General features: G+C 40.6%; 2 protein-coding genes, 1 long non-coding RNA gene and 1 pseudogene across 8 annotated transcripts; 1 reads left to right on the top strand and 3 right to left on the bottom strand.

The window, feature by feature from the left end:
* The first annotated feature begins 9,135 nt into the window (after positions 1–9,135).
* Positions 9,136–10,100, top strand: LOC143320283 (uncharacterized). Its single transcript, XR_013077145.1, has 4 exons — positions 9,136–9,167; positions 9,627–9,685; positions 9,757–9,822; positions 9,947–10,100. It is a non-coding gene; the product is annotated as an uncharacterized LOC143320283 (long non-coding RNA).
* Positions 10,101–35,065: 24,965 nt separating this feature from the next.
* On the bottom strand, positions 35,066–36,484 carry LOC143321431 (THAP domain-containing protein 6-like). Its single transcript, XM_076731767.1, has 4 exons — positions 36,404–36,484; positions 35,990–36,182; positions 35,741–35,848; positions 35,066–35,403 (listed from the first exon to the last, which is right to left on the bottom strand). Exons 1-4 carry the CDS (start codon positions 36,481–36,483, stop codon positions 35,158–35,160), a joined length of 627 nt encoding a protein of 208 aa, XP_076587882.1. The 5' UTR covers position 36,484; the 3' UTR covers positions 35,066–35,157.
* An 8,505-nt stretch (positions 36,485–44,989) lies between these two features.
* On the bottom strand, positions 44,990–137,092 carry pdzd2 (PDZ domain containing 2). Of its 5 annotated transcripts, none has more exons than XM_076730192.1 (27): positions 136,696–137,092; positions 128,209–128,315; positions 102,142–102,368; positions 101,084–101,550; positions 96,520–97,024; positions 84,143–84,288; positions 83,417–83,549; positions 81,570–81,719; positions 81,082–81,181; positions 80,375–80,523; positions 75,685–75,804; positions 74,007–74,121; positions 73,793–73,866; positions 73,170–73,392; positions 69,498–69,615; positions 69,125–69,257; positions 68,700–68,781; positions 68,372–68,475; positions 67,934–68,099; positions 66,727–67,613; positions 66,267–66,411; positions 57,101–59,777; positions 55,365–55,482; positions 55,133–55,234; positions 53,353–53,623; positions 52,057–52,191; positions 44,990–45,510 (listed from the first exon to the last, which is right to left on the bottom strand). In XM_076730192.1, the coding sequence occupies exons 3-27, from the start codon at positions 102,259–102,261 to the stop codon at positions 45,344–45,346; spliced, it is 7,407 nt and encodes a 2,468-aa protein (XP_076586307.1). In that variant the 5' UTR covers positions 102,262–102,368; positions 128,209–128,315; positions 136,696–137,092; the 3' UTR covers positions 44,990–45,343. The 5 variants fall into 5 exon arrangements, with proteins under 5 accessions (XP_076586307.1, XP_076586305.1, XP_076586310.1 ...); XM_076730190.1 differs by having other exon boundaries at positions 102,142–102,364; XM_076730195.1 differs by having other exon boundaries at positions 67,934–68,096; positions 102,142–102,364.
* LOC143321490 (THAP domain-containing protein 6-like) lies at positions 86,002–88,360 on the bottom strand (annotated as a pseudogene). Its single transcript, XR_013077219.1, has 6 exons — positions 88,149–88,360; positions 87,412–87,605; positions 87,191–87,304; positions 86,662–86,869; positions 86,395–86,548; positions 86,002–86,310 (listed from the first exon to the last, which is right to left on the bottom strand). The product of XR_013077219.1 is annotated as a THAP domain-containing protein 6-like (transcript).
* Positions 137,093–142,701: the final 5,609 nt, after the last annotated feature.

Below are 142,701 nucleotides of genomic sequence, written 5' to 3'. Positions count from 1 at the left end.
GATTGTCCTTGTTTTGAAAGGGACAATCTCAAAATTGGGGAGGTGCTCACTGTTAAATTATATACTGAGATATCTGTGTTTGCAAGAAAGAGCCAGGAAGTGGTGTAATAGTTCCACACAGAAGAATGCAGTTAGGTTAAGCACTCTTTGAAAAGTTGAAAACCTTAACAGCTAATTCTCAATTTTTGCTAAATGTATACTTGTCACAAAGGCTGCCTGAGTCCTGTTTTGCCCTTTCTGGCTCTCTGTCACTCCATTCAGCCTCTTCCAAATCCCCAGGCCCCTGCACTTCATATGAACTCTCCACAATTCCCATTCTCCATCCATCTGCCAGATGCCCTCAGACCTTCCCACCTGCTCACCTGTTTCTCATTCAATTACCATACACAGCATTTGTACCAGCCCATCTCCATCTGCTCCTGACCAGATTGTCTATGTATGTTGCTCACAGCCTCTGCATCCAGCCACCTGTATCTATTTCTGTATTTGACCTGTTGCCTCTTCATGACCTGCTACCCAGTCTTGCCTTCTTTGATTCAACCATTTGGATTGCCTTTCCTGTTGCCACCTTGTTAACCTGTTCCTGACCATGTGTGTGTGTGTGTGTGTGTGTGTGTGTGTGTGTGTGTGAGAGAGAGAGAGAGAGAGAGAGAGAGAGAGAGAGAGAGAGTCGTCCTCCCTCTGTTGCCTGAATCCATTAATCTTGACAATGTAGCTGCTATTTACTGAACTGCATAGTCACCAAGATTTGTTGGCTTTTGCACTTCCTGAAAACTTGACATTTGCCAGTTATAGGGCTCTCTCTAACAGTGCAGATATGTTGGCAGGAAACTTGAGTGACTTTAGCACAGCTCCCTTTTACTTATCCATACTGTTATTCCTTTAAGTAGACATTTGATTGCCATCACTACCCATACTGTGAAACTGGTCAGCATGTATCTTTAAACCGTAGAAATACAATATCTGCATCTTTGAAGATCTTATCGGTGTCTGTCAAAGATCATTCTCAGTAAATTATGTCAAAAGGTGATACTTACATTTAACAACACTGTGCAAGTCTATTTCATGTAGTCAAAGACTGCAAGTGAAGGTAAAGATGTACAAACATGAACCATTCAGACAGATGAAGGCAGATAAAAATGCATCTCCTACTTTGATTTATACTGAACAGTGGGAACCATAGTACAACTGCAGGAACAGTAACACACTGACTGCACTTGATAGTTGCAAGTCAGTGGTTTCTCAACTTGTCTGTGTGCTTTTACTGACATCTGGTGGTCAATTATTGCACTTGGACAGTCACTGTAACTATTTCGAGCACTTCTTATTCATTAGCAATATGATAATATTCCTATGGAAAAAGTGAGGACACCGAAGAGTGATGTGTTCACAAAAATAGAAAAGGAATGCCCCTTTTAAATCAATCATAGTTTTCTTACAACTTGTTAATAATTGCAATCATATGATTGCAAATTTGAGGGAGGTTAGGAGTCACATTGATGAAATTATGGGTATCTACCTCTGAGTGTTACATGTCAATGTGGTTTACCCAGAAGCAACTGTTGGTAAGACACCGGTAAATTGGAAAGACTGGCTTGATCATGGAATACATTCCATTGGTTGTGTGCTTTTTTGTTTGTTTGTTTAATTTTTGGATTTACATTTCAAATTTATACTTTGAATCAAATATATTAAGAGATATTACTTACATATGTTACAACATAAATGTATTTAATTAGGGAAAACCCTTTCAATTACTTGAAAGAAAAGGAATTGAAAAATTGTTACACATTACTTTCTTTGGTTGTGGTGTAATGAAGACAACAGGCCTGGGAGTGATGAAAAACAAAGAAACCCTGACTCTACATCCATTAGAGGCGCCATGAGTTACTTTCTGCTATCAAATTCGAAATGCAAGTTCACTAACTCAGGAAGCACCAGAGTAAGCACCATTTTTGGAATCAAACACAAATTCATAACAAAGAAGTTGCTCTCATAAAGATAAATGGTACAAATACTGTACACTCAAAAAAATAATTCATTGGATGAACGTAATTTTATCAAGGTACCTAAATTCCACCTAAACAAGTACAGTCAGTCTATCTTAATCGTGTTATTTAACCAGCACATACATTAGTCGGTGAAACGTCATGTTAATATTTGCATTCAATTTCTTTGCCTTTCATTCAATTAAAATGTTTGTACTTTGTAGTCCAGTCAAATTAAATTTACTGTACACTGTTCAAACATGTTAGTAAAACAAAATTCCACCTTCTTGTATGAACTACTAGTTTTTTCTGTTATGCTTATGTCAGTCTTGTTGAATGGACTGATATATGTTTTTTGTTTGTTATGCAAATGTCAATCTTGTTGATTCAATTAGTGTAGTGTTCATTGCTAGTACTAGCATCTATAAATTAAATTACCAAAACAAAAAGAGAACGTTAGGCAATTTTACATACATTTACAACAGTCTCACATACAGCAATGCATAGGAGACTACAAAACTTTTGTATTGCAAAATGTGTGAACTTTTTTTAAAAGGGCAACCCCATCAGTTTTCCTTTTTTGCAGGTCAGATGGAGCAATACTGCATATTTGGAAAAAGTTGTGTTAAGTCTTGTGGATCCACAGGGAGCTGCATGCAATCCGATAAACTCCCCCTGGGGATGACTCAGTCACAGTTCCACTGTGGGTAACACAGATGCCAGGTTGTGAAAAGGGGGTGATTAAAAAGGCGATCTCTCTGTTTCTGCTTTGTCAATTGAGATAATTGTTTTTTAATTGTTTTGAAGGAGTACAATGATGGACCGGTGGCCTGTTCTTCAACACCTGGTACATACATTACCTACGATTGGTGAAGTTCCCCTACAAGATTTTTAACATTCAAGATCCTAACATTTTTTCAAATACATGTAAAACAATGAGCTGACAAAATAGTTGAGACTCATTAAGAAAGCAGCCTTGAATCTTTTCAGAGGTTTAAAATTTAATTCTTAAGGACAACAATTTTTAAATTCTTAAAAGTACACCAAGTAAACCTCATAAAACGCAGCAAATGCAATTACAGACATTGTAACCTACAAAGCCCTAACTCTAGGCCCATAAAAAACAAATATTCCAGTAAAATGTGTATATGACTAGAATATGCATTTTAACACTGTTTTAGACAATATAAATAATAATATAATAATATGTGTGCTTTACAAAGAAAAACTCTTTTTGCTATGTTCACAAAAGTAAAAAAAAAATAAAATTTCTGTAAACTCAATTTAAAGATATCTACTACCATTAATGGTGTGTTTATTCTATTTCACATTTGAAGAGACGGCATTCATTGTATGTTCGTGTGTGAGTATAACTGCTCCACTCAAACAAATTTTGGGAATAAGTGCTTATAACTGCTCCAGCCACAATCATCCATATAGTGAAATCAGTTTGGATGTGTTCAAAGACTGCTCTGTGTCTGCTCCAGCGACACAACTGTAGGAGACTTTTCAACCTGAGACAACAATCTTAGTCTAAGTCCATTGAGCAAAGGAAACAAAATAGTCCTTTTGAACATCTTTTATTTCTAATTTTGAACTCTTAAAGTCAAACAAAATAGAAAATTAGCATTAAATGCAGAGATACTGTCTGGAAATATACCACACTTCCATCAGTGTTCTTCAAGCTTATCTACCCCAGAGGCTTGTTTTTCCAGGAACTGTGCCTTGGATGACAAGCTCTGCCCATCCAGATTCAGAAAAATCTTCTGCAGCACTTCAAAAGGCCATCTGAGGTCTGGTGGGTAGCTCAGGTTCAAACAGCATATAAATCCAAATAACAAAACACAAGCAGTTCCTATGTTGTCCAAATGACTGAGGACTTCCACACCTTCAATCAGGACACTGATGTCCTCTGGGTCATCCCTACACAGTCAGTCACAGTCTACACAAAGTGTGCCAACAGACTGAAGGCAAGAAAAAGTTAAAATATGCTGATCCTACAAACGACAAACCTGCTGCTAAAACACTATTTAGCTGCTACAGTAACTGGATACTGGCTAGGATGTTAGCAGCAGGCAAAGTATCGTTTCGTGCAGTTACATTATGTGTTTCTCTCTTTTTTTCTGACAGGTTCAGTGCTGTCTTCTGCCTAGTGCTTGGCCATTGTTCTAATAGCCTAAAATGTGGTTATATTCAGAAGTAGATATTAAGAAGTAAGAAACATGTAGATTAAATATAGCCACCATAGACACCTTGCGATCTCTGAAGCCTTGGTGACCTCTAGTGGGGATCAGGACTCCCAGGTTGGGAACTAGTGCTTAAACATGTTCAAAAGTATATTTCTGAATCTTCTCTCTGGCAATGAATGAAGACTCAGATTATCTAAATGCTGTGTTCTGTTCATTTGTGGGTGCCTTACTGTAAAACACCTGCCCTGCCCAGTACAAAACATATTACACTCGTTATTGTTTTCGATGTTTAAACCTGAAATGTTTAGCAAACACCAAATTCAATGTCTCAGCCTGATATAAATTTCAGAATTAGGAGATGAAAAACAGTGACCAGCATAATGTGTACATATTGTAAAGGGTTTCAAAATGTCAACACATTTGGAAAGATATTACATTACCCTTAATTTCTCATGTGAATTTAACATATCAAGCAAGTAAATATGTGCCTTCTCGGACTGGTCAATGGCTAATGTGATCACTCATAGTGTATCTAACTCACCAGATATTCCCTCACAAGTTTCTCGTAGTTTTTATTCAGGTAGATGCACAAGGACTTGAGGACACATGCTTGTCTTGTATGTATTTGGTCATCCTGAGGGAAAAAGGGAACCCATTCTGACAATATTCTGCATTTTTTGGCAGCAGTTTGAAAAAAAAAAAAAAACTCCACAGCCTTGATAGCAAACTGAAAGTTGTGCAAATTTGTAGCATGGTTATTGTGTGGCTGACAATACCTAGGTCTCAGGAGCACAAAGGGCAAGTGCTCAACATCTACACAAGATGTCAACCAAATCAAACACGAAATAAGGCAACACCACACACAATGGTTTTTCATTCTTGCCAAAAAAAAGTCAACATGTAATTTCACCCATTACTTCCTCATCTTGGCTAAGGCTGATGTAATAAGTATAATCACATGATGTAAGTAATTTGATCCAGGGAACAACTTCATACTCTTGCCATTTTTGCCTGCCACATGTATAGAGTGGGGTGGGAGCTGCACTGACTACAAGAGAAAAGCCCTGCAGCGCATAGTGAACACAGCTGGAAGGATCATTGGTGCCCCACTCCCCTCCCTGCAAGACATGTACACCACTCGCCTCACCCGCAAAGTGACTACAATTGTGAGCGATGCAAGCCACCCCGCACACAATCTGTTCAGCCTCCTGTTCTCTGGGAGGAGGTATAGGAGCCTCCGTTCCCACACCACCAGACTCACCAACAGCTTTATCCATCAGGCTGTTAGGATGTTAAACTCTCTCCCCTCCCTACCCTCAGCACGATGGGCTCCAACAGACTGTCAGGTAACTAAAAAACTTCCCCCACTCTGGACACTCTGGACTCTGAACCCTCTGACCCACATAAATGACTGTCTTTGCATTACTATGCCACTTGCACACTTCTGTCAAACAGAAAACTTCTGCTGCTGTTAGTGACTGACATTGCACTATTACAATCCTCGAACTTAAACTTTTTGCTGCTACTTGTACATTACTGTGAACTCCTATTCTCTATCGTTCATTTTTAGTATTTATTTTCAGTTTATTGTTTACTGTAGTTGTTAGGACACGTCTGTCTTTATTCTTTGTGCCTGTGCACTTAACTTTTTTACTTGAAACTGTCTTGTCACATAATGAAGCTGATTATGTGAATAGGAAGTCCATTCACAGCATAAATGTGCAGGTACATGTAGATTGACTACTGTTTCAAAATGTTAAAGACTGCATCATAGTTCAACATCTGTCATTCTCTGCACTGTCAAGATCATATGTGATGCTGCATACCTAATTTCCAATGTGGAGGCCAAGTGGCCTGGGTCTGTTCATGACTCAAGGATTTATCGCGAGTCTAACCTGAGCAACAGACTGCAACGTGATAAGCAGCCTAAAGATTTGCACAATATAATTCACTCGTCTCCCTCCTTTAATATACTCTGATGTGTCCACTACACATTACAGGAGAGTTTGATGGCCTTCTGCTGGGTGACAGAGGTTACCCATGCCAACCTAGGCTGCTGACCCCTTACCCTGACCCTGAACCAGGCCCCCAACAGAACTTCAACCGGGCTCACTGCCATGCAAGAAGTGGCCAACTGGCCATGCAAGAACTGGGATGTTTTCAGCTTACAGGAATTGTGTACAGATCCTTGCAACACGGGGCCGTGCATTATCATGCTGCAACATGAGGTACTGGTCATGGATGAACAGCACAACAATGGGCCCCAGGATCTCGTCACGGTATCTCTGTGCATTCAAATTGCCATCAATAAAATGCACCAGTGTTCGTTGTCCATAACATACACCTGCCATACCATAACCCGCCCGCCACCATAGGCCACTCGATCCACAACGTTGACATCAGCAAACCGCTCACCCACACAACGCCACACACGCTGTCTGCCATCTGCCCTGAACAGTGAAAACCGGAATTCATCCGTGAAGAGAACACCTCTCCAACATGCCAGATGAGGACGACGAGCATGCAGATGAGCTTCCCTGTGATGGTTTCTGACAGTTTGTGCATGTACCTCTTTCTCAGTGAACATAGCTGGCCATCTGCTTTTAAAGTCTGCAACCAAGGGCTGTCCTCGAAGAACTTCTTGCCTTCGGTATGAGAAAATTTTCTCCATTTTCACTGTCACTACATGGCCATTGTTTCTCTTCTTACTCTCTGAAAGGAGTGTGATTCTCTCCTTTTCCATACTCTCAGTGGTTTCTCCTTTTGAAAGCTCTGGACAGTAATTGTCTTCTGCCCTCCTTGGCTTTTTAACATTCAGTGCTGTCAGAGATTTGTCTTGGTTCTTGCTCTTTAGTGAATTTATCATCACCTCAGCACATCCTAGTCCTCTTAGTTTGGTCCGGAGGTTGGCCATTTCATATTTAAGGCTGATCTTCCACCCATAACAGCCATTGAAAGATCCCTGCTCCCTCAGACAAGGACGCTTTTTCACAAGAGCTTCTGCAACATCATTAAGATCATTGTCATTTGGATAGGCTTTGAAATTAATAATTTCTTCAGACAGTCGTTCGAGAATGTGAGATTTCAGTTTTGTTGAAGGGGCTCAAATAAGTTCCATTAGCATTGGATTCAGCATTGGCCTTTTCAAGTTGCAGTTCAGCCTCATAGTTGAAAGGAGGGACTGTGAAGACACTTGGCGAAACCTACATTCTTGCAGATGCCGATGAACCTGAAGACGAAGCAGGCTCCGTATCATCCGTGTCAACTGAGGAGATTGATGAGGAATCTGTAAGGCTTTGGACTGCTCGGGGTTGACGTGTTGTTGCATCATCGTCTGTAGAACTTTGCAAGTAGACCACCTTTATAGTTGCTTTGTCATTTATTTTGGAGATCACCCACAGGTTTACAAACTCGTTTCCAAAATCAGCATCTTGATATTGAAACCGAAAATCTTGCTGCAATCCAAAACTCGTCTTTATTGTCTGGCACAATTCGTCTATGGTTTCTGGTATCCCTACTGGCAGAATGAGCTTGCTGGCATCATCTTCACCTAGGATGATCCTCAGTGTTATAGGCAGGGTCATTGTGGAGACCTTAAGAAAAAACAGAAACGAAAAACACATTGAATTTTTCACAAGTACAACAGAGGCACTTATGTTAATTTAAGACAAGTACTTACAGTATGAGTGTGCATGTATATACTGAACAAGATCTAAAGGTCATCTGTTGATACTTTGCTGTTATAGTACATAATTTACACTAGTTCCGAATTAGTGCCAATATCTTGTTTTTAATCAAACAAATATGCTTATGGGATATGTACAGCTCTTTACAGGTATTCATATTTAACCTTTATCACAAAATGTCTAATTTCTAAGGCATTCTGCCACTAACAAGTGAAACAAATTACCGTCACTGCAAGGCAATCTTAAACACACTTTCAAGTACAATTTGATTTGTAAGACAGACTGAGCAGTTACAGAACAGTTAGATCATAAAGATGAGGACAAATGTCCAAGGATCAGCACAGCTGAGGGTCAAAAACATTAAAATTGACCTTAAGGGATAGTTTAGGTCTTTTGATGTGGGGTTGTAGGAGGTACTCATCCTAAGTGTCCTCAGTGGAAAATTCACACCTGGACACAGCAGTCATCGTCCTTGGGGACTTTAACCAGACTATTTTGTCATCTGAGCTCCCCGGCTACCACCAGCAGGTAACCTGCCCTAGCAGAGGGACCAACACGCTGGACCACTGCTACACTACCATCAAAGAGGCTTACAGTGCTTTCCCGAGGGCCCAGCTGGGCAGGTCTGACCACACAATGCTACTGCTAATTCCACAATTTTCCTTTAATTGTATTTTATTTTTATTTTCATATTCTCTTCTAATCTTTCTTTCTTTCTTTCTTTGAAATGTATGATTTTAATGTATTTTTATGCTTCTGTAAAGCACTTTTCGTTTCATGAAGGAGGTACAACAAACTCCAAGTCTAATCCTGAACCCTGAGTTGATCTAGCCTGAGATAGGAAACTCCGAGTTTCCAGTTTCAGAACAGGTGATTTGAGTTAGTTCAATCAACTCAGAGTAGGTTAACTCAGAGTTAAGCGAGTGCACCATGACCATAAAAAGCCAACATCGATGGAGCCCCGATTCGACGAGTCACCATGGCAATGGGGAAGAGGAGGGCTGCATTTTTTACCCCACTAGAACTCGAAATCTTAATGCGCTCATACGGCAAATTTGAACATGTTTTTAGAAAAAAGTGCAACACCGCTGCAGCTGCAAAAGAGAGGGAGACGGCATGGGAGAACATTGCTGCTCGGGTCAGTGCATAAGTTTAAATGTAGTCCTTTGCAATCACAATAATATAACAGGGGAAAACTGCTTGAATGGTAGCTCATTAATTTATATCGTTTAGGTGCAATCCCACGGGGGAGAAGTGCACTTGGCAGCAGCTTAAGATGAAATATAAAAACATTGTTCAAACAGGTAAGACCTCAGCATAATTTAATGGGGGTACCTCATTTTGATCATGTTTTACATTGTAAAGTAAATATTAAGTGGCTGTTTGACTGTGCAGTTGTTTTATCCCCAACATAATGCTGTTTTCACACACATAAATGGCTTCTCATCTATATCATATTCCGTTAAATAATTAAGCCTATTTAAACTAACACAGATTTCTGCTCAGCCAACTGAAAGAAGGCAGATGCCCGTAAAACGGGTGGTGGCCCAGCACCGCCACCTCTAACGGAGGCAGAGGAGCTGGCCCTAAGCCAGAATTTAGGAAGGCCAGTGGCTGAGGGAGCTCATCTTCAGGGCTCACCCCCCAAGACACAAGTGCCTTTATAAAATGTAATATGCCTAGGCCTATATATCTCTTTAAAGCCTATTCATAAAAATATTTATTTCCCTTTCATGTCTTTTTTGTTTCTTTTGTCCTAACAGATTCTGATGGTGCTATCTGCCTGGTGGAGCCCCCTCATGCCACAACAGACCTTGTAACTGTATGTAGGCAATACTCCAAAGATTTTGCCAAATGGTAGTTTAAGTATGCTGAAACATATCACTCATCTAGGATGAAGAGCACGAGGAAACTGTGTCTGCTGCCTTTACAGAGGGGGATCCAGAAAGGCCTATAGAGGTAACATCTTGATATGTTACTGATAGTTCTCTTCCCATTTACATTTGTTAACATTCTGGTGGAATATAGAGTGTGACATTTAGCCTACACTGAAGTATTAACACATTCTCATCCTTTTTAACAGGGCATGGCTGGGCAGCAGCAGGAGAGTCCCTCAACTTCCACTGCACAGATTGACACAGTGAGATGGATGTTCAGTAAACACCAGAGGTTCATTCTGTAGAATTCATGTGCAACTGTATAATTTAATGCCCTCCTTATGTATTCCCAGTTACCAGTAAAAGAGATTAATAAAATTCAAAATCCAAAAAACCAACAAAGAAATGCAATACTTGGACTGCCAGATTAGGAGGGCAGATCTAGAAATTGAAATACTGGAGCACAAATTAGAGGTGGGTGCATGGTCACAGGTGAATTATGTTAATTATGTTAACTATTGGAACATTAACTAAACTAACTCTTGTATTTGTAAGAAATAAAGAAGACCAAATGAAGTGTGTATTGTGTCTTTATTTGACTGCTGTGGTGGTGGTGGTGATGATGGTGACTCAATCTCTGAAGTGACTATAGCATATGGTGTCTCTGACTGCTCTGTCGTCCTGCATAGCTGGCAGGTGGATGGGGTCATCATCAGGGTCTTCAATTTGTAGGGCAGGGTGTTGCTGTCCTCTAATAGTGGCAATATTATACATTAACACATGCCACAATAATATCACAGGCCCTCTCAGGGGTCACCCTGAGGTGACGTACGTACTGGAAACGGGCTTTTAGTAGGCCTATGGTCATCTCCACCCAGGCTCTCGTCCTGCAGTGAGCCTGGTTGAAGTTCTGTTGAGGGCCTGGTTCAGGGTCAGGGTAAGGGGTCAGCAGCCTAGGTTGGCATGGGTAACCTCTGTCACCCAGCAGAAGGCCATCAAACTCTCCTGTAATGTGTAGTGGACACATCAGAGTATATTAAAGGAGGGAGACGAGTGAATTATATTGTGCAAATCTTTAGGCTGCTTATCACGTTGCAGTCTGTTGCTCAGGTTAGACTCGCGATAAATCCTTGAGTCATGAACAGACCCAGGCCACTTGGCCTCCACATTGGAAATTAGATTTGCAGCATCACATATGATCTTGACAGTGCAGAGAATGACAGATGTTGAACTATGATGCAGTCTTTAACATTTTGAAACAGTAGTCAATCTACATGTACCTGCACATTTATGCTGTGAATGGACTTCCTATTCACATAATCAGCTTCATTATGTGAGGGAGCCGTGATGGGGGTGTGTGTGCCATCTATGCAGCCAATCACACTGGGAAATCCTAAAAGAAATTAAAATCACTAATCCCAGTCTGAGGTTGCAGCACAATGTCATTAACGGAATATAATTTAAAATTCATTTGGATCTCTACATCATTCACCTGCAATCCTGTGGAACTCCTCCTTGATGACTCTGACAGGTTTATGTCCAGGGAAAACCACAGAGGTGGGTAATAGCCGTTTCAGGGCGAGGCACACTTTTCTCACTGCCCTGCATACAGTTGCCTTACTCAAGTGCTCTGCATCTCCGACATTATACAAAAAACTCCCATTTGCAAAGAAACGCAGCACAACACACAATATCTGCTGGGATGTGAGAGCATGACTACGGTTGGTAATGTTGCAAATGTAAGGACGTATTAGGTTGTGTATGTAGATGATGGCCTGTGACGTGAAACGGTACCATTCAAAAAGATAATTGTCTGGAAATGCCAGAACATCTATGCGCGGTCTGATACCCATCTCCCGACGAATATTTAACTCCCTGTGCAGTAATGCTGCACCTTCATCCACGGGATCATTGTCAAAAGGACATGCCATGTTAGTTAAAAAAAAGTACCTACTGACTTATTTTTTTTAAATAACAGACGGCAGAACTATGTTATGCCAAAACTCGCCTGCTGACTGAATGAATGAGGAAATCAAATACCGTGTGTGGCTGACAGAGGGCGGAGACAGAGAGAAACTCGAGGTTCATTGAGAAAAACCTGGTCCCGACCAGGTTATGTTCATAGAGTCTGTTCCTACGGTAACTGACCGAGAGCTTAAGCTACCTCTCTCTGTGAAACAGGCTAGAGTTACCCCTCTTTCTCTGGTTTGAGTTACCTCCCTTTGTGAAACGGAAGACCAAGTTTCCTTCATTTCAGGCTTAACAAACTCAGAGTTTTCACTAAACCTGCTTTGCTTTTTTTTTTTTGTTTGTTTGTTTTGGGCTGTTGGTTGAACATAATAATTTGAACACTAGGAAATAATGATTGGACAGGGACAAATGGAATAACATAATTTATCATTGTGGCACATTTTTTTGTTATGACTGATAAGTTAAAAATAATCAATACATTAGTTGATCATTAAAGTAAGTTGCGCTCCAAACATGAAGCATGATTTTCTGACCAACTGTGGCATGTGATGTGGGAGAACATAATTATAAACATCACTCCGTGCAAGTTAGTGTGTCTTTTCAAAGTAACCAGACGCAGGCCTCCCACTGAATAGGCAGCTAACGGGTAGTCATCAAGTAGTTTCCCAAGCTCATCAGAGCCACCTCTCTCACACGTGACATGTCCAGTTCGAAAGCTCTAAAGTGCTCCTTATACCAACTAGAGAACTTTTTCACAATAAAATGCATCCTGCCTTGTAAAATACAAATTTGCAGAATCAGCAAACTCTGGGAGACCAAAAAATGCCCATGGACAACAATCATTCCTTTGTTGTAGTTCATACCACGGCATGACACAGTGTTTGTAAAATGGACATCAGTCTCATCAGGTAATCTTTGTTTAATAGCAACTGCAATATCATTTTGCAACACATCAATTCAAGTCAGAGGCAATCATAAGCTGATGTTTTCTGGCAAGCGTTAGAGGTATGTTTTTAAAACAGTTGGTATGGCGAGCAATCTGTTTTCAAAAAACTATGTTCTGCCTCAAATCTCATAGTCCATGTATGGACAAGAGGACCAAAAAGGCGAATGAGAAAGGCATAATGCTCTTAATAATGATGCTTAGGGAGAAGATGATTGTCTGGAAAAGCTCTTTGTATCTCTAGCGATGTTCACTGAGTGGAGTGGACAGGAGCAATGACAAGCTCCACTATGTCCTTGAGATCCAAAATAAGATGCCATGTAGGTTCATCTTCTGGAACAAGTGGACCAACAATCAGAGGAAACAATTCTCATGTGTGTTTCCGCCAATGTTTTTTTTTTTACTGAGAAAGTCTGTGGTATTGCTTGAGGCCTATTGGTTTTATCTCCCCACTTATACTCAAAGTTTAGGATCAAATTGTTAAGTTTTTCTAAGCTGAAATACTTTTTAGAGATCAAAACAGAAAAACAATGAGCACGCTCCACAGGTATTATGCCCTCAAACAGATCATGGGCTCCATCTGGAGGGTAGCCTGCAGTGACATAAAAATGGATGAGATTGTTCATAGTACAATCCTGTTTAACTCCACAGCACGCGCTTGCTGTTTCCAGTGCACGCTTCAAATGGGCTTCATGAAGTTCCCGGTTTCTAAGCTCAAAACGACCAGCAGTCAGTGATTGAATTTCTGATTTCTTAGCTGTACAGAATCTACAGATGTATTCAACAGAAAAACTTTCTACAAAACCTGCCAGCCCATGGGCTCCCAGGTTTTCAGCTATTACACAACTCACAGTGCCTGTGATAGACTCATTCAACTGACTGATGAACACAAAAATCAGAGTTTTGGGGGGGTGAGCGGGTTATGTGAAAAGTCAGAATAAGTTAACCCTGAGATGAAGGAAACTCTGAGTTATCTGTTCCAGAAAGAGAGGTAACTGAAACTCTGAGTCAGTCACCATGGTAACAGACTCTGTGAACATAACCTGCTCGCTGGCAGGTTTACTTTAAGAAACCCTGCCAATTACTGAAGAAGATTCTGAAAGTGACGGGATTTTTCAAGGCATCTTCACCTGGTTGTCACGGACAAGATGACCATCCACGGCAGGCGGAGGCGGACAACGAGCAAGCTAACGTCGGTGTAGCCGCAGTTAGCTCCAGCCCAGCTTAAGTTATTGGTGAGGCTGATCACGACCACCGCGCCTCACCTTGTCTCTCAGAAGTGGAGTTTGAGGGATCGACAACTGAGCCACCCGACACACCAGCATGTTGTGCCTCCAGTGTACCGGGAGTTAGCCATGATGTGCTAGCCTCCGCCAATTCCACCACTGCTTCACCTGTTGCTGCAGAGAGGGCACAAAATAACGGCAATCCTGCTAACATTACCTGGAGCTCGGATCCTGCCTACTGGGACAAAATTGATGAGGATATGAGGAAATACTGGATTAAAATGGGGCCTGAAACTTGTCAGAACAAAGATGCAGATGTGGCTGCATCCGAAAGACAACACAAACACCAAAAAAGATTCTTTTCTAAAACTGTCTTTACAAGGAAACTGACAAATGGCGAAACTGTGGCAAGAGAATGGTTACTGTATTCCCCCTCAAAAGGAACTGTATTTTGTTTCGCATGCAAATTATTTGGCGACAGTGATTTTCAGTCTGCTTTCACGTCGGCGGGCTATAGTGACTGGAAAAATGCAACCGCGCGCCTTGCTGAACATGAAGCATCAAAGAGCCACAGAAAGGCCATGGTAGCTTATACTACACGCTGTGCTGATGCTGGATGCTGGATGCATTGATTCAGAACTAAAAAAGCAATTTGACAATGAATGTGAACACTGGACGGAGGTTTTAAAGAGGGTGGTTGCGGTCGTTAAGTTTTTGGCAGAGCGCAGACTACTGTTCAGAGGACACAGTGAAATTTTTGGACAACCTGATAATGGGAATTTCATGGGTGTGTTGGAAGTTATCGCAGTTATCAGTTTGACCCATTCTTGAAAGCCCATAACGAAAAATATGGCAATGCAGGTAAGGGGACACCATCCTATTTGTCTTCAACAACATGTTTAGAGTTTATTGAGCTGATGGGGGCGGCACGGTGGCGCAGCAGGTAGTGCGCGTGCCTCACAGCAAGAAGGTTGCTGGTTCGAACCCTGGGTCGGGCAGGGCCTTTCTGTGTGAAGTTTGCATGCTTCCCGTGCATGCGTGGGTTCTCTCCGGGCACTCCGGCTTCCTCCCACAGACCAAAAACATGCTCATTAGGTTAATTGGTCTCTAAATTGTCCGTAGGTGTGAGTGTGAGTGTGTGAGTTGTCTGTCTGTGTATGTTGCCCTGCGATCGGCTGGCGACCGGTTCAGGGTGTACCCCGCCTCTCGCCCATTGCTAGCTGGGATAGGCTCCAGCCCCCCGCAACCCCGAAATGGGATGCGTGGGTAAAGAAGATGAATGAATGAATGAATGAGCTGATGGGGGAGCAGGTCCTTGCAGAGATAATCAGGCAGATAAAAGTGGCAAAGTACTTTTCAATAAGTGTTGATTCCACGCCAGATGTGACCCACATAGATCTGACATTCATTATGCGTTATGTGTCACCTGATGGCAGTGTCGAGGAGCGTTTCGCCAAGTTCCTGCCAATTCAAAGTCACTCAGGAGAGTCACTCTGCCAGTCTGTTCTTGGTGTTTTGAACGACATGGGTATTGATATAAATAATTGAGGCCAGTGCTATGATAATTCAGCCAACATGTCCGGCACTTACAGTGACCTGCAGTCACACATTAAACAGATTAACCCTTTGGCTGAGTGGGTACTGTGCACAGCTCACACTCTCAATTTAGTGGGGGTTAACAGCGTGAACTGCTGCCTTGAGACGGAGGAATGTTTTAACTTCGTTCAGACACTTTTTAATTTTTCCTCCAAATCCACAGCCCGCTGGCAGGTTATTACAGCAGGTTTACAGCCCAATGACAACCAAAGAATAGAGACTTTAAAAAGTCTGTCTGACACAAGATGATCAGCACACGCAAAAGCGACAAAAGCACTACACCAGAACTATGCCAGGATCCAAGAGTCCCTGCAGAAATTAAAAGATGACTCGAGCCAAAATCTCACCACCCGAAATGAAGCCACGGCACTGTACAGTAAGATGGAAAAATTAGAGAATGCCTTCCTGTGCAACATGTGGAACAACATACTACAGCGTTTTCATAGGACCAGTACTGCACTGCAAACTGTTGAACTGGATTTATGTAATGCTGTCAATCTGATCAGCTCATTGAGGGATTATGTGGCCACCCTGCGGGAAAATTTTGACAACTTTGAGAGTGATACAAAAAACATGTCTCCGACAGTGTCCCAACAATATACAGTGGACACACGCAGACACAGAAGAAGGAAAAATCAAGCAGATGAGTCAACCGAACCAGACTGTGAGCAGTTGGGCCGTGACAGGTTCAGAGCGACAGTGTTTATTGCTGCCATAGATCGTCTCCTAGCGGAAATGGATCGGAGGTATCACTCCTACAATCATGTTCAGCACACATTTGGATTTTTGAACAACATTCCATCCATCTCCACACAAGATCTCTGTTCAGGAGCAGCTGATCTCCAGAGGAAATATCCAGGTGATCTAGAGGAAGATTTTGTGGATGAAATTGGACAATTCAGAGAATTAATTAAGGGACAGGAGGACACCTCAGCAAGATCACTGCTGAATCTTGTAAGAGGAAGGAGACTATAGTCGGTGTTTCCAAATGCTGACATAGCACTGAGACTCTATTTGACTTTACCTGTAACCAGTGCCAGTGGGGAGTGCTCATTCTCAAAACTTGGACTTGTGAAAAATAAACTGAAATCCACAATGGGCCAAAATAGACCGAATCACCTGTCTCTGATGGCCATTGAGAGTGATGTTCTCAGAAAATTGGATTTTACCAGTCTCATCAAAGACTTCTCAGCCAGGAAAACAAGGAAGAGAGCCCTGTAAAGGTAAAGTGTGTTTATTGGGCTGCAGTGCTGTCGCATTGCTGCCATTATTATCCTTACATTTGCTGCTGCTGTGTTTTGTTGAATTTGTTTTTGCCCAGCTGCTTGATTTGTAAGAGTGTGTTGTGCTTTAGAAAAACAGGGTGGCCTGTGCTGCTGCTGCTGCTGCTGCTGCAGATGTGTGTAGGTGTGTCCCAATTCAGGGGCTGCATCCTTCGGAGGACCCAGCCTACGCGGTCTCTGGAGGCTGGGTCCTGCGGAGGATCCTCCGTCGGCCGCATCAACTATCGCTAAATGGGACGGTCTAGCCTTCGGAGCATGTCCTGATTGTGTCACGACGTCATAACTTCTTCCCTCCTAACCCGGGAAAAACACACGTATGGGGTGCAGAGATGCGCCCGTACAGCTCCTATCGCTTGTAAGAGGCGCGAAATGTAGCCTATTATACAACTTACAAATTCACCTGATGTGAATATCTTCACAGCTTCGCGTCGGACGGTTCACGCCTCCTCCTCGTCCATTCATTTCTGATAATGGACACCTCGAAGGGCATTATCCCGCTTATACCATGGTCACTTACGAAAGAAATAAATATTAAATCAATTATTAATACGTTAATGTTGTTTTTTACCGTTAACATCGTAAGTTTTTCACAAGACGCGGCTGAGTGGACTATGTAATATTGCTCGTTGTGACGCGTTGCCAAGGTAACCGGCTCTGGTCACAGAACCTGCAGCTCGGTCAGCGCAACTGTTATATTAGACCTAATCAGAGGAGGGAAGTGACATGATTGCTTAACGTTATGTTACGTGATACAAAGTATCGTTTCAGAGGGCAAGTGCACCTCTTACCGCTTGTGTGTGTCCAGAGGATGATGCCAAATTTTGTTTCAAAGACTCAAAGTCCACAGATAGCTTCCTAAATCATTTTTATTGCAAGAAATATTATCCACCATTCACTCTGATCATTAAATGTGGTTAAAGGAAACTATAAAATCACTCATGTTGTCTACTGTCTTGCCGTTGTGTTAAATAAACTGTGAAATAACGTATGTTCTGAGTTTCTGTTGCCACGGTTACCAACTAGCGTTTGAGCCAGCGCAATAATTTAGAACAATCAGGCTATTTGACCGGAACTTTTTTATAGTTGTCCTACAACACTTTTTAACGGAGACCCTGCAGCCAATCACAATCGAGTATTCACCCAAAATAAGATATTAGTTGACATGCGAGCTTGTAACATTTGTAAGTGAAGAGTTTTAATAAGGCTAACTGTTAACTGAGCTCCTCATATCAACAGGTCGCCATTATTAAAAAAAAAAATCGGTGCGCAAAGCCTCTTGGGATATGGGAGGACGTGAAGGATAGTAGCGACGCATCCTCCAAATACAGGGAAAAGGAGGACGCATTTGTCGGCTGCATTTGGAGGATCCTTCGAATTTGGACGAATTGGGACAGCCTTCGCGCAGCGTTATGACGTAAGCGGCCTTCAAATCCATCCTCCGAAGGATGCAGCCCCTGAATTGGGACACAGCTGTTGTGTCTTGGTTTAGCTAAAATCTGGTTGAATACCTTTCTGTAGTATTTTTGTTACAATTGAAGGCTGTTACAGTAATGCTAGTGTACCTGGAGTGTATGTTTGTGGGAGAGCATGATGCATAAGGGGGCCCACAGAAAGAATAGCCTAGGGGCCCATGACTACCTTAATCCTCCTCTGGTGATGTGCCTTGAGATTCACCAGCTGGTGACATAAGGAGCAAGGACTCCCTAATGACGGATCTGATACAGGTGTGACTGACTGGCAGGACAGAGGGAGGCAAGCAGTAAAAAGACTGGCAGATGCAGCATGGAGGTGGTTGGAGCGACATGTTCGGTGGCACAGCACTCTGCTAGGAGGTGGGTGTCGTTCGCAGTGGTTTAGAGCTGCCAGTGACGAAGACAGGTAGCTAGGGGAGTAAGCTGTGTCTATGCTAGGAAGGGAGGCTGGGCGCCTCCTGTAGCCAGACCAGGGGTTATTATAGAGAGTGCAGGGCCGCCATCGCTCCCTGTGTGACGTCGCTGCTGCCTGCTGCAACATCGACATTGCCGCCAGCCGGTTCCTGTTCTTGCCGTCCAGTGAAGCCGTTTCCCCGAGGGGGTTGGACGGCAACACGAGCTCAGACCCTGGGGGAGGGTCTCGCCGAATAGGTGAGTTAAGCTAAGTTAAGTAAAGCTCAGAGGGGACAGAGCCTTCTCTGTGGCGGCTCCTAAATTATGGAATGAGCTACCGTTGCTCATTAGACAAGCCCCATCACTGTCCACTTTTAAAACTCGTCTTAAAACCCACTTTTATTCCTTGACTTTCAACCCCACATGAGACTCTGCCTTGTTTTAGTGTTTTATGGGTTGCTTTTATTTATTGTTTTATTGTTTTTGATTGTTTTAAAAACAATAAAACATTCATTTTAGTGTTTATTTCTGTTTTGTTTTACTTATTGTATTGTTTTTATTGTTTTGTCTATTTATGTACAGCACTTTGTTTCAGCTGTGGCTGTTTTTAAAGTGCTATATAAATAAAGTTGAGTTGAGAGTTGAGTTAAGTACATTTTAAGAACATTGTATACCTTTCTTATATGGTACCTAGCATTTTAATAGTGTGGAGTGGGAGAGTTGCTGTAGGGGAGTGACGAGCCTTTATGGTCCTCCTTTTCAAGGTGCCTCCAGTCAGAGGGTGTTAGCATGCCTGGGTGGTGTTGCCTTATGCTAAAAGTTTAGCTGTGTGTGCAGTGGTCCTTCAACTTAGTGTGCCGTGTTCACAGGTGTGCCCTGAAGCTAGTGAAACTAGCCTTGTGTGCAGTGGTTTTTCAACTTGCATGCTGTGATTAAATAGCGTGCCTTAAGGGTGTGTGTGTGTGTGATGCAGCCTTAAGGGAGTCTAGCGTGTTCCCCCTGTGACCTTCATTTTACCTGGTTGCAGCTCTCCACTCATTTTATGAAATACTTAAGCCTTGCTAATAAAGATTGTCCTCTTTGTACACCACCCCCGTGTGTGTGTGTGTGTGTGTGTGTGTGTGTGTGTGTGTGTGTGTGTGTGTGTGTGTGTGTTTTCAAGGACTCTGACATTTTTGGCAAACATTGCTAAAGACAAAACCCACATTAACTCAGATCGGCTGTTCTGGAACCGTGTCCTCAGAGTTTCCCATCTCAGTAAGTCAACTCAGAGTTGAATACCCCCCAGTTCAGTTCAGCTCAAGTTATGTTTATAGGCCTTTTAAAAATACCAACGAAAGGAAAACAATTTACTCACGGACACCATCTTGTCAGTCAGTCAGTCAGTCAGTCAGTCAGTCCAGTCCAGTCAGTCTGGAATCCGGTCCGGGGTTTGGCTGCTGGGTGTTTTTTGTTTTTTGTTTTTTTAGTATAAGAGTACATCCTTAGCTTCCAAATTAATTGGAAGGTTGGATTGAAGGGAGATATAATTTTAAATTTTTTTTCCATAAAGTTTGGGAAAATTGACATTCAGAGAAAAGGTGCTTCAGTATTTCTTCTTCATCATTGCAAAAAACACATTTAATGTCAATGTTTATAAATCTTGATATGTATAAGTTTGTTGGATAAGTGTTATGTATAATTTTATATTGAACTTCTTTAATTTTATAGCAAATTTATGTGGAAGGAGCCACATTCTTTTCCAGTTAATATCAGATTAATAAGAGGACCAAACAAATTTTCCTCTAGGTGTGATTTTTCTTTTTTTGAAAAACTGATTCCTTATGCTTATTGTTACAATGGTGACTCATAATATTTATACCACTGATAAAAAGGGTGAAGTCAACTTTCTCTGTCTCTTGCCCTTCAAAATGTCCTTTTAACAGTTGGAGAATTCCACTGGGAATAGCGTTTATCACCATTTGATATTCTTTATAAGTAACAGGAAAGATTTTGGATCTAAGAAATTCTTCGTAACTAAAAATTTCACCTTCACCATTTTGTAGATCTACAAGGTAAATTATCTTCTTGTCAATTTTGGTCTTTCATTTTTCCTAGTAATGTACTCATTGTTCCAGATAATAGTTTTATGAGGAGAAAAGTTGTGGATAAAGCATAGTTTTGCTGCTGAAAGAGCTCGTTGGTGAAATTTCAATAATTTTAGTGGTAACTTAGAGACATTGTAATCACGATTTAAAAGAAAGGGTAGCCCTCCAATTTTTCCAAAAATATTCTGTGGTATGAAGTACCAAAGGGATTCTGGGTTTTTTAAATATTCTTTTATCCATTTTGTTTTAAAGCTATAGTTCATATCCATATAATCTAACAACTCCATGTCGCCATCACCTCTCGGTCCAGGTAAGATTTCTTTTTTTAAAATGATGGGTTTTGTTTTTCCAAACAAAATTAATGAAGGTGTTATTTATTTCTTTACAAAGGGACTCTTGGATAAAAAGAGAGTAGGATATACAAACTTAGAGATACCATCTGCTTTAGTTAGAAGAACTCTTCCTAGTAGAGATAAGTCTCTTTGAAGCCACATATTGAATATACTTTTAGTTTTTTGTATTTTGGGTTTGAAGATTTTATTTGATGACCATTAAGATTTTTAGAAATGTGAATTCCAAGATACCTAACACTTTCTTTAACTGGAATCTTACACATTAGGGTTTCCTTGGTGTTACATAGACATAATATTTCATATTTTTTCAAATTAAGTTTTAAACCTGATGCATTAGAAAAGGTGTCTATTATCCTAAGTGCTCTCTCTATTTGTTGTTTATTTTTCAAAAATAATACTGTATCATCTGCTAGCTGAGTTATCCTAATCTCTCTCTCAAATATCTTTAAACCTTGAAAGACATTACTCTCTGGGATCTGTATTGAAAGCAATTCAACAACTATAAGAAAGAGAATTGGAGGGCAGGGACATCCTTGACGGACCGACCTGCAAACTGAAAATCCATTGGTAGTATTGGGGAATAACATGACACAACTACTGATATCTTTATAAAGCATTCTGATATAGGAGACAAACATGTCACCAAAACCAAAAGATTGAAGTGATCTAAATAAAAACTGATACTCTACACTGTCAAATGCCGTATAAAAGTCTAAGAATAAAATTAAAGCGTCTGGATCAACATATTGAGAGTAATCTATTAAATCAAGAATAAACCTAATGTTGCAGCTTATATGAGGATTAGTCATGAAACCAGTTTGAGTTTCATTTATGATTTCACTTAAACCTTTTCTTAACTGCCTGGCGAAAATTAGTGAGAGGATTTTATAGTCAACATTGAGCAGCGTTATCAGTCTCCAATTGTCCGATAAAAGGTGGTCTTTGTCTGGCTTGGGAAGCAACATTATTATACCCTGCTTCATTGTTGTGGTCATTTCTTCATTATCAATACGTTCCTTTAGCATTTCAAAAAGAGGGTTCTCAATTATATTCCAAAAAAACTGGTAAAAGAAAGGAAGACCATCCATTCCTGGAGATTTTCCTTTTTTCATTTTGTTTACAGCTTCAAGAATTTCGGATTTAGAGACAGGTTTTTCACAATGCACTTTAAACTTATCTGACATTTAGGGAGTAAATTCTTTAACATTATTAATGAATTATTCACCTTTTGTTTGGTTATAATTAGAGCTGTATAAATTAGAGTAGAATTGAAATGTATAATTGGCTAAATCAGTTGGAATAGAGGTTATATAGTTTTTATTTTCAGAGAAGTGATTTTATTTCTTTTGTAATTCCTCTTTTCCAGTGCGAAGAAATAACTTGTATTTTTCTCACCTTCCTCTAACCATTTCGCTCTGGAGCGTATAAAAGCTCCTTTGGTCATATTTATATATATCTGGTCTAAATCATCTTTCAATTTTATCAGTTTGATTTCTTCCTCTGGAGTAGGGGCATTCTTGTTAACTAAAATATTTAGTTCTTTCATAATTTGACATTTTCTTTCAGATTCTTTAAAGTTGTTGCGTTTTTTCATTTCTTTACTGTGTCTAATAGCTGATTCTCTGATTTTAAATTTAAAGAATTCCCATTTTAGTACATTACTAAGTTCCTTTCCATTAAAGATATTCCTAGCAATTGCTTTGACTGAGTTACAAAAGGTTTCATCCTTCAGTAAGTTCAGTTTCCAGTAACCTCGTAATTTTGCTTTTTGTTCTAAAGGATTAGCAAAGGAGAGAACAATCATTTTGTGATCTGAGAATGGGGCATAGCTGTGTGATGTTTCAGAGACATATTGAATAGTATAAGAAGATAATAACCACAAATCTGTTCGAGACTGTAGAGAACCGTTAGCATTACTCCATGTATACTCTTTTTGGTAAGTATGAGTGTATCACCAGGCGTCTATTACATTAAGCTGCTCACATAGATATAATATCACTTCAAATCTTGAATTGGAAGGCATTCTTGCAGGTAACCTATCTATTGAGTCATCAGCTACATCATTTAGGTCGCAGCCAATAATTAAGTGAGCATCTTATCTATCTTTGAATTTATTAAACAATGTGGCAACTCCTGTCGAGTTATTAGAGGCATGAAATATGGTCTCCCCATTTACTTATTCCAAAACTTGATCACCCTCACTCGAGTGTGTCTCTTGCAAAAAAAATTAAATTTGCATTAGATCTTCTACAAAACAGAAAAATTGCCTTTCTTTTGGTAATATTGCGTAGGCCGTTGACATTTAGAGAAAGTACTTTAAGGTTGATGAAACTATTAGTTGCCATAAATAAAGTAAAAAAATAATCATATATAGATGCCGACAAACAAGAACAATTTACAGAAGAAAAGAGCTTATCAAAAACTCTTTACCTTGGAAAAAGTTAGAAATACTCTGAACATTATGAGTATCGTGTGCAAAAACTTATCTGTTTTGAGGCCATAACATAGCTTATTATAAGCTATCCTTAATCAGCTTATCACCATTTTAAATGTCACTTTTTTTTCTTTTTTTTTTTTGTATAGTCTCACGCAGTGAATTTTACTCCATCGATGATGACATTCGGACCTTGCCATCTGGTTTTCTTCCCATCCTTGCGTGCCTGTTCGACCAAAGGCCACAGTTTATTCCTGCAGTCTTTCTCGAAGCGGGTTAGGTCTTCGGCCATACGGAGGGTTCATGTTTTTCAGGATGTCAGCATTACGTGACTCCCTCCAGATCTTTGTCCTGAAGGTACACATGTTAAACTGGATGATGACTGGACTTGGTTTGTTGTCATCCCTGTTGCGTCCCACTCTGTGTACCATGTCAACCAGGAATCCCATCTTACTTTTGTCATCTGGTGCAATCTGGCTCAGTATTTTGAGGACTTCTTGCCTCACCTCTTTCACCTCTTTCTTTTTCTGGGAGGTTGATGAGACATAAATTCCATCTTCTACTATATCTTTCCCCATCTTCGGTTTTTTCTTTCAAGTCGTCCATTCTTTTATCCAGCATTTTCACTTTATCCTCTGTTACTTTGGCTTGAAATTCAAGCCCTTTTATCACTTCTTTTACCTCTTTGATTTCTGCGGTGTTTTTGTTCATTTGTCGTTCAAAGACGGAGAAACTGTGTCAGCTCACATATGGCTTGGAGGATGTCAGAGTAAGACACTGTGTCCTTCTCGTCATTGCTAGCGCACAGTTTCTTTGGTTTTGGTTTTGCTGGGAGTATCAGGGAGGGGTGAACACAAACCGTAAAAGCCCTCTTCTGGCTCCATGTCTATCACCAGACTTCCTTTTATGATCTTCTTTACATCTCTCTCTGTCATTTCAGTTCACTGGTGTAGTGTTGTTGTTAGCTTTGTACGCTAGCTGGAAAATTAGCTGTCTCACATGTCAGAAAGAAATGTCGGTTGGTTACCCGTAAGATATCAGAATCTTCAACATTACCGTCCAAACTCTTCAAACTCCTTGTTTGGTTGATACCTAGTCGTTAGAAAGCTATACAAAACAGTTGGCCTGGTTAATTTAACATAGATACTCAGCTAATGCTTCAGAGCTTAGCACAAGACGTCTGTCACAGTCGCCATCTTGCACGACCCCCCGCTGCTGGGTGTTTGGCATGGAAAGCTGACCGGCTTCTGACAACAGCGGAGTTGTATTGTACTGTGTTGTATTAAACTGATCAGCGGGAGACGGAATGGAGATGCCGTATGAAGTGAACAGACATGAACAGACGGATTATCTACCATACTTTTTGTCTGCCTTATGAGCGTGCTGCTCTGACACTTCCTCTGCATGCTCTCTCTCTCTGAGCCCCCATGGTGGACGACAACAGTAAAGTTAGTTTTAAGTTGGATATTCAACAGACATTCGCTCCTAAACCGCTCCACCGACATTCGCCACTCCAACATTTCAAGTGCACCCATATCTCATGCAGCCTGGGTAATACTGATTTTGAGTCAATTGGTCACATGACCTGGGAGCTATTGAGCTAAAATGCTAATATTTACATGTAAAAAATTAATAAGAATTATTTGGAGATTTAAAATGTAAAAACAAGAGGTGTATCTCATGCAGCCAGTGGAGTACTATCGTCCCACACTGATTTTGAGTCCTTTGGTCACATGACCTGAGAGCTATTGAGCTAAAATGCTAATATTTACATATGGAAAATTAATAAAAATTATAAATAAGTGTAAAATGTAAAAATAAGAGGTGTATCTCATGCAGCCAGTACTGTCATCCCACACCAATTTTAGCTCAATAGATCCCAGGTCATGTGACCAACTGACTCAAAATCAGTATTACCCAGGCTGCATGAGATAGCCTACACCCGTAGCCGTCTGGTCTGCTCCGTGTGTTTACTGTAAAGCATGCAATACAGGTGCACTTGAAATGTTGGAGTGGTGAATGTTGTTGGAGTGGACGCTGATGTGGGAGTATTCAAAAAACTGCCGGGAGCGAATGGGGTGAGTGTCTGCATGTCTGCATCCGGGGTATAAACAGACGATGACAGATGTTTTCTCCAGGGGTGCGTGCGCTGGTGTGATGTGACTGGTATGATGCAACTTATTCGAGTTGTCACAGTACGCTTTGTGACAGGTGCACAAGCAGAACTTAACAAAAAATGCATTTCCTCCAATAACTCATCTACTCCTTTTCCCGGAATATGAAATATATGTTCTAATTTCAATAATATTACTGCTATTTTGTTCAGTTAGTTCTGGCAGAATTTCAGCAGCACCATCATCACTTTCTGTCACTGACTCAGTTTCAACTTCATCATATGATGTATCAACAGAACGGCCAACCCTCACATTATCAAACGTATCTAGCCCTTGCACTGGGTCTACAAATGTAACTACACTGGCTTTTAAATCTTTTAGTGTGTGTGGATGAGGCTTCCTCTTTGTGTGTGTGTGTGTGTGTGTGTGTGTGTGTGTGTGTAAAAAGTACTTTAGTGAGGAAATAGGGGGAGGGTCACTCTCTTCCTGTGGGGGAGTATGGGGAGGGATTCCCACATACCTGATGATTGATGACTCTCACGTGTGCTCGGACGGGGGAAGGAGCACGTTGACTCAAATGTGGGTAGAGTACGGCGGGGCGGCGCATGAGAAAGACTCTGAAAGAACTATGGTTCGTGGCTGCGGCACCGTGGTGGGTGCTGTTCGCGACTTTTTGTATGGCTGGCAGCGAAGACAGTTGAGTAGGTAAACCGTTCCTGTGTTAGGAGGTGAGGCTGGATGCCTCCTTTAGGGTAGCGAGGGACCGGGAAGTAGGCGGTGCCTGTGCAGCGTTGGACGGATCAGTAACCTTCCTGTCCCAACAAACGCTTCACGCTGTTCAGCTGCTGCAAGTTGTCTGTCGTCACTGCCTTGGCGTCCTCGCTGTATTGACTGTTTCTTCCCATGTGCACTTGTAGCCAAGTCAAATTTAATTATCATGTTTTGTTTATTTATTTTTCCTAAAATCTTTCTTTTGTGTTGTGAACTTCCCCAAAATGATTTTTTCCTCCTGTAAAAAAAGAAAAGAAATGGTGATTTTCAATTGTATGCCTGTTCCCCTGGGGTGTTGTTTTGGCATTGCACCACCTAGCGTCATAGAGCTGTGTGTGCTCGGAGCTGGTGAGTCACTTTATGAGGCGCTCTCTCCAGTCTTATTTACAGTTTTTTTTTTTCCCGTTCAAAACCACAATATGTTGATATATGCTGTAATGTAACATGCTAATGAAACTTTTGGTCAAGCCTGCATTGACTAACAACTTGTAAATTGAATCTCAAACCGAGTTATTCATGCAGAGTTAGCTAACTTAGCCTTTTGCTAGCTGAACCGTTTTTTTCCTCTGTTTCTCTCTTTTTCATGCTGATGCCATGGGGTTGTGCTCTGCATGCTATGGCTGTGTAATAACTGTATTATTTCATGTCGTGCAAAGTTTCATTGTGGTTATGTGAATTTTGATTAACATTTTTTTTTTTTTGTAGAGTGGTGGAGAGTTGCAGTGTGGCTCGATGTGTGTGATGCCTGTTTTTTTCCTTGTTCCGAAGGTATGCTAGTTGTCTAATTCAGTTCATTTTTTGATACTTCTGCACTATAAAAAATGAGCTAATGTGGGTGAATTAATTTAATTCTTTTAGACTGTGGAAGATGTGTGGGAAAGGTTTAATGCATTTTCATTGCACTTTGAATCTTGGTTTTACGTATGTTGGATTTTTGTTTTACACGGTGCACTGTATCTTCACATTACTTCTAATACAATATGAGCTATGCTGTATATTTTGTGTAATATACAAAGAGATAGAGCTGTGTGTGCTCGGAGCTGAGTGGTGGAGAGTTGCAGTGTGGCTCGGTGCGTGTGACACCTGTTTTCTTCTTTGTTCTGAAGATTAAACTCCCATAGATGCTCAATCCCAGTGTGCATCTCACTTCCTAACTACGCAACACAACACAGAAGCTGTGTCGGAGGCTGGGTCCTTCAGAGGATCCTCCGTCGGCCGCATCAACTATCGCTAAATGGGACGGTCTAGCCTTCGGAGTATTTCCTGATTGCGTCACGACGTCATAACTTCTTCCCTCCTAACCCGGGAAAAACACACGCACGGGGTGCAGAGATGCGCCCGTACAGCTCCTATCGCTTGTAAGAGGCGCGAAATGTAGCCTATTATACAACTTACAAATTCACCTGATGTGAATATCTTCACAGCTTCGCGTCGGACGGTTCACGCCTCCTCCTCGTCCATTCATTTCTGATAATGGACACCTCGAAGGGCATTATCCCGCTTATACCATGGTCACTTACAAAAGAAATAAATATTAAATCAATTATTAATACGTTAATGTTGTTTTTTTACCGTTAAAATCATAAGTTTTTCACAAGATGTGGCTGAGTGGACTATTTAGTATTGCTCGTTGTGACGCGTTGCCAAGGTAACCGGCTCTGGCCACAGAACCTGCAGCTCTGTCGGCCCAACTGTTATATTAGGCCTAATTAGTGGAGGGAAGTGACATGATTGCTTAACGTTATGTTACGTGATACAAAGTATCGTTTCAGAGGGCAAGTGCACCTCTTACCGCTTGTGTGTATCCAGAGGATGATGCCAAATTTTGTTTCAACGACTCAAAGTCCACAGATAGTTTCCTAAATCATTTTTATTGCAAGAAATATTATCCACCATTCACTCTGATCATTAAATGTGGTTAAAGGAAACTATAAAATCACTCATGTTGTCTACTGTCTTGCTGTTGTGATAAATAAACTGTGAAATAACGTATGTTCTGAGTTTCTGTTGCCACGGTTACCAACTAGCGTTTGAGCCAGCGCAAAAATTTAGAACAATCAGGCTATTTGACCGGAACTTTTTTATAGGTGTCCTACAACACATTTTAACGGACACCCTGCAGCCAATCACCCAAAATAAGATATTAGTTGACATGCGAGCTTGTAACATTTGTAAGTGAAGGGTTTATAAGGCTAACTGTTAACTGAGCTCCTCATATCAACAGGTCGCCATTATTAAAAAAAAACTATCGGTGCGCAAAGCATCTTGGGATATGGGAGGCCGAGAAGGATAGTAGCGACGCATCCTCCGAATACAGGGAAAAGGAGGACGCATTTGTCGGCTGCATTTGGAGGATCCTTCGAATTTGGACGAATTGGGACAGCCTTCGCGCAGCGTTATGACGTAATCGGCCTTCAAATCCATCCTCCGAAGGATGCAGCCCCTGAATTGGGACACAGCTAGAAAAACAGCTGCTACACACTTCCTGACTCTACGGGAGGACCCACACTTACACCCCACGGGGGGTGTCGTCGCAAGGCCAGCGAGATACGTTTAATCTTTAATTCTTATTGTTATGTGTTGTTTTAGAGTTTGTTGTCTGAATTTATTATTGTGTTAATGGTAGATTTTAGTGATGTGACACTCTGCCGGGGCCCTGTTAGCCCTCTGCCTCCCCCTATTGTTTGGAGTGTGTTTGACCTGCCTACAGTTTGGAGCAGTCCATATTGGTTGCTGTGCATTCTGTTATCGTGTTTTAGAAGTGTGTCGAGTGCTATTTTGCTGTGCTGTGTGCAGTGATCTTTGTAAGGTGTGAGCAAAGTTATCTTATTTCACTTGCAGTGTGGTGTGCTTAAGGGTTGGGGGGGCTGCCAAGTTATTTAGTGATTGACTCTTACGGGGATTCCTGTATGGAGTTGTCTCGCAGCTTTTATGAATTTGTACTCCCAATAAAGATTATTTTTGTATTACATTCCTGTCTTTTGGGGTATATGTTCTCTTGCCTCTGACGCCAAACCAGACCGGATTTACAAAGGTGGTGGCAGCTTTATGCAATTATAAATCTTTGACAACCAGCAGTTATTACAGTACTATAATATTTGTCCTGAAGGGACATACATGAAATACACAAATAACTGTCTCAATTATGAACAAAAAAAAAAATCACGCTCTGTAGAGAGGTCACTGCATTCATATGACTCACATTTAAAAGTTACTGAATTAGAAGGTATTTGTGTAAGCTGAGGTGGATGACATTTATAGACATGGGCTTTGAATCCAGTCCATGTCTTGAATGCACATGGACAGTTTACATATATGCATAAATAAAGCTGGCCTCTCCCATAATGGTGATGTAGTTTATAATGTTTAAGTAATTTGTACTTACTACTCTCTCTGGTTACACAATGCCTGCACTGCCACATACACGTCACTAAAAGAAAACAAAACCAAAAAAAATTAGCAAATGATACCAATAAATTTGCAAAATTTCCTCTATAAAAGGCTGTATCGATGGATGGATTCCACATTTAAGAGTATATTGGAAAATAAAACAAACAAAAAACATATGTGAAAATTAATATTTTATTATGGGGGAAATGTACTATTAATCCACCATCCATTAATCCACCACAAGCATCTTTTTTTCTGTCAATACTGATATATCTGTGATATGCCAATATCGACCAATAGTTCTTGCCAGCCGATATATCAGTCGGGCTCTAGTAAATACAGATTGCAGAAATACAGCAGTTGATAGGCACAATATTTAATATGGCATTTTAGCTAAAATATTACTTAAAATTTAAAATGTGTGAACGTATGACAATAGGTAAATGCAAAAATATTAACTTACCATGTGATGTAGAGGAGATGCATTAAAAAAAAATCAACACACGGGGACACTGCCTGATTTGTGATCTATTTCTGGTGATTAAAAAAAGAAAGAAATTGTTTTAAAGTGTACAGCATATACAACAGAGGTAATATTTGTATTGTGAGTAAGTATTTCAATCACTGTAATTACATATACTACACTGTGAAGACTGGTACTCAACTGTAATGTAGAGGAGCACAGAGCACAAAACAGTATGCAATATTACACCTAATTAAGATGAAGAATTAAGAATGAATTCAAGCATTTCAAAACAGCAAAAAATAATTTTATACTTGACCAATGCAAAGTAAATAACAAGGGTATGATCATACTCTAGGACTAATGTGATGTCACAAAGGTAGCAAGAGCACATGCTATTACTTTACACACCCTTTTAGTCCCTTCTACACAGCCTGCTCAGTGTGGGTTTAATCGCCTCTGATGCGCCTTGCTGGTCTGTTTAAACAGCACTGACACGTGCTGCGGGGTTCGAGTTGCAACCCTAATAACCTGCCTTTGGAGGTAGAATCACAGGAGAGTCAGAAGTACAGCCCAGGTCGAGTGACGATTGTCTGAATGGGAGATCCGGGTGGAGGATCAGGGGCAGACATTTACTGACAGAGGAGATATAAACTTGAAGGATTAAACAGAATTATGACAGAATGGACGTTTAAAACTGTTTTACATCAATGTCGAAGTTTTTCTACCGTTTTTTCACGATGTAGTCACTTTGTTTGTAGTCAGGGTTGGACCATGTTCAGGGGACATCATAGCATAATGTTGAGGAAAAACGAAAAACGGATTTTTATTCCTGTACGAACCATTCTCTTAAACTTAAGTATCCAGTTAAACTCAATTGTGTTAAAGAAATAAAGGAATAAGCAGACTGGCTTAAGTTTCACTTGCTGCAGTGCACCGCTGTGAAGAGAAGGGAGAAAAAGTCTAGTTCAGACAGCAGCCTACAGAGCCCCTAAAGCAGTGGTTCTCAAACTTTTTTGGTTATCCCCCACTTTGGACAAGGGGGAATTTTCAAGCCCCACCTGCCCCCACCGCCCCAACACAATGCTAATGAAATACGCCAAGCTTAACATTTTCAAATTTATTGAAGTAGGTAGGCCAGCTTCAACAGAAATTGTTCATCACTGAACTTGCTTGCAGCCTCATACATGCGCTCCTTCTCTAAGAAGATCCGAATCTCTGCCCTGAGCTCGAAGACGCATGACAGCACTTTGCCCCGGGAGAGCCACCTTGCTTCACTGTGAACAGCACAGATGTGTGATCAGCTCCCATTTCCTCCCAAAGTGCGGAGAACAGTGGTCGGGTTTTGATCAAATTTACCACGCTCACAACTTCTGTCAAAACCTCATTTAGTTCAGGGCTGAGCTGCCTTGACGCGAGCGCTTCCCTGTGAATGACACAGTGCATCCAGTGCGCATCTGGCGCAACCTTCTTTATTAGTGCCTGCAGCCAGTTTTTTTTTGACCCTGCCATGGTCCGTGCGCCATCAGAGCAAAAGCCCACACAGTTTTCCCTTTTAAGGCTGTGTTCTTTGAGGTAACTGTCCATGATCTTAAACAGCTCATCAGCTGTGGCTCTATTTTGTATGTATTTGCAAAACAGCAAATCCTCGCACAGTGACTCGCAATTCACAGAGCGGACGTATGAGATGAACAAGCAAAACGACTTTCTTGTAATTTTTCTATGAGTTGTTCCTCAAGATCACTTGAAATGTCGCGTATACATCTCGCAACTGTGTCGTTTGTCAGGGGGACAGCTTAAATTTAATTTGGCTGCACTTGTCTCGTCAAGCATAACTGACACCATGTCAAGTGCAGCGGGGAGAATGAGCTGCTCAGCAATTGTGTGTGGTTTTTTGCATTGTGCAATTCTGTATGCAATTCTATATGAAGCCATTTGAGCTTTACTGTTTACTGATGCAGCTTTTACCATGCGATTCTCCTGTTGACGGTAGTCTGCCAGTTTTCTTTGCAATCAAGTGGCATATTGACGTGACTGGGGTATGTGGTCTCTAGGTGTCTTCTTAATTTGTTGGGTCTCATGCTGTCTGCTGCTAGCAGTTTAAGACACAGAACACACATGGGTCTTTCCTCTGCCCCCACCACCGCTGCCGTGAATCCAAGAGCAAGATACCCTTCATCATATTTTCTTTTCGGTTGGCTTTTTGGTTCATTAGGCCCGTCAGGTTTGTGCTTCTCTGCTGGCGCTGGCTCGACAACTTTTGAGGTCCTTGTCACAAATTTATCCATGTTGTGTTATTGTCCACACTAGCCTGCTACCCATCCGCGCGAAAGTTTGTTCCGCTACAATTGACCCTTCACTAAGCCCCTCCCTACTTAGTTACTGTTGCTATGTCTGTTTTCAGTGATATCAACAAGAGATATTCCAACAAACAAATTTCTGGAAAAACTGTTCGGTGATATCAGAGAGAAGCCGACAGAAGGTGTTTTGTTTTGAATGTATGATCTTTGTTGTCATTAAAGAAAGGCATTGATAAAAATAGACATAAAAGGAAAATTTCCTCCCGTTTGTTGCACCCCACCTGTCACGTCTCTATTCCCCACCAGTGGGGTGCGCCCCACACTTTAAGAACCGTGGCCCTAAAGGGACATGAAGAAGAAAGAAAAGAAAGAAAGAAGGGGAAAAAAAGGAAAACAAGCAGAGAAAAAACAGTTTCTGGTCACCATGACGACGGATCATGTGCGCCCCAGAAACTATCATGTTAGCTCGAGATACGTAACTCATGCGCTTGAGATAAGTACCACGTCAGCACGACATAGCATTTCCGGTATTCAGTTCGTACAGCGAAATGTGTCTAACACAAAGTGTTGCTTATGTTTGGCTTTAGTTAACATAAAGAGCATGCAAATAATTAAACGGCAGAATCTTGTACTCACCTTGTCATCCTTCAACTGTCTAATAATGGTGTCTGATATATTTCGTGATTTTAAGAAACCATTCAGGTCCACCCCTGCCATCCTGGGCTCCGGTATATATGTCTATATATCCTAACAATGCATGGAAGGGGAGCTTAAACGACAGAAATGAGAGGAAGTACAAGTACACACAGGTTTCTGCCATCTTGTTTACTAACACAGGGCTGCAAAGTTAGTGGGTTTATATCCAAACAAATACATCACAATATAGCAACGTGGTGTATGACAGAGTTAAACAAAAAACAAAAAAAAAAAACGCAAAGTGTTCAAGTAAACAATGCCACTCACGGGATTCGCACCTGCAAGCTAAAAGGTCTCTGTTTCAACATCCAGAGCTCTAACCACTGTACCACTTCTTCGGCCAGGGAGAAAACAAGTGAAAATCAACAATGACATAGAAGCATTGACCAAAAAAAAATAATAATAATAAATAAATAAACATGCATGGAAGATTAATTTAAAATAACGACAAAGTTAATATATATATATATATATATATATATATATATATATATATATATATATATATATATATATATATATATATAGGTATTTTCCTGCCTAACACCCAAAATACTAACCTATGAGAAACTACAAGGTAAGTTAGGAAAAACTTTGCCACAAAGGAGATCTGTGCTGAACTGATTTGGTCTGCTTATCTTGATTAGCGATTGGGCGCAGACACTTCAAGTTCAGTGGCTGAGAGAAAAGAAGAGTGGAGATTATTACCATACTAGAAAAACGCTGTTTTTTACGCGCGTTGTTTGATGCACAAAACGGCGTTTTATACGCGCGTTCTCAGAGGACTTCATTACGGCGTAAAAAGCGGCGTTCTTTTTGCGCATTACTGCGTAAAAAACGCCGTAAAATCTGAAAAAACGGCGATTTTTGAAGTTGAAACGTGACTGAATGTGGCGTATTTCTGGCAGGAACGGCTTGCCGTAGTTAAGTAGTGATGGGTCGTACCGTGCAGACGCTTCGGAGCGCATAGACAGAATAGACGCCACATTGAGCCGGTTGGGCCGTTGCTGCATACGTCAACGTGTCTGCCATGTTGGATGTGGCAGATCTGCTCCGTAAACTAATGCAAGGAAATGGACCGAACTTCATAAAGCGCCTTTCTACAAACTGATTTAGCGTGATGCCTTGTATTCACCCATTCACACAAACACACTAATATATTTGGGAAACAAATAGGCATCAAAAACATCATATGTAACTTTTAATGTAATGTGATAATGGTTATAATCTTATAGTATTTTGCGACATTTTAGTATAGCAATATGAGATTGTACCACAGGAACACTCGTGAGGAAACAAATTATAGCCTTGACGTATCATACAGGGATGGTAGCAGTACCATAGAACGCCACAGAGGTATTAAATAACTGTCATGGACCTTAAACCTTGATTATACATACTAAAGAGATCTTATAGGATTCCTATAGACCTTTTTTCATTAGAGTACAAATGTACCAAACCAGGGTATGTGGTTTTTTTTTTTAAGTTATTACAGCTATCAATGTATGCAACACTGTTATTGTGATGATAAATATTGAAATATTAAACATCTGTTTATAATAACTAGATCCTGAATTTTAGATGTGACATGTGGGTTTTCTGAATAAAGAGCACAAACATTTACATTTCACTGATTTTGATTAATCATTTTCATATTCAATGACTGCTGAACATATATACATACATATATCTGTACAGGGGTGGCATTGATGAACATATATACATACATATATCTATGTCTATATCTATCAATCTATACATTTATGCAACTAGCCTTGACCATGTAAGTGGAGGGTGATGGCAAAATCCCTCTGGTCTTTGGTGTATTCATGGCTCTGTTTTGAAAGGAGGTGTACGGGAAGATCTGAAACACAATTAGCACTGGCAGATCTTTACAAAGAAGGTAAAGTATTATACACTTAAGTTCAAATTATCTCCAAATTTTGTATTTTCATGTCACCTGAGTATGTATCGAGCTGCTCTTTCAACTCTTCATTTATCACGTTCTTCACCCTGAGATCCTCCAGAAGACCACTCACAGTGTTCTTTTCCCTCCTCTCTCTGTCCTTTGCATTCCTCCTCTCTTTTTCCAGACTCTCCACCCTATTCACGGCTTCCCTGAGTCTGGCTCTCAGATCATCATATGATGAAGGCAGAGCATAGGAGTGGTCCTAGTACAAAAAAGAATGAAAATGGTTCATCACTACATCACTCAGTGACAGTCCATAACATCTTTACTAGTACAATGTGCTGTCCAATGTTCCACATTCTTAAATTCTTAGTTTTAGCTCTGCTCAATTGTACTGCCAGCAGCGTGTACGTGTGTGTGTGAAGGTTCAATTGCAGATTCAATACTGCATGTTTCAATGTATGTGCATATGTGTATGTGAGTCTGTCTGAAAGAGTGACAGAGAGTAGTAGGTGTTGTATGGGCACAGGTGAGTGACAAGAAGTTTGAATATAACCAGCTTGCAGCTGTTTGAAGCATAGCTAGCACTTATTACTCACAACACTGGGCACAGGCAGGGGTTCGGTCTCTTGGACAAGCTGGGAACAGTACGGTGACACGGTCTCCTGTGCCTTCTTTGAGGTCTGAGACGTCCTGGTAACCAAGGGCTAAAGTGAAGGATGAAATATAGAAATGGTCTCACAGTGTAAAACTAAATACATCACTGACTCCTTCACATTCAGAAAGGGAAAACATTGTTAGCGTAGTGTGGCACTGAATGATCTAATCCTTACAGCCTATACACCTACCATGTGGAGATGAGCTGGGAAACTGAAGACAGAAGGAAAAGCTCCGTCTCTGATCCTGACTGTCTGATCTGTCCTGTCCAAATCCTCTGGTCTGAAGTGTTCACTGCAGAGCACGGATGACTGACTAGCAGAAAACCCTTCCCGCCGGACAGCTGTTTCCCACTTCTTTCTGAGCTCTTTATTTTTGGGAAACCTACAGAGTATATGAAAAGTTAATCAACTAACAACAATCAGCGTAGTTACTTCGGGCCACTTTCGTCAGGAAAGACTTCGTTGTTCGGAGGCTGGTTTCGTGCAGGAATCCACAGTATTTACATGCGGGACTTCATGTTATAGCCACAAAGTCAGCATATTCTGTACATAAAGTTATGTTATAATGGCCACATACAATCAAAAGTTTTTTTTCATTCTTACCTGTGAAAGGTAATCCCTTGCAATCGCGTTTGGAGTGTAAACCTGTTGGTACAATTCCACGCTGCACAAGAATGCGGCATCTTCTCTGCTCACTCTTGCCACATTCAATATGGCGGCGAGGTTGACGTAGGACTCCAGCGCTCAAAGCGGCGTCTACATGTATTGTCGGAGCGTGTGTCAAGAAATCCTGGAAGTGTTTATTTTTTTAATTTTTTTTAAATTACAAACTTTATTGAAAACATCAGCGTGTACATTACACAGAACAATACAGAGACAAGAGCAACACATTACAAAGACAGACTAAGAAACAAGGAAAAGAAATAGAAGGTGTAAATGAATAAATAATAAAAAATAAATAAATAAAAATAGTATGTGAGAACATGTTTTATGTAAACAAGTTGAGTGTTACAAATGTTAATAGTCTTTAAAGTTTTTTTGTTATTTGATGAAGAGATTGTCTTTATATATTGTTCAAATTCTTTTTTAAATACAAAAAAAAAACAGGCTTTTTGCTGGTAAATTTGCTTTTATGTATGTGAAACTTTGCCAAGAGTAAGAACAGTTTAATAAAGAAAAATGCATCACCATCTTTGTGATTAAAGTGATAGAAGCTGAACACAACATTCTTAAAATAAAGGTGAAAATCAGAATAAACATTGTTTACTGTAAATTTGTGGATGTCCCTCCAGAATTCATAGGTATAATGACACGACCAGAATAAATGGACACACATTTCAGGGATGCTCTTGACAGAAAGAACAATTAACATCTATATCATTTTTAAATTTTGACAGATATTGTTTTGCAGGATAAAATCTCTGAATCAGTTTAAATGAGATCTCTTTGACCTTGTTTGTTAAAATAAATTTTTGCAGTAAGGACCAAACCTTCTTCCAATCAATATCATTCACAAATTTATTCCAATAAGTAGTTGCAGATGGAATGGAAACTAGGCTATCCTGAAACATGGCTCTTATTTTGGAGTTCAGATGCTGAAGAGAAACAAATGGTAACAAGAGGAGAGTTTGACACGTCAGGAGGATTGGCTGATAAAGGAGGAGAGCTGTTAGAGCCTCTGAATAACATGCACAAACCAGAAGGAATGGCATGAATGGTGTTATTGGTATATTATATCTTAAAAGAAATTCTGAGTAATTGTATAGCATTCCATCTTTTTTTGAACAATTGACTGACTAAAACAATTCCGTTGTTAAACCATTTATCCAAAAATAATGTTTTGTTTTTATAAACAATATTACAATTGTTCCAGATGAAGCATCTCTGTGGAGAAAAACTGTGCTTGTAAATCAAAATCCAGGCTAAGAGAACCTGCTGATGAAAGTGAGAAAGCTTCAGTGGTAATTTTGGAATGCTAGAATTACAGAGCAACAAGAAATTAAGGCCGCCTAATTTTGAGAACACATGATCTGAGATGAAGTTCCAGATGGAAGTGGGGGTTTTTAAATAGTTTTTGATCCAATTTATCTTGAAGGTATTACTGAGTGATCCAAAATCAATAAAATTTAAACCACCTTTGTCATAGGTATTCAAACAGACAGAGTTTCGTAAGTAGTGGGTTTTGTTTTTCCATAAAAAGTTATTTAACATTTTATCAACTGATTTACAAGTTGTATTGATGACATGTAGAGACTGAGCAGCATAGGTTAGACGTGAGATTTCCTCTGTCTTCGAAGCAGAACTCTCCCTTTTAAAGACAAGTCCCGTTGGAGCCAATGATTTAGTGTCTTTTGTGTTTTTTCCATGATGGGGGTGAAGTTCATAGAGCATCTGGATTGCTTATCTTTAGTGATCTGAATGCCAAGGTATGTTACAGAGTCTTTCACAGGAATTCCATGAATTAAGGTTACCACCAATCTTTAACAGGCAAAAGATCACATTTATCAAGATCAAGAGAGAAAGTCCAGAAGCTTTTGAGAAGGACAGGATACTATTGATTGCCACTGATATTTATGAAACATCCCTGAGAAAGAGGTATCTAGAGTATCATCTGCCAGTTGACTGATGAATATTTCTCTGTGAGCAATGACCATACCTTTTATTGGACTGAGGTTTAAATGTAAATTAAGAAGTTTAACTGACAGAAGAAAGAGATACTCTGACAGGGGCACCCCTGCCTCAATCCACGTTTTAGAGAAAATCTTGGGGAAGTGCCACTAGCAAGTTTTATAGAACTATTACTATCAACATATAAGGTATGAACTGCATTGCAAAAAACTGACCAAAACCAAATTTCCTTCGAGCACTAATGATAAAATCATGTTCTAAGGAGTCAAAAGCCTTGTAAAAATCCAAAAAAGAATAAAACTGTCATCCTGCACCAATTCCAGGTAGTCTATAAAGTCCAAAATTAGTCTTATATTATCGGAGATATGTCAATTCTGCATAAAACCCGATTGACTTCATCAATAACAGTGTCTAAAGCAGGTTTTACTCTATTTGCAAGAATCAGTGCGAGCAATTTGTAATCGTTATTCAATGAGGAAATTGGTCGCAAGTTATCTAAAAGTCTTGGTTTAGGAATCAAGGTAATTAGGCCTTGATACAAGGTGGGAGGGAGTGCACCCCTATCAGTGCTTTCCTTAAAGACTTCTAGAAGAAAAGGGGCTAAGGTATCAGAGAATTGCTTATAGAGTTCGGCAGTAAGGCCATCTATCCCAGGATACTTATTCATTTTTAAATGTTTTATAGCATCTGTGACCTCATTCAGAGAAATTGGCCTATCACAAAACTCACTATCTGCCTCATTCAGCTGAGTGATATTATCTATGGAATTAAAAAAATCAGAGGCAGCTTGAGGGCAATATTTGGAGGAATAGAGTTTACAGTAAAAGTTAGCACAGTATTTAGCAATGGTGTTTTTATCATTAGAAACTGTCTCATTAAGTTGTAGAACTGAGTTAGTGTTGTTTTGACGTTTCTCTAATCTAAAAAAAAATAAGCAGAGTTCTGCTCTCCTTCTTCAAGCCACTTTTGGCGCGATCTGACAAATGCACCTTCAGCTTTGTGCTTAGAAATCTCATCTAACCTAACTTGCAAGTCAATTAATTCTGCCTTATCTGACTCAACAAGAGCTTCTATTGGTTTGGAAGTCAAAAATGCTATCTTACGTATTGCTTCATTCTCCTCAGCCCTTCTTCTCTGTGCTAAATCTATGCTGTACTTTCGAAGGATTTTGTCAAGTTCATATTTCAAAAATTCCCAGTTGCTGCAAAACATATTCTCAGCAATAGCTTTGCTCCAATAAAATTTTATCAATCTATCAACTTCAGCAATCACTTCTTCATGTTCAAGGATAATACTGTTAAGCTTCCAATAAGATGCTTTAGCACCAGAGGAGGAGTATAAAGGAACAGTTAAGTGAATTGTTCTGTGATCTGAAAGTGGCGTAGGATAAATGTCTGTTTTAACTTCTTTCAAGTCTTTTGAAATAAGTCATTAATCAATACGGGAATGACTGGTTTGCGTCTTGTTGCACCATGTATATGATCTCTGAGCTGGGTGAGAGTCTCTCCACGAATCAGTTAAATCAAATCTCTGCGCAAACTGCCTGACATGTAAGTTAGATGTGTCTGAGCCCCTAGAGGGCCACCTATCCATGCAATTATCAAACACAATATCAAAGTCTCCACCAAGGATTATAGAAGAGTTTGGATATTTGGTTAGCCAGTGTAGTAAAAGTTTCTCCAACCTGTCAATAGAGAGAGTTAAATCCATACACATTGTCTAATATATAGACAGAGTGCGCAACCTCAAGTACCAGAAAAATATAATGACCATCTTTGTCACAGTCAGAAATCAGAACTTTACCATTAAATTTGTTTTTCAAAATACAAACACCTGCAGAGCACTCTGAACCATGGGACATCCACAAATCACCTACAGAAAGACAAATCTTGTTCAGTCGAGTGGGATTCTTCTATAAAGCAAAAATCTGTGCTATACTGTTGGCAATATAAAAATATGGCTTTACATTTCACATTGTTTCTTAAACTTCTCGCATTTAAAGAGATAATAGACAAAGACATACGGATAAAAAAGAAAAACAAAACATTCAAAAAGACAAATAGGAAGTTAAAGCTTAGACCAAATAAGTGAAGATGTGATTAAGTTGAAAAGCTGTGGTCACTAAAGAGAACACAGCTGAAGATGAGAACTGCAAACCCTGCATGAGGGAACTGTGAACTTAAACCATGACAAAAGTATCTAAATATTAAAACATAACCTATATGGCAAGTAATAATTATTTTTGAGCGTTTTTTGAAGGAAGGGAAAAAAGTGCAACCTTTTAAAAAAAAAAAAAATCAATAAATCAACAAAAAATAGCTGCTGTTCAGCTTGCCTGGGAGCAATATTCAATACACTGCTTGAATATTTGAAATAAAGGGCATATTCACATAAAAATAACTTGAAAATAATAATAAATGTCAGCTTATTTCTGACTGGCTTTTTGGGTGTAAACAAACCGGAATGTCAAGTAACCAAGAAAAGAAGAGTATCAGTCAGTGTAAAAGAGATGAGAGTAAAAAATGACACTTTAATACAGGCATGTCCATACTACTCCACAAAGGGCTGTGTGGCTGCAGGTTTTTCCTCCAACCAATCAAGAGCACGAAGTCTGACCAATCAGTTCTATGAAGACTGAGATCAGCTGACGAAATGAGTCAAGTCTGGTGTGCTGCTGCTTGGTTGGAAAGAAAACCTTCAGCCACTCGGCCCTTTGTGGAATAGTTTGGACATGCCTACTTTAACACAATATGATAACACTGTCAAACCTTGTGTTACCTCATTTTGAGCCTTAAACTACCTCAGAGTAAGTCATTTAGGTGGGAATATTTCTTTTCCATACATGAACGCGCATTCTCCTACGAAGAACGCCAGCTTATTCTCTTTCCGTGCTTTCGCCACAGCCGGCCAGAGTTGGTTCCGCTGGTCTTGATCATCTGCTGACAGATTCTCTGCCAGCTTTAAGTTGTTGTCCTTCAGGAAAGTTGGCTTCTTAGCAGAACGCCAGATAGCATCACGGTAGATCCTGGATGTGAATTTCATGATGATGTCTCTGGGTTGGTTGTTATTGGGTGAGAAAATCCGCTTCTCCTGTGTATCAGCATTTGCCTTGAATTTTTCAAGTCGTGATTCAACATTGACAACTCTGCCCTTCATGTCATTTATCTCGACACAGACTGCATCAAAAGACTTTTACAGCTGTGATTTGTTTAATGTTCTCTTGGACTGCCTTTTTCACCCCTGCGATCACAATGGAGTTGCCACTGACCATTTTTTCCAAAGTATCTGACCTCGAATTAATCAGGCTGGTGAGTGACAAGAGCTGAGAGAGAACAGAAGTTGTCTCCATGTCCGCAACTTTTCTTTGCTTACCAGTAGGAGAAGCACATGGCATGAAGGGGAGAGAAGGAAGCTCATCTTCCATCAGGCACTTTGTGGTGGAACGGATACCGCTTCAAGATAGTCATGCATGGAGTCGATCAGGGTGTTTTTAGCCTCTGCACGCTTACCAGGAGTAGTTGAATTGTCAGGCTGGCTAACGTTAGCAGGCTTGCTAGCGGAGACAATGTTGGCTAGCGACTTCTTGGCGTCACTCTTTCTTTTCTCCAGTTTGCTCATTTTGGTTCGCTGACTTCAACCAAAAGATGAAGGTAAACAGTGACTCTTAAAATTGGCGCAGATAAAGTCCTTGTTTACCGTATTTAGTTTGACAAAACAGTTAGGTTTGAAGAGCTCAAGAAGACGTGACTCCTCAGAGTGCCATCTTGGCCTCCCCCTCCATCCCGGAAGTTTTTAGTAGAGCGCATATCGACGCTTGTGTCGTTTCAGGGCTAGTGACATCACTGGTGACGTTCAAAGCCTCACTGGTTCAGGAATTGGTTTGACTATCAGCGCGATTTATGAACCTATATATACCACAATGGATCCGCTCACTTCGTGGGTTAGTGTTGGCAATTTGTTGGTTTGTGTGTGACATAGAGGTGCATTTTGGTGGAGCCTGTGAGAAACACAAAGTTTCCCCGTGTGGGAACATCTTGATCTAATCTCCCCCCAATAAAATAAGTACACTTTCAGTAACATTGTTACATGTGTTTTATGTTTGTTATGCAATGTACTATATTTTTCACTGTCTTTTCTTTTAATCCAAGGTCAAGTGTTTGTTGTGTGCTAAAGAATTTGGGTACAACAACACCTCATCCATTATGAGGCATTTTTGTGCTTTGCATGAAAATAATGAGGGGAATGTGGCTGGACCCAGTCCATATTTTGTTTCCGAATATAAATGAATAAAGTCTTTAAGTTGCACAAACAAATTCACTGCCCTCTTCATGTTCACAAGCACATCTACTGTCCCCTACCTTGTTAAAACACTGCAACAGTTTGAAAACATTGTTCCCCTTACATTATGAGTTATTTAAACATTGACAACATTATTTATTGCTAAACATTTGACAAGTAATATTAGATTCCATTGTATTGTCATGTTACATACCCATAATACACTAAACAAAAATCTAAAATTTATTTATATGAATGAATACATGAACGATACCTGAAATGCATTTATTAAGATGAATTGATTTATTTTACTTGGCAGTCAATCCCATGGCTGCACTGTTGCAGGACAGTCTTAAGTGTATTACAAATTGATGTTGTTTAACAGTCTTTGACCAGCAGTGGGTTTGTGTGCACATGAAGCGTCGAAAATGAACCTTTTTCTGAACCTTTTGGCTGGAAGGCTGGAAGGCTTCAAGAAGCTTCATCTCGCCATCACTACTGTTAAGCAGCAGCACCGGGGACTTGAAGTGTATGTGAAGCCTCTGAAAATCAAAGGGAATTCTCTTTTTTGTAGCATGCAGCCAACAAGGTATTTGTCTTTCTTTTCTGTATTTTACTTTGTACTTTTGTTATTTCACATGCTGTGCATGCTATTTTTATGTTAGATTAACATGATTTTAACTTGTATTTTCTTGGCAACGTGTGTTTAGTTTTCATGGTGGATTTGGAGAGAAATTGCACATAAACCAGTCGCAACAAAACCACTTGTGTCTGCCTGTGCTTCGAGGGAATTACAATGTGAATATTCAGTAATGTCAAAAACTGCTTCTGCATAGTATTGATAACCACAAAACATACACTATTCACGAAAAGTTAGGGATATTTGGCTTTCGGGTGAAATTAATGGAAAATGTAAAAAGTTCACGAGACAGTGATATGATATCATGAAAGTAGGGCATTTAAGTAGAAGCATGCAATGGTGAAATGGTTCTCTATCTCAAACAATTTACTGACACAAAGGCCAACAAGAGTGGTGGGTATACCACAACAAAAAATGTCAATGTCTCAATAACTTGTCATGTGCCCTTGAGCATCACTTACAGCTTGACAACGACATTTTATGCCGTTCATAAGTTGACTTATTGTCTGCTGAGGCATAGCATCCCACTCTTCTTGATGGGCAGCCCTAAAGTCATTGAGGTTCTGGGGCACAGAGTTACAAGCCTCTACACAGCGACTCATCTGATCCCATAGGTTTTCTATGGGATTCAGGTCTGGAATAAGTGCAGGCCACTCCATTTGAGGTACACTAGTCTCCAGCAGCAGTTCCCTAATAATGGGACCTCAATGAGCTGGAGCATTGTCATCCATGAAGATCAAATTAGGCCTGTGTTGTTCATGCAGGGGCACAATGACTGTATTAATGATGTTATTCAGATAGTATGGGTTTGTCACTGTACCATTCACAAAGTGTAGGGCAGTTCTGTATTGACTAGACACACCTGCCCACACTGTCCACCACCACCAAAGGCTCGACTGGTGACAACAGTGGCTGATGCATCGTGCTGTTCTTGACATCTCCAACATTGTGTGTGTGTGTGTATATATACACACACACACACACACACACACACACACATATATATATATATATATATATATATATATATATATATATATATATATATATATATATTTATATTATATATATTTTATATATATATATATATATATATATATATATATATAGTCATCTGTATGTTTTTTGTTCATTGCTACTACAACAAAACAATTTCCCAGATTGGGATCAATAAAGAAGCAGTCTAAAGTCATAGGAGCTGACCTAAAAATGAATTTTTGCCATGAAAGGCAAAGTTGTATATTCAGAAAAAAAATGTCAATGTGTTTCCAAAATGTCCACACAGATCAGAGATACAATCGAACAGCACCCTACCAGGCCCAACTTTGGTTAATAGAAAATGAGTGGACCAATAAAGAGCTCGGATATAAGCTTTAAGAAACACTGAATTAATGTAGTAATGAATTAGAAAAACCTCACAATTCCAAAACTGTGAAAATGTTTTAACACCAAAGTAGAAAGATAGAATAAAAGATTTGAGATGTTGGTGAGGACCTAGAATGGTTTGTCAGAGTTAAATTTCTGAAGCTTAGAATACACAGATGTTGAGCCTAATACTTTGTAGACCTATGTTTTTCCCAATTCATTTTTAACAGTTGCCATTTTACAAGTTAGTATAAATGCTAACCACACCCAGTCACAGATCTTTTCACATACTGACTTTATTTCTTTAAAAAAGTAACAACTGACAATCTTATTGTTTTCTTTACTGTTCCAAGGTAAATCTATTTGAAACAAAATGCACTTCTCATCTGAAATAAATTAGAATTCAGCATCATACATTACAATACTTTGTCGTCCATCCAATTTGACCTATTTATAAGTACAAACACATGTAACAACACAAAACACAAATTTCAAATGAAGTCTATGAAAAAAAAAATGTAAAAAGTGGGAAAATGCTTGTACTCTTTTCTACTTATTCTCCATACCATGTTTTGGAGGGTTGTTTCACACTGGCCCTACTAAGGAAGTTTCTATTACTTTGTTCATTACAGTCAGGTATCAACTGATGGCTTGCGGATGAGGAGGTGGTTGGGGCCTTTGTCAGTGGATTTGATGATGTTCCAGGCATCGTGGTGCATGAGGCCCTCCAGAGAACAGCCGTTGATAGACAGGACCTCATCACCAACTTCAATAAGGCCAGACAATTCTGCAGCACCTCCTGTTGTAGAGGAGTACAGCAAATTGTAGTCATAATTAATGATACAGCCTCTTATTTTGTTTCCCTAAAACTCTTATCAGTATGCTATTGATATTTTGAAAACCACATATTGCTTTTAGGGTGAGCTACATAAGAGCCTGAAAATGTGTTCAGATGAAACATGAACAGCATTTGCATGTTGTATCACACCAATTTATAAAAGCTCTTGTTATTAATTATTTCCACTGCTCCCAGAGTTCTCATCCAGAGAAAAAAGAAACAAAAATATTTTGGTCATAGGTTTCATCATTTCAACAGGTTGATCATCTCAAGAAGGCAGGTTTTATATGTCTTATAAACTTGCCAGAGGGCAGGCTGAAGAGAGAAGAGAGGAGAGTAATGTGCTGCAAAGAATTAACCTCTTTGGAGACCTAATGGAATGAATGTAAACTCTGACCCTTAAGAATTTTGGTTTAATTTATATCTCACTCTGTTTGCTAACCTAAATGGCCTCAGTGCACATATGTTGACATGAAATCCATAGCAGACCTGAAAGGGCTGGCCCAAACAACAGTTGAAAGGGCAACACTTTGGGGAACGAGTCAAATGACTGCGGAAAGTTAGTTCAACTTGTTATATGCACAACGAGAGAAAAACTTGTTAGCAATGAACATCCTAGATCTTCTTAGATCCCCTGAAATAGTGTTCTAACAGATATGTATACAAAGTATGTAACATAAAAAAATGTGGTAGACAGGTGGCAACTGTGGTAGCCAGGTGAGTAATAGTACAATGCATGAATAATATAATAACACACACACACAACACACAGGTAGATAGTTGTAAAGAGGCTGTAAACCACAGCTGCCTAAATCGGGGCATGAGGCCTTAATTATCTCACACACTGATCGATCTAGTTATTTCTTAAGGTTAAAACACTATATACAGCACCAGTGAAATGTGTGGATACTAGGTGAAGGTGGTGAGAGGGAAGTGTGATTGAAGTCTCTAGACATGGGGACAAGGACCTGGGGATGTGATGTGTGCAGGTGCTCACATGCTGCTGCAGCTGAATCAGCCAACAGGGGGATGTACACTGTTATCATGACGATATGCGAGGACTCCCTCCAGCTGAATGCTAACGGCTAAAAGCTCAATGTCTCTCATCCAGCGCCGCTCTTTTATATTGATGTGCCCTGGTACGCCATCTGTTGTTCAGAAACATCACTATACCCCCAACTTTTGTCGTACCACTCTCCTTCCTTCTCCTGTCCACTCTCAGCAATTCAAAATTGCCCAGCGTGACACGCAAGTCTGGGGTGATTTTAGTTAAGTTTCAGTGAAACACATGATGCTACGCTCCCGGTACTCATTCTGCAGTCTGGTTAGCGTTGGCTCTCCCATATTATTCACGAGAGATCTCACATTCCTCATTATAAGAGACAGTATGGATGGTTTGTCCCATCTTCTCTTGTTATGGCACTTCGCACCAGCTCTGCATCCCCTCTTCCTGGACCCCTGAAAAATCTGACCAGTGATGACATGTTTAGCCGCATGTCATCATTCAATCGCTGGCTGTCGAGCTGGTGTCCAGCAAACGGTGGGGGCTTCATTGATAAATGGCAGACTTTCTGGGGAAGACCTAGTCTGATTAGGAGGGATGGCATCCATCCCACTTTGGACGGAGCAGCTCTCATCTCTAGAAATGTGACTGATTTTATTTATGAACCTAACCCCTGACAACTCAGTGTTGAGACCAGGAGGCAGAGCTGCAGTTCTACATGCTTCTCTGCGCTTTCATTAGAGCAGTTACCCACCCAGCACTCCGTAGAGTAAATGTAAACTAAGTAAACCAAAAGTACAGAAGAGTTAAACAGAAAAATCTAATAAAAATTAAAACAACCACTAAAATAGTACAACAAGATAGGAGAATTAAATGTGGACTCCTTAACATCAGATCTCTGTCCTCTAAAGCTGTTTTAGTAAATGAGTTAATATCAGACAATAATATTGATTTATTTTGTCTGACTGAAACTTGTTATGAAGAGTATGTTAGCCGAAATGAAGCTACTCCTCCGAGCCATATTAATATTCACATTCCTCAAGGCAGTGGCCAAGGAGGTGGAGTTGCGGCCATTTTTGACTCAAGCCTTTCAATCAACCCTAAACCTAAACTCAACGATAACTCATTTGAAAGCCTTGTTCTCACTCTTCACATGAAAAATGGAAAACGGTGCAGCCAGTTTTATTTGTTACAGTGTCCTGGTTCTTACTCCAAATTTATAGCTGAGTTCTCTGAGTTTCTATCAGGTTTAGTCCTTAAAACAGAAAAAGTAATTATTGTAGGTGACTTTAATGTACATGTCAACATTGATAATGACAGCCTTTGCACTGCGTTTATCTCAGTATTAGACTCAGTTGGCTTCCGTCAGAATGTACATGAACCTACTCACTGTTTTAACCACACCCTTGACCTTGTTCTGACATATGGCATTGAAATTGAAGACTTAATAGTCTCCTCACAGAATCCTCTTTTATCGGACCATTATTTAATAACTTTTGAATTCATATTACCAGACTACCCGCCAGTAGGAAACCTGACTCCTGTCTGATAGTGCTGTAGCTAAATTTAAGGATATGATCCCATCAGCATTTAATTCAATGCCATTTCTCAATACAACAGAGGACTCCTACGCTAACCTTAGTCCCTCCCAAATTGACTACCTGTTGATAGTGCTACAGGTTCATTGCGTATGACACTTGACTCTGTTGCTCCCCTAAAAAAGAAGATAATAAAACAGAGAAGGTTAGCTCCATGGTATACCCCTCAAACCCGCAAATGAAAGCAAACTTCATGGAAAATAGAAACGAAATGGCGTTCTACCAATTTGGAAGAATTTCAGTTCGCCTGGCAAGACAGTCTTAAAATATACAGGAAAGCCTTCCACAATGCCAGGGCAGCCTATCACTCAGCACTAATAGAGGAACTGCACTGTAGCCAGGCTGACAGAGAGCCATAATTCTGTTGAACCATGTTATTCCTTTAGCTCTGAACAGTAAAGACTTCATGAGCTTCTTTAATGATAAAATTCTTACTATTAGAGACGGAATTCATCAGCTCCTGCCATCAACGGGTACTGTTTTGTCTTCAAACACAGAAACCGTAGAAACTGTTATTAAACCTGTGGCAGTTTTAGACTGTTTTTCACCTGTTGATCTTCATCAACTAAATTCAATAATTTCATCATCAAAATCATCAACCTGTATTCTAGACCCCATCCCAACTAAGATGCTTAAAGAAGTTTTACCTTTAATTGACTCTTCCTTATTAGGCATGATCAAATCTGTCTTTATCAACAGGCTACGTACCACAGTCTTTTAAAGTAGCTGTAATAAAACCTCTACTTAAAAAGCCTACTCTTGATCCAGGGGTTTTAGCCAACTATAGACCGATATCCAACCTTCCCTTTCTCTCAAAAATTCTTGAGAAAGCAGTTGCTAATCAGCTGTGCGACTTTTCACACAACAATAGTTTATTTGAGGATTTCCAGTCAGCATTTAGAGTGCATCATAGCACAGAGACAGCACTGGTTAAAGATATAAATGACCTTTTAATTGCATCTGATAAAGGACTTGTCTCTGGACTACTCTTATTAGATCTGTTATTGCAGAAACTGGAAAATGTCATTGGCATTAAGGGAACTGTGCTAAGCTGGTTTAAATCCTACTTTCAGATTGCTCTCCGTTTTGTACATGTTAATGATGACTCCTCTGTGCTCGCTAAAGTCAGCTATGGAGTTCCACAGGGTTCTGTGCTTGGACCAATTCTATTCACCTTATATACTGTATGCTCCCTTTAGGGAACATTATCAGGAAGCACTCAATAAATTTTCTTTGCTATGCAGATGATACCCAGCTATATTTATCAATGAAGCCAGAAGAAACCAATCTAGACTACAAGCGTGTCTTCAGGATACGAAGATCTGGATGACCTGCAATTTTCTGATGTTCAGACAAAACTGAAGTTATAGTACTAGGCCCTAAACATCTTAGAAACTCACTTTCTGATGACATAGCATTTATGGATGGCATTGTGCTGGCCTCCAGCACCACTGTAAAGAATCTGGGAGTTATCTTTGATCAGGAAATGTCTTTTCACTCATATGTAAAACAAATTTCAAGGGCTGCCTTTTTTCACCCATGTAAACATTGCAAAAAATCAGGCACATCCTGTCTCAAAATGATGCTGAAAAACTAGTCCATGCATTCGTAACTTCCAGGTTGGATTATTGCAATTCCTTACTATCAGGCTGGCCAAATTTGTTGCTGAATAATTTCCAGAATGCTGCAGCATGTGTTCTGACAAAAACGAGGAAGAGAGATCATATTTCTCCGATATTAGCCGCTCTGCACTGGCTCCCTGTAAAGTTTAGAATGGAATTTAAATCCTCCTCCTTACTTACAAAACCATAAATGGTCAGGCACCTTCTTATCTTAAAGAGCTCATAATACCTTATTACCCCAATAGAACACTGCATTCTCAGACCAGAATGCAGGCCTACTGGTGGTTCCTAAAGTCTCCAAAAGTAGAACAGGAGCCAGAGCATTTAGCTATCAAGCTCCTCTCCTGTGGAACCATCTTCCAGTCCGGGAGGCAGATACTGTCTCTATATTTAAGAGTAGGCTTAAAACTTTCCTTTTTGATAAAGCATATAGTTAGGGCTGGCTCAGGCTTGCCCTGGACCAGGGCCTAGTTATGCTGCTATAGCATTAGACTGTCAGGGGACCTCCAAAGATACACAGAGCTCCTCTGTCCTTCTCTCCTTCTCCATCTGCACACTTTCATGTACTACCACGGTGTGTTACTAACTTAGCTTCTTCCCCGGACTCTGTGCTTTGTCATCTCTCAGGTTCCCATGGATAGTGGCTGAATCTGGATTGTGGAGCTACATCACCTGCCATAGCCCTGCCTGACATCCACTGCAACTGCTACTACTATTATTACATCCACTGTCATTGTTACTGTGATTGTATTTCTGTCTGTCTGGCTCTGTCTGTCTCACTCTCTCTCTCTCTCTTTCTCTGATTGCATTTCTGTCTGTCTCTCTCTGTCTGTCTCACTCTCTCTCTCTAACCCAACCGGTCAAGGCAGACGGCCGCCCACCCAGAGCCTGGTTCTGCCTGAGGTTTCTGCCTGTTAAAAGGAAGTTTTTCCTAGCCACTGTCACCAAGTGCTTGCTCATGAGGGAATTGTTGGGTCTGTGTAGATAAAAGAGCTTGGCCTGTACCAGCTCTATATGGAAAGTGTCCTGAGACAACTTCTGTTGTGATTTGGTGCTATACAAATAAAATTGAATTGAATTGTACATCCATACGTACACACCGAGACCAAGACTAGTGAAGGAAGAAACATGAGAAAAACAAAAACACACTAAGACAAAGAAAGATGGCCAGAGCTGCTGTATCAAGCTGCCACTTGTGTGGTGCCATCTAGAAGTTTAGACTACTAGTTAGACTCCACTTTGTGCCTGTATTGTTTTTTGACACTGCTCGGTCTCCTGAGCTGTTTGTTAAGGTTTTCCACAGACTTCCCAGGGCTCTTGATTGAGAAATATTGGTACAGTAGTCCTTGGTAGAATATTGTTGATGCATTTGCCGATGTAGCCAATGGCCGTGTTTGTGTATGCGTCAGTGTTGTTGTCCTCAAAGCCCTCATCAAAGCCATGTTCTCATACACAAATTAGCCCAGTTCACAGCAGTTCAGGTATGGCTCTCTTATGAAAGCCCATTGGGGAATATATTTAGGTGATCATGTAAACTTAAATGAAAATGTAATTCATTATGGCATTACAATTTTACATGTACATATGTGTTATTTGATTACAGCAGAAATCCAAAACTTTATTTGACATCTGTCAGATTTTTTTTGGGAAATGACTCAAATACAGGCTGGTGTTGCAGGTAATGACTGTAAGGTTCAAGTTACTGACACATTAACATTAGCATTAGCAGCCATCCTTAACTGGGCTGAGGAGATCCCTTTAAATAGGCAAGCCTTACCGGAGAATTAGAGGAAAGATCCCTGCCTGATGTGCACTTTAAAAGTGGCAACTTCTTGTAGAAAAGGATGGTTTGCTCGTATGTAACTGAGGAAGTGAAGACCCAGTGGACTGACTTGATGGATATGTCCCCACAACAACTGGTTAACTCTTAGGCTGTATGTGTCCAACAGTTGCTTCCAAAACTGCTCAAGGAAGAATTAATATCAACTTCAAACAAAGAACCTGTAAATTTTGACATTTTTTATAATGCTTTGCTGTTTATTTTGCTTGTTAGCCTGTTGAATTTTTCATTTGCATATTCCACTGCTAATGTGCCCATTAGCACCTATTGTACATCAATGGTGGAGCAATGTTGCTGTATTAAATATTAAGGGACAGTCATGAAGTATCATTTGAAACCAATAAAATAACCAGAGTAGTAGATTGGATGTTGTGAACTGTTTTCCAGATTCCAAATTAACATTAAGTGTTAATAGATTCTGAGAGACATATAGAAAAAGGTCACCTTTAAAGATGCGTTTAACAGTGAAAGGCCTGTTTCCCTGGCTTGAAGACATTCCCCCTTCAAGACTGAAGCCCAAGCCAGCAGAGGATTTGTGGAGCTCCACTGTTACAGCACCACATGGAGCCACATCCACCACTGAAAACACCCAGAAATACAGAGGTGAAACATTAATATTGGCAGTTTATGAGATGTTGCTATTGCCTACTACTGAAGCCAAGTTAACTTGCTGTCAGTTGATGACAGCTAATACTGCAACAGCAAGAGCTGTTTATAATGGGCAGTCTACTTAATGCTTGTATCTGAAACAGTGCCATGGTCTACAGCAACTGGAATGGTGGACTGACAGGGCAAGCAGATCAGAGTGTTTGGAATTAGTTTCCTAGGTGACAAGTTGCGGTGAGCAGTATACTGGTTTTGTCACCATCACCGGCATCACATTCTGCCATGACATGGATTTTGCACTTCTGTCATTACTGTGATACATATTTTAGCCTAATAAAAATAATATGCTTTACTGTGGTCGCAATAACATGCAGGTAGAGGGCTACGCATATCCTCATAGAACTGGAGTAACATCCCAGAACTACAAGTTTCCCTAACTAACACTAACTGCTATTTTATACTATAAAACGAGCAAAGCTGTGCGCTTTGTTTGTGTTCTATGCTATGCATAGGTTAGATATGTGTTAGATAAGCGTTTTTTTTTTCATGTTGCTTTTTGTGTAGTCTTGAACAGCCAAACCTGTAAATGTATGTCCACACTTCATACTGCAATGCATGCTCACCTGGCTTTGTTGTTACAGGAAAGCCCCCTGTGCTGTGTGCTGCATTAGAATGTGTGTCTGTTGCTGCTGTTCGTAAATGTACTAGATAGAAATGCACTGTCATTCACTGACTTTTGTACTTGTACAATATTCTTTGGGTTTTCTGCCAAATAAATGCTGTTGAGATGACTAATCCTACCACATTGTCTTCACATCACTAATTGTCCTGGATTATGGGAAAGGTTACTCCTTCCAAAACAAATTCAGATCTATACCTCATTTTCATACCTATTATAGTATATGTATTTTCATTGTAAAAAACACAAACAAATAATGTGATTTGCATTCATGTCATATCGCCCACCCCTAGTGACAAGTATACATGGCAGCATTACTGAAAAGGTTATGGTAAAGGTTAAACAAAAACAGACAGGTAAGGTAAAGGTTAATAACATGGAAACCATGGAGCAAGTTGTTTCTGTGGGGGAAAACTTACTTAGTCTATATTGTCAGATGTAAGCATAGGCCTTACCTGCTCCAGCTTCCAAAGACCTACTCCTGGCAGAACACATCCTCTTTGGCTGGCTGGATGAGTCATGTCTGTCAGAGACACTCAGTTCACTGTCCTTGTCTCTCCAAATGACTACCAAGGCTTGACTGAATAGCCTGGCTTGGCGAAGGCAAGAGACAGCCTCTCCGTGGGTTTTACCTTCCAGACTTGTGCCATTTATGGATAAAATGCTGTCACCTCTCTGGATTGTGCCCTCAAGGCTAGCTGCACCTTTGGTGAAGACCCGATGAACCTGGACACAAAGGCACGTTACACTCTTACCACCCACTGTCCAGAGATATTGGCAAGAACTGTTAAATCATGGCCACCATTGTGTTGACATTCTCTTTTATACCTAAGGGAAGTGGCCAGATCGGTCATCCTATTTAAATACCTTAACATGGGTTGTGTATAACGTGTGTATATATGGTTTCGATTAATTGTTATCATTATTGTTTGGAGATATAAGTGCTCTATCCAAATGTTCTTTTGTATTCAACTACCTTGCAACATTAGAGTATGGATTATGGATTTTTTTCCAGAAAGGGGAAAAAGATGAAAAAACTAGTTCAAGTAAAAAAAAAAGAATAAAGAAAAACCCAAAGAATTTGAACCCTCAAGGTGGCCTTAAATCCATATAAAAATGTACAAATGAAACATAAGAAAGAAGGTACACAAAACAAATTAGACATTTTATGCCCAATATGATTATATGATATGATTATAATCATCAATAATTAATTGATTATTCAGTAATAATTATTAATTACACTACACACTTTGTCATTAATATTATTACTGCTCCAGTATAAAGCAATCATGATAAAAAGAGCTGCTGGTTGGGCTCCTGAACACCTAGAAACCCCAAATTTGGACCAGAAACTCTTTTTAGGCTCAAGATTAAGCACCTAAAATTGGTGGGTCTAGGCAAAATTCTGTTTCAAGCCCTAGACCCTTGGTGAGTATTTTGACCATTTTCAACAAATTTTCATCTGTAGCTTCTGATCGCTGAAGCTGAAATATTATGTTGATGTACACCCATTCCTCATTCATGGATTTACAACTCTGTGTATATTGTACACTCCATGAGAAGAGGTCCACTTAGAATTACAAATGAGTGGTTGAAAGTAAGGAAAAATCAAATTCTAAAGTATTTGAAATGGACAGCATCATATCTCTGTGAAAATAGCTTTCAATTATGTGAAATTTACACAAGGACAAAACATCAACCTTATAATGTGTGTCAGGCTTCTATCAATTCTGCAGGCCTTTTCCTTTCAGGGGCACTGTAACAACATGCAACTAAAGCCACTTGATTAAGGAGTTTGAAGAAATTACCTTGTGCTTGGAGTCAAAATTCATTGCAGAATGGAAAATTTTACCTTGGTTAAATGTCACAAAAAGTAATCTGTTACCACCTTAATAATGACATTTATGAGGTCGTACTTCCAACACTTATCTATCACAATAAGTCACAACAAATCATATACACAGTTCAAATGGAAATTTCTTAAATATCTATTAGGACAATTTAATTAATCTACTGTACAACATTTTCTCAGAAAACACTATAAGTAATGAATTAAAGTCCATACAGCGTGGTATGTGTGGGATTTGAAAATTTTCAACTTTGCTCAACCCAGTGGTAGTATCAAGAAAAAGACAGACACAGTTGCCGATACACATCATCATTCAACTCTGAACAATGTACAGCACTGCATTTGAACTAAAAAGTTCCTGAGCCTCTATAAACCATACTTACAGTTATTGCTTTCTGCTCAAGGTCGACTCCACCAGCAATACTAAAACCAAGTCCTGAGCCTTCTTCTTTACTCAGGACAACAAAGCGAGTGTCACCATTAACCTGCAGAGGGCGAAAGTGAACAATTCATACAGAAAGCATGATGAAAACAATATAGTCTCCAAAATGTGTTAGATTCAAATTACTTGTGAAATAGGTCTTGCAAATGTAAGTATCAGCACTATGGCGTTACCTCTGACACGGCCTTTGCTTCCTGAAGTAGCAGAAATGCATGTGATTTAAAGGTCAGGGATGACAGCAATGTTTGCAGTTTACACTGACTCGCAGGAGAACTAGCCAGCTCCTTTAAACTGTAGACAAAATGAGTTAAATTGAAGACCTTTAATGCATTTTTCCCATGATAACCATTTCAAACAAGACTACTCTGAAATGAAACATGATTCTAAGAGAAAGGAACACAATGAAAGTAAACAATGTGCATATGTTATTGGTTGCAATGTCTATCCTTAAGATTTTTTTTTTTTTTTTTTTTTTTTTTTTAGGTACACCTATAATGTTTTTAGGTACACCTATAATGGACAAGAAAACACAATTTTTCTATTTACCAATATTCCTATAATAATATATTGGTTTCAAATGCTGCGTTACGAGGTCCATCTGAGTCCTCAGCATTAAGAAACGACAACCAAACAAACCAAGTATTATACAGTATGATACATTGCTGTTGGTCCTAAATCCTGTTCAATTATTGAATGTAATCTGTGTATATCAATACCAATATATACATGTTCTGGACTGATATGTTACTGCCACGAGTGCCAGCAAAGAGAAAAAGGAGACTTTACAACCTTAAGTGGTGACACAAACTGCACTGTGTACTGTGTGTGACAAGGTTTAGCTTGTTTTATAGGTTAGGTTCATATTTCTTAAAATCTATATTCAAAAAAACAACATTTACTTGGCCTTATGTGCAAAATTGTGTCCTCATGTAGGACACCATTATTCATAGTAAGAAGATGATTGAGAAAATGTCTTTGGAGCACTTAAAAATTAAGTTAAAATTATTTTCATTCAAAAAAGTAATTACAAGTAATGTTTAAAATGTCAAATTTCAGGCAAATTTTTATGACTAATTGAATGGACTAAATGTGAACAAGTGATTTAGAGGTACTGGCATACAATTGCGCACATGACTAAAAAGGTAATTCTGTCAATTAGTGTCAAAACAAGAACCAATCAAAATTTGTCTTTGAGGTACACACACAATAAAAACGTACATGTACAGCGCAAGTATGTGACAACTAATTCCTTCATAGCTTGTTCATCATGTCAAAGGCAGAGTAAGAATGAATGATTTTTTAATACATTTGTTTTATGTTGCTTTGCATTTAACTGCCTGGGTCTAGAGATCTGATAGTGAGGGCTGATTTTATTTGCACATTTAAATCACTCTAGCAGAGAAGTGCCTGCCCATGACGCACCTGTCATAAACTCAGAGACAATTGAAAGGGCTTCTATGGGAATTCATCACATTTAATATTTTCACCTACACCTTGACAAATTAATATAAATTCTGTCATATGATGTTGGCTTGTCTGATATCTGTTTGGAATTTCTATAACAACAGTGGCTTATATTGTACCTCATTTATAAGTCACTTTGGACAAAAGTGTCAAATCAATAAAGTTTTTAGTCACTATCAGTTCTAGTAAAAGAAACCTTTTATTTCGCATATTCTCATGATATGACTTTGTCTTGTAAAACCTTAAGATTACTATCATATTATGAGGTAATTCTCAGATTGTTGCCCCCCAGAGAGTTTCTCTGATACAAGTAATATGTTGTAGCCATATTGCAGTCTGCCACGGACTCTTGATAACAACCACTGGGGGCACTGAAGTCAGACTTATTCAATTCCTATGAAATATAAAGGATTAAAAATGACCAGGTTTAAACTGAACTCCTCACCTGATGGACCAGCCAGACTGCTGTCCATGGGTCTCTAGGTTTCCTTGACGAGTCACTTCAGTGGATTGATGATTGCCTTGGCTCACTCTGCTCACATCCTCTTTTGTCAGGCTTGCAAACGGTGAAAAGCTCTCAGTGACTTTGGCTTTCTGAAGTCTAGTGAGATGGATGCTGTGCTCAGTTTTATCTACAACTACACCATGTCCTCTGGTAACCTCCTTTGTGCATAGTTTTTCCAATTCTGGCATACTGAGAGCCCTGAACTGCCACAATTTGCTGGGGGGAAGTTTGCTGTGTTTCCTCCGCTGCACCTGAGACGTCTGTGGTGTAATCTCATCTGAGGCTTTTTGAAATTCAGACTCAGGATTGTCCTCAGTCAGGGGGGTTGTGTTACAGCTTGAATGTGGAAGCTCAAAGTTTATCAGCGCAATATTAGAAGGAGACTTACTAAGAAGAGGTGAGCATGGTGCAGTTGGGATTGGATTGTCCACATGAGAACCAAAACTCCTTTGCCATACCTGGCAGTCAAAAGAATTAACCAAGCCCATATAGCCAGCAATTCTTTTATTAAGTGAGGCTCTATATTCCAGAGCATAGGACTGAATGTCACTGCTTTTAGCCACAGGCTTGTCAAAGTTAGCCAGGTTTTCAAACGATTTTATCTTATGCTGGACAGAGAAGGGATTGTAGTTTGCAGACAAGGCAGTGCCTGTGGCTAAACTTCGCCTTTCCATTGTCTTTATGTACAGTCTGGATGTGCTGGACTTTAGGGCCTCACTTTTCTCCACGATAGTACTGGGTTTCGAGCCATTAGTTGTGGTTGAATGAGTTTCTTTGGTAGAACACAGTGAACTAAAAACTGTGTTACTTACCATGCCAGTTGTTTTTTCTACTGTAGAGCTTTTTGCTTCTGTGCCTCTATGAGTTGGTTTACAGTTTTTGGAATAAACTGTTTCCTTCTCCGCCGTAACTGGTGATGATGAACCAGATAAGCAAGACATTTGAACGTCTATAGATGTTCTCTGAGTGGCAGGCGGGTGTGATTGTCCCTGTGATTTGGCTGTTGCTTTGGAGCTTAAAGGGATGCCCTTCTCCTTGGCCTGTTGTGCAGTTTGTAATGTGCCACATGTAGGCTCATACTCAGCTGTAACTTGCTTTCTGTCACTTACTTTGGGCAAGGCAAGTGGTCTGTTCACATCAGGCTGGTTATTGGTCGTTAAAAAGCATGATATGATTGCTGTTGGTGGTAATTTAACTGACTGGTTCAAGGAAGTATTGACATTTGAAGCAACTGGACCTTCACTCTTGGTAGGTGTTTGAGAAGACTCCCTCAGTGGTTTATTCTTATTCTTAATACTTAGGCCCTTCAGTTTTGGAGCACTAGTGATTGGTCTGCTTTGAGTTTCAGCCTGAAGTTTAAAATTATTGCTCCACGCAGGACAGTCTGAATCATCAAGGAGTTTAAGCCCAGAGGTCTTCTTAAGCAAGGAGCTAGCATGGGGATGAGTTCTGCACTTGTAGACTTTTTCTCTGTTTATCAATGATGCTGATATTCTTGTATCCGATCTGCCAATGCTCAAATTTGAGGTTTTTAATTCCACTGATGGCGAATGAAGTGTTTGTATATTCAAAGGCTTCAATAAATTTGAGGTCAGTGAGGCATCCGCATACAAATTTGCAATTGGACCCTGAGTCACACTGTGGGTATCTGGTGAGGAGGGGCTGCTGTAAATGTTTAGGCTTCCAGGATTGGATGCCACACATGCTGTAGCTTTGTCACAGGATTCAATGGCACTATTAATGTGGTATTGTATAGAAGACATGGGCAGTGTACAGCTGGAAGGCTGGCATGGTTGCTCTGTAGAGAAGGTCCCAAATAACTGAGAATGCTGCGAGAATTGCGTAGTTGTAACAGAGATTTCTTTGTTTGCCTGAGAGACATCACAGTAGAACTGCAACATATCAAACGTCTGATCTAGATTTAAATTTTGACTGTTGGTATGCTGAAAATGTGAAGACCCATTTGCTGACTGGCTTAAAAGAGCATGTTCACCAGCATCATGTTGCTGGGCATCACAGGAACAAAACTCAACTTCCTCCTCATCTGAGGGCTCATGGAGACTACCACAGCCAGCTATCTCATTGACCATTACACCACTGTCAGCAGTGGAATCTCTATTTGAATCACTACCATCTCCTAATTGATACATACATTTAGAACTAGCATCAGGACTTTCTGGACATAATCCATTGAAAACAGCAGAGTTGTTTTCTTTTTGTTGGATTACATGTGTTATCTTTCCAGGGAGGGTGGCACATTTTTTATTTCCTTGATCCAAGATTGAACAGTCCAGGGGACTCGACTGTACTGATGCCTGAATGCTACCTTTTTTAGATAGGGTTACGGTATGTTGGCTTGAACTGCAGGATATGGGCTCAACAGAGGATGTTTTGTACGGAACTTTTGTGTGTCCAGTTTTATCACTGCAGACGCTCTCTCCTGATAAAATGTCATCTATGTTAGTGATGGGAATTTGAAATTCATTGTCTGTTTTGGCTGAATGGCTGGGATTCCCTGAATTTGCATTTTTCACTTGTCCTTCATCAGAAGTCTCCTGAAAAGGTTTGGCTGGGTTCAGTCTGGTGGAAACTGTCAAAATGGACAGTTGATCTACAGCTGGAACCAAAAATGAAAAGCAAAGAGTTTAGTCAGGACTGAATGGGACAAACAGACAATCACTGAGTTAATTGTTTCACATAAAAACTAAAAATGCAATTTTATCTTGCCGTACAGTGAGGCCGTATCTCAATCTGGTCCACATTTAGAGGGCCCTTGGAGACCACAGCACTGAGACATCTAGCCATTCTCCACTGAACAATTCTTTCACTACTTGAAATATTCTACAACCTGCATTCAATTGCATCACATTTAAAATCTCCAATGTGGTGGTTCTATAGCATACTATAGTTATTTTGTAAAGTTGTGGCTCACCTTCTCTCAGACACCAAAGTACATGAAAAGGTCATGTGCTATGTGAGACATCTTGATGATAAACAAACAGGCAAACTGAAAATCTTCTTTATGGAAGAAACAGAGGGGTCAGAGAGAGGGTTGAAATTTTCATTTCTAATCAAATTAACATTCCTACACCAGAGCAATGACAAATTGCACAATTCAAACTACGTTGAGGTAGAAAGGCGGAAGAGGCTCTGAAGGACTGCTTCGATACAACAGTGTGGGATACATTCAGTGACTCTCATGAGGACATTGACAGTCTGACAGACAGCATCACGGACTACATAAACTTCTGTGTGGAGAACACTGTACCCACCAGGACTGTACGGTGTCACTCCAACAACAAACCCTGGATCAATCCTGACATTAAGGCTCTCTTAAAGGAGAAGAAGAGGGCCTTCAAGTCAGGAAACAAAGAGGAGCTGAAAACTGTTCAGAGGGAGCTAAGAAGGAGTATCAGGGAGGGGAAGGACAGATACAGAAAGAGAATGGAGGAACAGCTGCAGGAGAACAACACCAGGGGAGTCTGGAGAGGCCTGAAAACCATCTCAGGTCACCAGAAGCCAAACTCCCAGGCGACTGGGGATCCAAAGTGGGCAGACGAACTGAACACCTACTTCTGTAGGTTTGAAGAAACATCTGCCCCTCCCCCAGCACTGCAGCAGCCCTCTTTTGATCTGCCAGCACCCTGCCCGAGTACCCCACTGACCTACCCCCCCACAGTATTCAGCTCACCGCAATCAACGCCACCCCCCACTGCTCCTCCCAGCCCCCCATCCACTTCACAAGACACTCTGCCCCCCTGCTCCAACTTGTCCCTCACACCTCTCCAGGTGAGGAATCAACTCAGGAGGTTAAAGACCAGGAAGGCCGCAGGACCGGATGGCCTCAGTCCCAGGCTCCTCAGATCCTGCTCTGATCAGCTGAGTGGGATCATTGGACATCTGTTCAACCTGAGCCTGAGACTGGGAAGGGTGCCACGCCTCTGGAAGACATCCTGCGTGGTACCTGTGCCAAAGACCCCACATCCCAAGGACCCTAGCTGCTACAGGCCGGTGGCCTTAACATCCCACCTCATGAAGGCCCTGGAGCGGCTGGTCCTTGTCCACCTGCGCCCCCTGGTGAGCTCATCCATGGACCCGCTGCAGTTCGCGTATCAGCCTGGCATCGGAGTGGCCGATGCCCTCATCTACCTCCTCCATCGAGCTCTATCTCACCTGGAATCGCCTGGGAGCTCTGTTCGGGTCCTTTTCCTGGACCTTAGCAGTGCTTTCAACACCATCAGGCCAGCCATCCTGAGACACAAGCTGGAGCTTTCAGGGGTGGACCAACACCTCACATGCTGGATAGTGGACTACCTTTCCAACCACCCACAGTATGTGAGGACAAGGGACTGTGTGTCAGGGACTGTCCTCTGCAGTGTGGGGGCCCCCCAGGGAACGGTGCTGGCACCGTTCCTCTTCACCCTCTACACAGCAGACTTTTCACACCTGTCACCCACTTGCCACCTGCAGTAGTTCTCTGATGACTCTGCCATTACATATAGATTGTTACATACAGAGGACTCATCCAGGATTTTGTGGACTGGTGCCAGCAGAACCACCTCCAGATTAACGCGGGTAAAACCAAGGAGCTGGTTGTGGACTTTCGTCGGCGCCCGCACTCTCCACCAAACACCAGTGAACATCCAGGGAAGGGACATTGAGATGGTGACATCTTATAAGTACCTGGGTGTTCATCTGAACAACAAACTGGATTGGACTCATAACACCACTGCACTTTACAAAAAAGGACAGAGCAGACTCTATCTGCTCAGGAGGCTGAGGTCTTTTGGGGTGCGTGGGGCACTCCTAAAGACCTTCTATGACTCTGTTGTGGCCTCTGCCATTTTCTATGGTGTAGTCTGCTGGGGGAGCAGTATCACTACAGCTGACAGGAAGAGGCTGGACAAACTTATCAAGAAGGCCAGCTCTGTCCTGGGATGCCCTCTGGAACTGGTGGAGGAGGTGGGGGGGAGGAGGATGACAGCCAAGCTGTCCTCCATGACAGACAATGACTCCCACCCCCTCCAAGACACACTCACTGCACTGAGGAGCTCCATCAGTGACAGGATGCTACATCCAAAGTGTGTGAAAGAGCGGTATCGCAGGTCATTCCTCCCTGCAGCTGTCAGACTGTACAATAAAAGCTACCCCAAGTAATCAGTGCAATAGTCTGGACAATAAGCTGTGCAATAAAAACATGTACATAACTGTCTGTAAATACGATCTACAATTTCTTACAATTTTTTTACAATTTCTTTCTTTTATTTTTATTTAAATCCTCACTCTTGTGTATATACTGTTTTTGTTTCTAATCTGCATGCACTTCTTATATTAATCTTTACTGATGCTGCTGTATTCTGGAATTTCCCCTCGCGGGACAAATAAAGGAATATTGATTGATCGATTGATTGATTGATTGAAATACCTCAATTTAAATTCAAGTTCTGCCATAACTTTCCCTAGCAATGTGACGATAGTTTTCTAAAGCTAAGACTAAATACAACAAAAGTTCTAACAAATATCATATTTTTGAAATTGTTATTATAAACAATAACTGATGGGATCAATGAACTATGAGATCATAAAACTAAATGGCATGTAATGAACTCAGAAGAACCCACAATTCTTCTCTATATTTAGGAAAGGCCATGCATGCAGGCATATTGCACAACACAAAGGCTACAATCTAAATGTTGCATCAGACATGTGAGATTCAGAAAATTAAGGTACACATTTAATAGTCTTTCAGCTGTTATATTACAAGGCTTAACCAGAGACATTATTGTGGTTGCTCGTCACCTGAGTAGTTCTTTTATTGTTGTCTCGTATTCAGATGGGGAAGACACAAAGATTAAAAAAATTACAGGTTCACAGGATTAAGAAGTCCTGAAGTGGAAAAAGTCATTATTATTTTTCTTTTAGCACATAAATCTATTAATTGGATCCCTATTCAATTAAATACCACACCTTACCAGCAATCCCAAATTTTGCAGTTGATGGGTAGATGTTGAAAGCTAATAAAAGGATCTCCATTTGAAGATCCCAAAATAATGACATGGGAATAAAACTCTTTGGGTGACCAAGAAACAGCAATGTCTATGCTTTGCTAAATTAAGATTTACACTCCACTAATACAATATAAATTTCTTTATTTGTTTAATATTTATTTATCTAGTTTGTTTTTTTTTTGGGGGGGGGGGGGGGGGCTTAATAGCCTTAATGATACAGAAACAGCTGAAGGTATGACAGGAAAGGGGGCAGAGAGAGGGGACAACATGCAGCAAATGAGCCACAGGTGGGACTCAAACTTGCGGCCACTGCAGAGGACTGACAGCCTCAATACATGGGGCACACACCCTACCAACTGAGCTATAGTGGTGCCCCATAAATTTCAGTTATTAAACTGAAACACACAAAGCATACACGGAGTTGAGCTACAAGTTAAATCTAGTACTGGTAACTACAGGTAAAATATACTCAATAAGATAGTCACCATGGATAGAAAGGCAGGTGCTTGCATATTGCTTTGGGGTAAGTGAGGCAGGGTGGAACCTACATCTTTGTCGGTATAAAAGGGAAAGACATGGGTCTCTATTTTAAGGTATACTGAATAGAATTCTTCTACTAATGGCTGCGACTTAAAAGAACCACAATTACCGTATACGCTACCACACATAGGTGTACAGTTTAAAACAGCGTTGATGAAAAGAATGACATCGACATTCATCAAACCACAACTTTATTTAGAGTCTAACTTTTTTCAAACATTAGTCATCCTCTTTACAGTCAAAAATAATGTCATGTTTTTAAATACAGGACAGCAAAGTTAAGCTAGCACGGCCGCTTACATGTCATGGGTGGACAGTGTGTTTTCCAAGGTATTTCACTTTTTGTCATGTACAGTAATTGTGGTTCTTTTATCAGTATCATTTAGTTGGACTTTAATTAAACAATAATATGATCTTGCGTTCAGTAATAAAGCCATGTATTTAAAGTTTAGCAGATGTCAAAATTACTACAATTACAATACTATGACAGAACAATTTTACAAAGCTTTTAAACATTATTTCAACCTGGCTAGTACCGCATTTACCCTTAAATGTTGCTATTGTGACTCTATGGGTCATGCTCACTTTGCACTTGCCACTTTCACTAAAGATATTTGTAGAAACAAGTCTCAAGAGTCCAACTGAATGTAAACACAGAAAGCAGCTGCCTGAAATGGCCATTACAGCAAACTTAATAGGGATCTACATCCACAGCAAATTGCCAGCTGCATATTCATCTGCACACACCTGTTTGTTTAGAGGTGTAATTATTAGTACCAAAGTAGAAAGACAAGGGGCTAAATCAAAGCTAGCAAGAAAGGTAAAGACAAAAGAGGTAGAGACAGAGGCAGAAAGTCAAACAGAACAAGTGACAATGCAGGTCAGGAAACTGGTGGTGTTCCTACACTCACAGCTGTTATTCCATCTAAGCATTAAGTGAATTTGAAATGTAGCAAAAATAGAAAAGTGAAAAAAAAAAAAAAAAAAAAGTGAAAAGTTAGGTTTGGATCAACATCAACAGGTTTGGAGGAAATAAACTAGGCTACCCAAACTGAGGCTCAGAAGGTGGCAGTACAGGCTAGAATTAAACAAGGTCACAAGCCAAACCAAACCAGTCGATTGCCAATCATACACAAACCTCAAAGACAAAGAATAAACAAACCAGTCATCTTGGCCATGTACGAGAGAAAAATGGGGAGAGGTCCTCCAGGTTTTTCATTTGTATCATATCAATATCAGGGAAGATGCCAACAGCGGAAACAGCTTCTTCTCTCAGAGTGCAAAGAGTTGATCAGTGATGTGAGAACTTATTGGGAAAGGTGTTTCCATCTCCCATTATGCACATTAACTAATTTTCATGAAAGCCAAAAACTTTGCCATTCCCTTCAGCCTTTTCTGATGCAACACTTCAAAATACAAGGCTCTCCATACAGTTATAAAACTCAACTACAACAACAAATATGCTATTTTATGAAAGGGATTGCAATATGTGTGACCCATTACCAATGAACACTAACAAATGGTTCTCCATTTTCCTTGACCAAAAAAAAAACAGCAAGTTGCCCCAGATGCCATTAGCAAACATGGTTATTCTACTTCCTGTGCTGACTTTGACTCAGAGACAAGCATTTAAAATGATTCATGTAAAAATCATGTTACTTGATAAGCTCTAGGAGGCTTGCATAGTTTCCCCTGACAAATATTATGTGCAAGTCCTTGCTTCCCAAGAATCACTACAATGGAGGTGCTAATACCATAATTTTCCTTTATCCACTTTTATATTCTGCTGCTGGATGACAGCCTATTGTTGTTACAGCAGCAGCTCACTTTTTCTTCAGCTCAGGGATGTGTATACTGTGCTACTCGGTTAGCTGCTGAAATAGAGTCTGTCGGCTCACAGCGGGTGTGTGCTGGGAAGCACCACATCATTGTCACCATGAACCATATCCAACTACCTCATGTCTCATTCACATGTAAGAAAACACCTAACAACATCATCATGACTGTAAACAACTGACATGGCTATTGATAATACTCACAGCTGCTAAGCTAGCATGTTAGAATGGGAAAATTTTGGCTGCGCTTTCTCTGCCATTTTTATGCAACTAGCTTGCTATGGCTTCATCAGCAATGTATCTGCCTTGCCTTCTGGAAGACTCTGGTCATGCGCAATGAGTGCATGGTTGACTGCCATTGGGACGTACAGAGAATTTCAACAAATATAACTAAAATGCTTTCATACTATACTACCCAGTCTAACTTTAAGTCAGACTGACTTCCCTGTGTTTATTTTTACTATAGACTCTGCAACTGGACCCCTACTATACCATTGCAGTGGTATCATTAAAATCAATGTGTGTGGAGGTTATCACAATGTTAAAGGCCAAGCCTTAGGCCACACTAATTGGGAAGCACTAAACTAATTACATAAAGGACCACATCTCATACCTAAAAGATCAAATGTAGAGTTCTAAGGTAAATGCATGGCAAGTAGCATCCACACTGATGCTGGATGAGTTATAACTCCAGAGTAAAGCGATTCTAAATCAACATCTTACCTGAAATTGGTCTCTTAACTTCCAATGACAGTGTCAGAGGAAGGTTGAGCATGAGCTCCCAGATTTCCTGGTAGCTAGAGGAGCACACCAGTTTTTCCTCAATTTTTACAATCTCATCACCAGGACATAGCTTGCCTGTAGATTCCTGAGGTATGATTAAACAAAAGAGAATAAATTTAGCTTTTCGGTAAGCAGGTAACAGCAACACCAATACTTAAGACACAAATACCATTTAATGCCAAATTTATATATATATATATATATTATATATATTTTTAAATAGAGGTAAGTGAGAATCTTTTCCTAGAAGCTATTTCCAGCAAACAGCTTCAAAATCATGTTTTCTGGAACTCATATGTTAACTTGCTGAAAAAGCTTTATAATATGGAAGCTTTAAATTATTCAAATTGAGAAGAAGGTCTAAAGAATTCAGACACTGATATTGATTAATCAGACATACCCTCTCTGCTGCTCCTCCAGGCTTTAATCCAGCGATGATAACTTTCAGAGGAGATGATATAATCTCCAAGTCAAGCCCAAATGACTCATCCTGACTTCTCCACAGGGTCACCGTGTCAATGGTACAGACACCTGCAAGTTCACTGGCATCTCCATTCTTACAGTGCTCGTGGTGTATCAACCCACCAGCAATACTGTGGTTTCTTCCGCACTGTGTGGCAAGGAATTGGGATTGTGACAGGGCCAAGCCTGGAGAGGACTCATCAACTTTGGACTTTTGCTGCTGGGGCACATGGGTTGCTTCAATGCTTATCATACTTTTGACCCGTGTCACTGCTTTATGCTCAAGCTTGGGTGAGTGCTTTGAGTCCAACTGTCCATCATCTTTATTTGTACAATATACACTACTGATGGTCAAATTATTGGACCCAGAACCAACCCTTACATTATGGTCGAAGGGGCAGCGGATAGGCATCAAAGGTGACTCAGCAGCAGGTGACTCAGACTTACTTGTAATAACTTCCTCACACTGTGAGAAACTACCATAGAGTGGTGTTGTCAGATCATTGCTTCCAAATCTATGAAAATCCCCATCACCTTGACTGTATCCATCTAGCAGTGATGTAGCAATTACAACTACTGAATCAGTTTTTGCGTTAACAGAGTCAGATTCTGTTGGTCTGTGGAGGAACCCAGGGTTTTCAGTGCTGTTGGAGTACTCATCATCACTGAGCTCATCCTCAAGGTATGTCTGCTGGTGGAGAAGTGGGCTCTGCATGGAGGTGGGGCTAGAAACAGCAATGGGCTGATGAACTACATCCATATGGTGATCAAGAGGGACAGGTGTCTTATCTTGTGATGTGTTGTACACTGGGCCATTTCCCATTTCTGTTAAAGAGGGGCAGATTGCTGAGAATTAGATGCAGGAAATGTGTCTTTTTCAAAAAGGAAATATGGTAAAAACACTTAACAGGTTAACAAAATGAAATCATTGGTCAATATTCTAAAACAGTGTTCCACACTGACACATCCACTGACAGGTTAGGTAAAAAGTCTGCCTCACAATTCTGTCAGCATGTCTAAATCCACATCCAAGAATGCCATTTAATCTGGTTTCAAAGTCATTTTACTCTAGAGCTAGGTTTAAGCCCTGCCAAGGAAACCAGTCTAAAAACTTTTCCATGGTATTTAAATGGATGAAATTTTACCATTTGGCTGTGATGAGAGGGCACCCATGGAGGTCCTGCAGCTTGACTGTTGGAATGCCTCATCACTGTTTGAGTCCTTCAGCATGGATTCAGACAGGAGCGAGTGGCTAGAAGCATCCTGAGAGAAGTACTGAGAAGACTCCGTCTCTGAACTCAGGGAACCCTGCTAGAGATTTGTGAGAATGGATTTTGAATGCACAAACCAACCAAACACATTTGTTTGACCTAAAGAATACAAAAAGTGTGAGAAAAATTTCATGGAAGATTAAAAAAACTTATAACCTCCATATTTGAGATTTCATATAAAGTTGTTGTTGGTAAATAAATTTTTACTGTTTAGAGATTAATATTTATGTACGAGTTACGACCAATGAAACAGAACCTGGTGATGTGTTTTGTATGGACTTAATAATTGATAACTATTGAATGAATTCTCACTCTGCTGGCAGGTTCAAGGAATCTCTTCATGGTCCAGCTGAGAGCAGGGGAACCATCTCCCTGCCTGTCCTTCATTCTTGGGTAGGGGCCCTTACAGGACAGACCTACAAATTACAACTGTGGCAGTTAAACCCAAATGAGATCAGATACCCAGATGACAAAATCATTTTACTTGGGCATTTGAGCCATACTGTTGACCATCCTTTAACACTTGTATTGTCACATGAACATCTGTAACATGTCAAAGTTAATCTGTGAAATGATTGTGGTCCAGGAGTAAAAAAAAGAAGAGGGAGGTCAAATGTAAATGTAGGTAAAGATATCAGACCTTGGGAGTGACCTCTGTTTTTGCTCATTTTGTCCTTGTGTGTGGATCGAGCAATAATGTGATCCATATCCTGTTCTGACACCTGAGAAAAGACAATCATCATGCATTTTACATGACAAGTACACTACTCCTGCTTTAAATAAATACAACTGCAGTGAAGGCATTATATGAAAATATTAAATAAAACATATTACCTGCTGCAGCCTGACAGAAAACTCTAACTTGGGAAAGAATCTGTTTTTCAGTTAAAACAGCAAGGCTTTATGTACCTTGTGGGAAACTTCCTGGTGTGTTTTTGAAAAGAGACCCACTACAGTTCAGGTGGTTCTACAGATTTTTGGACTCTCACATAGTATTAGATAGATGCTGAATATACTAAAGGAGAATAGATCAATCTATATAAATAGAGAAAGATATCCTCTTACCTTGGGGTTAGGATGCCTACTTATAATGAGACTGACTGGTCCAGGGCCACATTCACTGAGGATGGCATAGGCCTCACTGAGAGCAGCATGACGAAGACTGACTGAGTCCACCTCCAGTACCTGATCTCCTCGACTGGACAGAGAAGCACAGGTGTTAGCACAGCACTGTCAAAAGACCTCTCTTTGTTCATACCCCAATATAAATGTAAACATATACTCTCCTATGTCATCATGATATGAGCAATAACTGACAATCAATGAGCTCACATTTTAAGTATGCTGTTTATTTGATATTTTTGCATCAGTGCAAGTACATATTAACTTCACTTGTGTCGACTGGTTTCCAATTCAAAGATTACCCTGACGTTTTTACCTGAGCCTGCCATCCATCTTGGCCACAGATCCCAGTGCCAGACTATGGATGTAGATGCCAGGAACAGAATTCTCCAGGGTCAGACAGCAGACTCCAATTCCCAGTCCAACACCAGGTTCTAAAAAATTCAACATTCACTATCAGAAAACCAGCATTCTCAAAAAGCAAGTCAGCTATCACTGCAAAAATAGCCCAAGACATCCCTCTGAAGTACGACATCTGTCACAAATATGTAATTCGTGAGGAGATATTATTACAGCCACAAAAAGAAGTAAAGGATATACTATATGCCGAATAAATACTAAAGTGTGTGGACAGTGTCCTCATACTTAAGTACATATTTGTTACAGGTCTGTGTGTCCAGTTTTGGGCCCCTTAGAAATCTGGTAGGAAGCATTTGAAAGAAAGCTTTTATAACAGCAGGTTAATGCCCATGATGTTACAATCACACTTCACCCATGACACTAAGATAAGATATTGATCCCACACCAGGGAAAGTCATTACAGCCAGCAAGTAATAAAAAAGCAAAAACAGTGGCACAGAAGCGTCAAGTTAAAAAGTATACAGGATATAGAATAAAAAATCTACTACTACTACTACTATGCACATTATGTACAGATTATAAAAATACTAAATGCCATAAAAATACATAGCTGGAATATTAGATATGCACCTTTTTCACAGCTCCACTGGCTTTATGTCTGTGATCAATTTTAGCTGTTTGCATCAATTCTTTTGTAATGGCCTGTGAATTCTAAATAAAATTCTTGTATCATAACATAATAGGAAGAAGGGAGGAGGGATAGCGCTGCTTGTGAATGAGAAGTGGTGTAATCCCGGACATGTTACCGTTAAGGAAAGTTTCTGTAGCCCGGACATTGAGCCGCTAGCTGTGGGGATGCGGCCTTATTATTTGCCTCAGGAGTACACGTCCGCCATCGTGATCACTGTTTAAATCCCTCCGAAGGCGGACGGGGAAGCAGCGCGTGACGTCATCCACTCCACCGTAGCAGAGCTACAAGCGCAGCAACCAAATGCGTTTGTAGTTATTACTGGAGAATTAATCACAACACTTTGGACAAAACTCTGCCAACTTTCAACCAGTTTATCAACTGTCCCACCAGAGACAACGCCACACTGCACCTACTGTATGCTAATGCAAAGGATGCATACAGTGACATTTCTGATCACAGCCTGGTGTTGTTAACACCTCGGTATGTCCCTCTTGTCCAGAAGCAGCCTGTGTCCACGAGAACAGTGAGGAGGTGGACTCCGGAGGCTAAGAAGTCACTGCAGGACTGCTTTGAGACAACAGACTAGAATGTGTTGTGTGAGCCACATGGGGAGGACATCAACAGCCTAACAGAGTGTATCACAGAGTACATCAATTTCTGTGAACAGACCATACTGCCAACCCGGACTGTACGCTGCTTTCCCAACAATAAGCCCTGGATCACCAGTCAACTGAAAAGTCTGCTGAACAAGAAGAAACAGGCTTTCAGGTCGGAGTACAAAAAAGAACTGAGGAGTGTTCAACATGAGCTGAGGGAGAAGCTGAGACAGAGCAGAGATGCCTACAGGAGGAAGCTGTATGCCAAACTCCAGCAGAACAGAGTGAAGTATGTGACATGTGGACAGGAATGAAGGAGATCATGGGGCTCAAGGCAAGAGACAGACCAGCAGCCGGCAGCCTTGAGAAGGCCAATGAGGTAAACCACTTTTTCAACAGGTTTAGGTCACAACCAGGAGTGGCCCTACAGTCCCCCTCTCCTTCACACCTTCCCACTATCCACAATTCCTTCCACAACCCCCCTCTGCCCAAGCTCTCTCCCTCCAACCCTCAACCCTCTCTGGTAATCCCTCCCTTGGACTCAACTCCCACATCCCCCACCATCCCCCACAGCACCCCCTCCACTAGCACCATCCCCTGCCTGACTGCGGGCCAGGCAAGAAGACAGCTGGAGATGCTGCACTTGGGCAAGGCTGCTGGCCCTGACGGCATCAGATCCAGAGTCCGAGGACTTGTGCCTGCCAGCTGTCTGTGATCCTGGGACACCTCATCAACCTGAGCCTGAGCCTGCAGAGAGTCCCGGTGCTGTGGAAGACGTCCTGCGTGGTTCCTGTTCCAAAGAAGAAATCTCCATCTGGCCCCAACAACTACAGACCCGTTGCCCTTACATCGGTCATGATGAAGGTGCTGGAGAGGCTGGTCCTGGCTCACTTCCGCCCGCAGGTGAAATCATCACTGGACCCTCTACAGTTCGCCTACCAACCCCATCTGGGTGTGGACGATGCCATCATACACCTGCTGCAGTGTGCTCACTCCCACCTGGACTATAGCGGCAGCACTGTGAGGATCACTTTCTTTGATTTCTCCAGTGCATTTAACACCATTCAGCCGCTGCTCCTGGGTGAGAAGCTGCGAGTGATGGGAGTCGATGTGCCCACAATCTCCTGGATTACTGACTACCTGACAGACAGACCGCAGTTTGTCCAACTGGGCAACGTTCTGTCTGAGACCGTGGAAAGTAGTACAGGAGCACCACAGGACTTTTCTGTCTCCTTTTCTCTTCACCTCGTACACCTCAGACTTTCAGTACAACTCTTCATCGTGCCACCTACAGAAGTTTCGGACGACTCAGCGGTGGTGGGGTGTATAAAGGATGGATGATGGGAGGAATACAGAGCAGTGGTGGACGATTTTGTGGAATGGTCGGGTAGAAATCACCTGCTGCTTAACGTGGCCAAGACCAAAGAGATGGTTATTGATTTCAAAAGGAACAGGACGACCACACAACCACTGTGTATTCTGGGGGAGAATGTCGCAGTGGTTGAGGATTACAAATACCTTGGAGTGCACCTCAACAACAGACTGAACTGGAAAACTAACATCAATGCTGTGTATAAGAAGGGGATGAGCAAACTCAATTTCCTGAGGAGGCTCAGATCATTCAATGTGTGCAGCAAGATGTTGGAGATCTTTTACCAGTCTGTTGTTGCCAGTGCACTCTTCTTTGCTGCAGTGTGCTGGGGGAGCAGCATCGGAGCCGGCGACACCAACAGACTGAACAAACTGATCAGGAAGGCCGACTCCATCATCATCATGAGCCATCACACTGCACAATAGCAACTTAAACAGTTAATCCACTAACCTCACAAACCCCAATATTTTAAATATTATCTGCACTACTGCAATATTGCACACACAGTCCACAGTTTACATTTATTTATCATCCAAAACTGCACAAATATTTTGCTGGTTTTGCTTGTAAATACCGTCTATATAGTTAGTTATATTGTATTTTTTATTATATTATCAGAATATTACGTAACATGTATTATACATTATAATACATATTATATAATGATATATTTAGATTTACTTAGTTATATTTTTATTTTTATTCCTGCTTACATTTTTTTGTCACTTGTTACTTTTTTCCTAAATATTGTGTATACATTCTATGTTTGCCTGTATGTTAATGCTACCGCAACAAAATAATTTCCCAAATTGGGATCATTAAAGAAGCCTTCTAAGTCTAAGTCTAATACTGTATGTTTGTTGCTGCTTACTTCAATACTGTTTTAAATCGAGCATACACTCTTTCTTGGTGTCAGGAAAAGACTCCAGCAGGACATCTCCAAACAGTCAAGCAATCAAGTCCGCTAACCTTTGTTGAGCATGACCTCCATGATGATGCAGTCTTTTGGACCTGGGCCGGGGCCCCTGCAGCCATCAGCCTCTTCAAACTTTGAGGGGACAGGTGTTCCCCCACTGTTGTTGGAGTTGGGTGAGCTGGAGCGACTGAGGAGGGTAGGGGTTGGACAGGGTGTCAGGCTGGGACTGCGCAGACGAGTTCGAATTGTCAGTGTCACTACACCTTTTTTCAGTTGCTGTTGGAAGAATAGAAATGAGGCTTCAACATTAAGAAAGTAGAGATGAAAACAGTTCCATAATTTACCTTCTGACCAAACATCAAACAAATGTTTCCCAAAACAACTAAAACAAGTGCTTCTGAACAAGTCCTTTGTCTCTTTACTAAAAAAAAAAATGTCGTCAGTTGACATAAAAAGATTTTGAGCATAAAAAGAGCATAAATATACACTGTGACAAATTAGTCAAATACATTTTTTTGTTTGATGGAGAAAACAACAAAACATTTTGTAACAAGCATTTAAAAAACTGTAAAAGTTTCAAATTCTACATTCTATATCAGCATTTCTAGTGCTTTTCATGTGTTTTAACTGTTTTAACACCACTCTTTGCCAGAACCATTGTGAAGATGCATTTCACCTTGAAGGTCTGGATGGCCTGCTGGTGTGTGAGTCCTTGGAGAGACTCTCCATTCACTTCCAAAATCTCATCTCCTACACAGGGACGCATACAATTAGACTGAGATGCGTGTTTAGTCCAAGCATAAATATTGTTCACTGTTTCTCTCATACTACACATTTTATTCCTTTATACATTTTCAGTTCAGTGAAGCAGAATGAAAAGGAATGGTTACCCTCTTTTAGCCGACCATCAGCAGCTGCAGCTCCATGAGGAAAAATGGTTTTGACAAAAATCCCCATCTGTCCACGTGCTGAGTCCTGCCCACCAACAATACTGAATCCTAAGCCCTACAATAGTTAGATCTCAATGAATATCAGACAAGACTAGCTAGACACAACGGCCAGTGGTCCTGCCCTCTAAACTGACATTTCATGCTGCATTTTGAAAAAGCCTCTGTATCTCATCTCTTATTGATCAGCAGTACTGTAGTGTAGTAACAGTGCAGTGTAGTAGTAGTAACTTGAATTCACAGAGCATCCTCTCAGTAATGCTACTTGAAAATTAAAATTCAGCCTACTTTCGGTCCAAGTCTTTTCAATATATTAGACACAAGAATGCTGCTCAGCAGCTTATACATACAAAATGAAGGCTGTGATGTCATGTAATGTACAGTGGAATACAGGTAATCGCCTCCATCAATGGTTTGATTATTTTGTTTGCAATTTTGTTTACATTTGTCATATAATGGATACCATTATCAAACAATATATATAACATCCTGATAATAATTTCAACCACATCATCTTGCACTAACTGGGACCCTGCATCCAATATGAGAATGCCATTGCAGGCACAGCATTGATTTTCACTGGCATGGATGTATTGAAGAGTATTCCCACGAATTCTAGAACCAACAAAAAGCTATGAAAAAAACAAGAGAATAGGTTGGACAATGTACATGAAAACTCAGGATGACTGGTCTGGGAATCTTGAATAAGATTCTAGTGATTGGCTATAGAATATAACATTTATTGACTGCTTTTTGCAGGTTTTGTTGAGGCTTCTACATGTTTTCCAAAGGCAACTGGACATTTCACCTCTCATCCAAAGCACTTTCATCTTGTATCATTTTCATCCAATCAAAAAAAACAAAATAAACACATCAACCTCTACTTTCCCATTGTCTGTACAGGATGGATATCATAAGTACATTACAGGACCAGATATGACAAAGAAGGGATCTTGTTTTTTTTTTTTTTTTTAAATGTATAAGTACTTAACAGTTAAGAGTTAATAACATTTCCAAACTTTAACTTTTCGTACAGTCATGCTGAGTAATATAACACACCTTCTGGTGAACATGAAGCATATTAGGCATTATCATAACAATTCTCCTGTTTAAGTCTGTTAAATAAGCCATTGGATGCAGCATGGGAAACATAGTTTCAGTTGTTCGAGGATTTTCCAATATACATCGTGTGGGGCAGACTGAAGACTGTGCTAGTCAAGGCCAAGGATATACAGAACTTAGAGGACAGAGTTCACCATCCTGATGGCCAGGGAGAGGATGTTTTCCTTTTGTCTTTTCTTTCCATTTCATTATGTTCCTAAGCTGATGGAGCAAATGTTTCTTGACAGACTTTTGTTAGCAGCTTGAGGTAAATATTAGTCTGTCTGGAGGCTGATAGAACTGCATGTCCTGTCAGCTAAATGGTTAAGGTGCATACCACATAATCACAACGTGATTATTAAAAAGCAAACACATAACTGAAGTAAAAGTTTGTTAGTAATGTCAGGGGACATCAAAACCAGATTGTTGTACCAACAAACACATATGCATCTTTTATGGTATGCTTATGCACATATTAAGAGTGCATATTAATGCATACATGTCAAGGGAGGGCACTCACCTTGCCCTGGCCTTTCATCAGCACTATACTGGAGATAATGGATGGCTGTGCCAGTCGCCATGGAGACTCCACTTGAATGGTGCTCAGAGAGCGGGCTGATTTCTTAATTATCTGATATTCCTAAAAGGGAGATGAATAGAAAAAGCAAAAAAATAGACACATTAATCTTGTAACGTGTGTGTGAGAGAGTGTGTGCATGCGTGTGTTTGTGTGTTTGTGTGTTTTCTGCCTTTTCCTCTGTATTGCTTTGGCTAGGGTAGAGGGAATGACCAGGCCACACCTGTCAACCCTCCTGCTTTTCCAGGGATTGTCCCATACTTTATCGTTCGGAATTTACCTTATGTGTTTTCAATTACATGGATCTCCACAGCATTTCAGTTTCAACCAGGTATCTGATCATGACCATCTATTGTAATCACTTAATGTAGGAATTAGTTAAACCAATTTTTGTGGCTCCGACTTTTTAAAGCAAGTGGTTGCTGAGTGGTGACTGATGCTTATTACTTCAGGATTATGAAGTACTAAAGGAGGTATGTATGTATGTAGTGATGTGTTTTCAGAAAAACAAATGGATGCTGTACTAATGTGAAAGAGTACTATGCACACATAACCAGAGGAAGACGTGGTCTCCTAAGAAGCCCAACTTTTTTGCTGTCAGGTCGTATGTTTAAGTGTTGTTAGTAGATGACAAAGTAGCCAAGTAAATGGCCCCTGGCATCCTAGCTGAATTGGTCTCTGTTTGGTATGCTCTCAGTTTGCTTTTGCTCCTTCAATTTGGTGAATTAATAACTTTAAATCTTGTGTTGTTTACTGTACCACTCACTTTAGCTATACTTTCAAAATGGGGCCTCATGACTGACTAAGATCAATTTCAGCGATGGCACACATTTCCCATCATGCCTTGTGCTGGACTGGGTAGTTTGTTAAATTTGCTGTTTAATGTTCCAAAGTGCAAATGTTATTTTTTGTTAGTGTTCGTAATTTACATGTTCAGCACACGGTGGTTTATGTTGCTAATTTATAGTTTTTTAAGTTTTAATCATAATCAGGTGGATGTTACATTTCTTGACTGCAGCTGTGTTTTACTAATATGTTTTTGAGTTCTTATCCTCTGTGTTGAATGTGATTAAATGGTTGACACTGCTGAGAGCTGCCTCTTGTCTCTTTTAATTTGGCACAGCATCTCATAATGACAAATGCAGGTTCAGTCAGGTTGCATATAACCAGTTTATATACTTGACCAAACTGGCGAGACCACAAACCAACTCAACCATACTATACAGTAAATAACGAAATCAATTTAGAAATATCATGCATGGAAGTATTAGGCCTTTTTTTTTATGAAATCTCAACCACTGCACTGTGATAAAGCATGCCCACTCTAACATACAAGACATAACATATGAAAGGTTGTTATCATTAATTCAACCTGATTGTGAACCATCCGGGAATGATACAATAAGCATCTCTATACACAATGTGATACATTTGATAATCAAATATTACCCCATGTAATACTGCTGTACAATAATAGAATTCTGCCTCTTTTTCATCCTGTCTCTACCTGTCTGTCATTGTTCATAACATACCATTGATCTTCAGTACAATACTAATAAAGTCTGGACAGCATAAAACCACTTGAAATGTGATTTTTACAAATTCGATCTAGGACACATTTGTTGTTGTTTTGATTTGCAATTCGAAGTCATATTAGATCAGCTTCAAATCAGATTTTAAAGTGATTTCTGCAGAAGATGGATCTCTGTTTCTCAAGCTTCCGCATTGGAGAGCCTTGTTGCCAGAGTATGTAGTTTCTGACAGCTATGCTGTAACTGCAGCAACCCATGCAGATAAGTTGGTGATATCTGGACACACAAATCTGATGTGATCACTTGCAAAAACAAAATTTCATCTCCCCATGAAAGGTCCACAGTCCAGGTCGGCAGGAGCCAAAACTGTCGAATTAGGGAGTTATCTGTTAGTCTGTATGACTTATTGTTTATAGCTCTTGGTTAGTTTGTAAAAGGCCAGTGTGAACACAAACTGAAACAGAAGTACAAGGCAACAATCTTCATCTCTAATAATTTTTAGAATCTAGTTTATAAGATGGCACCGCAAGATTGGCAGGTAATTACAGCAGCTCTGATCTCTTTTCAGTGTTTTGAGGCTTTTTGTGTTTCCTTTGTCACTAGTCTCGGTCGAACGTGTTCACCTTTGGGATTACAACTGGTGAGACTAGAAATATGCTTTTTGCTCTTTTCAGGACTACTTAAAATCACACCAGGAGATCCATTCAGCCATGGCTCCATTGATAACACACAGGAACAGCTGTTAGGACTGTGCAACATGAAGGTACTCCCACTGGAAAGACCACGTATCCCTGCAGAAATCAGGAGAGGGACAAGGGAATGCAGAGCTGGAGCAAAGTGCAAAGAGGAAAAGACGGTATAAACCATCCATACCATCTCATATTATGGGGAACATGAGATCTCTCCCTAAGATGGAAGAGCTAATGGCACTCACCAGGCTGTAGAGGGAGTACTGGGAGTGCAGCATTATGAGCTTCACAGAGCTGTGGCTGAATTAACTCACTCCAGACTTGCATGTGTTTTTAACTTCTGAGAGTGGACAGGAGAGCAAAGGAGAGCGGTAAGAGGAAGGGTGGTGGCATAGTGATGTTTGTGAACAACAGATGGTGTAACTCAGGGAATATCAATGTAAAGGGGCAATGCTGCACGAGAACATAGAGCTACTAGCTGGTAGCATTTGGCCATATTTCCTCCTTAGGGAGTTCTCACATGTCATTGGGATATCCCTGCTTTCATTCTGATGGTGAATAAACAACTGCCAACCATAATGGTATGCATTAACCTTTGTGTGGAAAACACTGTGCCTACCAGGAAGCTATAGTGTTTCCCAAATAACAAACCCTGGGTGTCTCTGCAACTATAACACCTACTGAGTACGAAGATGAGGGTTTTGAGATCTGGGGGCAAAAGTCAGCTGAGGAGGGTGCAGAGAAAACTGAAAAGGGAGATAAGGAGAGGCAAAGACAGCTATAGAAGGAAGTTGGAGGACTGCCTTTTGGGAAAGAATGGCAGATAGGTCTGGAAAGGCCTGAAAACAATCTCTAGCCACACCAGAGACAGTGGGAGGGGCCCAGGATCTGGAGACCGAGAATATGTTACCACTTCTGTCACCTGGTGAACAGTGGGCTGGGACCCCCTAAAGTTTGCATATTGACTAAGTATTGTTGTGGAAGATGCAGTCACTTACCTGCTTCAAACATCTTTTTCTCACCTGGAGAGCACTGGGAACACTATGAAGGTCTTTTTTTACTTCTCCAGTGCTGTCAACACAATCCAGCCATCACTACTCAGGGGGAAGCTGGAAGGAGTTAGAGTAGACTGCCAACTAGCTGTGTGGACCATCAACTACCTCAACAACAGAGCACAGTATGCGAGGCTTTGCAACTGTGTGTCTGAGGCCACAGATTACATTGGTGGACGTCCAGGGTTTGGATATTGAGATTATAAGCAAGTACAAAAACCTGGGTGTTCACCTCAACTGGACTGGACTGGACTAACAACACAGATGCCCTGTACAAGAAGGGCCAAAGTGGTCTCCATCTGCTCAGAAGACTGAGGTCCTTCGGAGTGTGCAGGACACTGTTAAAAACATTTTATGATACTGTGGTGACATATGTAATATTCTATGCAGTGGTCTGCTAGAGCAATGGAACATCTGAGAGGGACAGAAAAAGACTGAACAAATTGGTGTTGAGAGCTGGCTCTGTCCTGGACTGCCATCTGGACACCATCGAGGGGGTGAATGAGAGGAGGATGTTAGATGACATCAGTCATGAACAACCCCTCTCATCCCCTACATGAGACAGTGGGGGGCCTTAAGCAGCTCCTCCAGAAACAGATTGCTGCATCTACTGTGTAAGAAGGAACACTACCAAAGGTCCTTCTTTCCAATGGCTGTGGGACTGTTTAACTCAAGTATCATTTAATGTTGCACTGTGTTGATGTTTCACATCACAACATCACAAATCTACTTTTTGCGCTGCTTCAAACTGTACTTGTGCACTTCTTCATTCATAATCACTAGGCGATACTAGTATCAGTATTCAGGGGAAGGATGTATTCTTCTTGTATTGAGAGAGAGTGAAATAAAGAGAAAATGTTTTTTGAATGAGAGAGAAAGCAACCAAACAAACAACAAAGAGAGCAGGAGCCATGATCCAGCAAACAAAAAGTGATTGAGATAAAACTTTAATTGGGTGACTTGGGTAACTCTCAAAAACTGAACTGGTTATCAACCTTGGAGACTATAATTTTCAGTCTCCTTTTCCATCAAACCATGGACCTTCTGATTAATGAACAATCCACTCTACCTCCTGAGCCACAGCTGCCCACAACATTATGGCTCCTCAGATGTGACGGAAAAAAAAATTCTCAAAAGCGATGTTTTTTTCCTGATTTTAGCTAATGTGCTGTCATTGTTCTTGAACTATTAATTTAAAAGGGGCAGAGGGTAACAAGTTTGAAGCCCAACTCATCTTTCCTCCATACTTTTTCATGATGAAATATATAATTTGGGGTACAATGTAAAATGTATGCTCTTTATGTACATCTTTATACCTTCCATTACATTCCATTAAGAATGAGGCGAGGCATTCACTGACCTGTCTAACTCCAGCAGTGTCTAGTTGTTGAGGTAAGGAGTGTTTACGTCGGCCAGCTGTTGGCTTCTCCCCCTCTTCACCGCTGCTCACACCATTCTCCACAAACAGCTCATCATCCTCACCCACAGACTCAAGACGACTGCTTCCCCCTGAACCAGAAAAAGAATAATGAGTACATCCATAACTTCACAGGACAGCCATGCCACTGCTACATCCATATCAACAAAACACTGGACTGGGTCTCATAACATCCTCTGCAGGACAGAGCTAACAGCTCTTTTTGAGGAGACACTACAGTGTGCGCAATAGGCTCCTGAAGACCTTCTACCAGTCTACAGTGGCCAGTACACTGATTGCTGTGGTGTGTTAGGCTGGTGGTGTCAAGGATGGAGCAACCAGCAGACTCAACAAGCTTGTAAGGAAGGCCAGGGCTGTAGTTGGACTGGAACTGTAAAGTCTTGAGGTAGCGACAGAGAGGTGGATGAAGGACAAGATCAAAACCATCCTCGATCACCCCTCTCACTCCCTCTACAATGAGTTGTAGCAGATGGGCAGCTCATTCAGCTGCCGGATCGTCTCACCAAGGGGCAAAATGGGACACTTCAGGCACTCCTTTGTATCTGTTGCCATCAGACTGTACAGCAACATCCAGCTTACAGACAGGTGAACTGTGGTGCTATTGAAAAACCAGTACTAGCAGTACCAACCCTGGGATCGACTGCAGAGGTTTATGGGTGTGGGGCTGCAACAGGATCCTTTGGGTGCCTCTCCCTGACATTGTTGTTCTAGTTTCTCCAGGTTAGTCAACTGCAACGACAAAACATAGACACTTTCAGTCCCTCTCTTCTTTAACAACATTGTCCAATATTTGGCACTTCCACAATTAAAACAAACAACAATAATTATTTCATTCATTTAAACCACTTTTAATTTGATATCTTTCAACTTCCATTAGTACAGGACTTAATTCATATGATGCTGTCTTTATTTGTACACACTGAATATACTGTATAAACCTTGGTGTATGAGCCAGGAGGAGCTGAAAATAGTGCCTACTACCCTCCTGTTGGCCACTAACTCTGTTTTGTGAGCCAACAGGAGGGTTATAGATAGCAGACTAATCAATGTGCTACAAGGACATACTCATACACACATAAAGAGACACATGGACATATTGTACAAATCATGTGTGTACCTGGTAGGGGTGAAGATTGGTGCTGCAGTTGGAGGTCTGGGGTGAGTGAGGGGAAGCAGTCTGAGATAGATAGGACAAGGAGTTGCAGGTGTTGACTAAGTCTGGCAGACTGGTGGATGGGAAACGCTCGAAACCCACGTCTGACTCCTCCTGCAGAAATTGGAAGAACATTATGATTGTGTGTGTGTGTGTGTGTGTGTGTGTGTGTGTGTGTGTGTGTGTGTGTGTGTGTGTGCGTGCGCGAGATATGTATTTAATATATCTGCTGTAGTTCTGAAAGAGAAAAGATGTGATGTGTGTGCGAAAAAACTTCTAATAATTAATTTTCTAAGTCTGACCTTACTTGATTTCTGTACTATGTTTGAGTTAAGAACAGGAGAAAAAAGGTATTACCAGGATTTTTTTTTTTTTTACAGAATCATTTTTCAGAATCAGGATCAGAATCTGTTTCATTAGCCAAGCATGAGTGCACATACAAGGAATTTGACTGGTTTAAACATTGCACTCAATGTACTTGCATAGGAAAAAAGACATACAGCTTAACAATGTTGTGCCTCTTTGATGATTGAGGCTATGTTTGAAGTGCACCTTAGGATCTGGGAGATGGATACCAGAAACCTGAAGGTTTCTACAGGGGAAACAGTGTTGCTGAAAATGGTGATAGAGGGCAGTGTTGAGGGGCATCTCCTGAAGTCCACTGTCATCTAGACAATTCTGAGCATGTTCAGCTCCAGCTTGTTCTGTCTCTGTTATGCACCAGAGGACCAGCTGTGTGACTTCCCATCTATATGCAGACTTGTCGCTGTCTCAGATGAGGCCAATGACGGTTGTGTCATCTGTAAACTTGAGAAGGGTCTCTCGTTATCCACTGACCTATGATGACTGCCTCTTCCACCGACCTGTCTGCCTATTAAGCAAATTGCACAGGGTCCAGCAGGGACCCTGTGATGCCTTTCAGCTGTAAACACCAGAGTTACTATGGAGCATTTCAAGCATGAGGGACAGCACAGCTCCAGCAATTTACTGAAAATCAGTTTGAAGACGGTATCAGTTGGTTAGCACAGGCTTTCAGACACAAACACTGCAAATAGTACAGTCAAAGCTGGCCTGTAGTGGCTGGCACAGAGGCATAAAAAACAGGAGTGACTAAAATTTCCTTCCACAGTAAATACAGGGGACCATTTTTATACAATTTACAGTCTGGTGCAGATGGAAGAATTGCAACACTGTATAACTGTGTATAAGAAGTGTTTTTCTTTTTTTCCTTTTTTTTTAGACTGACGACATGTGGAGTGTTTGTGTCTGTCTTACGCGAGTCCATTACTGTCTTAACCACTGTCCAAGGTGATGATTCCAGAGTGGTTTTGGGTGTTCCCTGATATTCATACTGCGATCCCTTCTGAAATTTCATTTCTGTACAAGATTCATTCATTCATTCATTCATCTTCTTTACCCGCGCATCCCATTTCGGGGTTGCGGGGGGCTGGAGCCTATCCCAGCTAGCAATGGGCGAGAGGCGGGGTACACCCTGAACCGGTCGCCAGCCGATCGCAGGGCTACATACACAGACACACAGACAGACAGACAACTCACACACTCACACTCACACCTACGGACAATTTAGAGACCAATTAACCTAACGAGCATGTTTTTGGTCTGTGGGAGGAAGCCGGAGTGCCCGGAGAGAACCCACGCATGCACGGGAAGAACATGCAAACTTCACACAGAAAGGCCCTGCCCGACCCAGGGTTCGAACCAGCAACCTTCTTGCTGTGAGGCACGTGCACTACCTGCTGCGCCACTGTGCAAGATTCAGTCTGAAAATTAATTTGTGTGTGTGCACTCACCCTGCTGGCCACCACCAGCTGGAGTAGACCAGTAGTTGAGCGGAGGATAGCAGCAGCCTCCTTATGACTGAGACCCAGCAGAGACTGACCATTAATCATCAGCAACTCATCACCGGCATGAAGACGACCATCCCTGAAACCCAAATTTAGACACAAATATTTACACACACAAATGCTCACATACTGAACTGAGATGAACACCAAGGCTGCTCTTCTTCAATTCTTAAGAATTCCAAAACAGAAAATGTCTTGAAGATTTTAACCTGCATCTAGATCTGGACTAGAATTTAACTAGATGAGAGACAATTGTGGGATACAGCTTCAAAACTTAAATAAATGTTGTAGCTTAAGTACTAAAAATGTTGCATTAACACACATGACTGAAAACATAAACTGAGGAGAAAAAATAAAGAGCATGAAATTTATAAAAGAGCAATTGTGAGCCCTGTTTTTTGTATGTAAGTATGTAAGGATTTTGAGTCAGTATACTGTAAGGCAACTAAATGTAAATAGATGGTTTTATCAACCTTTTAAACAATTAATAAATCAAGAGTAGATTGTTATTGTACTGTAGCAAGGTCCTCATATACTGTAAACTTTGACAGTATTTTAAACATTCATTGCGGTGTCCAGACTGATATAATGCAATGTGAGTGACTGTACACCTACCAAAACATACTACCAAAGCAAGCACATTTTTCCTGACTTTCTTAGGGCTAACTGTACCTGTAAGTGGCACCCCCCTCCTCTACATGAGCTATAATGATACCATGGGGAGATCGCTTGGAGCCACGCCCCCCTGTTATCTGTATGCCCAGGCCCTCTTGACCTTTCACCATATGCATCTTCCAGATGTGGTTGCCCTCCCGGAGCTGCAAAAGAGAACAAACAAACACAAGACATTACACAGGCTTGAGATGCAATAATATATAATATACAGTATATGATCAAGAAGCTGAAAAACAAATCAACCATGCAACCATAATACAACCATATTAATGTAGTTTAAATGTGACGAGAACCAACAGATTGTCAGCAAACTATACTCTTTTATTTTTTTTACATTACAGTGTTGTTTGACATCGTTCAAGAGGCTCTGAGCAGTGCATGGATACATTCTGTAAAGTCTCCATCTGTAACACATTATTGATACATTCAATAGGCATTACACTGCATCACAGGAGTCGCAATAAATTTGCAAAAGGTATAATTATGCATTATGATGTCTTATGACAACAGTCATAAAGCATTAAATACGGGCAAGGATCTGTTATAAAGGTACTACAGCAAGTTATTACCTATTATGAGCAAATCTGGACATCAGTTCACATTTGCACTTCCATTGTTAAACTAATGCAGGTGTGACTACTCTAAAGGCTTGTCTATACAAGAAGCGTTTCAGGCTTTATAAGTCTGATTAAAGTAATGCATATACATATTTCTGACTCCACTAGTTATGATTCTACACATAGTTTTATGCATCTGGCCTGTGGTCTTATGTGGTGTCTAGAAAGAAAAACCGCCACATGAATAACAAAAACTCATGAACTGGAAGCTGTGTGGAATATATGTAATCAAGCCAGAAATCTAACATTTACCTATTAATTTCATACAATTTCAGTTATACAGCCACTGCCAAGGTGATCTTTAAATGTTCTCAGAAGTACATTATGGTTGAAGTGTGCTTGAACAACTCTATTTTGTGGTAAATACTACTGAAACAGACATTTTGCTACTCTAAAATACCTGTAACAGTATACTACTATTGACTCTGTACTTCATTTGCTCAATTAATTCTCAGTGGAATACATATGACAATGTGTTGTTGTCTTTTTCGTGCCCAGGATGACAATGGTCAGGTTGGTTGGTCCACACATAGACATATAAAGAGTAGACGCCGCATCGACCGCGACTGCCTATTGGCGCTGACGAGCTGTGGGGCCGCCATCTTGAACCGGTCACCCGCTCCACTCAGTGCTGTTTGGCAGGCGCAATGAGGTGTCAGCGCATTTAATCCATTGTAACTCTATGAATACTAAACTGATTTTCACGCGTTTTTTTGTTTTTTTTTTTCAGCAAACTTCATACATGTAGCTATGATACAGGACAAATGGTTCGGCATATTTTAATATTCATAGTGGGATTAACAGTAATAGAATATTCTGATATAGCCGTTTTGCAAACACTGTCAACACAGTAAAGTCAACTATTTTAATAATTTGAAGAGACAATATATGATTAAGATTATATGATTCTATAAATATTTACATATATAAACAAAATATTGACTAATGAATACATTATATTTCCATATAAAACATAACAACACAACATAATAGATAGAAGTTATATATCAGAGAAAATGAAAATATATATAAATCATATATAGAGCATCAATATAATTCATATATATATATATATATATATATATATATATATATGTATATATATATATATAACAGTTATAACAGTTACAAGTTATATATCTGAGAAAATCACAATATAAATATAAATATATATATATATATATTTACACATGTACAAACTTGCTCATGAAAGTTTTACAGCTAAAACCCCTGAAAGAGGACTGTTTTGCACAGCTTCTTTCTCGTGCTCCCTTTCTGCAGTCAAGAGGTGAGTTTGGTAATGTGGTGCAGCCTTATCTTGAGAAACACAGACACAACTAATGACAACAAGTTGGAATGATGGTTGTCGATACCAAACTGTGTCTCCTCAATGTGTTCCCCAAGCAGAAAAACATCCTCCATTCCAATCTACTCCTGGACGATGTGTGTGACTGTTGACACCTTTGGAGCTTGCTTTGTTGAAGCCTGGTGAATCACCCTCTCTGCAGCTTGTTCAGGCCAGGCTTGTCATCCACCGAACACAGCCACCTGTAAAAAAAAATTGGGAACTAGCTATTTAACGTGTTTGCATCAGTAATATCCAAAAATTCAATTGGACAACATGAAGACTACCTTTGTAATGTATGTGGATGTGGGAGGGGAAAATGTTGAATCTCTCTGAGGTACTTATATGCCTTTGGACCATGTAGATGGAGCGTGAGCGCAAACTCCCTGTAGTCTTTTGTATACTCATGGCCCTGCTTTGCCATGAAGTCTATCTGAAGATCTGAAATTTATGAGCAAAAATGAATAAGTCCCCTTCAGATAATAACTAAGGACTTTAATAAAGAGTGTAAGAATAATATGTACATGAATTTCAAAGTGCTAATTTCATTTTACCTGAGTAGAATTCAAGCCTCTCTTTGAGCTCTTCATTAATGAGGTTCTTTTCCCTCAAATCCCCCAAAAGACTCTCTACAGTGGTCTTTGCTCTCTTTTCTCTGGCCATGGTGTTCTTCTCTCGCTCCAGACTTTCCACACTTGCTTCGGTTTCATTGAGTCTGATCTTAAGAGTGGTAGGAGAAGCAGGCAAAGCATAGCCATGATCCTACAGAGAGGGATGAACATGGTTTGAGTGATGTTTCACTTCACACACATCACTTTGACACCACTAGTGTATGGCTCACATTCTTTCTTATAGTCATCATCTGTCAAAGCCACTGCCAGCACCGTGTGTGTGTGTGTGTGTGTGTGTGTGTGTGTGTGTGTGTGTGTGTGTGTGTGTGTCAGGAATGCATGTTCAACATGTCTTCAATTGCATGTGAATGGGTTTATGTGTGAGTGTGTTTAATATGAGTGGCAGCAAACAAGTGAGATTTTAATATGTCCAGGACCATTATGATATGATGTTTACAGTAGAAATACTCACATCACTAGGCTGAGGTTGTGGGTGTGAGGTTCCAGTTTCGGGATCATCCTGAGAGGCCAAGGACAGGCTCTCTTCAGCTCCTCTGGAGGTAGATGTAGTCCTGCCCTTTTCCAGCTAAAATGAAAAAGAATATACACGGGTAAGTATCTCACCCTGCCCTGTGATTGATAATAGAATATTTACATTTATGAATGCTAATGGCCTTATGATGATACAACTACTCTTTGGAGGTGAACTGGGAAGCTGAAGATGGATGGAATAACACCATCTCTGAGTCAGTTTAATCTGACTTGTCCCATCAAAATCGCCCTGCTTAAAATGTCCACAGCAAAGCACTGAGGAATCACTTGCAGTGAATCCTTCCCTCCTCTAAGCCACTTCCCACTTCTTCCTTACATCTTTGTCATTGGGAAACCTTCAAAATGAAAATGGGAGATTTGTGAGAGTCTACACAAAAACATTTTTCAAAGGAGGTCAAGCTTATTTTCTTCCTTCAAATTACTTACAACCTTTCTTCAACAAAACTCCTATTTTGATGCATATCTGTTGATAATGAACCAAAACTACTAAAACTGTAATCTTGTTTGCAAACTATTCTACAGTCAGATGTTCAGTTGTCTGTATTTTTAAATAACTGGGGTGGGTATGAGACATGAGAGTTAGCTTGCTGTTGTTAGGGTGAATTACATGTGAATAATAGTCTGTGCCACCTGTGTAAAATTCGCTGGTCAATGTTATACCAGTAATATTTGTTTTAGTTCTACAATAGCATTCTTGTGACAGTTGTAATATCAGTCAGTGTTATGGAATATGACTCATAAAGTCTCAGTCCATAGACGGGTGAACACCGGCACTAAACATAGGCTAGCTAGCTGGCTAAGATTTCGCTGGTGGGCATAAATACAGTACAGTATTATTCGATTCACAAAATACAACCAATAGTAATGTTCAATCTTACTTGTGAAAAGTAATCCCCGTGCTATGTTTTCGACGGTCTGCAGACTTGAACAGGCATATGCTGCGCAGTGCTCTGACATCTTGTTCCTTCTGCTGCTCAAGTAGCAGTACGATGACCGGTCCAAGATGGCAGCCGCATTTCTTGCGCCCCAGCAACCAATGCGGCGTGTACTCTGTATATGTCTGTGGGTCCATATCTCAACAACTACTAGATGCCATTCTAATCACATTGGTGATCCCCTGGCTTTTCTTATGTGGGTCAAGGTTTTCACTTATTCAGTGAAATATCTACTCGATAGGTTGGGTCAAATTTTTGTACAGACATTCATGGTGCCTAGATGAATCCACTCTAGCACCACCATCATGTTGACATTGTGTGTGTAATGTAAACTAAAAAGCCTTTCTTATCTGGTGTCATCAGGTCAAGCATTTAATCTGCCCTATACCTGTAAGATTAATAACATTTCCATCAGGCTGCACTGTACTTTGAAGAATTGTCCTAAACTGGAGTAGCTCTGTTCATTGAACAATGGGAATTACCTGCTCTTAAGTCAGAATGATGAAAGGCTGTTCTTCTTATTCAAAAGAAGAAGGTCACAGCATTATAGTCTCAAAAACTTTGTTCAATCAGAGCTCTGCACAGACTATAGATGCCAGAGAGCTGTTTTTAGAGCTTAAAAAACAAAGAATTGAAATTATAGCTGAATATGTCAACATTATCAGACTACTGGAGAAAGAAAATTATACAAATAGGACGAAGAATAAAAAAAATCCATCTTTTGTTACTGAAGATACTGAGTTTAAAAGTAAATGGGAAACTGTTCTGAACAAATGCTACCTAGATCTAATGGCACTACTAACTGAATAAGCAAAGAGGCAGAAATGTCAAACTCAGAATGAAATAGTCATACTTAAAGAGAAGATTTCTACGAGATTCAAAGAATATCTCCCCTTTGAAAAAGAGTTCATTAGATTCGATTAGATTAGATTTGTATCTACACCAAACAGAAATATATATGCAACACTTTTGTTTTTGCTCCCATTTTTCCTGAGCTGAACTCAAAGATCTAAAACATTTTCCACATACAAAAAAAAAACATTTCTCTCAAATATTGTTCAGAAATCTGTTTAAATCTGTGTTAGTGAGCTTCTTCTTCTTCTTGTTCTTCTTGTTCTTCTTGTTCTTCTTCACTTTGCCTTTGCCGAGATAATCCATCCCACCTCACAGGCGTGGCATATCAACATGCTGATTAGACAGTATGATTATTGCACAGGTGTGCCTTAGGCTAGCTACAATAAAAGGCCACTCTGAAATGTTCAGCACAATGCCACAGATGTCACAAGTTTTGAGGGAGCATGCAATTGGCATGCTGACTGCAGGAATTTCCACCAGAGCTGTTGCCCGTGAATTGAATGTTCATTTCTCTACCATAAGCCGTCTCCAAGGCATTTCAGACAATTTGGCAGTACGTCCAACCGGCCTCACAATCGCAGACCACGTGTGACCACACCAGCCCAGGACCTCCACATCCAGCATGTTCACCTCCAAGATCATCTGAGACCAGCCACCAGGACAGCTGCTGCAACAATCGGTTTGCAAATCCAAAGAATTTCTGCACAAACTGTCAGAAACCGTCTCAGGGAAGCTCATCTGCATGATGAGTTCGTTGTCGTAACCGACTTGAGTGGGCAAATGCTTGCATCCGATGACGTCTGGCACGTTGGAGAGGTGTTATCTTCATGGATGAATCCCGGTTTTGACTGTTCAAGGCAGAAGGCAGACAGCGTGTGTGGCGTTGTGTGGGTGAGCGGTTTGCTGATGTCAACGTTGTGGCTCGAGTGGTCCATGGTGGCGGTGGGGTTATGGTATGAGCAGGTGTATATTATGGACAACAAACACTGGTGCATTTTATTGATGGCATTTTGAATGCACAGAGATACCGTGTCAAGATCCTGAGGCACATTTTTGTGCCATTCATCCATGACCATCACCTCATGTTGCAGCATGATAATGCACAGCCCCATGTTGCAAGGATCTGTACACAATTCCTGGAAGCTGAACACATCCCAGTTCTTGCATGGCCAGCATACTCAATGAGCATGTTTGGAATGCTCTGGATCAGTGTATACGACAGCGTGTTCCAGTTCCTGCCAATATCCAGCAACTTCGCTCAGCCATTGGAGGGAAGTGGCGCAACATTCCACAGGCCACAATCAACAACCTGATCAACTCTATGCAAAGGAGATGTGTTGCACTGTGTGAGGAAAATGGTGGTCACACCAGATACTGACTGGTTTTCTGACCCCCCCAGACCCCGCCAATAAAACAAAACTGCACATTTCAGAGTGGCCTTTTATTGTGGCCAGCCTAAGGCACACCTGTGCAATAATCATGCTGTCTAATCAACATCTTGATATGCCACACCTGTGAGGTGGGATGGATTATCTCGGAGAAGATAACACAGATTTAGACAGATTTGTGAACAATATTTGAGAGAAATGGGTTTTTTTTGTGTATATAGAAAATGTTTTAGATCTTTGAGTTCAGTTCATGAAAAATGGGAGCAAAAACAAGTGTTGCGTTTATATTTTTGTTCAGTGTATATAATTCCATATTAGAATTGCAGCCCAAAGTGCTTTGCAGTAATGAAATCCATGCACCAAGCTCTCCACATAAAAAAGACATAGAAAGAAAACATGGATTTAAACTTAATATAAAATAAGACAAACCCGCTTGATAATTTTAAAAATGTGATAAAACTAAGGATGAAAATGGAAGCATTGAAAGGTCTCAAATTCTCTTATTTCTTTAACACAATGGCAGTCAACAAATTTGTGACTTAATAGGTAAGCACTCAAAAGTATTTCAGCTTGTGTGTAAACTCTACCAATCGGCACCTCTGAAGCAAACAAGCATAAAAGAGTTTATCAAATTGTCCAGTGGATGCCGCCCTCACTAAACAGAGGAGAGGGTTTGATACACCACCTGTCCCCAGCTTACAATGCTGTGCTAAGTACTATACCTACTATCTGGAATTTCCCCTCGCGGGACAAATAAAGGAATATTGATTGATTGATTGATTGATTGATTGATTGATACCTCTGCGCTCTACAGATGAATCAGCTTGATCCACGTTAGAAGAGAAAGGAGGCACACTCCTATTAACTGTTAATGGAATAATATAGCCTCTTGAAAGCACACATAGTAAAGAGTAAATTAACTACATTTATACATTTATATAGCGTTTTTCTAGTCTGACCACTCAAAGCGCTTTTACAACACACTCATCGATACACACATTGGTGGCAAGGCCACCTGCTCAATACGAGCATTAAAATACTCACACATCGATGCACAGCACACTGATACACAGAGAGCAGTTTGGGTTTCAGTATCTATCTCCCAAAGTGGCTTTGACATGGGCTGCTGAGGCCAAAGATTGAACAGCCGACACTGTCATTCTACCTTCTGAGCTATAGCCACCTAGTACTTCAGTGACATTTCAGTAGTCATGTGACTACTGAACTTCACGTCATGAGCTGATCATGTTACTACTTACTACATGTATTTCTTTCCAGTATTCCTTTATTTCCTGTCACTTTTTACAGCCAATGATGTCATTTGGATGAACACTGAATCGTTTGTTGATTATTATATGGTGGGGCAGGTACATAGAAGATCTTTTATTATGGTCTGAGTCAGAGACAGAACTTCTACAGTTCCATTTCTATTTCAACCACACTAATAGCAATTTGAAGCTAAGCCTACATTAATTTATTTTTAACTGAAATCTTTTTTCTTGATCTAAAGATCTAGAAAACCAAATGACCATCAATGGATAACATAGCCTGCAGTCAGTTACAGACATGTGCTGGTCCTTGTGCTTATGTGATTAAAATAGGACCCTTAGCCTTGTTTAACGTTTAACACTGTCACTGCTCATGGCTTTGTCAGCCATTTTAGCAACTTGTGGGCCTAGAAGGATTTATATAAAAGAGGTCATCTCCATCTAGGGCACAAACACACTGGCTAGAGACATTATTCTTCATTTTAAATCCTCTGATGTGCTGGGACAATACACCAGCTGTCTGTCTCCATCCTCTGACCCACATGTTAAACCACTGTTGGCAGTGATCCCATTTATCCTCTTAAACATCTGTACACAAATTCAACTGCTAAACGGCTGGCTGCTGGACCTGAATCACAGAACCAAAATTTGAAAACCTTCATATTCTTTTTATTTTTCCAGTTATTGCAGGTGTTTCCTATTTTTGTGGTATGACAACTTAATGTCCATTCATCACTTTGGTAATGTTTTCTTCAGTCATTTGGTTTCTACAGCTCCACACCAGTCTCTACTGAAACAATGTTTTGGGTTCATTAATGTGATACTCATCATCTACTATACTGGTGGGATTGCAATATTCCAAGTCCTACCAGACTGGCATGACATGACTAAAACTAATTCTGCATGTTGATGATGAAGGTCCATGTCTTCAAACAGATGTCTCAGGTTAATCTTTGGTTGTCACTGTTAACAGGGACTCCAGTCTGCAGTCTACATTAAATAAGGAACAAATAAAAGTCAGATTTCTCCTTCTAAACCCCGAATGTAGTAACTGAGCAGGATTTGATGTTGTCAGTCAGCCTTGCTGCTAAGTCGCCCCAGTCAAAAACTACAGAACTGCAACAAAAACCATAGATCGACATGTGAGAGACATGTGAAACTCCTGACAGGACATTTCAAATAGCAGTTATTGCAATTATCTTAAACCATTAAGATTTAATAATTGTTCAACTTTCCCAGGGCATAAAAAATATATTTAAGTATGTTACTTCATCTCAAGTTATTGAAACTCAGGTTATGCCCTGCATGTATGATTTTGATTTGTGTGAAGGAACATCATCTTCTGGTTTCCAGTTCTCAAAGTACATCCACAGTCTTTTTCATACACCTACAAGGGCAAGCTCTTTACCTCAGTGGCCATGCAATCAGAGTCAGCGGAATTCATTTTTAGTCCAGCATGGAAAAATCATTCAGTACAGTGTCAACTAAACAACATATTGGCAGACATAACAATAAACAATAATCACAATATTCTGAGGTGGATAATGAAGAGCTGCATGTCTCATGATGCAAGACGTAAGGATTAAGATTTAAAAGGCAGAATTAAGTGTTCTTATTGCAGCAGGAAAAAAAGCTGTTCTTAAATCAAGTTTCGTGGACAAGGACCAAGGTTGAAACAAAAGCGGTCAGTTTATTTTTACCTGCCCTTTTGATTATGTAATTGTTGCACTCCGTCTTGGGAAAACTGGGAGTAAAAATTACTAGAGAGGCCTGGTCACCAAAAGTGGGTAGTGTAAAGTGCGAATTCCACTGGGCATGGCTGAGTCCCATTCTGTAAAACTAGACAATGCTTGCCACCAGAGACACCACAGAGTGTTTCAGAGGCATCCAAGAAGGGGCTCTCCACTCTGCTCTACTGAAAACATGCATTTAGTCAATTTTTGTCGAAAACCATTTCAAGTAAATGAGTAAATGAGTAAAACCCTAGTCCAAAACTCACTGGGAGCAGAGTCCCAGCGGAACCTTGGCAGATTTTAATTGACATGTTCAGACAGACTGCCAATGTAGGTTTAACAGCCAATTACAGTTTTAGGATAACAGTGGTAATATACTTAATTTGTATAACACTTTTTATACAAGATTTGCGGGTCAAAGTGCTTTACAACACAGAAATTGCATGCACCAAGTGCTTCACATAATAAAGACATACAATGAAGATAAAAAAGGGATAAAAAGTACATTTCTGTCTGTCTCTCTCTGACTGCATTTCTGTCTCTCTCTCTCTCTCTCTCTCTGTCTCACTCTCTCTCTCTTGCTCTCCCTCTCTCACCCATCCAGTAGAGGCAGATGGCCGCCCACCCAGACCCTGGTTCTGCCTGAGGTTTCTGCCTGTTAAGTTTTTCCTCACCACTGTCGCCAAGTGCTTGCTCATGAGGGAATTGTTGGGTCTCTGTAGATAAAAGAGCTCGGCCTATACCAGCTCTATATGGAAAGCGTCCTGAGACAACTTTTGTTGTGATTTGGCGCTATACAAAAAAAAAATTGAATTGAATTGAATTGAAGTGCATAAGTGCAAGGCAAAGCACAAAAGTTTCAGGCCTGGATCAGGAAAGTCATAGTTAGTGAAAGGTGAAAGTGAAGAGATATATTTTTAGCTTTCTTTCAAAAATATTTAGTGAGCTGGCTTCCCTGAAGTCTGGAGAAAATGTGTTCCAAAGCTTTGAGGCATAACTAAATAAATAGTGTGTTACAGTAATTGAGTTGAAATTGGCATTAATCAGTTTTCAGCACCTTTTTGATTTACAAATGGCAATGCATCTAAGGTGAAAAAATGAAGTTTTTCCACCTTGCTGATGTGGGACTTGAAACTTAAATCTCGATCTAGGATAACGTCCACACCTGTCGCCTTTTACTCTAGGGAATTAATTTCCCCAGAGTACTAAACAGCAGAAACTTTTTTGTTCCACTAGAGCAGGAGATTTGCCTCCCCAATACAATAAACATGGTACAAACAACAGACATAAACCAAATATAATAAACACAACGGATCAGCAGGTCAGCAATATATGTGCAAAAGTTGATTGCATTGAAAGAAATATGCTGATTATATTGATTGCAAGTGGTACAAAGAACCCCTTACACATCTTTTTGTTTACCAGAAGTGTTGTATAGCATTGTTTAGAAGGATTTAATGCAATTCAGAGTGGAGGACCCACAGAAAAATCTCCTGTATAAAGCAGCATTTTAATGATCTAATGCTGTAGATTGTATGGTGGATTGTATTTTTTTAAGATATGCGGTAAATTGTTTGTTTGTTTTTTAAGCGTACGGTAGATAGTATGGTAGATTGTATTTTTTATGTAAGGTAAATTGTATTTTTTTTTAAACATAGGGTAAATTGCATTGTTTTTAAAGGTACAGTAGATTGATATTTTTTTAATGTATGGCAGCATGTACAGTAGACTGTATTTTTCTTAAACATATGGTAGCAGGTACGGTGGATTGTATTTATATGGTATTCTCTTTAAACGTATGGTCGCATGATTCATACTGCTGCACTGTGCCCCTACCCTCTCACTTACCCTCACTCCCTCTCTCTCTCTCTCTCCCTCCCTTTCTCTCTATCTCTAGCTCGCTCCCATTCAGATGCTGTTCATGATTCTGACAATCCAATTGTTGACCAATGTTACGGGAGTTAGGTGTTCGATCCTTTTAACCTGTTCATTCACGAGCATCTCCAGTTCAGCAGTGTGGGAACCATGACGTCATTGGGGATTCCCTTTCGTGGTGGCTCCTGATTTGGAGATGCCTCTCACCAGTCCCAGAACCGTCCCTCCCGATGAGTGTACCCAACTAATCCGGTGGCTCCAGCTGATATCTCCTCCCTCCATTCATCAGCGCCCTCTCCAATCCGGGCACGCGCGCACATTATAAAAAGTGTGTGCCGTCGACGCCCGGTGCGGCTGTGATTTTCTTTGATCAGTTCGCCTCGTCGTGCCTCTTCGAAAGATTATTAATATTGGTATTGCTAGTGAGTCCTGTGTAGATCCATGTTGGTTTGTAGGTCTACCAGTTAGTTCTGTTCGATTAATTGCACTGAGGCACTAGGTTTGGGGAGCTGGGCTGTAGTTAGTTTATTTTGTTTTCACATATCACCGTGCACCACACCACCGGCAACTTTTCTGTTCGCACATTAGGTTTATGGGTGGCGGTTCCCGTGTATTTTTTATTGAGGTAAGAAACAGAGTAGGCAAGTAAATTTCTTCTTTTGCTGTTCTTTGTAGGGTAGTTAATTTTGGGGTGGAATTGGGGATAGGCGTAGCTGGGTTTTGTTTGTTTTATGATTTCCAGCCACCCACCGCCCCTCTCCCTTGGTTATTCCTATATTTGGTTTGTTTGTTGTTGGTGTTAATTTTTGGTTGTGGTTTGATTCATTAAACAATAAATGGCATTCTGCTTTTTAACATCACGGCACCGTGTTGCTTCCCTTTATCCCTAGCTTTATCCATCAGAGGGTCGTAACACCAAAGACTAAGCATATGTTTGATGTATAATTTAATGAATACCTGATTTTTAAGTGTCTTGAAGGTGTAGCTTAACTGAACGCATTTTACTCTTCAACTTTAGAAAAATGTGATTCAGCATTTTAATTTTTTTGGCCTGAAATCATTTTTTCTCAATTCAGAGTAAAATCCTGTTTCTTCAGAGTAAAGGTGTGAGAGAAACAGTGGGTAACATGATCCCTCACTTGTCCCAGTGTGATTGTGCATTAAATTAACCCTGTATGTCAGCAGTGTGTCTTACCTGGCTTGAAGGTTCACTGCTGAAAGAATCGATTTTATATTCTAACAGCTGACTGTGACACCTTGTTGTCAGTGTGGAAGAGTCTCCACTGTGTAGACGCTGCAGAACAGTTCCCACCTGAGGAGAGGTGTCTGAGCTTTCCTCTGTGGGCGTATGGGTAGAGAGGATGGAACCTGAGTCATCAACTGGAGGACTGACTCCTGCATCATGGTGAATAGAAGAGTTGTAGTTGTTGTAACAGCTCTGGGGTTCTGAGCTAGTATTGTCTCTGTTGTCTCGATTAAAGGAAGAGCGTGATATGACACCAAACTTGCGTGTACGTATGCAGTCTGCCAAACTGTCAGAGGCAGCTCTGTCCTGCTGCTGATCTTCATAGCTATCACTGCTGATAGGAGTATTGACACTGCCATTGACATCACAGGGAGGGGGAGGAGCCTTTCGCTTGACTCTACGCAGCATGATCAGGTAGATACAGCCTCCACTCCAGCACTGGTCAGCCAGGTAACTATAAAAGTCATTGAAGGGATAATGCTGTCATTAGATACAGGTTCAAATATCATAAGAACAACTATAGTCCTTACATCCATGGGCTAACATTTCCTCCTATTTTCATCTATATTGGTTGTCATCAAACTAACAAAGCACTGCAAACTCACGTTTGGGTATGGCTACTACCAGACGTGAAACTACTATCAGAAATCAAAAACACAATTTTGGAATTGTTTCAGAACAAACATCGTCATCATCGTCAACAAGCATTGTGGCTTCGTCTTAGTAGCTTTTTGGACAAAAAAGTTCTGTGGTATGGACAAATTTACAGTGTCAATAAAATTCAGGATTGTTTTAGTCTTGTGTGTTGATGAAAAGTAATACATAAAATTAGACAGGGACCCCTGACAAACGTACACTGAGTGCATGCAGAATTCATCTTTAACCAGTCATGTCTCAGAGTGAGAGGTGTAATTTTTGGTAACTATAAATCAGTAGTTTGGAATGGTTCAGTGTGGATTATGTATCAATTACAATTACAATTAGTCATTTTGGCAGACGCTTTTATCCAAAGCGACGTACATATGAATACACACACCAATGGCGCAGCATCGGGGGCAGTTTTGGGGTTCAGTATCTTGCCCAAGGATACTTCGGTATGTGGACTGCCGAGGCCAGGGATTGAACCACTGACTTCCTGATTGGCAGACGACCTACCACCTGAGCCACAGCTACCCCAATAAAAATGTCAAACTATTGACATTATATCAGGATATACTTTATGTATAAGCAGTCTGACCGCTTCTAGAGAAGAAAACTGTGTCTACAGACTCTCAGCAGCATCTCTGGGCCTCAGCAATAAAGTTAGTAAGTCAAGTTTTATGATACGACAAGTATTTTAAAGACAAACTCTGAAAAAGTAAGCTGTAAGCTGTTTCAAAAATGGACTTGCTTTCCAGTTACATTATCATAGTTTGAAGAGTCAGTTCATTTGACACAATGGCCTGACAGCATTCTCTGTTCCTGGTGGAGACATGTTTGTACTACTACACTGTGAATTTGTTCAGAGAGGGCACTAGAGGCTGAGGTGCATTAGTATTGCATATTGTGGTAAGCACTGTATTCGTCACGATCAGACTGTGGCTTTAATACAAATTAAAAGACAAACAAATACTTTATATGTTTCCTTAAAAATACAAGACAGTGGGGCAGTGTGTACAGACATGCTGCAGGACAAGCTAACTTTGAGATCATGTTTGTCTGCAACTTTACATTTTGCATCAGTGCATGACCAGATGTCAGACAGAGCTGGATCACAATCAACCACTAGGACTTATTAAATCTTCACTCCTCCACACACTGGAAATACTAGTCCAGGACATTACAGAGGTGATTTAAACATGAGAGGTGAGCAGGTCGTGTTTATAGTGTCACCATGATGACAGATGCTGTTTTGTGAGCGACCCATTCAGGACAAAGAGTCACACAGTCTCAACATTCATATGATGGTTAAAATTCTTTGCCACTGAAACCACGGACCTCCATGAGACCGCCTCAGTACCCTGCCTGCTTTTGTCTGAGGGATCATTGGATCACACTCTCCCAGCTAAGCTTGTATCTTGTAGCATTATAGCATCTGTTGCTAGAATTATGGTGCTTCCACACCTAACTTGTTAGTTTGGTTAGAATGAAACCTGGTGCATTTCCCAGTTAGTGTAGTCTGTCTGGGCTGGTGTGAAAGCTGTCAATCAACCTAAGACAACCTGACCAAGATTGTGGTTCATTTATGGTGGGAATGTGATGCAACACTGATCCAATTCAACTGCTAGGCGTACTCCCGCAGCAGGTGTGCTTTGCATAGTAGGATGCGGAGGAGTGATTGTTGCTGCTACACCAGACCCATCTGACCTATGGCTGAACATTCTCACATGGTGCTGCACTTTGGCTCACTGGATTTTTCTCGGTGTGAAAAGACTGTGAATCAAGGGGAAAACACACCAAGTTCACCTACTCCTCAACTGATTCTGACCAGGGCAAACAACAGTTGGGAAAATGCCCTTTAATGTCTTCACAGATCCCAAACAGATCTATGGCAAACCTTTCCAGCCTAACATGGTTTAATCTATTTTCAAGAAGAGAAAAGATCAAAAACAGAAAGGAGGATAGTTGGACCTGATCCAATATTCCACAGGGCTGCAAACTCAAGTGGAATGAAAAAACTGAAAGAATTATTTGATTACAAAAACTGATTTAACAACAATTATCGTAATCGATTACTCTTTTCGGTTACTTCAGTAAACATGTCAGACATTTTCTGGTTCTGATGTCTTAAATGTGACAATTTACTGCTTTTCTGTCTATCATATATCATTGCAAATTAAATATGTTGACAAAAAATATTTGAAAACATCACTTTGGCTCTGGGGAATCATGGGGAAATTTTTCACTTTTTCTGACATTTTATATACTGACCAATAAAAAAAAATGACACACGAATTGACAATAAACACAAGATTTCTTCCTTGACCACTTGATGCAAGATGCTTTTGGTAACTGTGTGGCGATGTTTGCGCGCAGCTTTACAACTTTTTTGGTGGCCCTCCTGTTACTTTTTGCACTCATTGCAACAGAGAGCCATACAGAGAGGAGTGTGGGCATTGTCTACACACATGAGGAGCAATAAATAAAATTAATATTTTACGTTTTATTGCAGTTTTTCACCTCCTTTTTTTATTATGTCTTTGTGTTTTCTCTGTCTCCAGTCTGTCTTTCCCCTTTCTGACACATATATGTGTTTGCAGGTGTGTGTGTGTGTGTCAATATATATGTATATGTATATATATATGTGTGTGTGTGTGTGTGTGTGTGTATTTGTATTTGAGGGAGTCTGACAAGGGACAAATTGTGATGGCTAGATGACTGGGTCAGACCATCTCTAAAACTGCAAGTCTTGCGGGGTGTTCCCACTCTGTAGTGGTCAGTATCTATCAAATGTAGTCCAAGGATGGAACCGTGGTGAAACGGCGACAGGGTCATAGGTGGCCAAGGCTCATTGATGCACGTGGGGAGTGAAGGCTGGCCCATGTGGTCTGATCCAACAGACAAGCTACTTTGAGCTACTTTGGGCTATTGCTCAAATTGCCAAAAAAGTTAATGCTGGTTCTGATAGAAAGGTGTCAGAATACACTGCATTGCAGTTTGTTGCGTATGGGGCTGCATAGCCGCAGACCAGTCAGGGTGCCCATGCTGACCCCTGTCCACCACCGAAAACACCAGCAATGGGCATGTGAGCATCAGAACTGGACCACAGAGCAACAGAGAGAAGGTGGCCTGGTCTGATGAATCACATTCTCTTTTACATCATGTTGATGGCCAGGTGGGTGTGCGTCCCTGACCTGGGGAACACATGGCACCAGGGTGCACTATGGGAAGAAGGCAAGCCGGCGGAGGCAGTGTGATGCTTTGGGCAATGTTCTGCTGGGAAACCTTGGGTCCTGCCATCCATGTGGATGTTACTTTGGTACATACCACCTACCTAAGCATTGTCGCAGACCATGTACACCCTTTAATCGAAACGGTATTCCCTGATGGCCATGGCTTCTTTCAGCAGGATAATGCGCCATACCACAAAGCAAAAATGGTTAAGGAATGGTTAGAGAAGCACAACAACAAGTTTGAGGTGTTGACTTGGCCTTCAAATTCCCCAGATCTCAATCCAATCAAGCATCTGTGGGATGTGCTTAACAAACAAATCCATGGAGGCCCCACCTCGGTGCCAGATACCACAGCACACCTTCAGGGGTCTAGTGGAGTCCATGTCTTGACAGGTCAGGGCTGTTTTGGCAGCAAAAGGGGGACCAACACAATATTAGGCAGGTGGCCATAATGTTTTGCTTGATCAGTGTCTATATTTGATGAAGCACAGTGATTTGTTAGGTATTCAATTATATGGATTTTTTTTTAAACCATCAAATTATTATTATTTTATACCGTATAAACTGTAGTTTATCATCAAAATAATTTTTCCTTTCACATGATTGGTTCATGTTTTCTGTTTTCATTAAAGTAGTCTTACCTGGCTCCATTGACATCTACTCCCACCATCAGCTGCCCGTTCAGTGAAAGCAGTTCGTCTCTCAGCTTGATCCTCCCACAGCGGGCTGCTGGGCTCCCCTTCCTCACCTCTGTCACCCAGATGCATCCCACGTCCATGATGGGGGCGTGGTCCCTTCTCCTCCTCGGGCCTCCCTTCTTTCTTCTGTCAGGGTCCCCGAAAATAGGGATGTTCCCGAAGCTAAGGCCAAACTCAGCAGTATCTGCCTTGTCCTTACTGAGGGAAACAGCATGAACCTCCACGTCTAAAAACCTGTAGGACAACAGGCTGGCTGATGGAGCTGTGTCACCCTCCATGAAGTTGAACTTAATGTACTCCACCAGCTTCTGAATGGCAGCCACACACAGGGACATGTCCTTCACATTAACACTACTGACACTGCTGCTACTGCACACACTCCCTTCTCCATTCTGATAGGAGTTCACATGCTGCAAGAAGAAGAGGAAACATGATGAATCAGTGAATGACGCTGGATAACATTTGATGAATGCATTTGTTTTAACATTTTGATACATTGCATAGTTTCCCTTTATGGTGTCATTCAACCAGAAAAATCACTTGTTTCTCTTTCTCCATTTCACAGCATTTATATTTGAGAGTTACTGTATGCAGGGTATGTACATGGAACACATTTTAGTCACATTTTGTCTGTCTGACACCTATCTGATGGAGCAGATGCTATGTTTTTATTTTCACCAATGCATCTGTCTACATTGAGTTACATGTATTGAACAGGTGTAATGTGTATTTTTTGCAATATCACAAAGTTGGTCATGTGCAGGTTGACAGTCAGTGCAAGTGGCAGTGTTCTTTCTCACACACCATAGGCACATATCCTTATGAGCTACAGTATGTGGTCAGGAAGGGTACACAGGTCGAGAAAGGGGTTTGGATACTGCACACTGATGCAGATGAGATAGAGGCGCTGAAGTGTCGAGAGAAACTTACCAGAATCTGTTTTGTTATCATTGCAGCAATAGCACATCTTATTTAAATAGAAGCATGGAGGGATGAAGTACCTTGTTGCCAGAACTGTCCTGATTCAGATTGTCGTTCTGCTGTGATCTTGTGGTCTGAGCCTCATGCCAGTCCTCCAGTAGTGGAAGGATGCTGAGGGCGTTGTCCTGAGTGATGGGCATCCTGGCATCCTGGGCCTAGTAGGGGTCACTCACCAACAGCATCTCTGATCCTTCCAAGAGTCAATACAGGCACAGGAACTGGGGTCGGCCCACATCTCCAAATCTATCTGGGGGGGGGGACATTGTATGTCTGAATGTCAGGCCATTAGTTAATGACCCTGACAACTACAATGTTGTCAATGTACAACCAGGAAACTCAGCGAAGTTGTCCTTAACTTTTATTTTGGGCAACCGAGGCTTTGCTTTGTGCCACAGCTAAGAGATATCAGGTGTATAGAGACAAGGGAGTGAACACAAGGTGGACAGACAACTTGCTACTATCTGTACAATTTAGATATCTGCCTTTCTGAGGCTTTCTCTGTGAAACATTTTAGTTCATTTTCTGGATATAAATTAAACCTGCATAGGTGAGCTCTTCCCAGCTACTGAGGAGCCCCACATAAATTTTTATATACATTTAAAAGTACAACTTATATACCTTGGGATTTCAATCACAAGATCCCAAAAAATAATTACACAGAATTGAATTCGCTATATCTGACAAAACACAAGTTCCTTCACCTCTTTCAATGCTTGCATTCATCCCAAAAATCCTTTTTTGAATCTCTAGACTCTATAATATCCTCATATAATTGGAATAATAGACAATAACATCAATGCAGGGCTTGTCTTGAGTGATCCAAACACTAAGGAAGTATGTCACTCCCTAAGTTCCAGTTTTATTATTGGAGTTTGGTTTTCAATACCTTTCATTATCAACTCCTACTACTTTTAACAATTTCTTTCAACCATCAACACAATGTATATTAAGTCTCAGCTGATTTCAGAATAACCTAAGTTGCTGGAAAAATCTCTTTATTGATGACATCAACCTGTCGGCTACCTAGCAGTTTAGCCTACCAAAGACTTACTTTTTTTTTGAGATATCTGCAGATTAGGCATTATAAGTTTCTGTTTCCCAGTAATGCCACTTTTGACAGTTACTGATACTTTACTTGCTCTTGATCCATTGTTTCCACTGTTCATAATATAACATTTGAGCAATCCTTGAGTGTAAATCTAACCTTGGTATGTCTTTACAAATTAAATCTAGAACGTGATTCTTAGATTAGTAGTAGGGTGGTTTGCTTTATACACTGTCCCTTCTTGATATGTTTTCAGTTCAAACTTCTAAACTTTTAAATCAAATAAAAAAAAGATTTAGGAAGTAATTGAGCTTAACAAAAATGTTATTGGCTCAGTCATGACTTTTCTTTTTAAACACTTTCTTTTAAAAAAAAAAAAAAAAAACATGTAAAGAAGCCAATAATATAAAGAAAAACGAAATCCCCCCAAAAAAAGAACACAGTGGATTTCCATGTCTCTGTTGTTATCAATATGATCGTCCTTATCCTGTCGTTGTATAAACACTCCATTTCTCCCACTTTTCTCGACATTGTATATTGCCCAGATACAATAATACACTTGGACTATTGTTTCAGTCAAGAAATATCATTGTTGTTGCAGACTGGGACATCCAATTACTTCTGTCAAAAATCAGGTTTCCAGGAAAGAGAGATACATTTATACAAAACAAATTTGCATTCATAATTATGTTGTGCTCACAAACGCAGTCAGTGCCTGAATTACGTTCATAGTCACAATGTTTCTTTGAGTGAATGAAATAGTACATTTTGTGTACTGCGCTAGAGTTGCAGGGAGTTGTTGGGGTGGATGTTGGGTGTACATAGTGCAGGACTATGACACCAGAATCCAGGGTTCGCATCCAGACAGTGGTTAGGTTTGGGTAACAAAAGCAGTTAAACCATCATGCCCTAACATTAACTAAGGGCTGTCAGTGCCTAAACATAACCATAAAAGGGTTCAATAATACTGTAGTCACGACAAATGGATAGTGCATTGCATGATGGCCTATTGTAGTGGAAAACAAATGAAAACATCAGAACGCTAATTAACATTTTCTCATTATGTTTATACACAATGTAATTCAGCCAGTACTATGTTTCCTTCAACATGTATTTGCTCTTGCTAATTAGTTGTATATAAACATAATTTCTAGGAAACTCATACAACTGAATGTTAGTATTATATATGGCATGATTGTAATATGCACTGTTTTATCTCAAAACACAATAAAGACAACTGTACTTCTGACTACTTGTAAAACCAACCACTGATCCTTCTGTACTTATGTGCAGATCAGACTTAATTTAATTAATCATTCTGCAGTTTGACACAGACTCACAGAAAACGGTTGACGCAGCATGAAAAATTGTAGATCATCAAAATGTATCTCTTTGTTAAGGATCTGCTCCGGACCTCCATTTTTTACCAATCCTACTCTGGTGTTTCCATCTAAAACACTGGGGAACTGAGGCAATGGCTGCACACTATTTTAAGGCTGGCCAAAGTATCACCCCACATTTTCAATTACCATACAGGTAGATGTGTGGCTGTGATGAGCAACATGGCATCACAGAGATTGTTCAGGTTTAATTTTATAGTGATGCTACCAGAAACAAACACAAAAATCCTGAGAGGGAACTATTTTGTTCCCAGATTGTATTTTTGCATGTGCAGTGTAAAACAGTCATACTTAATAGAATGAAACTTGATTGAACTTTGAGAAATCAAAAAAGAAAAAAAAAAATTGAAAACTAGACCATGTTTTAAACTATTTAATTTTATATATCGCACTACAGTTAAATCCAAATGGTTATTGTATAGATCCTTGCGATGACAAATAAAATCATGTGCTGAAACATTCATTGGGGCTGCATTCACAATGAAGGGCTCTATGAGGAATCTGGTACACCCTTCATCTACAGGCTTAACTACAGACAGAGAGCTAAGCGCAGCCACATCTGTGGCAGATATAGACAAAAATGCAGGCTACCATGAGACCACACTGTAATGACTATGCAGAGCTTGGGATTCAAATAAAATGTTGGGCTTTGTGGTACCATCTGTGTCTACTATTCCTGTACACTCCAACCAAAGGCAAACAGGGCCTGCCCTGTTCTAGCCTGAGCTGAACCATGGGCTGGAATAGGAGGTACAGGTTTACAAGGGTGTAGTGGAGGTGAGGGTTAGAAATATGAAACAAAAGATAAAATAATGCACTACGTTTGTGTATCACAGCAGCTTGTGGATGTCCTCTTTGGCAATGAAATGCATGATCTTGTTGACAAGACACATTAGAAGAGTTGACTTTGTGTGACCCGTTGATGGGGTCTTTGGGCCTCTGAAAGTTGATGAGCAGAATCTCAGGAGGGCGAAGATTTCAAAATGTGATATCAAAAGACAAATAAGGCAGTTACAGTTCCATAATAGATGATAAAATGTAGGAAGTTCAAAAGACGAATGAGAGCTTTTCTGGGTGAACATACACAATTCTTAAAGGGCAGCTCCACTGATTTTACAACAAAACAATGCAACACTAACCATTTATCATGGTTAGTATAGTCGACTCACTTCTGGATAGTGTAACAGCAGAGTGGCATCTAACTATCCCATATGCTGAGTATATTATTCAATGTATAATGTGAAGCATTCCAATTCTTTTTTCTAAACAAGTAAAAACAGAATAATTAGGCCTGCATCTGCCTGAACAGAAGGTGGGATTGTGACCATATTTCACATTCGGTTAGAATGTGAATGTTAGAATGATGACATTAATCTTGGGTGTTCCCTTGAAAACTGTGCGACTGTATAGATCTTCTGTGCTGTCAGAATCCACATCCACATTTCAAAATAGGTAGCTTCTATGCAGCACATCCATATGTGAAGCATTATAGTCATCCACAAGCTCACTGGTTCTGCTGACACTGAGTTTCAGCTGATTGTCGTTGCACCATGTGATGAAGCTGTCCATCAGTCCTCTGTACCCCTCTGTAAAAATAGTGTCTAAGTAAAGACAGCATGTTTCTCACTGGAATTTATTTAGTGAAATCATCTATGTCAATATAGTGACCATTTCCATTGCCAAAAAACACACTTAATTCCTTTTATTAAATTCATTCTAAGTCTCCACTACATAATTTCATGAGTCTCGACAGACATGGATATAAATGCAATTTGACTGCTTATCTGAGGCATACAATTGCAAGGCATACAATTGCAAGGCAGCAATTCAAATTTTCTGGTGATATTTAAGTGGTCTAATGTATTAATGTTGGCCAGAGGCAGCCACAGGCCATCAGACACACAGCCTCCCAAATTATGACAATGTTTCATTCATTAGCATTTACACATTAGAGTCATGTTCCTTTCCATTTGGGAATTCCAAGTCCAATATTCACTCCCTTTTTTAGCTGTTTTTGTCTCCTCCTGTCATGTGACTTGTTAACGTTACAAGGTCTCAGGTGTGAATGGGAAGCATGCGTGTTAAATTTGGTGTTATTGCTCTCAGACTCTCTCATACTGGTCACTGGAAGCTCAACATGGCACCTCATGGCAAAGAACTCTCTGAGGATTTGAAAAAAAGAAATGTTGCTTGTTACAACCCAGCTCGCTAGGGGAAAGGAAGCAACAAACAACTGGATGGAAATGGCTGAAATTAGTTATTTATTTAAATCAAAATGTTTTAAATTGTTTTAGTACACAAAAGGCAAAAGGCCAAGACAACGAAAAGAGCGAGTGGGTGCTTTTCAAACAAATGAAATAATCAAAACCAAAAGAGAAGTCTCCAAAAATGAGAGCTTAACTAATTATAACAAAAAGAGAACTCTTCAAAAATGAGAGTTTGCCTATCACACAAAAGAAATAGAAATAAATTGAGGCCTATAGTAAAAGGTGGAAATGAGAATCAAAATACAAAATGAAATAGCACCCCTAAGCCTATTGAGGCTAACAAACAATGCAGCTAAGTGTGGGTGTGAAATCAGTCCCCACCTAAACCAGTTCAAGTCTGGTTACCGTAAATGTACAAGGAGCAGAGCTCTGACAAATCTGTCACAAAACGATTCTCTCTGTGTGCGAAGGACTAGTCATGAGACATACCAGCCACCAACTGCCAGGCTGAGACGACACTTGTAGCCGGCAGGAAATAACAGCTTGCAGGCAATTGGGCAGCAGCTGGCTCGGAGGAGGAGTCTGGCTTCCACACCCCTTCACCTGCAACTACTCACTCACGCAAGACACACGCACACACACAAAACACACCCAAGACGGTGGCAGCCGTAACGCTGCTCTACATAAAGATGACCTAGGCTATAAAAAGATTGCCAACAACCTGAAACTGAGCTGCAGCACGGTGGCCAAGACCATACAGCAGTTTAACAGCGCAGGTTCCACTCAGAACAGGCCTTGCCATGGTCAAGCAAAGAAGTTGAGTGCAAATGCTCAGCGTCATATCCAGAGGTTGTCTCTTGAAAGTAGATGTATGACTGCTGCCAGCATTGCTGCAGAGGTTAAAGGGATGGGGGGTCAGTCTGTCAGTGCTCAGACCATATCAAATTGGCCTGCATGGCTGTCATCCCAGAAAGAAGCCTCTTCTAAAGATGATGCACAAGAAAGCCCGCAAACTGCTAAAGACAAGCAGGCTAAGGACATAGATTACTGGAACCATGTCCTGTGGTCTGATGAGACCAGGATAAACTTATTTGGTTCAGATGGTGTCAAGCGTGTGTGGCGGAAACCAGGTGAGGAGTACAAAGACAAGTGCATCTTGCCTACAGTGAAACATGGTGGTGGGAGTGTCATGATTTGGAGCTGCATGAGTGCTGCCGGCTGTGGGAAGCTACAGTTCATTGAGGGAACCATTAATGCCAACATGTAGTGTGACATACTGAAGCAGAGCATGATCCCCTCCTTTCGGAAACCGGGCCGCAGGGCAGTATTCCAACATGATAACGACCCCAAACACACCTCCAAGATGACCACTGCCTTGGTAAAGAAACTGGGGGTAAAGGTGATGGACTGGCCAAGCATGTCTCCAGACCTAAACCCTTTTGAGCATCTGTTGGGCATCCTCAAACAGAAGGTGGAGGAGCACAAGGTCTCTAACATCCACCACCTCTGTGATGTCGTCAGGGAGGATTCCAGTGGCAACCTGTGGTGCTCTAGTGAACTCTATGCCCAAGAGAGTTAAAGCAGTTCTGGAAAATAATGGTGGCCACACAAAATGTTGACACTTTGGGCACAATTTGGCCATTTTCACTTAGGGGTGTACTCACTTTTGTTGCCAGCGGTTTAGACATTAATGCCTGTGTGTTGAGTCATTTTTAAGGGTACAGCAAATTTACACTGTTATCCAAGCTGTACACTGACTACTTTACATTGTATCAAAATGGCATATCTTCAGTGTTGTCCCATGAAAAGACATGATAAAATATAAACAAAAATGTGAGGGGTGTACTCTCTTTTGTGAAATACTGTATGTAGATGGAGAACTTATTCTTATACAGAATATATAAGCTTTCTTAAAACAGTCAGCATCCGATCATAGACAGAGCAGACAGTCACAGTGAGCCAGACAGTAACCTCCAACACAAGAGCCACAGACTCTAAACAACAACCCACATTAGCTTTTCTGGTAAAGTCTCCTTAGCTAAATTACAAACATCAACATAGGTCTTGTCCTGCACCTTAGCTTACTTGTATTTAACATTTTGCAATTAGCAATGTCACTGCGGTTCCATTAGATGCTGGTGTGGTCCTTACTCTTCAATACCAAAAACAACACATCCTTTGGCCATGACATGCAGCTACAGCATACGTTTGTTTATTTTGTTTCTTGTTCCCTGCAGTGTAACACCATTACTCTGGCTGCCTGCCAACAGCATGTTGATCTTATTTTTGACTACAAAAATGAATGAAAAAAGTGATAAATCCACTGTAAATATTTTCTTTTTTCAACATTGCGAAATATGCAAATTCTGCTTTTTCAACTCCTCCTTGGCTGTGAATCTGATCTGAACAACATTTTGTACATAGAATCTGTGTACTGATGATGACAAAATTATCATCATCTCCTGCCCTCAGTAGGTAGTCCAGAGCACCTGCTGCCATGTTTTTGGCACCCCAGTTCCTATGTTGTCGTGCATAGTTGAGGTGCTTGGCCTTGCTTCAATGTCTGAGGTATGGCTTTTTGGCTGCAACTCTTCCATGAAGATCACTTCTGGTCAGACTTCTCCGGACAGTAGATGGGTGTACCTGGGTCCCACTAGTTTCTGCCAGTTGTGAGCTGACGGCAGTGCTGAACATCTTCCGATTTCGAAGGGAAATAAGCTTGATGTGTTTTTCATCTGCTGCACTAAGTTTCCTTGGTCAGCCACTGCATCCACAATCCTTAGCATTGCCCGTTTCTTTGTTCTTCTTCAAAAGAGCTTGAAAAGCACATCTTGAAACCCCAGTCTGCTTTGAAATATTTGTCTGGGCAACACCTTGCTGATGCAGTATAACTACCTTGTGTCTTGTTGCTGTGCTCAGTCTTGCCATGGTGTATGACCTGTGACATGAAACTGTCTTCCACAACCTCAACCCTTGGTAGCAGAGTTTAGCTGTTCCTCACCCAATTTTAAGCCTCCTACACAGCTGTTTCTGTTTCAGTTAGTTCACCTACATGTGAAATTGATGACCATTGGCACCTGTTCGGTATAATTGGTTGATTATACACCTTACTATAATCCTACAAAATCCCTGACTTTGTGCAAGTGTACCTTTAAGAATTGATGCTGGTTTGAAGACAAAGGGTAGTAACACCAAATATTGATTTTATTTAGATTTTGCTTTTGTTTGCTCACTTTGCATTTTGTAAATTGATACGAATAAGCAATTATTATTTATATTTTTGAAAGCATTCTTAGTTTTCAGCATTTTTTTAACACCTGGCTAAAACTTTTGCACAGCACTGTATACACTATGCTACATAAACTACATATAGTTAAGAGTCTGTTATCAAAGCTGTCCCTGTGAACGCATTTCTGTCTCTCTGTCTCTCTCTCTCTAACCCAACTGGGCGAGGCAAATGGCTGCTCACCCAGAGCCTGGGTCTCCCTGAGGTTTCTGTCTGTTAAAAGGAAGTTTTTCCTGGCCACTGTTGCCAAATGCTTGCTCATGAGGGAATTGTTGGGTCTCTGTAGATAAATAGTATGGTCTGTACCAGCTCTATATGGGAGGTGTCCTGAGACAAATTCTGTTGTGATTTGGCATTGTATAAATAAAACTGAATTTGAATTGAATTATATTATTATAGTTATTATTAAAGTTCTAAAACAACAACATCCTGTAGGTTACAGTCAAAACAGGAAGAGCTACATATCTGAGCAAAAGTCTGTCCTATTATCATGACACTTATGTCATTAGATATCCAAGCTGGAATGAGGGTCTGTGTAAAATTTGGCACCAATCACCAAGTGGGGGGGGGGTGGCACAACAGCTAGAGCTCATATCTCGTAATTGGCTACATGGATTCATACGAAATTCAGTTTGCACAATCTAGGGTCAATGCACAAGATGAAGAAGAAGTGGCCGTGGCTTATTAAATCAAATCTAAATTTCAGATTAAAAAAAATAAATAAATCAGAGGGAATCACCCATATATCTGAATTTTTTTCAGCACATTGTAGCACTTGCAAATCCAGCAAATGTAATAAGCTACATTAAGTTATTTCCATCTTTCTGTCAGAGACATTGTCCACCTCAATGGAAACTACTTCATGTATACATATGTGATAGGCCTTGGTAGAAGCACATAAGATCAGCTACACTGCAGGGCATACACTCGTCATACAGTTATTTCTTATACTTAATCGGTTTTTATTTTTATACACCTCTCTGAAATAACATCTATTGGAATTTTCCAGGCAAAGAAAAGAACGTATAATCACTAACTACACATGACATCAGTCTGTTTATTCTTAGAGAACCCAAAACAACAAAAACTGATTGAGACCTTATTTTATGGTGAAATGTCCATGCTAGCATTGAAATATTATCAAGTGTTGCATTGTGTTGCAACCATGTTTCTGTAACAGAAATGACGTAAACATGTTTTAGATCAGTTATGTGTACATGTCAACCTTTAATATTATTTAACAGACTTTCGGAGAAAATTCTTTTGTTAATGAGGCCCTTTTTTCATGACACCACTGCTTTGTCTAAAGTTAAACATTATACTTAATGTATTGTCCAAGTCCAGGCAAAATACAATGGGCCACTAAGCATGACTTGCATAAAGGATTTGAACCCTGTTAATACTTGCCTGCAGGTCTAGTTTATATTGTTATTGGTGCAGATAAATTGCGAAACCTACCTTTACTCATCATCATGCTTCCACTTAGTAGTTTCAAAATTATGTTCATTATCGTTACAACATCAGTGTTAATTGAGCAAGAATATATATGAGTGTGTATGCAAGTGTATAGGAGCCTTGTATCAATCTCTTTAACCGGCACTGCTTTTTGTCTCCTCTCTCCTCCATCATGGTATCTACAATGGTGAATGGAATCGAGCCCCCTGTTCTCATGGATTCCCAAAGACCACATCCAGGTCACAGTTCCTTGTACTTGTGCCTGCTTCCTCTGCCAGTGCTGTGAACTCCTACCTAGTGCACCTAACAGCCCATTGTATTGCATGATGACCTTTGTTACATGTATAGGTAAAACTACTTAAAACCACTTCTAACATGGGGGGTTGATTGTCCCAAGTTTGATGGCAATATCTGCCTCAGTGCCAACTAATTGATTAATATTTGTTCATTCAAATCCTGTTACATGCAATTGTTTATATATGTCCTTATCATTAACTACAATTCATACTACAATAAAGTTTTTTTATTTGATTTTACAAAATATATTGCTGACACAGAAACTTAGTGGCCCTGACACTTACAATGACAGAGAAACAGAAAGAGTGGGCGCAGGGCAAGCCGGTGTGTGCAGTAAGACACCAGATCTATAGGTGTGTGTGGGTGGATGGGTTAAAAGACAACTAAAGGAAAGGTGAGCAGATTAAAGTAGTTTTTGAGGAAACACCCAAACAAGGTGGAGAACTAAGTAGAATTAATTAACCCGGTTGGACATCCTATTTACTTGTGGAAAACACTAAATATGCTTGTCACCACATATATGATATCTCAAATAGTTTATTTCCTTTGTATCAATGTATTTTACATTTGGACAATAAAGTCATTGAGTCATTGTTTACAATTGTGTTTAGGGCAGCCATCACCCCATTGTTTACACCAGGAATCACCTAACAGTGCTCCATAACACTATGATGTATAGTTGTGTGTGTGTATATAAGAAAAAAAAACAGAGTATAGACAGAGGATGTACAAAATTGAATTTGGACAAATATGAATCAGTATAATATCAGGCATGAAAAGTCCAAGGGCCATTCACAGGGAGGAGTTGTACAGGTTGATGGCCACAGGCAGGAATGACTTCCTGTAGCGTTCAGTCTTGAGTTTTGGTGGGATGAGTCTCTCACTGAACGTACTCCTGTGCCTGGCCAGCACCTCATGAAGTGGGTGTGAGACGTTGTCCAAGATAGTCCGTACCTCAGTCAGCATCCTCCGCTCTGATACCACTGTCAGAGAGTCACACTCCATCCCCACAACATCACTGGCCTTGCGGATCAGTTTGTTGAGTCTGTTGGGGTCCACCATCCTCAGCCTGCTGCCCCAGCATGCAACAGCATAGAGAATAGCACTTGCCACCACAGACTCATAGAAGATCCTGGGCATAGTCTGGCAGATGTTGAAGGACCTCAGTCGCCTCAGAAAATAGAAACGACTCTGGCCCTTCCTGTAGAGAGCATCAGTGTTCTTTGCCCAGTCAAGTTTATTGTCAATATGGACTCCCAGGAACTTGTAATCCTCAACATGCGCATGCGCACTTCCAACTTCTAAGTTCAATAAACAGACATTGGGGATACAGGCGTGCATGGAGAAAGAAAGGAAAGTGTAACTAATGGATATTTGATCAGATATTGGTCAAATTCTTTCATCTCCATTAAGTTACATGAGAAGTATTGCTTTTCGAACAAAACTTTATTGCAGCAGCATGAACACACAGCGACACATCCCGCTGAATTAAAGGTATATACACGCAGAATGTTCGTTCTTCACTGAACACATACAAGCAGAAGTAACATGATGATAGAGCAGTAGCGCCATCTATTGGTAAAAGTACTGCCCATTTGCAACACTCCCACTTACTTTTACAATAGCAAGTCCCAAGAAAACAATATGTCAGAGCTGTGTTCTTCAACAACAACAAAAAAACTGTAAACTTGTTTCACACTGTTTTTCCTGGCACTCTTTTTCACAGACATTTTTTTTTTTCAAAACAGTATTCCTTTCACATTGGTTATACTGGAACTCTTTTTCACATTTTTCATAAATTGCTTTGACCAGGCAGCGTTCTTCGTACACCTGTCAAGCATTTTTAAACAAGAAAAAGTCCAATCTCTGCCCTGAGATATTCAAATCTCTGTCTAACTAGTGGCTTGGTAAAGATATCCGCTTTCATGACATTTGTTGGACAATATTGCAGTTCTATTTGTCCATTCTGTACACATTCACGGATGTAGTGATAGCGAATGTCTATGTGTTTGGTCCTGGAGTGATTCACAGGATTCTTTGCAATTGCGATGGCTCCTTGATTGTCTTCAAGGATCAATGTGGACATAGACTCTACTCCGAGATCACACAGTAGTCGTTTCAGCCAGATTCCTTCTTGAGCTGCTTGACTGAGTGCGATGTATTCAGCTTCTGCTGTTGAAAGTGCAACTGTTGCTTGTTTCTTGCTGAGCCAACTCACTGCTCCTCCACTCAGAAGGAAGATGTTGCCTGTTGTTGACCGGCGATCATCCTGATCTCCAGCCCAGTCAGCATCTGAGTATCCGATTAAATCTCCTGAGTCTGACCTCTCATACTTCAGAGCAAGATTCAATGTCCCTTTCAAGTATCGAAGTATCCTCTTTACAGCAGTCAGATGCAAAGCGTCTGGATTGGCGTTGAACTTCGACACAGCACTCACAGCTTGAGCTATGTCTGGTCTTGTCGCCATTGCAGCATACAGCAGACTTCCAACCATTGACTGATAGGTATGTTGGTGCACTGGCTTACTGACACCATCACTCTTTTTCAGCTTGACGTTGGCATCTGCAGGAGTTGCCACAGGATTTGCATTATCCATTCCATATTTCCGAAGTATGGCTTCAATGTAATGCTTCTGCTGAAGAATGACACAATTCTTTTCTTTATCTTGGATCACAGAGATGCCCAGGATGTAGGACAGCTCACCCATGTCTTTCATCTTGTAGTTCTCCTTGAGAGCCGCTTTGAGCTCGTCCATGCTCTCAGTTGACTCTGTAATCAGGATCAAATAATCCACGTAAACTGCGAGTACTTCAAGCTCTTGTCTTGATCTCACAAACACGCAGGGGTCTGACGTGCTCTGTTTGAATCCAATTTCCATCATGAACTCTGTAAAAACCTTGCTCCAACAGCGAGGAGACTGTTTCAGTCCATAGATTGATTTTTTCAGTTTGCATACCAGATGTTCCTGCCCTGGTTTGATGTAGCCCTCTGGTTGCTCCATGTATATTTCCTCTTCCAGGTGTCCATTGAGGAATGCAGTTACAACATCCATCTGGTGTACATGTAGATTTTTTTGAACAGCAAAGGACAGTAATGTACGAATAGAGCTGAATCGTACCACTGGTGAAAATGTTTCATCATAGTCAGCACCATATAACTGTGTGTAGCCCTTTGCAACGAGTCTGCACTTGTATCGTTCCACTCTTCCATCACTATGATGCTTGACTTTGAACACCCATCTGGATCCTACTGTCTTTCTGTCTCTTGGCAAGTCAACTAAGTCCCATGTCTCGTTTTCAAGCAGTGACTCATATTCCAAGTCAGCTGCCTCCTGCCAGTCTTTTGCATTAGGACTCTCCATTGCCTCTTTCAGTGAGAGTGGCTCTGTCACACAACACGTTTGCATAATGATCAACAGTCACTACATCAGCAAACTCATCATATCCAAATCTTCTTGTAGGATTTCTGATTCTGCTACTTTTTCTGATAGTGCTCTCAACAGTGACCTCTTCATCTTTTGTTTCACTCTCATCTGTTTTCATAATTATCTCGTTCTCTGTGCAGTGTACTTTCAGTTCCTGCTTCAAGTTGAAGTTTGATTCATCAAAGATGACATCTCGACGGATCAGAATCCTCCTCTTCTCTTCATCGTACAGGCGATAGCCTTTGGCATTGTTTGCATATCCCACGAAGCGAAGCTTCACAGTCTTTTTGTCCAGCTTCCTTCTCTCTTCATCTGGGACAAGTGCATAGGCAATACAGCCAAACACCTTCATGTGACTCACATCAGGTTTTTTCCCACACCATCTCTGGTACGGTGTCTCTCCCTTCAGGACAGAAGTAAGCAGCCTGTTCTGTATGTAAGCTGCTGTGGCTACAGCCTCTGCCCAGAACATCTTTGGTAACTTAGCATGAGACAGCATGCTCCTTGCTGCTTCAACGAGTGTTCTATTTTTTCTTTCAGCAACACCATTTTGCTGTGGTGAGTGAGGTACAGTCATTTCATGGTGGATGCCTTGAGCCTTCAAATATTCTTGAAACTCCTTTGAGGTGTACTCACCACCATTGTCTGTTCTCAGCCTCGAGATGTTAAGTCCACACTTGTTTGTGAATGTTTTCTCAAATTCCTTGAATTTGCACAGCACTTCATTCTTCTGTTACATGAAGTATACCTTGGAGCATCTTGAGTAATCATCTATGAAAGTCACAAAATATTTTGCTCCACTCATAGATTCAGTTTGCATGGGACCACAGACATCACTATGGATCAACTGCATCTTGCGCTTGGAACGTATTCCTCCAATTGACTTGAATGGCTTTTTAGCCAGTTTGCCCTCCACACATCCTTCACAGAAGGGAACCTCTTTTTCTGCAGAGAAGTCCACTCTGTTCACCAGACCTTTTAGTTCCTTCAGCTTGGTAGTGTGACCGAGGCGCTGGTGCCACAAGCTAGCAGCTACTGATGCACTGTGAGGGACAGATTCATTTCCTTTCACATCCAACTGATAAAGTCCATCAGCTCTTTGTGTTCCCATTCCTTTAAGAGTTCCATCTTTTCCACGAATGTAGCAGCGAGACCTCTTAAACTGAACTGTATTTCCCTTTTTGGTGGCAGCTCCCACTGAGAATAAATTCCCAGAAAGTTTTGGAACATACAGCACATCATACATTGTGACATTTTTTACATTTCTTGACTTGAAGGTCATTGTTATGTTGACATTTCCAATTCCTAGAGCATCCACCACCCTGCCGTCACCTAGTTTCACTGACTGTTCTTTTGAGAACTGCTGGTATCCCTGAAGAATTCCTTGATCACATGTCATGTTCTTTGATGCTCCAGAATCAATTAACCATTCAAACTGTTGTGGTTTTTCTGAGCTTTCCCTTCTAGCCACAAAGGCACTTTCAGATGAGTCATCTTCATCCTCACACATCACATTTTTAGCCTTGTGGATTTTCCTTTTTGTTTTGTTTTTCCAGCTTGGACAGTCACGTTTAATGTGGCCTTCCTTCCCACATTTATAGCATCTCCACATGCTTTGTCCTGCTCCCACTGCTTTGGAGCTATCCTGCACATTGCCACACACTTGTGATGACATTGCTGCTGCACCACCTGAAGTACCACCACTGTTATCATTAGCATTCACTCGTTTTTGTTCTTCATTGATTAATGCTTGCTGAACAAATTTCAGTGTCAGGTTGTCAATCTTCGTTTCCAGTGCAGTGACAACTGTAGCATAACTTGGTGGTAAACTTCCTAACAATGTTACAATTTGGTCTTCCTCTTCAATTACAGCTCCTATTGCTGATAACTGATCAGTCAGCTCTTTCATTTGTTTGAGGTGCTCAGTCAAACCATCTCCTTCCTTCATTTCACACCTGAAATATTTCTTCTTCAGAAATAGTTTGTTTGCCAGCGTATCTCTCTCAAAATTGTCTTTCAGTGTAGTCCACACTTCTTTGGGAGTCTGACAGCTTGTGATCAGGTACATCTGGGGTGTACTTACATTGAGCACTAACAAAGAGAATGCTTTCTCTCTCCGTTTTGTGAACTCACCCTGTGCTGCTGCGTTAGCATCTGGAGCTAGTGTGTCTTCCTCTGTTAGCATACGCCACAGTCCTTTAGCCTTTAGCAGATGTTCCATTTGAAATTTCCATGTTGCCCAATTCTCCGGTCCGCTCAGCTTGTCAATAAACAGCTTGTCCTCCATTGTGAGTTCCCACAATACTGTTCACTGTCACACAATATTCAGTGTAATCCAGCCTTTTTGCGACGCTCTGGGCCCATAACCTATTGCTTTTCGAACAAAACTTTATTGCAGCAGCATGAACACACAGCGACACATCCCGCTGAATTAAAGGTATATACACGCAGAATGTTCGTTCTTCACTGAACACATACAAGCAGAAGTAACATGATGATAGAGCAGTAGCGCCATCTATTGGTAAAAGTACTGCCCATTTGCAACAAGAAGGGCCCCTTGTGGAACACTGCAAGCTATTTTTTACTGTCAGAGCTGCCATTGAAAAACATATCTGCCAGAGAGGGAACTCATCATCTAGGCAAGAGCTAAAGTTGAAAAATCAACTAAACTCTTCTGCAAACCATCCGTCCACACTTATCCAGTCCGAATGACATCCCTATGTCATTGCTGTATATCCTGGTGAGGTGAGTGAGAGAGTCAATGTCACGCTCACTCTTGGCATACCCTTACCTGATGTCATCCATGTAGAGGAGGTGGCTGATTGTAGTCCCACTTCGGAATCAGAATCCAAAGCCACTCTTGGTGATGATCTGGCTGAGGGGGTTTAGGCCTATGCAGAACAGCAGGGGGGGCAGTGCATCTCCTTGGCATATATATCACATTTGATGCTCACTTTTGCAATTGGTTGTGAGTTCTTGATGAAGGCTCTAAGTGTCCTGTCGATCTTATACAGGTCTAGGCACTCCAGTATCCGTGTGTGGCATTGAGTCATAGGCCTTCTTGTAGTCAATCCAGGCAGTGCACAGGTTGGTACTTCTGGTCTTACAGTCCTGGGTGATTGCCCTGTCAACCAGTAGTTGGTGTTTGGCTCCTCTGGTGTTGTTGCCAATTCCTTTCTGTGCTCTACTCATGTACTGATCCATGTGCCTATTCATCTTAGCCGCTATGATGCCTGACAGGAGCTTCCATGTTGTACTCAGGAAGGTTATAGGTCAGTAGTTGGACGGTACCGGGCCCTTCTGTGGGTCCTTAATGATGAGGACTGTACGGCCTTGGGTCAGCCACTCTGGGTGGGTTCCTGAACTTAGCAGCTGATTCATCTGTGCTGCCAGTCATTCATGGAGTGCAGTTAGCTTTCTGAGCCAGTAGGCATGGATCGTGTCGGGCCCAGGTGCTGTCCAGCTCTTCATCTTAGACACTCTTTCTCGGATGTCTGCAGTGGTTATTTCTACTGGTTCCTGTTCTGGGAGGCTACTGTGGTCTGCTTTCAATTCAAGCAACAACTGGGCATTGGTGTTATTGGCTACTGAGTTTGCGCCAGTTTGTTTAGTTTCCAGAAGTTGTAAGGACAAACGGAGGCACATCGCTGGCCGAGAAAACATCTTTCCGTTGATTATTATCGTGTTTTGGACCAAATATCTTTACTGCAGTGGATCTGCTGGACCTTTGTGGATGTTACCAGCCCGTTTTCGTCGGCGTGTTATCGATCTGTGGATTACCGAGAGACGTCACCGGCTACAGGTATGATGGCGGTGTGTGAGTCCTGCCTCCCCACCCTTTCGAAACTACCTAACTCCTGAAGTGGCTGTAAATTTTATCCAGATTTTACAGAGCACTCCTGCAGAGATTTTACCAGCACCCTGTGATTTTATCGTTGACAATTTTAACAGCAATTTGAAGTCAACACTGGACTCAGTGGCTCCTCTTTTAACAAAAACAATTAAGAAAAAACCTATAGCTCCGTGGAGAAATGAGGAAATTAAGCAACTGAAAAGAAACTGCAGGAGTGCTGAAAGGAAATGGAGAAAATCAAAATTAACAGTCCACTATGAAGTTTTACGTCAACACCTCAAAACTTACAATAACACTATTAAACAGGCAAGAATTTCTCACTTCAAAAAACTAATCTCTGACCACAAAAATAATCCCAAATTTCTCTTCTCCACCATTGATCTTTTAACAAACAGTAATTTTAACAGATACCATAAGACAATAACAAATACCCTGTGCGAAGGCTTTGCAGACCACTTCAGGTACAAAATTGATAACATCAGATCCAGTCTTTTATCTCAACAGGTTTTTAACTACCAACACTTCTGGATCACAGGTTCTACCTGAGGAAATACTGGAGAGTTTTGCCCTGGTTGATGCAAGGACACTTGGTCGAGTTTTCTCCCAGGTAAACCCTACAACCTGCCTTTTAGATCCAATTCCCACACCGTTTTTTAAAACACTCTGTGGATTCTTTGAGGAACAGCTGTTATACATGGTGAATGGCTCTCTTCAGACGGGTGTCTTCCCCACCTCCTTTAAAACAGCGGTGGTGAAGCCCCTTCTGAAGATGAGCAATTTAGACCCCAACATTCTTAATAACTACCGACCTGTATCCAACTTACCTTTTTTAAGTAAAAGTTTAGAAAAACTTGTTTTCAACCAAGCAAATGACTTTTTAAACAAAAACAACATTTTAGAAAGGCATCAGTCTGGTTTTAGGGTGAACCATAGTACCGAGATATTGAACAATATCAGGTGCAACTTAGATAACCACAAGCTCACAGTCTTGGTGCTACTGGATCTAACCGCCGCCTTCGATACAATAGACCATCGCATTTTATTAGATAGGCTGAGGCACCTGGTCGGCCTCTCAGGTACTGCTTTTAACAGGTTCGTCTCATACCTCAGTGACCGACACTTCTTTGTAAGTTGGGATGCATGTTCCTCAGGAACCCATGAGATCAAGTGTGGGGTTCCCCAGGGGTCAATTTTAGGTCCAACTCTTTTAAATCTTTACATGCTACCCCTTGGGGACGTCACCAGGAGGCACGGCATCAGCTTCCATAGTTATGCTGGTGATACGCAACTGTACATTGCCGTGTCACCTGATGACACAGGGCCAATTGATGCCTTTTTTAACTGCATTTTAGACATAAAGTCATGGATGACAGAAAATTTCCTTCAGCTTAACCAGGACAAAACAGAGGTCTTAGTCATTGGTCCTGAAGGCCAGAGAGAGAAACTTTTACCAAAACTACAAGATCTTAAACCAACACATTCTGTGAAAAATCTGGGCGTGATTTTTGACTCTGAGGTTACTTTTATTCCACACATCAAAAACATAACAAAGATAGGTTTTTACAATCTCAAGAATATAGCCAGAGTTTCTCTCTCAGGCCAGCACGGAGGTGCTGATGCATGCTTTTATCTCCTGTCGCTTAGATTACTGTAATGCCCTGCTCTCTGGTCTTCCCAAAAAGAGTATCTCCAATCTTCAGTTACTACAGAATTCAGCCCCACGAGTGCTGACGAGGACCAGAGGGCGGGAGCACATTACACCAGTTTTAAAATCGCTGCATTGGCTCCCCGTGCATTTCAGGATAGATTTTAAGGTTCTTTTATTAGTTTTTAAATGTCTGAATGGTCTTGGGCCTTCTTATTTATCTGACCTACTTTTACCCTACCAACCCTCACGGACCCTGAGGTCCTCCGGTACTGGCCTCTTAACCATTCCAAAAGTAAGAACTAAAAACACATGGGGAGGCGGCTTTTAGTTATTATGGACCCCGATTGTGGAACAGCTTGCCAGAGAACCTCAGTGCCGCAGAGACTGTTGATGTTTTTAAAAAGAGGCTCAAAACCCACCTTTTTAATCAGGCTTTCAATTGATTTGTTTGATTTATCTTATTCCTTTAATCACGCTTCTTAGCATATCTATCTTTGTTCGTATCTTATTTTAGTTGCATGTTTTAACGACATGTTTAATTGCTATTTATTTCATTTATTCATTTTATTTTATTTTATGTTTATGTCTTAGTCCCTTGGCTTTTAGCTCCAGTGTTTCCTCGTGGGGGTCCTTGGTTTTTAGCTCAAGTGTTTCCTCATGGGGGCCCCCCACACTGGGAACTGTTCCTGGTCTACTGATGGGGGCGCTGCTGAGGGGATGGCTCTGGCCTGGATGGCTGGAGGCCTCTGCACCTTGGTGTGGGGCCTCCTGTCTGCCTGGGTCAGGGTGGTCTCGAGCGGCGCTCCCCGGTCATGAGCCGGGGGCCCTCTCAGTGTGGATGGCCCCCAAAGGTGGCTTATTCCTTATCTTGTCTGTATGGGTGTGTGCGCGGGTGTGTGTGTGTGCGTGCATGTCTGTGCGTGTGTTTCTGTATGTAGTTATGGGGGCGGGAGGGCTGGGTTTTCTTCTTTGTTGTTTTTAGCCTCTGTGAGGCACTTTGGGTTGCTTTTTAAGTATGAAAAGTGCCATATAAATAAATAAAGTTTCAAGTTTATGCGATGCCTCCTTCTACCAGATACTCTTCCAGTAAAGCTCAGTTTCAGACTTTGGTGGGTCTATCTGGGTCTTCTTACTACGCTGCCATTAAGAGTAGACCTTAGCTGGGTTGTTGGAGAACAGTCTTTTTATTCTCCTGGTCTCGGCTTCTCTGCTGTATCTCTGTACCTCTGCTTGGCAGTCTCCAGAGCTTCATCTATGGACAGCTTGTTGTATCTCCTTGGCACTTCCTTCCTCATCTTTACACCTTTCTGTAGCTCAGTTAGCAAGCTAACCTCCCTCCTTGTTGCCGTGGTCTTGCTCTCCAGTCTCCTCTTCCATGGAGCGTTCCCCTGCTCCTTCTGGCTACTGCTGTTCATCTTGTAGCCTAGCATGCGCAGGATGACTGTTGCCACTGCATACATCAGCTGATATATATATATATATACTGAGCGTACTTTATATATACAATATATGTTGGTGTACCTTGCATAACTGCAGGAACCCATATGAAACAATACATCGGCGTACATTTTTGGTCATTACCTTACTCTGATGACTTGCACCGGACAGAATCAGCCAGAGTTGCATAGTCCTGACAGTAGCTGCTGGTACCAGCCTCAAGCAGACTTCCAAATGATCATCAGTCATGGTGGAACAGTTTTTGGACTTGATAATCTTCATGTGGGAAAAGGCTGCCTTTCACAAATGAGTGGAGCCGAACAATGTCAAGGAGGTGGCACATTTCCTCATGTTTGGGTACTTTTCCTCTGTGAGTAAGTTCCAGAACTGTCCCCTGAGCCCTGGCATTCAACTGAATGTCAGCATGTAGTGTCAAAGTCTCATCCTCCACACGTGACGAGTTCCGGTGAAACAGCATTGCAATTTTTGATGCAAGAGAATCAATCTCAACATCTTCCCGAAGTGGGTAGCACATAAATGTAGCGACTGGCTCAAGTAAAGCAAAGTCTTGAAAGTGTTTGTCAAACTCTGACAGACAACTGTCAATCTGCTCTCTGTAGGGCGCACTGTCAAGTTGCACATAGGCCTTCTATTGTATCTCCAGCTCTGACGTGAGGTTTTGGAAGATCCCCAAATCATGGTGCTGCAGCTTTGAGGACAGATGTTGCATTTTTTGTTTGAAAGCATTAACTGAGCTGATCATACAGACCACGGTTATGTCTTTTCCTTGCAGCTCTAATTTAAGCACATTCAACATGTTGGTCTGATCGGTTAAAAATGTCCTCCCCCCATGTGTGTTCTTTCATTGGCAGTATTGTTAACAGCTCTTCTTTTGCAGTAATCTCTGTAAACGCTGATTTCTAAGCAACAACCTTGGCACTGTCCCTATGAAGCATCAAAGACCTGAACTCATCGTCTGACCATGGTGCATTACTGCTCTCTACAGCAACAGAGCATGCATTTCCACCAGCTTCACTAATTTGTACTTTTACAAAGCAACATCAGTGGTACACTCCCCAAAAGAAATCTTTCAGAAAAAGAAATTCAGAAAAATAATCAAAACTCACTAATGGTTGGATCAGACTACCTTCAACACGGTCACCGTGTCAGATCGAAAGATCACAGAGCCATAAACTCTTGCCATGTCTTGGTTGTCTGACTGCACTCTGGAGAGAACACCCGATTGGTTAACACACAGTAACATGTAGTGGGAGATGTCACACTAGACATGTCAAGACAACAACATTCCTGCATGCTAGTCTTTTGGTCGGGGTGTTGTGGGCTGTTGTTGGGTGTCCCAGACACCACACAACAGGTCTTATAGCATATCACACTACATGGGTATAGATTGTCATTCATGATGATCCATGACGCTGGGAATTTGTCTGCCACAACAAAATCATCTAAAAATTGAGCTAGATTCATGTATTCTCATCCCGCAGAGAGAGAGAGAAAAAGAGAGAGCTCATGTGGACCAGCAAGAGAGGGGGAGTGTGAAAATATGAACAGAAGTGTGAATGTGATATAAAAACTTTGATGATGAATAATGTTGCTATAATGTCTTAGTGTTACTCAACAATTCAGTGGATTATCGAGAAGAGAGCAGACTTAGCCTGAAAATTTGAACCAACACAAGTTCCACATCACTCCCTCTCCCTCTCCGCTGCACTCATGAGCCGGCACGAGCAGTCGGCAGCATGAGCGGAGGGAGGGGGCGGTTCGCAGCATGTGTGAGTAGTGATTGACAGATGTCAGACACTCCCTCAGACGCTCCTCTGGCTCTGATTGGTTGTTTTGTGCCGGGCGCAGTGGATTCTTGCAAATCGCAGTAGGAGCAGTAGCAGACCAATGAAGCCATTTTTTTCACAGATTACATGTTTCTATGCACTGCTGTCTGGGCATAGGGACAGTTTTAGCAAATATGACAAAAAATTACTTTTATACAAGTTACCTACTGCAGCTTTAAATACTCTCCAAAACTGTGTCTCTGTTAACAGACCGATCCCCGTTTAGCTTTTGCTCGTCTATTTTATGAAACATATCTATCCTCAGTGCATTATTATAAACTGAGCTGGTCATGGGTAACGAATCTAGTTTACGTCCAGGTGCTGTCACTGCCTTTTCATCTCCTTGCAGTTCTCAAGCAGTATTTTTGTGATGCTGACTGTGTCGTTGTAATTCTCAAGCAGTATTTTTGTGATGCTGACTGTGTCGTTGTAATAGCTGTTTACAGTATGTTGGTGTTGCAGTTTGCTGTCTGCTGTAGTGTAAAACATTATTACATTTTTGTTAATAGTTAATTGTTATTAAATTGTTGTTTATAAGTTGTAGCTATTCAAATTAATACAAAAAAACATGAATATCTCTCACTTTTTAGTAAATTGTCATGAGACTGACTTTATCTCAAACGTAAGGTGACACTGAACAAGGTCACAGCAAACTGACATTGGAAAAAATATCAAAATAATCTGTTCTAAAAGCTTTACTATGGATTTCCATTAACCACAGTCATTGCTAGACACACTAATGACAGAGAAAATATCGACATGCTTTTAATTAACTGAGGGGGTAGTGAATGAAGTGTGGGGACACTGTCCCCTGGTGCCGCCTCATGGAGTAATCGCTATGGAGTTATCACTGCATGGACATAACTGTGACCTGAAGCGTTTACTTGCACTTCAGGTACAACACACATAAAGATGAGGTTTATGCCCAATAAAAAGGCACAGAATAAATATATTTATCTACATTTTGCAACCTAGGTGAAGTAGAGATCACTGCTCCCTGGACAGTCAGCCACGCACGCACGCACGCACGCACGCACGCACGCACGCACGCACGCCTCTTTTGTACCTGGCTACCTTCCAAACCATATATGGTTTCTTTTTACTCTTAGTATGTACTACAGCTGTCATTACATTGCACCTTGAACTTCAAACCTCTTGCTCACACATCTGTCACAGGACCAAAGCGTGAAATTTAAGGGGGAAAAAAGTATGAAACTTTGAGCAGGTGCTACACCACTTACAAACCCTGCTCTCAGCGGCTCAGTTGATGTGAAATATCTTCCGCTGCCCAGAGGATTGTGGATTAGTAAAGGCAGAAAATTAATTTTTGGCCTTTTAAATTTGACATACTATGTACTGGAACATGCAAAACATTTTTTGGGCTTGTGTGTAGTTGTAGTATGGGTATTTACACAAAAAGTTTGCTGAAGCTGGAGCTATAACGATGGCCCACATTCCCCATCATGTTGTGCTGAACTGAGTAATTTAAGTTGCTTTTTCAGCTTCCATAATGCAAATGTTACTTTCTGTTAGTGTACATATGATGTCTGCTCAGAACATGGAGGTCGGTATGTTGGTAATTGTCATTTTTGTTCTAGGTTAAACCTTTAGTGCTGTGGCTGTGACATTTCTTGACCCCCACTTGCATGTGAATTTTTTATAGTTTTCATTTTGTTCATCTTCATTAAATGTTGTTTTTGTTGGCAGTTACCAAAAAGCTTCAGGCAGATTATCTGGACTGGAATGGTGGACCCTGATTTACAAGCCCAGAAAAACGAAAAATACAAAAGACAAATCAGATTTGTTATCTGGTCAACAGAGACGCATATTTGTGGCTAAGTGTGAATGAAAGTGTCTTATATTGCATCTGAACTTGAAGATATGACATGTTTAAAATGACAGTGACTGTGTGTAAATGACCCATTTTCATAAAAGGCATTAACTTATAATATGCAGACAGAGAAAGAGACAATGGAATTTGTTCATCAACTGTTGACACATCAGTTTAACAACATTATCAACCTGACATTTTCAGTAATGACCTAAATCCCTCTAGATAGAGGCCTCCCCCATCTGCACATAATCTCTGGCTCACTGTGTGTCACAGAATTAAGAATTAAGAAGTCTGGCATGGTACAGAGCATGGAGTGGTAGCTGCAGTTCACTTTCTGGGCACTGCCGGGGTTCCCTTGACCCTTGTGCAAGGCATCAAAGCCCTAACTGCCCAAGGTACCTGAAGCATGGCAGCCCCATCACTCTAACATCTCTCTCAATAACTACATGTCATGACATAGCCCTCAAAGAGCTGTCTCTATTGGTTTATCCCCTGCATGTATGTACAGTCTGGAATTTTTTTCAGTATGTTACTTGAGCTCCTTTTCAGATAGGCTTCACTCTATAAGAGTTGTTGCTATTGGGTTAAGAGTAGGGATGAGCGAGTACACCACAATCTGTATCTGTATCTGTTCAATCATCTAAATTATCTGTATCTGTACTCGGAGCAGGCGGAGCCTAACAGAAATGGGTGGGGCTTAAATCAGTACATTATTTTAAGTCTGAAATTGATATACAATAAAAATATTAATACAGGCTACTTTGTGTGTTCACCTATATGTGTGTATGCGTGTAAGTGGTCTGTAAGACTGTTTATTTTTTAATGATCTGTGTGAACTTGGTGATTCATGCAAACATCCAGTGATGGCAAACAGGGAAATAATATGTCAGCCTTGTTCACTGTATTCTTCTCAAAAGCACCGCGTTCAGTACGAGCAAAGTTTTCCAACTGACTTTATATCACCAGCCAAACTAAGAGCAAGCAGACGGTAAAAAAAAAAAAAGAAAAAAAAAACGACCGGAGTGGAGGCAGTGACCGACGCGACACCAAGTAACTGTAAATATCATACAAACTGAAATAGAGGCGAGCTGAAGAAAACCTAAGGAGTACTGAAAAGAGCAACGTGAGCTAGAGACATGTCTGTGTAGGGAGGGGCGGGTGCTGTGTGTGACTGGCCAATCACAGAGTTACCCAATGAGGATTTTCTTTCAGCACGAGCACAGATAGTGACAAGTTTTACTTGTATCATGCTCGTACTCGTCTAAAATGCTTTATCTGTAACGGATACTTGTCTGAAACGAGTATCCGGCTCAACCCTAGTTAAGAGTAAAACTGAAGCAGTCAATGCCCACTGTAACTTCAAGGTCCACAAGCAGGTAATGTACACCGACTCAGAACCCCGTAAATATGAAGCGTATAAAGATAGGGGGGCATAAGATAAGCACCATGGATAATACCATGTCAGCCTTGTGTGGCAAAAACCGGGCCAAGTGGCATCACACTCCCTTCACACAGTATTGCCACTGCAGAGGGGTGGGATGTTGATTATGTACTGCAACCCACTAATAAGAGATGATGAGATTAGAGGCACACTGTTTAATATGTGTAAAAGTGTCAGATCTGACAATACATCATCTGCATCTGGTATGTTTAAACAGAATGAGTCACAGAAGACTCAGACACATCACACAGACAGAAACAGATAAAAGAGCATAGAGAAGATAGAGAAGGCCAAGATGCTGTCTTCCCTATAAGGTGGACTGTGGATGAGGATAAGGCTCTCATAACACCTCAGACACCCTAGGGAATCTCCTCTCCCGCTGCACTGCAGACTTGTGTGATAGCATCACACAGCCAGTGAGACAGATGCTGTTTGGAGAGAACCACACCTTGTGAGAGCCCTCTGTGACAAACAAACTAAAAACTGTCAATTTATTTTGCTTTCAATAGCCCAAGAGCCATTAAATGGTAACTAACCATTTAATTTTGCATTGAGAAGCACACTGGACTGCATCTGCCACTCAGTCGTGCTCTGGGAGACTCCAACGTCCCAGAAAAGTGGGAGAAATTCTGGTCAAATATTAAGTGTTTATGGAGCCTATTTTCCTATGCTTTTGTCTGACTAATGGAGACGACAATTTTTAAGCGACAGTGACGGAATCCCTCCATGCGTTTCCTCACCGTAATGTTTGGCCACTGACAGGCTCAAATTTTTAGTAAAATCTTTTTGGATTAATCAGAAGCACCTGCTGTATTGCTCCTGCCAAAAACACCAGACTCCATTGACAGAAACAGTAATTTTATCACTGTAAAAAGCCTTCATTCAAATTCAACAGGAACAAAATGAAACTCACCAAACTTGGCTTGTCCTTACACTGTTCCAACTCTGGTTTGTTTGAAATAAACCTTTAATTCATCTAATCAGGAGAAGAGCGAGACAGGGTGGACATCAAAGAAGCACCTGGGGAAAAAAGCATGTAGAGCTGAATCATTTTCACTGAGCATTAAGACTGGAGAGACTCTATATTCAGAGACTTAAATATTCAGATTTAGAGTGAGCAGCTGCTGCATCTGACTGATGTTTGCTATAACATACTGAAAGAAAGCATGCACTTGGAAGAGCTGGTGAGGCACATCTTTCACCTGGTTTCCATAAGGTGGGTGGAAGAACCCATGAAGGACAATAATACTGTACTGAAAGGTGTTCATGAGGACTTCAGGTGTAAATGAGGGATTTGTCTGTAAAGTTGCTGCACTCACACGTCTTGCATTCTGATTCCTCACTTCATTAGAATCATGAGTGGCTCTTCTTTTTAAACAGCATCATTTTCTGGGGCCATGCAAACCTGTAAGCCAATCTACTGCAGTAATTCCTCTCTCGTCCAGTAGAAAATGTTCCATCATACCATCATATACCCTGAAACCGCTACAATTTTGAAAAATACCCTGATATACATTTTTGGTCATACCGCCCAGCACTACACAAACCTTTCATAATTTAAAACCAATTTAAATTGTTGAAAGCCTTTTGTATAGAATCGAAATTGTGTTGCAGTGTAACTCAACTGTGTCTGCATTTCCATATCATAGTGTCTTCTACACAGAAATTAAATGGACAATTATTAACATGCAAACCTTGATTATTAATATAGATTGTAAAGAGAACAGGTACTACAATTAATCCTTATGGAACCACTTCCTTAATATTGAGAAGTTTTTCAGTTCAACAGTTTAAGCTACAAAACGTTTAGATCTGTTCTGCAAATTATTTCATAACCAGCCAAGAGTAAATTGCAAGGTACTTCAATAACATTGTGATTTACTGTATCAAAGGCCTTCCACAGATCAGGAAACAGTGCAGCAGAATGATTTGTTTAAACTAGTCACAAGACTTTTCACAACCAGAGAGACAGCTGAGATGGTACTATGCCCAGGTCTGAAACCAGATTACTGATGCTTTATTACGGCCCCAAAAATCTTTGCGAGTTAGGAGTGAATTAAAATTAGCCTGTTAAAGTTTAGATCAGCCAGATCACCGGCTTTATGATGGCGGCCATACATTTACAGTATTCGAGACTGTGGAAATATTACCGTTTGAAGAGTTAAAATCTTACAACATATGTGCAACTGGTGCTGCAATAACATAGGCTTCTTCTCTTAAAAGGTAGAGAGAAAGGACTGGTAGGTTTACTGTGGTAAATATTATTTTAAGTAATATATTCTAATTCAGTCATTAGATCTTTTTCCGATGCCTTGTCATTGACCAAAGTGTCAGACCTTATCACACACACACAAAGACACACACACACACAAAGACACACACACACACACACACACACACACACACACACACACACACACTTATCAAAGGAACACTAGCTTCCTGCTTAATTATGATTAGGCTGTCAGTCATTGACTGTGGTTAGTTATTGGTTTGATTAGTGGTTTACAGTCTGATAATGTGTGTTGGTATTGATGCCTGATGGTGGCTGATCTGGCTAATTATCAGATAATTGTACTCAGTTTCTTAAACTGCTTTCCTCAACATGATATGCTAGATGGTGTTAATAAGTAATTAGGAAACTTGATAGGTCAGCATTCTCATGGTCCTTTTTTTATTATTCACCCCGAAACAGCAAATAATTCAGATTATATGTATAATATGACCTCTTTTTTCTGTCAGCTGCTGTGTGTCTGCAGTGTATCTGTAAATTACCTCAAATATGGTCCTGAATATTACACAAATGTGTTGCTGTTGTTGTTTTTGTATGTTTTGTTTGCTTGTCCATCTGAAAGTTATATCAATATTTGTCCAGTTATTTTATATATTTAATTTGGAGGCTTTTATTTATGTTGTTTAGTGTCTCCATAATATTAAAATACGGATATTTTATTGGCTTAGCACCTGGCTGATAATGGCGCAAGGTCTGTTTTTTCATTTCATTTCATTTTATGCTGTGCTCAATGTTAAGAGAAGAGTTTTATGCTTGTGTGTTTTGCATTTCTGTTGTTCTTAAAGGCAGATATTTTGGTAGAGTGTGCAAGTATTGAAGAAGTGAGGAATTTGTGCATTTTTGCTGTAAGGTTAACATAAGGTTAAAGGTAGTGTCACATCAGTCAACTCTTTTCCTGCTGCCACTCTCCGTTTTATCTGTTCAGCCTGCAACCTTCACCAGCTATCCACGCCCACTTGTTCAACCACTGGACACACACCTGGAATTCATCACCCATTCAGTGCAATACTTAAGTCCCTCTTCCACTACCATACCTTGCCAGATTCTTCTTAGCCCTTATGTAAGACTCTCCAGCGATCACTCTCAGACAGATTCCCCATTATCGACCCAGTCTGCCTTTGACCTCGCCTGTTCTCTTATTCCCTGGTAAAGACCTTCGCCTTGCCCCCTCTGGACCTGATTATCAGTGAGATCTACATGCTTCTCTGTTCAGTCAGCGCTACACTTGGATCCTGGTATCCTTGTTACAATAACTGATTAAGATAGACTGTTTAAATAATTTATTTTGAGCTAAAATGTTTAACTACAGCACTCTATCAGAGACACAGTGATTAAAGGTGATGATTTCATGATTGGAATAAGAATATAAATATATAGACTATTTCAGTATTGTTAAATATTGAAAGGCTATATCATATCTTTTTTTTTTTTGTCTCTCCTGTAGCTTTGTGTTAATACGGTTTGTTCTTTGAGCATGAATAAAACTTTGTGAACCATCAGTTAAAGAGTCCAACCATCATTCAGCCAAGAATGCTACAGTATCTAGTGATAAGAGGAGAAGAGAATTTCACCTTGAGAAGTTTGTCATGCTTGTGTTTAATGTTGAACATGTGAAAAAAAAAAGTTTTTATGTTATTTTTGTGACTGCTCCTATGAACTCAGCCTCAAATGCTAATAGTTGCATGAGAGTTGAAATTTGTTGTGATTAATCTTGATCACCCCTAGCCCATTTATAGACTCTATCAATAAAATATAACTATCAATTAATATAAACAAGTTGTTCACATTTTTAAAAAATCAATTAGACAGCATTTTTGGGAAAGTCAAACATTCAGGTTACAGTTTTAATAATTTCACTACTGTTCAATTCACTAACTACACTGCTGATTGTATATTGTTTTGCTTTCATAATTGTATCACTTGTTGTTACTGTACCATTGGTTTTGGCCTTGATGTCCTACAGTTTGGCCAAGATGCCCCAATTAATTTGTATTTGTCCAAGTCCAAAGTGGCCTTCCCTTTAAAATGACTTAATTCCAGGCTTGTTTGTACTCACTAATGCGCAGACAAGTCTCTATGGACTTCAATGGCTCACTATGGTCCCTGAGATGTACACAGTCACATGGTGCTTTAAGCTTGGTTTATGCTACTGCGTCGTGGCGACGCTGTACCTACGCCGTCGACGCAGACCCCTACGCGGACCCTACGCCGTAGCCTGACGCGTACCTCCAAAAAATCCTGACTACGCGTCGCGTTGCCGCGTAGTGACGTGAACATCGAGGACTGTGATTGGTCCGCTCAGAACGTAATTTCCGATTCAGTCGCAGCCCTACGGTCGCAGCACAACAACACCGCCATTTTCAAAGTTTCTGTGGTGAGAGCCCCCCGAAACCATACAAGGACACAGCCACACCCCTCTAGCGGCTTGGCGGTGAATTGCGGAGCAACGCGTTCCCTCGACGCAGAACTATGAATGCTCAGTGACGGCGTCGGGTGTACGCCGTAGGTACGGCGTCGCCGCGACGCAGTAGCATAAATCAGGCTTTACTGTTGGGTGAACAAATTTGTCTACTTTACCTCTATTTGTTCCCTCCTCTGTGTCATGTTTTAGTCTGACCTACACGTCTCATCCCACCCCTCCCCCTCTATCCTGCTCATCTTCTGGGCAGCATATGGTCAAAGATTATATAAAGCTGCATTTCAGTATAGCTGAACTTTGTTACAGAATAGAGGAAACGATACTAATGTATCCACTGTAGTCTGGACAGTCTGGATGCTGCAATCAGATGGTGACACTGATTTGTCACTGACTGATGTATGCTGGGAATATATCATATCAATAATTATCAGTAATTATTGCCATGAATGACTGACTCAGAGGCTTTTCTGCTATAATTCCTGAGCTGTTTTGTGTTATTTTCCAACATACAGTTATTTTTTCTTTTAGTTTTCTTTTTTGGGGAGCACTAAAATTCAGTGGTCAGTCTGTCCAGCTAATAACCAGGAAATTGGATGTGGATAAAGGCATTGCTACCATCATACTGTCTGCCTCAAAAATCATTTTTCCTGGCCTCTCTTGAGATAATAAAGATGACCACCACTATCTTCAGGATAAATTAAAGTTATAAACAGTAAAACTAACTTTAAACTTCGAGGGGGAAAAATAAAAGTCCAACATCACACAGAAAAGGCCACATACAGTATTACTTAATCTCATAACTACACTGGTCACAAGATGAGATGCATCATAATCTGCCTGAATCAGAGTAACAGTGATTCATCAATCAAATCTTTTGTACATTGCAGTGTCAAGGAGTTACAACAAAACACTACAAATTGTTACCTGTTGGGGAAAAAAGGGGTGGAAGAGAAACTTGCCACACAGGCAAAGAAGCACAAGCAGTGCTGCAGGTGAGACACACAGTGAAGTAAGTCTGACATGTTTTACCCAAGAGATTTAGTTTAAAGATGGTCATTAATCTGCATATTCCTTTCTTCTCTTTTACAAGTTTTTAACTCACAAACCGCATACAATAGGACAAGGTTTGTAATAGGGGTTTTGTTTGTTTAGAGGTGAAACTGATTCAGGGCTCTGAGACTGGACAGGGGCAATGGAACATGCCAGGGATTAGAGACATTTATTGTTTCAGACAAGCTGCTGTCAGCAGTTTATGTGAGCAATGTGCAGAGGGAGCAGATTCTGTCTTGAACTGGGGCAGTGAATTCTCACCTCGTTATATTCATTCAAATGTGACCACATTTCTGTGGTGTGCCACAAACGGCCCATACTGCCAAACTGACTGCACGTGTGTGTGCGTGCCTTCAAAGGGCTGTTTGAGGATCAAGGCTTGGTTTTTACAGGTTAAGTTGTTAAAATTAGGTTTAGGTAAGGGTTGGGTCAAGCATTTAGTTGTGATGGTTAAGGTTAGGGTAAGATGCAAGGGAATGCATAACGTGAATATTTGTATTCAGAAGGGCTACAGAATCCCCAGGGACCAATACATAGAAATGAGAGGTGGTGAGAGCAATTACAGAATCTATTCATGTTAGTCAGTTGTCTACGACCAAGAATTTCTACCTGTGCCTTGCCTGTAGAAATGTTCTGCAGGGTTTTAAATATAATTAACAGATGTATGACTTAAGTCAACTCACAACATTATACTTAGAGTTGACTTTGATATTATATTGTATGTTAAAACAAAAGAATGCTCCAAACTAAATGATATGATGACTGTATAGAAAATAATTGAAGGAATATGTTCATATCTGCTAGCAGGTGGGTGTGGAACAGATTATCTGCTCAGACATAGCTACCCTTAAATCATTGTTTTTTTTGTAAAAACTTGCTGAAAGTAAGCTAGAAGCAACTAGTGTCTCTCCCTCTAAGTCCTACTGCCTCCTGAAGTACAGAATACACTTCAGAATAAAAGAATAGGTTTGCATTTTTCTGTCCAAAAACAATACTCATATGCTGATATGCACATTGAATCAGGTGTTTGATGACATCATCATTAAATGTGATTTCATTGCAAATAATGGGGGATCAAATCCATGGTCCTCGTTCTGTGTAAAAATGTTTTGCAAAGTTTGTCTGACACCAATACGCTGCTTCAGCAGTCTCTGTTTATCAGTCAAAAAGGAGATATGTAGCTAGTTTTAGTCATAGTATGAAATTTGTTCTTTATTTCCCAGGACAGTGCTTCCTTGCTGAGCTGCAGGGGAGGAATAGCACACACACACACACACTCACACAAAAAAAACCCTGAGGGTGGACCAACCAAAGCCTGCAAAGCCTGAAAACAGTAACCCATTCAGTGCATAACGACTGGCGCTGTTCTATACTGACTTATATTATCAATCAAAGGGTGACTCTGGAATCTTTACTAATGCAAATATATTTATACTAATATTGAATGAAAAGACTATGACTCAAAAGGGTCACTCACAGTGACAAACCTAAAGAGAATTACAAACTATGCAGCCTTTCAGAACTTTTCAGGACATTTTAGTTCATGGTTTTGGTTTTCTGGATAGAAAACTCTGCTCTCATCAACTTTGTTTCCAGAAAGCTGTTAAATGAAGAAGGTCTAAAAACCTAGTGTATACTACCTCCACAGTGCAAACAGCTGACAGATAGTTCAAGACTATCTGGTGGGCACAATGGAGCATTTAGCTGCTCAGGAGACAGACTGTTTTCTCAGGAGTTGGTGGAGACCAGACCAGAGCTAAACTGGCCAGCCAGCCAAACTGTTTTTCCAGGTTGACATCAGGACTTTACAGGACAATTTTATTTATTTATTTATTTATTCCCCCCCCCCCCCCCCCAAAAGACTCCCGGAGGAGTATACAGGAAGCAAGCAGCATTATTTTTATTGATTGATTCATTGATTTTAATCTGCCAATAGTGAAACAGGCTAGCTTAAAAGGACACTGGATTCCTTGAGGAATAAGTAGAGATGATTGAGATATTGATAAATTTACAACACAGGAGATTTGTGTGAGTTTAACATCAGTCTGTGGAGATTATGCTTAACTAAGTGCAGCAAAGAAATAAAAATAGGATGTAAAGCTTAGATGTAAAAATGTGAGGTTCATGTAGTAGAACGCATGACACGCATGTTATGGAGTCAGAGTGGACTGATACATTTGATCATCAAACATGCTTTCTGTGTAGATTGTACATAAAAAGAAAAGATAACTACTTACAGTGGTGGAAAGTGAAAATGATTTCACCAAAAATATTCCAACAAATAACAACACTTACTGTTGGTAAGGCCTGAAATAAGACCATTAGTGCAATATTATGATATGATATGATTTCTATAATAGATAGTACTTTCAATTCCAATAGAAAGTGAAGATTTTTTTTTAAATATGATTTTTTAATGAGCATAAAAAGTATAAACCCCTTGTGATGGCAGATGAAAAAATATATATACTGCTAGAAGTAAATAACAAAATGTGTTTTTTGTAATTTGAATGTCCTGACCTTTAAACATTTACCATTTACCCCATTTTTCATTAAATGGGCAGGATCAGATCAGCATTCAGAATATTTTCTTATTGAAATTATTTCCTATTGAAGCCCATGATTCACTCGGTCATTTGAGATGCTTCATGTGGCTTTATGTTACATACAAAGACTTACACAACAAATCTATAAATGTTTAAATGTACTCACTCCAGGCTTTAGTGATTTAACATACAGTGTGCTGAATGCCATGCTGTTTATGCAGAACTACTATTCAGCTACATGTCACTTATGTCTGCTTCCTGTAGGTGGGAAGAATCAGTACAGCCTTGAGATGGAGAAGACACCACAATATTTCAGAGTCAAGTCATTTTGAAGATGTAGCCAAAAGCACTGGCAGCAGTTCCAGAGATCAGATCTCTCTTCATATTTCTTAAAGGAATTCAAAAGTTCAATCAGCGTACAAGCAATTCACCTCACCTCAATGATGACACTGGCAGAAGAGAATCAAACAGTTTGACAGAAATATCACCACAGTCACCAAAGAACATTGAGAAAAAATTCTGTCATTTATCTGATGTGCTTTCTATTTTTAAAAGTCTGTCAAATTGGTGCATAATTATTTAACTCCATTTATAAACAGAAATTGAAAACAGCACAGCGACACAGTTTGCTTCGTGTGGGGACGCTGATAGCGCGTTTTCTCTTCACGGCGATGGGTCGTTTGATAGTTGGCATTTTAAATGAAGCAAGAGCCATGGTGATGAGAAGTCCCAGGCTGACATACTAAACACAGCGCAACTTGCTATCGATGAAATACTGTTTGAAAGAATGAATTCGCGGGTACAAAACTGAGTCCTGACTAATTCAAATTCGGAAAAAGAGCCTGCGGTTCCAAAGTTGACCGGAACCAACCAGACTTTTGTATATTGGGTCGATATTCGATTAGTTTCTTTCACGTCGTGACTAGAATCATATTGTATCCGAACGTTATCCATGTTTTTATCACAAACTGATATGAACACAGCGAGCTGCACTGGCTGAGTCACTGCTATCCGTTTTCCTAATATGATCAGACAGTTATCACAAAGTCTCAGGCAGAACATTAAAGACTACGCAGACTCAGCTGCTCTTACCTCTGGCTTACATGGCCGTGCAGTCCGAAGGCTTCCAATACCAGGTCAAAACGGTGTAATATTCCATGTTTTGTTTTGTTTTGTTTTGTTTTGTTTTAATGAACTACATCTGAGGTTTGCTAGTCCACCAAAATCTTACATTCACAATTCATAAAAACGTCATATAAGTTAAATCCGTGCAAGAATAAAGTAGGGCAAAGCTACATTTACGCGCATCTTGACAAAGTGGCTTCAGAGTTCGAAACTCGATTCAATAGATATCCACTGCACGAAAACCCATCGAAGAAGCAAAAAAAAGGTTCTTGAATTGAAGTCACTAATGTACTACGTTTACTTTTCTCCACGGGTATGAATTACATGATTTAAGGAATTGATGAGCTTTCATTCAGACAGCCTGCCCGGGGCTGCAAACGGAGGGCGGAGTCAAAATGTTCAAGGCTGTTGTGCCCTGAACTGCGCCTTCCAGGCGCCACCTCCACCCAAACTGTAAAGCGATGTGGTGTGGTGGACCAAAGTGTACTTCCTAACATTGAGCAATTCCATCCCTGAACCGATTCTTTTTCGGTGTTTCCAAAGCACACTGGGGATGAAATGAATGATTTCTTTAGTTGCTGTTTTGGCATTTTCATGCATTAGATGACCTCTCATGAATTTAGTTACTATTTGTATTTAACTTAGCCAGCTTTAGTTAATGTTTATCATAAACAACAGCAATTTAGATGTAATTTCGCCTGCATTTACCTCAAATGAATTGCAGTTGTTGGCATTCGGGTTGGCATACAGAGTTTATCTTCCATTATTATATTTGTTCAAGTTATGAACACTGAGTTACAACTGTATCAGCACATCATTTGTCAGACAGTGAATGAGTGACGGGTGATAAGATAAGAAAGGATAACCGCAGATAACAAATTACTTCACATATTTGTCTGTGGAAGAGCTAACGTGAAACCATGGGAGACTGGCTTCGCCTTGCGAGGCAGTTGTCTACAAAGAATCCAAAAAAGCAACAAGGTTTGGCATTGTCAGAAAGCTGTCCCTACCATACAAAATAATCAGAGTTTAATCACCACAAAAAAATGATCATCATAACCGTCATGAATGGAGTGTTTATTGCAGGACTGTTACACTGCATTAGATTTATCAGTGTTCCTATTATACTGGCAACTGTATATGTGGTTATAGGCATCATAGAAACATGGAGAAATTGCATATCATATTGTAGTAGAGTAGTGAAGTGTAAATACCATGTCCCACCAACAATAACCCAGACAAGATTTCTTAAACACTTTGACAAATATTTAAATAGTGCACATGGGACACACAATTAATTTGAGCTACAGAGGCATTACCATATCCTACCTTCCAGCAACTGGTCTTCATCATGTGTGTTTGTAAATGGTAAATGGACTGTATTCATATAGTGCTTTTCTAGCCTGATGATCACTCACACAAGTCTGCATTCACACACACATTCATGCAAAATTTCCAAATTCAGCTATAAGACTTTCTTAATTAATTATGTTATTTTTGAACATCAGTTTGACTGCCTGTTTTTAACTGACACCTGGCTAAACACGGACCCACCTACTGCTCTTATTGAAACTGCCCCACATAATTATAATCTCTCCTACTCCATTAGACAAGGGAAGAGGGGTGGAGGGACAGCCACCATATCTACTGATGCTGTGAGCCCATTTGAGTATCATGCTGTCATACTGAAATGTCATGTACCCATTATTGTAGCTATTATCTATAGACTGCCAAAGCATTGCCCAAATTTCTTGCCTGATTTCTCTGAGCTGTTATCTATTATCAGCTCTAATTATGACAACAGAATCATTATTGGTGACTTTAGTTTACACATTGACAATACCATCCAGCCGCTGCTCCTGGGTAAGAAGCTGCAAGTGATGGGACTCGAAGCGCCCACAATCTCCTGGACCTGACAGATAGACTACAGTTTGTCCAACTGGGCAGTGTTTTGTCTGAGACAGTGGAAAGTAGTACAGGAGTGGCACAGGGGACTGTTTTGACTCCTTTTCTCTTCACCTTGTACGCCTCGGACTTTCAGTACAACTCCTCATATTGCCACCTACTGAAGTTCTTGGACGACTCAACGGTGGTGGGGTGTATAGATAGATAGATAGATAGATAGATAGATAGATAGATAGATAGATGTATGGTGGCACGGTGGCACAGGTGGCACGGTGGCAACACTGTCACAGCAAGAGGGTCCCAGGTTCGATTCTCGCTGCGGGCACCGGGGGTGTGTCCTCCACCATGCCTTCGGTGCCTGCTGCTTGAGGAAAAAAGGCCTTTCTGTGTGGAGTTTGCATGTTCTCCCCGTGTTCACCTGGGGTATCCTCCATAAAAATATACCCCCACTAAAAACATGCAAGAAGATCACCACCTGACCAATGGTGACGACGAGATGGGTCCCCGGGCGCCGGTCTGGCTGCCCACCGCTCCTGGTCTGCCGCGGAGGAGGGACGACCAGGATGGGTGAAAAGCGGAGGATAAATTTCACCTCGTGTGCAGTGTCTGCATGTACGTGTGTGACGAATAAAGGGGAATGTCTCCCCTCGATTCTTCTTCTTCTTCTTCTTCTATAAGACTTTATTGATCCCACACTGGGGAAATTTAGTCATTACAGCCAGCAGGTTACAAAAAGCAGGTACAGTGGCATAAGAGGTCAAAAAATAAAAATATAAAAGTTTACAAGATACAGAATAGGAAAAAACACCTATGGATATGTACATTTTTACAGATTATAAAAAGAGTAAATGCCAAATAATCCTATTGCCATAGAGAAGTACTGTTGCTGGTAGTCTTATGAGAAAAACTAACTACTGACATGACAGGTATTGTATTGCACTTGAGAACACTATTGTACTTGAGACAAATACTATTTCACTTGAGAAATATTGGGTTTATGTACATGCACAATATATACAGTTTATAAAAATACAGTTGCCAATTTGGATAATAAATGGTGTTATTGCACAGTTGAGAGAAATACACAACTTAGAAACTGCATCAGGTGAAATGGATAAATGTGAGCAGATATTAGCATTAGAGCATACACTACTCACAAAAAAAAAATCAATCAAAAAAATCAAAAAAAAAATTGTACTAGTATTTACAGACTGTTATGTACATGTTTTATTGCACAGCTTATTGCACTGATTACTTGGAGCAGTTTTTGTTGTGTAGTCTGACAGCTGCAGGAAGGAATGACCTGCGATACCGCTCTTTCACACACTTTGGATGTAGCATCCTGTCACTGATGGAGCTCCTCAGTGCAGTGAGTGTGTGTTGGAGGCGGTGGGAGTGGGTGGGATTCTGGGATAGATTGTGCCTTTCTGTATTCCTGCTCACTCACACTGAACTGCTGATGACAAGTTTGCAGAACCTGGTAAACCTCCTGGTTGGATATGAGAAAAAGCCAAGCTACCCTTTTTATCCAAAATCCTTTAAAAATGGCCACCAACTATCTTCTGAAGTTGGTTGAGGGTCAATAAAATCTTTGATGAATTTCAATCCTGCTTTCGACACATGCACAATATTGAGACTGCTTTACTGCACTCTAAAAGGTAATAGCTATGCTTACTTAGATCATAATAGTGTACTTTACTTATCTGTCCCCATCCTGTTGATTTAACTCATGGAATGTAAGTATGTACTCATTTTTCCTTAAGGAGGTTTAAAACTAAGTTCATTTGAGTAAACTGGACTTGTAGCATTCTGTTCCTGGAATGAACACAGAGGCCCAGCAGAGCACTTGCGCAGTACAAGTTTCCAGAAACGGCATGGACAAAAACTTAGGAAGAAAACAACATTTTCTGGGTCTCTTGGTAAGTTGTTCAAAGTCTTTCAATTGTCAGCTATAATTTCATTACTTACAACTAAATTTTTAGTTAGCAGAGTAGGATGTGCTGTCAGCCAATCACAGGCAGAGTAGGTTGTGCTGTCAGCCAATCACAGGCAGAGTAGGGCGGGCCTTCACTGAATAGAGACATTGAAAACAGCTGGTACGCCAGCAACAGTGACAGGGAAAGAGAAACGTAAAGGAGTGAGAAGACAAGAGCGAAAGAAAAGCGGCAAAAGTGAGTCAGTGTGCCATGGCTTGTGCTAATATATAAATTGTAATGTACAATTAAATTATAATGTAGCTTAAAGATGATAATGCTGCAAATCATAATTGATCACCCCTACCATAGCTCTTTTGTTTTGTTATTCTGCTTCAAAGTAGCATTTACAAATTTGGTAAATGAATTTGGGAAGAGCATGCAGGGCAGAATGACCACAGCCAGAACCAACTAAGCAACAACCTGACTTACATGTGTATTGCTCAGAACTGTTTAGCTGTGGTCATTCTGGATCTTAGAATGAGCAAAAATGCCAATAAGAGATGCCCTGCTTGCTCTGCCAAAATTCATTGACCTCAAATGGCTTCACTTGAAGTATTTGAGCCATTTTTGATGCCATTTTTGAGACCTTATTTTTTTTTTTTTTTTTTTTTTTTTTTTATTTTTTTACAGCTTGATGACAGACAACCAACACTGATGCAGTGGACTTGTAAGTTTTGCAACTTCACGTGAAAAGAGAGGGCAGTTACTCAAACATTATAGTTTGAAACATGGTGGTTACATAAGAACATCAACATTACCATGCGTTCATAAAGAGTGCCCCTGCACATTCAAGTCCTTTAATGCTCTTTAGGTACATCTATCAAGAGCACACTCCCAGATTGATGATCATTGTGATGCCACAAAAAATGTGTTCCGATGCCAGCTTTGTGACTTCAATGAGTATGTGTAGAAAAAGATTTTTTTTCACACTTACAGACACATATCCGGATGCACCAAAAAGTACAGTGTCCTTACAAGGATTGTAATTTTGAAACCTGCGTCTATACTACATTTAATGCCCACAAAAGCAGGAACCATGATGGCAGACAGATACATAGCCAGTTGCAGTTCAAACCGGAAATTTTAACACATACAGAAACTTTGGGTGAAGTTGTCCAAACTGAAAATGAAAGTGACATTGAAGACGCAACTGATTTTCAAGAAGAGGATTTGACTATAGATAATACTGATGAGTTGGAGAGGCAGCTTGAGCATAATTTGGCAGCCCTTTCCCTTAGAATGCAGACCATACTTAAGATATCGGAAACTGCTGTGCAAGATGTAATACAGCAAATAAGGCAGATAATGGACCTGTCAAAACCTTTGCATTTTTCTGCTATTCAGAGAGTACTCTTGAACTACTATCCTGATGCAGACATGTCTATTGCAAGAGAAATAGTAAGTGCAATCTCAGAGAGCGATGTCATTCTGAAACACACCCAAAAAGGAGGTTCCCCATCCACCTCCTGCAAAAGAGCCTCTTAGATGGTAAAAGACTTAAAAATTGTGGAACCTGTTGAGTTTGTTACAGGTGAACACAAGCAGTCAGTTGTCTACATACCTGTCCTTAAAATGCTCCCGACTTTGTTAAACAAAGATGAAATCTTGGACAAAGCTCTCACGGTTAGCAATGGTGATATGCACGGATACAGTACCTTCAGGGATGGTTCACGTTTCAAAGAAAATCCTTTACTAGTTCAGGAAAATTTTCAGATTGCCTTGGCACTTTACATTGACGACTTTGAGGTTGCAAACCCTCTGGGGACCTCTAAAAATAAACACAAAATCTGTGCAGTATATTGGGTTCTAGTAAATCTTGCACCAAAATTCTGTTCCTCTCTCAGCTCAATACAGTTAGCTCTTCTTTGTAAGACAAACACTGTCAAAGCATGTGGGTACTCTGAAGTCCTTCATCCACTCCTTCAGGATCTAGTGCTTCTTGAGAAGCATGGTGTATATGTGGAAAAATTAGGCTCAAGTGCCAGAGGAACTGTTTCGTATATTGCAGCAGATAATTTGGCTGCTCATTCATTGGCAGGATTCCATGAAAGTTTTGTCTCTGATAAGATTTACCGCTTTTGCATGGCTACAT

Source organism: Chaetodon auriga, chromosome 5, assembly GCF_051107435.1.
Source record: "Chaetodon auriga isolate fChaAug3 chromosome 5, fChaAug3.hap1, whole genome shotgun sequence".
Taxonomy (NCBI): Eukaryota; Metazoa; Chordata; class Actinopteri; order Chaetodontiformes; family Chaetodontidae; genus Chaetodon; species Chaetodon auriga.
Note: the sequence above shows the minus strand (reverse complement) of the source record. Positions and strands in the feature narration are given on the sequence as shown.

Bases quoted from the DNA above. Each gene is read 5' to 3' on its own strand.
- LOC143321431 (XM_076731767.1), bottom strand. From the start codon at position 36,483: ATGCCGCATTCTTGTGCAGCGTGGAATTGTACCAACAGGTTTACACTC. The intron at 35,849-35,989 runs GTAGGTGTATAG...CCTTCACTTTAG, and splicing joins TCCCAGCTCATCTCCACATG to CCCTTGGTTACCAGGACGTC. The intron at 35,404-35,740 runs GTGAGTAATAAG...TTTTTGTACTAG, and splicing joins CCCTGCCTGTGCCCAGTGTT to GACCACTCCTATGCTCTGCC.
- pdzd2 (XM_076730192.1), bottom strand. From the start codon at position 102,261: ATGCCCATCACTCAGGACAACGCCCTCAGCATCCTTCCACTACTGGAG. The intron at 97,025-101,083 runs GTAAGACTACTT...TGACTTTTATAG, and splicing joins GTAGATGTCAATGGAGCCAG to TTACCTGGCTGACCAGTGCT. The intron at 83,550-84,142 runs GTACAGTTAGCC...TTTGGGTTTCAG, and splicing joins GAGGGGGGTGCCACTTACAG to GGATGGTCGTCTTCATGCCG.